The sequence below is a fragment of the Arvicola amphibius genome, chromosome 14 (genome assembly GCF_903992535.2).
Source record: "Arvicola amphibius chromosome 14, mArvAmp1.2, whole genome shotgun sequence".
Taxonomy (NCBI): domain Eukaryota; kingdom Metazoa; phylum Chordata; class Mammalia; order Rodentia; family Cricetidae; genus Arvicola; species Arvicola amphibius.
Window position 1 is genome coordinate 1,617,213 of NC_052060.1, and position 141,108 is coordinate 1,758,320.

The 141,108-nt window shown below is 47.1% G+C and overlaps 5 protein-coding genes, 1 non-coding gene and 1 pseudogene across 8 annotated transcripts in view; 5 read left to right on the forward strand and 2 right to left on the reverse strand.

Moving 5' to 3' along the window:
* Positions 1-20,814: 20,814 nt before the first annotated feature.
* On the forward strand, positions 20,815-55,608 carry Arhgef2 (Rho/Rac guanine nucleotide exchange factor 2). 3 transcript variants are annotated; one of them, XM_038311725.1, is made up of 24 exons: positions 20,815-21,116; positions 21,918-21,960; positions 22,974-23,067; positions 36,019-36,163; positions 38,219-38,286; positions 38,570-38,633; positions 39,229-39,358; positions 39,542-39,651; positions 39,779-39,925; positions 40,625-40,875; positions 41,339-41,464; positions 42,124-42,241; positions 42,361-42,609; positions 44,440-44,516; positions 45,324-45,493; positions 46,948-47,015; positions 49,492-49,692; positions 50,016-50,132; positions 50,243-50,310; positions 50,451-50,486; positions 50,692-50,742; positions 50,903-51,346; positions 52,178-52,361; positions 52,918-55,608. In XM_038311725.1, the coding sequence occupies exons 1-24, from the start codon at positions 21,053-21,055 to the stop codon at positions 52,989-52,991; spliced, it is 3,099 nt and encodes a 1,032-aa protein (XP_038167653.1). In that variant the 5' UTR covers positions 20,815-21,052; the 3' UTR covers positions 52,992-55,608. The 3 variants fall into 3 exon arrangements, with proteins under 3 accessions (XP_038167653.1, XP_038167655.1, XP_038167656.1); XM_038311727.1 differs by lacking the exons at positions 20,815-21,116; positions 21,918-21,960; positions 22,974-23,067 and adding an exon at positions 27,753-27,917; XM_038311728.1 differs by lacking the exons at positions 20,815-21,116; positions 21,918-21,960; positions 22,974-23,067 and adding an exon at positions 28,096-28,198.
* Positions 55,609-58,973: 3,365 nt separating this feature from the next.
* On the reverse strand, positions 58,974-61,335 carry Rxfp4 (relaxin family peptide/INSL5 receptor 4). Its single transcript, XM_038311623.2, is given in 7 exon segments — positions 58,974-59,385; positions 59,387-59,547; positions 59,549-59,731; positions 59,733-60,052; positions 61,152-61,221; positions 61,224-61,311; positions 61,313-61,335. Coding segments are annotated over 7 exon segments (1,257 nt in total).
* Positions 61,336-68,938: 7,603 nt separating this feature from the next.
* LOC119800613 lies at positions 68,939-70,092 on the forward strand (annotated as a pseudogene).
* Positions 70,093-73,440: 3,348 nt separating this feature from the next.
* On the forward strand, positions 73,441-98,633 carry Khdc4 (KH domain containing 4, pre-mRNA splicing factor). Its single transcript, XM_038311359.1, has 14 exons — positions 73,441-73,539; positions 73,964-74,183; positions 75,735-75,863; positions 76,196-76,275; positions 80,774-80,826; positions 81,124-81,287; positions 83,772-83,983; positions 85,906-85,966; positions 87,025-87,082; positions 87,310-87,563; positions 94,162-94,341; positions 95,621-95,733; positions 96,480-96,571; positions 97,357-98,633. Exons 1-14 carry the CDS (start codon positions 73,502-73,504, stop codon positions 97,554-97,556), a joined length of 1,854 nt encoding a protein of 617 aa, XP_038167287.1. The 5' UTR covers positions 73,441-73,501; the 3' UTR covers positions 97,557-98,633.
* LOC119801522 lies at positions 81,409-81,536 on the forward strand. The gene has a single exon (XR_005283212.1).
* A 3,248-nt stretch (positions 98,634-101,881) lies between the features above and the next one.
* Positions 101,882-113,106, forward strand: Rit1 (Ras like without CAAX 1). Its single transcript, XM_038312005.1, has 6 exons — positions 101,882-101,998; positions 102,340-102,484; positions 102,611-102,667; positions 109,979-110,052; positions 110,262-110,453; positions 112,417-113,106. Exons 2-6 carry the CDS (start codon positions 102,379-102,381, stop codon positions 112,645-112,647), a joined length of 660 nt encoding a protein of 219 aa, XP_038167933.1. The 5' UTR covers positions 101,882-101,998; positions 102,340-102,378; the 3' UTR covers positions 112,648-113,106.
* Positions 113,107-127,000: 13,894 nt separating this feature from the next.
* Positions 127,001-141,108, reverse strand: part of Syt11 (synaptotagmin 11) — a 22,490-nt gene continuing 8,382 nt past the window's right edge. Inside the window, exons 3-4 of the mRNA XM_038311264.1 lie at positions 130,426-130,549; positions 127,001-129,790 (exon numbers count right to left, since the gene is read on the reverse strand). Coding sequence (XP_038167192.1) covers positions 129,480-129,790; positions 130,426-130,549 — 435 coding nt within the window. The 3' untranslated portion in view covers positions 127,001-129,479. The remainder of the gene's footprint in view (positions 129,791-130,425; positions 130,550-141,108) is intronic.

A 141,108-nucleotide genomic window follows, 5' to 3' on the forward strand; every position in this document is an offset into this window, starting at 1 on the left:
AGGGGAGCGCTGTTTCCCATGGATGCAGATAGAGTTAAGCCGCAGGAGGAGGGCTCTCCCGCCCAAAATAGGATGGACTTGGGCAGGTGACATAAAGTTTTATTTTTCTTGGCGTTCAGTCTCAGCGGTCCCTTCCGGAAAGCTGGGGAGCTCGCTCCTTTTCCCCCACAGCTCAAGGGCACTGTGGGGAAGGAGGTGAACCGGGAACCCAGGAGCTCACAGATGAGGGCATGGTGAAGGCAGTGAATGTCGGATTCTTGGGAAGAGGCCAAACAGGAAACTTCATCTCTCGGGATCAGCTGCCTTGGTGTCAGGGTGGAATTTGAGCCTCCTGGAGTAGAGGCCGTGGGGAGTGTAAGGGCAGCCGGAGTCTGTTTACAGACTCAGCTGAACAGTCGGCTTCCGGACTGCCCGCCTCGCCTCAGGCTACCTGGTAGGAGGACCGGTGCCAAGAGGCTCCTTCACGCGCACAACCTCCCCCAAACCTCAAGGCTGTGAACCCTCATCTCAGGTTGTGTGCAGATCTGTGAGAGGAGACTCACAGATCATCACCCCAAAGACTAAGTGCCCAAACTAAGGCTCCACCCTAAAAGGAGAGGTAGTAATCCTGAAGCCTGCAGGTGCTGCAGGTACTTGGTCCCCTCTGCCTTCTGCAGCGCAGCCGGAGCCAGCTAGCCCTCCCATAGCACCCAGGCAGCTCATTACCCCCACTCAACTTGGTACCAGATGCAGTCAGTTGCCTTCAGATCTGGTGAAGGAGTCCATGCTGCAGGTAGAGTAGGGCAATTCAGGCACGGGACGTTGTCTCTTGGATGCACATCTGGGCCATGGGTAGCAGCACTGACCACACAGAACAGCTGGGTCCCAGTCCCAAAATGGCCACTAGTGTTACCCTCGGTAATGTCATCTTGAAGCCGGCATCCTTATCTGGACATCACAGATTGTTCAATGGATTTCCATGATCCTCCCTCTAAGATGACAGGCATCTCTCCTGTGTTACCATGAAGAGGCGGTTGCTATTGCCTTCTCACGTATGGTTGATAGGAAAGGGTACATCGTTCCTTCTGGCAGCAGCTGCCTTCCTCTACCACAGCAAGAACTTCAGAGCAAAGGATGACTGACCGTTGAATGAAAAAAAAAGAAAAAGGAAAGATGACTGGCTTTCCTGCTCCCGGGTATGGTGGAGGAGAAAGTTTATTACAGATATGTAGAGAGCATAGCCAGAGACAGGGATCTCTAGGGGAGTCCAGAGTGGCCATGTCTAGACTGAGCTGGGCCATGTGGAGAAACAGAGGAGGGAGAGATGGGAACCAGGTACAACATCCAGGAGGCCCAAAATACAAAGAGATTAGGTAACCAAATGGTTAGATTATATAGGGAAAGGCAACCTAGCCCCCCAAGCTGGAGCTTTTAGGGCAGAGGACAGGGTATGCCAGCTACAAGGGCCCTGTAACAGGGGGCTAAGGGATGCAGGGAGAACCACTTTGATATGTGTCCTCAGCCATAAAACAGCTAATTTAATAATTTTATTCAATAGGTCATGAGGGCAAAGTGAATCGGCTTACCCAAGGATCACCAGCAGATGGCAGTTGGCATGGGTTTGACTCGTTTTGGTTTAGTTTTGTTTTGGAGACAGGGTTTCTCTGTAGCATTGGAGCCTGTCCTGGAACTAGCTCTTGTAGACCAGGCTGCCCTCGAACTCACAGAGATCCGCCGGCCTCTGCCTCCTGAGTGCTGGAATCAAAGGCGTGCCCCACTACTGACAGGCTGGCAGTTAGCATGTTTATTTTCACTTGCTTTTGAGACAGAATCTCAAAACTTGTCTCTGTATAGACACGACTAGCCTGAACTCACTACATAGCCCAGGCTGGCCTTGCCAGAGAGTGCTGTGTGTCACCACACTGGCCCATAGCACATTTACTGTGTGGCTACTGCAGATCCGCGTTGTTTCTCATACTTCCTCTCTTCACAAATGGCAGAGAAAGCATTTAATACGAAATTTGCCCAAGGCCCTGTAAAGAAGGAGTTGTCAGCGTGAGTAATTCTTCCAAGCCCTTTCCAGTAGCCACAGGATCCTTAGAGAGCCACTGTTCCTAGTTACCTCAGGAAGTCATGTGTGCTGAGCTGCCCTCTGCCCTGGAGGAGAAAGTGAGGGTGAGCCCACCACACCCCTCAGTTACCAAGGAAAGGGTGGAGGAGCTGGCCAAATATCCTGTCGCCCGGCATCCAAAACAAGCTATGCCATGTGTGTGTGCCGAGCTGCTGGTCACCCTCTTCCTGTGGGCCTAGGGCCCTCCTCACCTGGAGCTGCCTTTGTAATTTCTCCTCCTTGCACCTTATCACATAGAAATACCAGCTTTCCTCCTCGCTACTGTGACCTGCCCCTTAAAGGGACCAAGGAGCAGTTTTTTAAGCCAAATTGAGAGGACAGAGGCCCCTGCTGCCCTCTGGTAGACCTTGCTGTTAAGTTGGTCTCCAGCTGTGACTTTCCCTCCTCAGTTTCTCCCTGTCCCCTGCTAGAGGGAAGATAAAAGTTCCCTTTTATCTTCTTAGTTGGGGTTCCACATCCTGTCCCCTCAGGGAGACTGTCCCCACGGGAGCCTGAGCTCTGTGACTGCCCTTTGCTCAGGGAATGCGTAGGGCAGGGCAGTGGCACCAGAAGGGTTAAAGGCCTGGCCACAGAACTGTCTAGTGTGTTTGAAGTAGGGTGGAGAAGGGAAGGGCTTGAGCAGTTGAAGAGGCAGCTGGTCAGGACTGGAGTGAGTGCCCCCTGGCCCCTATGCAAACTTCTGGACCATGAACAGTTCCTGGAGAGGGACCGAGAGAGAGGCACCCTCACTGAGGTGCTGGGATCGACCCTTACAGGGGCTGCCAGAAGCAGGACTTTCACGCATATTGAAGTCACCAGCTGAGGGCAAGAGCAGGTTTCCCATCTTCGGGACCTCTCCCAGGTCTGGTGAGTCTACTCTTCCCTTTCCTGGGTCCTTACTTGACAAATGTACATTTATTCAGGAAGCAGAGATGGGCAAGAACTCCGCGGCACCCCAGGAGTGGCAAAAGAACTTACAGTTCTCTCACCATTGTCTCACACTCACTTCCCATTTGTGATCAGGGAGCATTGTGCGAGTATGTGTGTGTGAGTGTGCGAGTGTGTGAGTGTGCGAGAGAGTGTGCAAATGTGTGTGAGTGTGTGCGAGTATGCAAATGGAAGGCGGAATCACAACAGTGGTCAATGCTTAATTAACACGACTTGTGTAGCAAGTGTTTCTAAATCCTTTCTATATTTTCTCTTTTAATCTTTAGAATCTTGCAGGGTTAACCTACTCACTTTAAATAACTAATCTATGTCAATTAAGAAGTAAGTTGTAGACTAGGTTTTAGATTCAAGTTTATTTGGCATCCAAATTCATTGTGTTGTCATTAAGAGAAAAAGCAAAACAAAATCCCATATCATTTTTATCCTTATGGTGCTGGCACCGGAGCCCAGCACCTCTGCCAGCTGGGGGAGTGCTCCCCACTGAGCTACGCTCCCCACTGAGCTACGCCCACCTGGAGCCTGGAGACTGTTACCTTTTCTTTTCATTTTCTTTTTTTGAAATAATAGATTACTATGTAGCTCCAGAGGTTCTAGAACTTACTATGCAGACCAAGCTGGCCTCAAACGCACAGAGATTCACCTGCCTCTTCCTGCAGAGTGCTGGGATTAAAGATGTGTGCCACTATGCCAAGCCTCTATCATGTTTCTAGCAGTGTGGACACCAAAGATGGCCACAGGATCTGGGAAGCTGGAGGCTTGAATGCCCCAGCAACTCTTGTGTCTCATGGTATTTTTCTTTTATCTGATAGAGAGTCAGGAGATGCTCCATGTCACCTGAAACCCTTAAAAGATTTTTCCCTATAATTTGAAAAGGAATTACCAAGGATTATGATATAATAAAACATGACATTTTCCCTTAATTTTTAAGTGTGGGGGTAAGAGGAACAACCAAAACACATTTTGTTTGAAAAATACCATAATATAATATAATTCCTGATAAGTTTATAAATTTCAACGAATGTGTGGAGTTACGAATCTGTTGCACATTTATGATTCAATAAAAATAAGTTTAGAGGGGAAAAGTGAAAGCCAGGCTGGGGAATGGGGCCTTGTTATAACATACATAAGAGCTGCAAAACAATACAGGACCATAGGGCAGTGGTGGCTTAGTTATGTTAGCCTCTAATCCCAGCACTCGGGAGGCAGAGGCAGGAGGATCTCTGTGAGTTCAAGACCAGCCTGGTCTACAAGAGCTAGTTCCAGGACAGGCTCCAAAGCTACAAAGAAACCCTGTCTCGAAACAAAAACAAACACACAACACAGGACCACTCACTCATTCCTAAAGCCAGAGTCTAGACTTCCAGGGTCTAGACTTCCAGGTTCTAGACTTCCAGGGTCTAGACTTCCAGGATCTAGACCAGTGGTCTTGACCTTCCTCACGCAGTGACCCTTTAATACAGTTACTCATGTTGTGGTGACACCCCCCAACCATATGATTTTATTGGTGCTTCATAGCTATAATTTTGCTACTGTTATAAATCGTAATGTAAATATCTGCTATGAAGGATGTGTAACCTTGGGGAGTCGCAACCCGCGACCCACAGGTTGAGAACCACTGGTCTGACCTGTCCTACTGTCCTATTAGGAGTTACCTACTCTGCCAGCTACTTTTAGCATTTGCTGGATCTTCCGGGTTAATTCCCTGTGTCACCTCTGGTCAAAGTCTTCTTAGACGTCTCTGGACCTCAGACTTCTTGCCCCACCCTTTTTGGCACAGACACCACAGTGCCTGCCAAGAAAGTGGCAGGAGGTGACCAGGATTGCCTGGCTGCAGAGGTCTTTGCTTCCTTATCTTCCTTATCCTACGCCTTGCTGTCTGGACTGGGACCTAGGGTTCCTGTAGAGAAATATTCAGTTACAAGCCCAGGGGTGGGGAGGAAGACAGGATCCCTAAATTCAGTTTGCAAACAAAACAAAGCAAAGCTGATGATCACCTTCCAAAACTGATGCATGAGTGCTGAGTGTTACAGAGCACAGGGTGGATGGGGCGGGAGATGCCTGCTCAGTGACGTAGTAGAGTATGTGGTTAGATTAGGGTATGGTGCAGCTTGGAACTTCTGGAATTTACTAACAGTAAAGTCAATAACTCTGCCCTATGGGCCTGGCTGCCAATGGGCAGGGCCATCCCGGAAGCTTCTCTAGGTGGATGGATTTTAGCCACACAAGCTTTTGCCCGCCTTTAATTGATATATTGGTCCTTCTGGGTCCTTTTCTCTGTGCTGTGTGTAATAACACTTAGTTATGTTAGTCTACAGTGCTGGTTGCTAGCTGAATGGGTCTTCTCTACCCCTCAACCCCCTTCCCCGCACCCTTTGGGGGTGTACTACTATTCCCTGGCATTGACAGGAAAGTCAGAGAAAGTGAGAGCTCCAGAACACCAGCACTCAGCCAAGACAGGCTGACGGTGCCGACACAGAACTTTCCTGTCATTGATGTGCTGTCAGCACACAGAAAGGAAGTGCAGTACTAGGGTCTCCCTGTCCTAGACCTGCTCCTCTGCTGGACTCAGGGCTGAATCAGGACTATAAGCAACCTGGCGGAGAAGGGTCCATTTCATCTTACAGTTTACATCATTAAAGAAGTCAGGGCAGGAACTGACCCAGAGGCCAGAGTGTCTTGTCCTTCCTTCCTTCCTTCCTTCCTTCCTTCCTTCCTTCCTTCCTTCCTTCTTTTCTTCCTTCCTTCTTTTCTTTTTTCTTTTTTTGTTTTTTTTTTTTGAGACAAGATTTCTCTGTGTAGCTCTGGCTGTCCTGGAACTCACTCTGTAGACCAGGCTGGCCTTGAACTCACAGAGATCCGCCTGCCTTCGCCTTCCAAGTGCTGGGATTACAGCATGTACCACCACCACCCACTAGTGCCACCACCACTAGGCTTCTGTAGGTTTTTTTTTTTTTTAATGTTATGACTTATCTGTGTGTGTGTCCTTGAATTTAAGTCCATAGTCTTGGTGACAGGCATCTTTAGCTACTGAGCAATCTCACCCACCCACCATTGTTACTGTTTTTGTTGTTGCTGTTGTTTCTTTGTTTTGCTTTTCAAGACAAGGTTTTTCTATGTAGCCCTGACTGGAATTTACTTTGTAGACCAGACTGTCTTTGAACTCAGAGATCCACCTGCCTCCCCACCTCCTAAGTGCTGGGATTAAAGGCATGCGCCACCACTGCCTGGCTGTTACTGTTTTAATTTTAAATTTATACTTAGGTCTTTATTGGGGGGCACACAAGCTAAGGTTCATGTTCAGGAGTTCTAAAACATGTGGGTCCCAGGGATGAATTGTCAGGCAAGGCAGCTAGCACCCCCACTGCGCCCGCCTCCCTGGCCCTGACTGGTTTAGAAGTAGGATAGGAGATGAACATTGTCGCTTGCTCTCCCCAGAGCTTGTGTTCTGGTTTCAGAAAACAATGCAGGCTCCATAGTGTGATGGGTCAGCTTTGAAATCTCACCGCCTGCAGTCAACTGCGTGTGTGGCTTTGAGCAAGCCCCTGAAGCTCTGTGCCCTGTGCCAACAGTTCCTCAGGGGTAAGCTGTAGAGGTTGCTGGCCAGCACCTGCAGACACTCCTAAACTGACTTCCTCTGTGGGCTCCAGGTGATACTTAGGAAACAGATATGTTGGGATAATCGATGTCTCCTCCCTGAAACCATTGCTGATTGGTATATAGATAGCAGATCTTTAAGTTTTCTCTATAAAGACCCAGAAAAAAATATTTCAGGCTTGTGAGCCATATGGTCTCTGTCATAATAATCAACTTTGCTGACGATATGTAAATGAGTGAGCGTGTTTAAAAGAATCCTGAGTATGGAATTTTGAATTTCATGAAAATTTTATATATATATATATATATTTTTTTTTTATGAGATATAGTCTTATGTATCCCACATTGTCTCAAACTCACAGTGTAGCTGGCGATGACCTGACCTTTTGTGTTCCTGTGTATGTACCTGTGTGTTCCTGTGTGTGTTCATATCTGTGTGTACAGAGGCCAGAGGCCCTGAGGATCTGTGTGCCTTCTGTTTTTGTTGCTTGTTGGTTTTTAACTTTTTTTGAGATCTTGTTTATTTTTGTTTATTTCTATTTTATGTGTAAGATTGTTTTTCCTGAATGTATGTCAGTGTGCCATGTGCATGCCGGATGCCTGCAGAGGCTGTTAGATTCAGAGGGCGTCAGATCTCCTGGAACTAGAGTTACAGACACTTGTGAACTAAGAACTGAGCTCAGGTTCTTGCAAGAGCAGAACATTTTCTTAAGCTCTGAGTTCCTCTCCTGCTCCTCTGGTGGTCTTCTGAGACAGGGTGCTCACTGTGTAGTCCAGGCTGGTCTGGAGCTAGTCAGTCCTCTTGTCTTAACTAATCACGTGCTAGGATTAGAAGCATGTACCACCAGGCCCTCCTTCAGTGTCTTCTTTTTAATTTTTTCAACTACAACTTAAGAAAGACAGGGCGGGGCTAAGAGCTGGGGGTGGGTCAGAAGTTAGAGCGCACACTGGACTCGCAGAGGACGCTGTAAGGGTGTACAGTGCTCATTCGATGTCCACAGTCTTTTTGAGTCTAGTTCCATGGGATCCAGTACTCTCTTCTGACCTGCATGTCCACTACACACGCAAGGTGCACATCCATCTGTGCAGGTGAAACATTCATATGCATAAAATAAAAATAATTCTTTTTTTTTTCTTTTTGATTTTGGATACAGGTTTCTCTGTGTAATAGCCCTGGTTGTCCTGGAACTAGCTCTATAGACCAGGCTGGCCTCAAACTCACAGAGATCCACCTGCCTCTGCCTCCCAAGTGTTGGGATTAAAGGCATGCACCACCACTGCTTGGCACTCCTCATCTTTTTTTTTCTTTTTAGACTTATTTAGGGGCTGGAGAGATGGCTCAGAGGTTAAGAGCACTGGCTGCTCTTCCAGAGGTCCTGAGTTCAATTCCCAGCAACCACATGGTGGCTCACAGCCATCTATAATGAGGTCTGGTGCCTCTTATGGCCTGCAGACATACATGGAAGGAATGTTGTATACATAGAAAATAAATAAATCTAAAAAAAAAAAGAATTATTTAAACTGACCAGGCGGTGATTTTGCATGCCTTTAATCCCAACACTAGGGAAACAGAGGCAGTGGATGTCTGTGAGTTTGAAGTTAGTCTGGTCCACAGAGTGAGTTCCAGGACAGCCATATCTGTTACACAGAGAAACCCTGTTTCAAAAAACAAAACAAAACAAAACAACCAAAAAAAAAAAAATAGTTAGGGAGCGGCAAGTCTTACTAGGAAGCCTAAGGACCCGAGTTCAGTTTCTGGAGCCCAAATGGCGGAAGGAGAGAATCAATTCCCAAACTTGTCTCTGACCTCCACATGTGTTCTGTGTCACGCTTGTACCTGCTTGGATGGTCTCTCTCTCTTTCTCATGCATATACACAAACTAAACAAAATGCAATTTAAAAATAAAGATGGGTCATTGACAAACCTTAGTAAGAGTAAAGGCACTTACTGTAAAGCTTAACACCTGGTCTCACTCCCCAGGGCCCACACGGTAGCAGGTTGTCCTCTGACCGCTACGATCACTCCATGGCACATGTGTGCCCACACATCTGCACAAACCAATATTAAAAACAAGTACGGCCAGCAAGATAGCTCCATGGGTAAAGCCATCTGCCGAGCGAGCCTGGGGACCTGACAGCAGCCCCCAGAACCCATGGGAAGGCGGTAAGGGGAACCGAACCAGCACTGTGGTTCTCTGACTGCCTCCATACACAATAATAGTAATAGTAATAATAATAATAATAATAATAATATAATAATAATAATAATAATAATAGTATAAGCCAGGAGTGGCTGCAGGGATAGCTCGGCGATTAAGAGCATGATTGTTTTTCCCGAGGGCCTGGGTTCAATTCCCAGCATCCACGTGGCAGCTCACAAATACATTTCACTACATCCTGATCTGATGCTGTCTTCTGGTGTTCAAATATGCATACAGACAAAACACTTACTTATAAATAATACATAAATATAATTTTTAAAAAGCCAGGCATGAGCTTTTAATTGGGGCTTGCTTACATTTTCAGAGGTGCGTCTGTGACCACCATGGCAGGCAGCGTGGCCGCAGGCAGGCACTGTGGCCGCAGGCAGGCACCATGCTGGGGCAACAGCTAAGAGCTCACATCTGATCCATAGGTGGGACAGAGAGAGAGAGAGAGAGAGAGAGAGAGAGAGAGAGAGAGAGAGAGAGAGAGAGAGAGAGAGAGAGAGAGAGAGAGAGAGGCTGGACGTAGTGTTAGTTTTTGAAACCTCAAAGTCCACCCACAGTGACGCATCTCCAACAAGCCACACCTCCTAATCCTTCCCAAACAGTTCCACCAGCTGGGGACCAATTGTTCAAATACATGAGCCTATGGAGGCCTTTCTCATTCAAACACCACAGTCAGGAAATCATTCTCTCTCTTTCATTCTTTTATTTATTTTTTATTTTTTTATTTTTTCAAGACAGGGTTTCTCTGTAGCTTTGGAGCCTGTCCTGGAACTAGCTCTTGCAGACCAGGCTGGTCTCGAACCCACAGAGATCCACCCGCCTCTGCCTCCCGAGTGCTGGGATTAAAGGCATACGCCGCCACCACCACCCAGCTTCTTTCATTTTTTAAATTTTATTTAATTTTATTAATGAGTGCTCTGCACGCACACCTGCGTGCCGGGAGAGGGCATCAGATCCCACTGTAGATGATCATGAGCCCCTACGTGAGTGCTGGGAATTGAACTCAGGATCTCTGGAAGAGCCGTCAGTGCTCATAACCGCCGAGCCATCTCTCCAGCCCCCTTCTTTCATTTTTTTAAGACAGGGTTTCTCTGTGTAGTAGTCCTGGCTATCCTGAAACTCACTCTGTAGACCAGGCTGGCCTTGAACTCATAGAGATCTGCTTCCTGAGTGCTGGGATTAAAGGTGCACACCACCACCACCCAGCTAGGAACATCATTCTCTTATTTTCCGAGACAAGAAAAGAAAAGAAAAGAAGAAGCAAGCCCACCATCACGAGGTTTAGGAAGGTTGTACTTAAAATCTAATGGATTTCAGACCCCCATCACACCAGGAGAAAGCAAGGGCTTAGCTTTGCTCTACAGTGCCCCCTGCTGTGCACAGTTACTCTAAGTTATTATCCTAGTTACTGTCTGTGAGTCAGTGGTGAGCAGGCCAATGGAGGTCACTAAAGGTGAGACTGCTTAGTGCTTTTTCCTGCTAGGCCTGCTTCCTCTCTAGTGCCTGTTTCAGAATCTCCTAGCTCTGTCACCAGAAACAGACCTGTGACTTGGTGTGACCTCAATGCAAGCGAGGCAGCCAGGGCTGTTCCCTTGTCTCTCGAGCCATTTCCTGAGCTAAGAGGTCAGGGGATGTTGGGAGGGGGCTGGGAGCAAAGAGAGAACAAAGAGAGAGCTAACTCCTGGAAGTCCTCTGACCTCCGAATGTACCCCTTCACACATGCATAAACAAACAAATGAACCCACTATTTACCCACACATACCACAGCACATGTGTGGAGGTCAGAGGACTTCCCTTCCACTACAGGATCCAGGTCTTGACCTCAGCCCTTTTGCCACTAAGCTTCTCATACAACCAATCTAGAAGCCTTCCCTTCCCTTGGTCAGATCCCAGCCACCGTCCCTGCTCAGAGTTAACCTGTTCCCCCTGTTTTGCTTTCTGGAGTCTCCCAGCTAGTAATATGCACCTTTTCCATGGATAGACAAAAGCCTTTTTTTTTTTTTTTTCTGAGACAAGGTCTCACTGTGTAGTCATTGACTGTATGCAGACTGTGCTTGTCTTAAACTCCGAGAGATCTGCCTTTGCCTCACCCATCCTGGCCACAGGCTTTGGATGAACTTTCTCTTGTAGCATCTGGTAGTTATGGAGGCATTTTTAAATTGTGCTTTAGTCTGAACACATGTACATACACACACACACACACACACACACACACACACGTATGAACACCTAAGGAGGACAGAAACGGTATCTGCTTTTCTTAGCATGGCTTCCTACCATATAAATGGATGGAATAATAATGAGCAAACAAGATCTTCTTTTAAAGTTTTTCAATTTTTTTATTTATTATGTATACAATATTCTGTCTGTGTGTATGTCTCCAGGCCAGAAGAGGGCACCAGACCTCATCACAGATGGTTGTGAGCCACCATGTGGTTGCTGGGAATTGAACTCAGGACCTTTGGAAGAGCAGGCAATGCTCTTAACCACTGAGCCATCTCTCCAGCCCCCAAAGTTTTTCATTTTGAAACAAGGCTGCCCACAGCAGCCTTGAACTCTCAATTTTCCTGTTCTGCCTTCTGAGCAGTGAGACTGCAGACATGAGCCACCACACTCAGTAAAGGGCTTCACTGGACAGAACACTGGACCAGTAGCCAGAAAGTTGTCCTACACTCAACCCTGCATCCTCCAGCTTTGCCACAGCAAGGTGAGGGCGCAAGGAGTTCAGCAGCCTGGTTGCTGTGCGTCTTCATCCAGGCTGCCCTTTCTGTCTTCATTTCTATTCTTCTTCCTTCCTTTTTTTCCCCAAAGATTTATTTATTTATTTATCTGTTCTGTCTACCTGGCAGGCAGGCCAGAAGAGGACGCCAGATCCCATTCCAGATCTGAGTTGTGAACTGCCATGTGGTTGCTGGGAATTGAACTCAGGACCTCTGAAAGAGCACCCGGTGCTCTTTACCTCTGAGCTATCTCTCCAGCCCCTCCCTCCCTCCCTCCCTTCCTTCCTTCCTTCCTTTCTTTCTTTCTTTCTTTCTTTCTTTCTTTCTTTCTTTCTTTCTTTCTTCCTTTTTAAAGATAGGATCTCACAAGTCAGGCAATGGTGGCACACACCTTTAAATCCCAGCACTTGAGAAGTAGAGGCAGGCAAATCTCCATGAGTTTGAGGTCAGCCTGGTCTACACAGTGAGTCCCAGAACTGGCTCCATAGCTACTGAGAAACCCTGTCTTGAAAAAAAAAAAAAAAAAAAAAAAAAAAAAAAAAAAAAAAAAAAAAAAAAAGGTAGGATTTCACTATATAATCCTGGCTGACCTGGAATTTGCTACACGCAAGGCACGCTGGCCTCGAACCTGCTGAGACCAGTCTACCTCTGCTTTTCCAGTGCTGGCACTGAAGGAACGTGCCAACCACTCACAGCTTCTTTCTGTTTTAAAAGATAGGGCCTCACTCTTAGCCCAAACTACCACAAACCTCATCATGCAGTCCAGCTTAGCTTGGCCCCAGCTCAGGACCATCCTTCTGTCTCAGCCTCTTGAAGGTCTGTAGCACCATCCCTGGTTCCAAGGTTCTAGAATGCTGCTCACCCTTCTCTTTCTTCTCTGTTCAGAGCTGTCTCCGTGTACCTTCCATGAACAAATCGGCCCCAGAGGAGGCCCTCGTAGGTGAAGGCCCAGTGTCCCAAGGCCTCACTCAATGCTGCCTGTCTGACGTTGAACCCAGAGAGCAGCTGGAGGAAGAGGAGGACAAGGAAGAGTCGGGGAGAGAGAGAGAACAGGAAGACAGTGATGGCGCCCTCGCCTCACCCCTTAGAAGATCTGGGGCTTTCCGCACCCGTAGCCACACTGTTGATTTCTTCAAAAGACACAGTTGGGGACCTGACAAGGATTTACAGGACCCAATGAGCAGGTGAGTTCCCAGGGGACCTCCTGACCCTCCCTTCCCCACTCTAAACCTTGGAGAAACTGCTCAAAGAGACATATCCCCGTGTCTTTGCCCCACCCCCTTCTCTGCCACCGATTTCTCTGGAGAAACAAGGGTCTCCGAGAAATGACTGAAGCTCTGGAGAATCAGGGCCTGGCCTCTGATGAGCCCTGGCGAGGCTAACCAAGGGCTCTCCACCATGATAGCTGGTAGTGCAAGGGAGGGAGCACTGAGTGGGTCCCCTTTGTTCATAGTCCCATACGATAGTGTCAAAAAAATCTGGAGATTATTACGTAACCCAGCCTCTCCTTTTTACAGACAGGAAATAGGCCCAGAGAATTTTAGGTTTCTTGAAGGAAGTTGGTAGTGTTTCCCCAGGCTCTGTCACCCGACCAGTTTCAGGCAGAGGCTGGCTCATGCCCCGGATGCTCATGCCCCAGATGCAGCTGCAGCCAGCAACACCTGGAGTTTTATGCCTGGTAGTTTGTTAGTTGTTTTTATTTATTTTTGTGACAGAGTTTCAGGTAGGTCAGGCTGGTCGCAAACTTGCAGTCCCCCTAATCCCCTCTCAAGTGCTGAGATGACAGACATAAGCCACCATGCCTGGCTGGGGACGACTACCTTGCTCAGAGCTGGGCATGTGCTTAGCAAGGTTGGGGCGGGGGACCCTCGTGTTCCCTATCTCCTGGAAAATCCCTGACCACTTCCCCAAAATAGAGGAAGTAGAAAAAGAGAAGGTCGGGGAGGGGCTTATCCATGTGAGGGTCCAGGGTCAGCCACCACCAAGGCACAGACTGTGGGCAAGCCCTTAGCTTGCGAGTGGATCAGCATTCTTCAGCTCTTGAGCGAGGCACAGGGGCTTTGCTGAACAAGGGAGATGCCCCCTGGTACTTTGTCCCAGCATTGGTTTCTTTTTAAAATATCTATTTATTACGTATACAATATTCTGTCTGTGTGTATGCCGGCAGGCCAGAAGAGGGCACCAGATCTCATTACAGATGGTTGTGAGCACATGTGGTTGCTGGGAATTGAACTCAGGACCTCTGGAAGAGCAGACAATGCTCTTAACCTCTGAGCCATCTCTCCAGCGCCCCCTAGCATTGGTTTTGTGGGAACTTGAGCAGCAATGCCTTCCCAGGCCTGGGTGAATGTCTTGAGTGTCTTTCGTGATGCCTGTCTATAGTTTCTCTGGATGTCTAAAGTATCACCCACCCTTCATGAACAGACGTTAATTCTGCACCTCAGATGCAGAGGGAAGGAGCGCTGGCTTCTCCATAGCTGAGTAAGAGGGGAGGCTGTCATCAGAAACCAAACAAGGAGAATTCAGCTTGCCCTTCCCTTCCTTTCTGGAGGACAGTACTGCTTTTGTACCAGCAGGGGTCGGTCTTGTCTGAAGCCCGCTGTGCCAGCACGGAACTCAGTTTGGGTTTGAGCTGTGCCTATGCTAACAGGAAGGGCTGGGCTGGGGCCAAACAACAAGGCTGGGCTGAGGAACTGTTTGTTCCTGGTGCCCATCACTGACTACTGGCTACAAGGGCAGTGGTGGCAATGTGTGTTTCAGGAGGAGACTGCAGTCCTTGGGATGCCCAGGTTCCCAAGAAGACCCCTTTCTGCAGAGCCACGAGGAACTGGACACCTTTCTGGGAGCGCAGCAGCAGCAGCAGCAGCAGCAGCAGCAGCAGCAGCTGTGTGGCCAACCCTCCCACCCGGTATGACAGACCCTGGCCAGGCCACTGCCTGGCTTCCCCTCCTGACTCTCCCCTGCCAGCAACCACTCTGGGCTTCTTCTGTTCAATCAGCTGCTGAGTCTCTCTGTGCCTAGACCTGGCTCTGGCTCCATCTGGGTCCATCTGAATCTATCTTCTGTGCCCCTCTGTATGCTTTGTTGAGTCTGTGTGCGCGTCTCCGATGCTTGGGAGCCTGCCTCTGTCTCTGTAGTGCTGTCTCTGTACTGACACGGGTATCTGTCCCCTTCCCTCACTTTTGAGACCTCTGTCCCTCTGGTGGCTATAATTACTTCTTTCTGTGGGCCCCACATTTCCCAGAGTGGAACTGAACTTATTATTGTGGGAATAAACTCAGCATCTGGTACCCTTGAGAGACACAGCAACCCTCTAAGAAAATCTCAGTAGAAACAGCGATTGAGAAAGGAAACAGAGCCGCGAGTGTAGGTGAATATCAGGGTCACTGTATATCAAGAGAGCCCCTGGATTTAGTCCCCAGCAACAGAGGAAGGGTAGAAAAAGAAGCTTTCCAAATGAGGAGCACAGCTAGCAATGGTGTTCCAGGCTCTAAGACCACCGAGGCTGAGAGGATCATCTGACACACAAGCGAGTGTCCTGCACTCCAGAGAGCCTCAAGCCTGCGGCTGAGATCCCCCCCTGAACTTCTTCCCAGCTGCCCAGGAGCCCAATCTGACCTTCAGTGTTGTGAAAGAAAGGGTTGGCTGGGAGAGAGACTATGTCCACCCTTTCAGGCAAGTAGCAGCACTGCATCTTACTCCGGCTCCTGGTTTTCTCCACTCTGCTCTGAAAGTTTCCTCCCAACTCTCCCATAATTTGAGAGGATAAAGAACAGGTTCTTACTGCTAGATCTTCTTCACTTGGCAGTTGGTGCATTTATCTCCTCTTCTCCCAAATCAGAGCTAAAACTGCCTTTAGTTGCAGTTATTAGAAGCAAGGCATTAGGCTGCCCGAGCCAGAGGCTGGCCCTCTGATGTGAGTTTAGGAAATAGTTTTTCTCTTCTTTCCTTTTTTGTTTCATTCTTTTTTTTAAAAAAAAAAATTTATTTATTGGTACTTTATATGTACTGGCATTTTGCCTGCACATATGTCTGTGTGAATGTCTGTCAGATCCCCTGGAACAAGAATTCTGAGCCACCATGTGGGTGCTTGGAATTGAACCTAGGTCCTCTGGAAGAGCAGTCAGTGCTCTTAACCACTGAGCCATCTCTCCAGCCCCTCCTTCTCTCTTCTCATCTTACTCTGTCCCTTCTTGGTATCACAAGATGTCTTCTCACCCTGGGGCTCCCCTATTTGCTACAGACCTCTCCTCCCCTCATCTAATCCTTAAGGCCTCACCTTAACAGTCTCTTTGCCTCAGGGTTTGGGGTTCTTGTTTTTCTTCCTTGTGGCATTCCTCCAAAGCCTGCAGACGGAAAGTCTGACTCACTGGGGGGTTAGATAGGGGCTGCAGATGATACCTATAAGCAAAATCTCATTCCAAAATTGATCTTTTAACACTGTGTGCAGGTGCACGTGCCTGTGCATGGCTGGCTATGGGGTGCTGGGACCTGAACTCTGGTCCTCTCATTTGTGAAGCAATCATTTCATGATGCACAGCCACCTCTATGGCCCTGAACTTCTAAGCTGAAACTATCTCTGCTCTCCAGCTGGCTACAGCTACTGATGTATGCTTGGATTTTCTCTTTGTTTTTGGTTTTATCTCATTATTTTATTAGAGATAGATCTACTTTATATAGCACAGACTGGCCCCCCAGTCCTCCTGCCTCTGCCCTTCCTAGCTCTGGGACCACAGGACACACCACACCCGGTCTTTTCTGTTTTGTTTTTGTGTCTTGAGACTATGTAGCATTAGCTGGTCTGGAACTTGGCATGTAGACCAGGCTCACCTCCAATTGTGAAGATTTCCCTGCGTCTTAAGAGCAAGGATTACAGGCATGAACCACTATCCCAGCTTGGCTTTGTTGTTTTTAAATATGGTATTTACAAGACAAGATTTATAAGGGTCAAAGCCAAAGCCCAAACCCTTCCCATCCCACGACATCACCAGCAAACCTTCCTCCTTGCTGACTTCTGACGTGGACTGTCCTGGAACTCGCTCTGTAGACCAGGCTGCTCTGGAAAGTCCTCCCAGACCTCTCAGGCTGCCTCTGCCTCCCGTGGGCTGGGATTAAGGATGTGTGCCACCAAGCTTAGATGAGCTTTTTTCTTCTTTATTAACATCTATTGATTTTACGTGCCTGGACATGCACACACATGCTACAGTGTCTATGTGGGAACCAGAGGATAGCTTTCAGGTGCTGCACTCCACCCAGCCTTTAAGGCTCACACTTAGGTTAACAGGTTCCACCCACTGAGTCCTCTTCTAGTCCTTCCTTTCCTTCCTTTCCTTCCCACCGTAGGTAACATTATGATGAGTATTTATCATTTCCCTTGTCAAAAACTGTCTTAATACAAATGTATATTTTATCTATAGTGTAATATGTTTTTATTGATGAATTTAAAAGCAATGATGACATGCTTTATAAAAGTTTCTAGATCTTTCTTTTTCTTGTGTGTTGTGTTTGAGACAGTCTTGGCTGATTCAAGCTTGTGATCTTCCTGCCTCAGCCTCCTGTGTATTAAACTTCACAGGGTATGTCCTCGTGCCTGACAACATGGCTCACCGTGATGTTATTTATCTTTTATTTCTGTGTTGTGGCAAATTGTTGCAGTCACTCAGTTGTATTTTATTTATACTTCATTTTTGAGATAGGGTCTTATGTACCCCAGGCTATCTTGGAAGTCTCTATGTAGTGGAGGATGACCCTGAATTCCTGATCTTCCAGCCTCCACTTCCCGAGTTCTGGGATATTAGGCATAGACTGCCATGCCAGTTTTCCCTGGTACTACGGATGGGAACCAAGACTTGGTTATGCTGAACACGCACTCCACTGGCTGAACTACATCCTAAGCCCTATACTTTCCCCATAGGTTTATTATTATGGAGGTCAGAGACAACTCTGTGATATTAGTTCTCTCTGCCCACCTTTTCATGGTTCCAGGGATGAAGTTTGGCATATGCTCATACAGTATTTACTCACTGATCACTCTCTCCAGCCCTCATTGTTTTAGAAAATGTTCCTTCTATTTTAATTCCTCTCCCTTCTTCTTCTTTTGAGAGAGGGTCTCTCTATTATGTATGTATCTCTAGCTGTCTTGGATCTCACTCTGGAGACCAGGCTGGCCTCGAACTCAGAGATCTGCCTGCCCCTGCTTCTTGAATGCTGGGATTAAAGCTGTGCACTATCACGATGGTCTTAGATTCTTTCTTTCTTTCTTTCTTTCTTTCTTTCTTTCTTTCTTTCTTTCTTTCTTCTTCTTCTTCTTCTTCTTCTTCTTCTTCTTCTTCTTCTTCTTCTTTTTATTTTTTGTTTTTTTTTTGAGACGGACTTCTCTGTGTAGCTTTGGATCCTGTCCTAGAACTAGCTCTTGTAGACCAGACTGGCCTTAAACTCACAGAGATCCACCTGCCTCTGCCTCCTGAGTGCTGGAATTAAAGGTGTGTGCCACCATGCCCCCGGTTCGTTCGTTCGTTCTTTCTTTCTTTCTTTCTTTCAACATTTTAATGATTTCTTTATTCTTATTTCATGTGCATTGGTGTTTTGCCCGCATGTGTGTCTGTGTGAGGGTGTCAGATCCCTTGGAACTGGAGTTACAGACGGTGGTGAGCTGAGAATTGAACCCAGGACCTTTGAAAGAGCAATCAGTGCTCTTACCCACTGAACCATCTCTCCAGCCCCCTTTATTCATTTATTATTATTTTTTATGATAACCACTTTGAAAGAGGTAAGATATAGTCTCAGTGTGGTTTTATTTCCCTGTTCTGATGGCTAAGGATGTTCAACATTTTTTGTCATTTGTGACCGGTTCACTTGCCCATTTATTGACTGATTATTCTTTTCTTCATGCCTGTTTTATCTCTTTATGTTTAGATATTAGTCCCATCATTTGCATGTCTAGCTCTCTCACTTGTCTGTTGCTGTGGTAATTGTTTACCTCACTGCGCTGAAGCTTTCCAACCTTCACGTAATTCCACCTGTCGGTTCTTACTTTATTTCCTGTTTTACAGAAAGAGTCCTCTGCCCAGGCTGAGGATGTGGTAGAGGCAGCTCAGCAGTTAACAGTGCTTACGCCCTGGTAAAGAACCAGTATCATCTGCTTGCATTGTTTTTTTACTTCAGCCCCCAGTGGCTTTGACGCCCTCTTGTGGCCTCTTTGGGAGCCTGCACACATGTGGTACACACACAATAAAATAACAAAGTGCAAAAATAAAATAAAGTAAAAGCAACAGAATACAAAACCAACTACAAACAAACAACTAGACGTGCTGGTATAAGCCTGTGACTCCTGGCATGCCATGGATGGAGGCAGGGGATCAGCAGCTCAATGTGGTCCTTGGCTACCCTTGGCTCCACTGCAGAAGGCCCTGTTTCCAAAAAGAAAAAGAAAAAGATTTGCCTATGCCTGTGTCTTAAACTGTATCTGCGGTTTTCTTGCAACAGTTTCAAAGTTCTAGTTTTTGTTTTGTTTTGTTTGTTTTTCGAGACACGGTTTCTCTGTGTAACAGTTCTGGAACTCACTTTGCAGATCAAGCTGGCCTCGAACTCATTGATATCGCCTGCCTCTGCCTCCCAAGTGCTGGGATTAAAGGTGTGCACCACCACCACCCAGCACAAAGTTTCAGGTTGTTTCGTTTGGTTTCGTTTTGTTTTGTTTTTAGAAACAGGGTTTCACTGTGTAACAGCCCTGGCTGTCCTGGAACTAGCTCTTGTAGAACAGGCTGGCCTCAAACTTACAGAGATCTGCCTGTCTCTGCCTCTAGGTATGGGCCACCACCACCAGCAAAGTTCCAGATTTTATTTTAAGGTCTATCACTCATTTGATATATCTTTGTGCAGGGTGAGGAAGAATCTAGAACTTTCAGGAACTTTTATGTGGCCCTTGGTGATTTCATTATCGTGACTCTGAAGCAGCCCATGCTCTTTTCTGCCCTGCACTGAATGTGTCCTTTAGACATTTTTGACACTGACCCTTTATGGTTATTGTGTATCTGATGACTTATGTCAGTTTGGGGTCTGTCTTTCATAAAAAAAAAAAAAAAAAACTAGCGTTTTCATTTTGTTTGTTATTTATAGCTGCTTGTGGTGGCATAAACCTTTAATCCCAGCACTCAGGAGGCAGAAGTAGGCAGACTGTTCGAGGCCAGCCTGTCTACCTAGTGAGTTCCAGGCTAGTCAGAGCTACACAAGAGATCCTATATCAAAAAAAGAAACCAACCCTAGGGTCAGATATGGTGCTACAGGTCTGTAATTCCACCGCTAGAGAGGCTGAGGTAACAGAATCATGAATGCAAGACCAGCCTGAACTACATAGGAAGATCCTGTCTCAAATCAATCACTCACACAAATACACAAACACAAGGAAAGGAAAAAAAAAGGGGTGCAGGATATGACTTAGTGAGTAAAGACTCCTGATGACCTGAGTTTAATATCTAAGATACATATTGTAAAAGAAAGAACTGACTCCTGCAGGTTGTCCTCTGACTATACAGGTGTGCGCACACATACACACACACACAAATACACACACACACACACAAATACACACAATACACACACGAATGCACAAAATAAAATCTAATTAAAAAATAGAAAAAGCCGGGCGGTGGTGGCACACGCCTTTAATCCCAGCACTTGGGAGGCAGAGGCAGGCGGATTTCTGTGAGTTCGAGACTGGCCTGGTCTACAAGAGCTAGTTCCAGAACAGGCTCCAAAGCCACAGAGAAACCCTGTCTCGAAAAAACCAAAAAAAAAAAAAAAAAAAAAAAATAGAAAAAAGGGCTGGAGAGATGGCTCAGAGGTAAAAAGCACTGGCTGCTCTTCCGGAGGTCCTGAGTTCAATTCCCAGCAACCACATGGTGGCTCACAACCATATGTAATGAGATCTGGCGCCCTCTTTTGGCCTGAAGTCCATGTAGGCATAATACTGTACACACAATAAATAAATAAATCTTTTTTTAAAAAAAGAAAGAAAAGAAAGAGAAAGAAAGAAAGAAAAAGAAAGAAAGAAAGAAAGAAAGAGAAAGAAAGAAAGAAAGAGAGAAAAAGAGTCTGGCAGGCCTGCTCAGCAGACAGAAGTGCTTGGTGTACAGAACTCAACCTGGTTTGATCCCTAGATCCCTGAGAGTGACTTCTGACCTCCACAGCTCCTGCTATGACACATGCACAACAGAAACACAAAAAAATAACAGTGAAAAAATATACAGGCTTGTGTTTTCTTGTGTTTAAGGGATAAGCCTCAGGAATACTATCCCAACTATTTCCTGTGAAATAACCTAGATCGGGTGTGGAGAATCTTGGGAGGCCTGGTGGAAGGGTTGAACTGTAGGGAAGGGAACATATTTGAGGAGGTGGACAATGTGTGGCCTTTGTGTGAGGACTCTGCACAATTCCAGGGTCAGAGTTCCTGCCTGCTATCTGCTGCCCCTTTGGTTCACTAGGCCCCTGGCATGCTGTCCAAGGCTGTGTCCATGAGCGGCATTAATTTCCTCTTGGACTGCTTAGATCCAGGTGGTAAGTAAAAGTGGAACTCAAACCACGGTGGCCCAGCAGTGCCCAGCAGTGCCCAGCAGTCCCCAGCAGTCCCCAGCAGTGCCCAGCAGTCCCCAGCAGTCCCCAGCAGTGCCCAGCAGTGCCCAGCAGTGCCCAGCAGAGCAGACTGGTCTGAATCTCCATCACCTGCATTATATGTAGTTATACACCCTTGGGGCTCCAAAAATTCCTTCAAGTGAGGGTTCTTATTCAGGACATCAGCGTCCCTGAGACTGTCCTGCCTGTGAACGAGGGAGACACCAGATACAAGAGGTCTTTCCAAGCTCCCCTATCACTAGAAATGGGGGACAGTTCTTAGAAGTGCACTTTGTTCTGAAGATGGCATATGCAGGGGCTGGCAAGATGGCTCACTGGGTAAAGGTGCTTGCCACTAAGTCTAACAACTTGAGTTCAATCCCTGGGAAGGAGAAACGTCTGACCTCCACATGCCTGCCCCCACTCCACATACTCACAAATAACTGAACAAAGGAAAGGATGGAGGTACGGTATGGGCAGCTCTGTGCCGAGCTTCGGCCCCTCCGTTTACCAGAGGGGATGATGCCTTCAGTCCAGCTAGTTCTTCACTTCAGCTCCTTCTGAAGTTGTTCAGCTGCTCTCTCCTCAGACCCCGCCCTCTGTCCCTGCTCCCCAGTGGCCGCCCTCAGGAATGGCGTCACAGGCACCTGCAGCCTGGGAACCTGATCCAGGTGGAGGGGGTTGGGAAGGCAGTCCTGGGTGCCTTTGTCTGGCTTTTCCTAAACACGTCTCTTCCTTGTGCATTAGCAGGTAACTCGTTCCGGTCCTCTGCCACAGACCTCAGCAAATGGTGAGTTTCGGGGATTCTGAGCCCATCAAAGGCCTAGACGTGGGAGTGATGGGTGTGGCCATGGATTTTGTAGCCTTAAAATTCCCCACTGCCCCTATGATGCTTCTGAGGAGGCCTTCAAATAGCCATCTCCCCGAACGAGAGAAAAGGAGTAGGACTCTAAGGAATCTAACAAATAGCAGAGAGAGAGAGAGAGAGAGAGAGAGACAGAGAGAGAGAGAGAGAGAGAGAGAGAGAGAGAGAGAGAGAGAGAGAGAGAGAGATTTGCTTGCTGCAGAGTGGCCACCGTGGTGAGCTGTGGACGGTAGGCAACTGTTGAAGGAAAGTGACCCGATGGAGAGCTAGAATTCCCAGCAGAGCGGCCTGGAGTGGAGCTCAGGGGTGGAGATGGATGCTGGACATTTCAAGAACTATGCAAATAAGCATACAAAATCAGCATCTGTTTCTCCAGCCTGTGTGGCCAAAGCCTTGTTAGATGGGGCAGCCTTCTCACTCAGAGTGCCTGTATGAGCAACACATGGGCCCTTTAAGAATTGGACTCTGATTTGTGATCCTGAAATTCTCTAGCTGACACAACCTCCTGGCTCCGGTCGGGATTAGCTCATGGGATGGGCTGATGAAATCTCAGGAAATTCAGTTCTTATTGGCTTTAGGCCCAGGGGCTTTTTCCAAACAGCAGAGGGTCTACACAGGGCTCTTGTTCTGAGGGGGAAATGCCCCTCAAGGGCCTTCTCTCCAACCACATCTGATGGAGAACAGTTTGAGAGGGACCGGGCCCTCCCATCTCCAGCTGGAGAGGAAGAGGGTGGCTGCCTTTATCTGGGAGGAGTCTGGAGTTTCCTCATAAATAGAGGAGTCTGGAAGCTTGAGCATTCTGATTCAGAAGAGCTAGGAGGTGGGAACCTGGGAGTGTGTTTCCAGACTTCTACCTCAATGGCATGGGTCACCGGCCATCCCTGTGGTTGACTTTCTTCCCCATTCCCTCTCCTCACCTCTTCCCTGTCTTTTTGCAGTGGTAACCAGCTGGAAGACGACTCAGGAGCCTGGGCAGGCTCCTCCCTGCGACGGACCTTCAGCTTCCTCTTGGGCATGACAGGCAAGGCCAAGGTAGGAGGCAGTCTGGGGAACAGGAGGCATAGGTCTGCTGTCCTCCTCACTTCTCTTCCTCCCCCATGTCTCAGCAGGTCACCCCTCCCCAACTTTCCTGATAGAGACTCAGGGCCAGGGCTCTCATTTTAAGAGAACACATGATGTGCCTTCAAAGCTCTGAGTGTCCCAGTAAATCGTCCTTTCTCTGTTTCCCTTCCCTCCAGCTGAGCAGACAGCTGCTGCAGACAACTGGAAGAGAAATAGGGCCAGGAGCTGAGGAATGGCCTAAGGCTCCCTCACCTCAGGCCACCCATAGCTAAGAGGTGGGCAGCAGGAGTCTTGCCCATCGGACACAAGAATGATAATTACAGCAACGCCTTTCGCTTATTCATAGCGTGTTAGCGTTTTCAAAGTGCTTTCACACTCATAATTTTATGGGTGGATACAGCAACCGAAGGAGTTGAAATAAGACCACAGGCAGAGTGGGAGCCAGGGAGGGGTGTGATTATGTGGCACATGTGTGGCCATGTGCCTTGGGATGCCAGGAAGCGAAGGTGTCCGGCTCCGGCTCTGCCTTTGTTGTTAACCTTGACTCTGGTGAGGCAGGGAGCTTTGACTGCAACCTGCCTGAATTGTCCATTTTTTTCTTCTTTCTTTCCCTTTTTCTTTTTTTTTTCAAGACAGGGTTTTTCTGTGTAGTTTTGGACCCTGTCCTGGAACTCGCCCTGTAAAACAGCCTGGTCTCGAACTTACATAGATGTCTCTGCCTCCTGAACTTACATGTCTCTGCCTCCTGAGTGCTGGGATTAAAGGCAGCGCCACCACTGCCTGGCTCCATTTTCTTCCTTTTTAAACTTTTCCTTGTTTTGAAATAAGGTCTAACTCTGTGGCTCAGACCCCCCTGGAACTCACTATGTAGGCCAGGCAGCCTCAACTGTGACTTTCCTCCCATCCCAGCCTCCAGAATGCTAAGATTCTTGATTTTAGGCATGAGACACCACATATGGCCATTTGTTTATATTTATTTATCTTTGAGACAGGGTTTCATATAGGCCAGGTGAGCCTTAAATTGTACAGCTGAAGATGACCTTGAACTCTTGATCCTTCTGTGTCTATCTCAAGAGCTGGGACCCCAAGCATGCACAACCGCACCTAGCTGTGGTGCCTGCCTGCCTTCCTTCCTTCCTCCCCCCACCCTCCTTCCTTTCTTCCCTTCTCTCCTTCTCCTTTTCCTTCTCTGGCAGTTACTCCCCAGTCCTACAGCCTGGTTGGCCTTCATTATCCTGCCTCCAGCCTTCTGATTCTGAGCTCCAGGCTCGCAGGCTCCACTTACTGTGGCAACCATAAATCCCTCTCCTTTTCCACTAGTGTGCATGTGCTTTCCAACCTGAGATGGCCTCTGGTCTCTGAGGGGAGCTTGAAGGAGACAACATCCTATTTGGCTGGCAGAACCATGGGTCACTCCAGTCAGGTTGTTACCACAGTAGCCAAGTGCAGGGCAGGGTTCTTCTAGGGGCCAGACTCTGAGGGCAGGATTTCCTCAGCTGGGCAGGTAAGGGAGTGATGGAAGCAGATCCGTTGCTAGGACCTTCTTCCCCGAGAGAGAGTTGAAGGTGATGAAGAAGAGACATGGGAGGACTTAACCACAATCTTTTTTTATAAATAATTTATTTATTTTTATTTTATGTATATTGGCGCTTTGCCTGCATGTATGTCCATGTGAGCTGTAACATCTTGGAGTTACAGACAGTTGTTAGCTGCTTTGTGGGTGCTGGGAATTGAACCTGGGTCTTCTAGAAGAACAGTCAGTGCCCTTAACCACTGAGCCATCTCCCCAGCTCCCGGCATATCACAATCTTAAAATCCCTGGACATGGGAGAGGCAGGCAGGATCAGGAATCAGATTGCTTAGAAAACGAAGCAAGCAGGAAGCCCTTAGGCTCTGAATCCCCGTCAGGACACAGGCTCTGTCAGGCTGTTGTCACTCCCTTCAGGACACAGGCTCTGTCAGGCTGTTGTCACCCCTGTCAGGACACAGGCTCTGTCAGGCTGTCACACAACACTTGCTCACCCTTGGCCTAGCAGCCTGGTAGGAGACTGAGGAACCTGAAGAAAGGGAGCCTGGGTAGAGACTCTGGAGCGTGGACAGGGACCAGGAAGAGGCAGCATGGACCAGTTCTGCTTGTTGGCCTGTCTTCACCAGAGTCTTCTCCCTTCTCTACACCCTCCCTGCATGTGATGCCTACATTATGCTGTCCCTTTCTCCCTTGTTCCCAGCTTGGGCACCACTGCTGCATATTGCTAGGGATGGAGAGGAGGAGGTAGCCTGTTCCTCCCCACTTGACTGGCATCCCATAGGTGGCAAAACACTTTTCTGGAGCTTTTTAGGATGGCTGTGGCAGAGATAAGTGATGGCTACACGTTAATCACCATTTCACAGACAAGATAACCTAGAAGCTGGGTCACTTAGGAGCCCTCAGCTTGCTTGCTTGAAGTGCAGCACTCATTAAGAAACCTGTGACTCTCTCACTGAACCCAAAGCCTTCCTCCACCAGCTCTCGCTGGGAAGCCACTGTGGTGTGGTCATGTATGCCTTAGTCATCCCCAAGTCATGTCTAAGGCCCAGACTAATCAGCAGAAAGGTCGATTTGTGGACTATGTGTCTTGAGTCTAGACAGCTAGAGGCACTCTTGGTTCCTCCAATGGCCCTTTGGAAATCAGACCCTTCCCTTCTTTCCTAGCTGGCAATGGGAATGGTACTTTTTTTTTTTTTTTAAGTTAAATGGTTCAACGAGGGCATTGGCTACTTTTAGGTTCTGGCAGAGGGTTTCTTTTTTTCTATCTATATAAAAACAATTTCTGAAAGGCATCACTGGATTGGATCACATAGGGCTGGAATGAAAGGGCTTGGGAAAAGGGAGGACACCCAGAAGAAAGGAAAACATTCATTGTTCCAGAGGATGCAGAAACTGAGTCAAGCTGAGGACATAGCTCATTAACTACAGGTGGTTTTAAAGGTTTGGTTTTCAGAGCTCAGAATCGGGTAGTAGCAGTGAGATCGGGTGGGAAGGCTTGGGGGTCAGACATTCCACGTGGACTTTATATATTGGCCCGTCCCTCAAAGAGTCTTGGGGTCAAATCCTAGATTTTTCCTCACTCAGGGTTTGACTTACAAAGCTTTCTGGCCCGGGCCTTGGAGAAAAGTGAGGTTCCAGACTAACAGAGGTCTCTGAGACCCCAGTAGCAAAGACAGGCAGCTAGGAGTCTGTTTTTAAAGTTAGTACATTTCTTAGCCATGGCTGGTCTCTTAAAAGAGCGCCAGTCTGGAGTCCCGGAGTCAGATGCTCCTAAGGCCGTCCTTAGGCTTCCTTTAGAGGAAGCAGAATTGGCCTGGGAAAGTCCTTTCTGCTCCTAGCTAGCCTGGCCTGGGCATAGCTTTTTTTTCCCCCGCCCCCCTGGCCTTTACTATAAAAGGATCTTAGCAGGAGAATGGGTGCAGAAGGTGAGGGAGTTGCTAGGCAGGGGATAGGTCAGAGGAATGAGTGGGCGTGGTTCAGGGGTGAGGAGCCCAACCAGCACAGCAGAGGTTGAGGCAGTGGAGCCCAAAATAGAGATGGAGGCTAAAACTGGCACCACGAGAGTGTCAGTGCCGAGTTGGGCTGGAAACCTGCAGCCCAGCAGCATTCTGTCTGCGAAGGCCATGAAGCTAGTGGTCGTGGGCGGGGCCTCATTCCCTTCCCTCATCTCCATCCCACCACACACCTTTTGGAACTAGATTAGGCAGGACCCTGAAATTTCTACTAAGTTTTGTCTCAGGGTGCTCTGGTTTTTACAGGGCAGTGGGAGACCTTGAAAGTGGAAACGGAGTAGACCGGAGAAAGAATTTCCCCAGTGGCAGGAAACTCAGGTTGACGCAAAAGGTCCAAAGAGATGAAAAGCCACCCACACTCCTTAGCAAACTCCAGCTACTTCCTGGCCCGAGTCTTCCAGGTCTTGTTGAATTTGCAGCGGCAGGAACTGGTGTCCAGACACAAGGAAGGATTTCCTCAGTTAGCCTCGGGAAAGGTGCAGACTTCTCACTTCACTGCCAAAGTGGTTGGCAGAGATGGTGTTGGGAATGGCGGTCGGGAGTGTGGTCCCAGAGGTGTGAGAAGCTTGCGGTGGTGGTGGTGGTGGTGGGGAACCCTCTCCTGTGGTCTTTGGAAATGGCTCCTCCTTACTTTTTTGGGAGGGGGGAGTGAAATTTACTGGTGCAGCTTCTAGTTCCCTTTTGATTTCCTCCTGCCTCTTGTCACACCAGTCCTCAACTGTAAAAGACATCTGTGTACTCAAGTCTGTTTGATAGGCCCTTAAGGCTAGTTCCCCCAGCGGCCGACGAGGTAGACGACAGAATCCTCCAACCGGAGGGTCTTTAAAGAGTGAAGTTACTCGGAATGGGTGCCAGTGTTTTTTTAGGGAGAGGCGAACTAAGAGGGGTCGCTGAGGTTAGAGCGTGTCCCTTAGGGCTAAAGGGAAAAGGCAAGAGGACGCCTCGAACCTATCCAAGGACCTTGTCTTCCAGGCCGTAGCAACACTAACCCTGGCGTCCCGTCCGGTGCGCGGGTACCCCGCCCTGCCTCCGCTCCGCCTCCCCCCTTCCTGAGCCCGGGTGAGGGAGGAGACTAGGGTTTGAGGAACTGGCGCTGGGTGCCGGGGCTAGGGGACTCAGACTTCCTGTCCCTAAGGCCGACGCGTGCGGCCGGACCCCTCCCCCGCCGGAGCTGGACGCCCGGGTCCGCCGCGTCTGACCGCGGCTCACGCTGGATTATGTCTCGGATCGAATCCCTCACGCGCACGCGGATCGACCGGAGCAAGGAGCTGGCGACCAAGGTGGGCTGGCTCTGCGACCGAGCGCCCTGCCGACCTCGGGCCTCCACCCCGCGCCCCATCTCCCCCCGCCGCCGGCTCTGGGGAGCGGGAGTCAGCGTGCAGCGGCCGGACGGGGTGGGTGGGGCTGCGAGCGCGTGGGGAGGGGGCTGGAGGACCGCGACGTGACCCGCGTCTCCAGCACCCGCGCAGCTTCTGTGCTGGGATTCTAGGAGAGCGGAGCTGGGTCATCAGTGGTTCGGCGGGACCGAGTGTTTTGGGTCGCTCGGAAGAAAGTTGCTTTGGTAAGGGACCGGGCGGGAAAGGGGGTCGTGCGTGTCGGGCTCCTAGGGGCGAAGCTGTTGGGTATCCCTTTCCGCCCCCCAGTTCCGCCCGGTTGCTCGCGGCGGTACCCCCCAGCGCAGGCTCGGTCGTTTTCCCCTTTGTCCCCACCATCGGTTGGAGGGGGCGGGAGGGGGTGGTTTCCCAGCTCCCTCCCCCACCTTCCCGCCCCTCCAAGACAAAAGTCAGCTCCTCCTCTTCTCGCCGATGGACTTTCCAGCTGTGATTCAGTTCTTGCCTGGGGTGGGCGGGTGGCTGGGGTCAGGACAGCAAGCGACAGCCCATTTTCCCCGCCAGTCCAGGCAGACTCCCTCAGGTGAAGGGAGCTTGCCTTTGTGTAGCTGGGATGCCTTCCTCCATCCTGAGCGCGGAGGTGTCTGAACCCAGAGTAGTTCCCACCTTTATCTGTTCCATCATCTTACAGTCTCCTGGTCCTCCAGTCGCCTTGGCTGACCTACTCCCCACTCCCCTCAGCCATATTTTGATTATGGCCTCGGGTTAGGGGCCTTCCACCTGTCATCTGGGATCTGGGTGTGTAATTCTCAGCACAGACTGCTTGACGACCCCTCCGCCGCGCTTTTACAAGTGTCCTTTATTCCTGTCTTTGTATTCAGACCCATTCCCAAATGCCATGACTTTCCATACCTCAGTCTCCAGGAAGTGGTGAACCGGAGGACTTGTAGACGAATGTGGAGCTGGGAGGGACCTGGTGCTGGCAGATGGGGCCTCCCAGTTCCTCAGGGCACCCACATTATAAGGTTCTAAGAAAGGAAAGGCAGAAACAGTTTTAATCTTAATCCCTGTTCTCACTGGGAGCTCATGGACCCTTCTGCAGCCAGCCAAGCAGATCATTTATTTTCAGGCTGGAAAGCCACTCTGGGGATGGAAACCCCTCTCCCTTCCTCCTGGTTCCTTGCTTTAGCGACTCGTCTTAGTGCTAACTGTGAAGCTGGTCTGTAGGTTGGCTAGCCCAGGGGAAGCTTAGTTTGAGGGTTTTCTTTTTTGGGATGGGAGTCTGCTAACCGGAAGGAAAGCTAGCAGGACTCTGCGTAGCTCCAGGGTTAGGTAACTGAAGTGTGAACTGTGAGGGCGGCAGAAAGGCTCTTATCAACCCCAGCGACAGGCCAGGCCCCAGCTCCCAAAGTCTGTTTATTTTTTCAACCGTTTGAGCGAGACCCTGGAGTAGAGCCAGGGGGGGTGGGAATGGGACCTTTTTGAAAGCACGGAAATTTGGTTCCACCCTAAAAAGGAAAGTCATGGGAGAGCTTGGGGGGCAGATCTGTAAAACAGTATGAAGACATTCTTGGAGGGCCTTCTCCAATCCAGACACCTGGCGTCTCATGCCCTGGTTTTTTTGTTTTGTTTTGTTTTGCTTTGGTTTTTGTTGTTATTGTTGTTGTTTTTTCATATCATGGTAACTGGAAATCCAGAACCTGGTTCTTTATCTTGTGACTGGCCATGGAGGGGGGATTGGGGGATCTGACTGGGACCGGGACCAGAGAGTGGTTCTGAGAGGGCAGGGAGACCTTGGGGAGGAGGGAGGTTGTCAGTTTGAGCTGGTCGGAAGGGGAGGGACACCTCCGGAAAGCTGTGGTTACCGAAGTGGGGGAGTTGGTTCTCAGCCAACAAACCCTGGCTCTTCCCCCTCCCCCTCCCCAAGCACACCAGCTGTCTCCTTTCTTTTTATACTGTGGTGGAAAGGAGAGGTCCACTGGAAATGAGATTATTTGAGGAGCATGGTCTTCCCTGCTACCTATGAGGGAGATGGGTCAGGGCAGAGATCTGTTGTCCTCCCCCATCTCTTTTTTTACTCTTAGGACATTGTCACAGAAGGGAGAATTCAAGCTCGACCTGCCCTTTTTCCTTCCGCAGGCATAGGATCTATCCGTGTGCCCTCCGCACTTCCTTTTTCTCCTCATTGTTTCTGTCCTGCTGGTTCCCCAGCCCTCGGTAATCTCGGCCCTACTTCCTACCTCGTCTAGCCTAAAGCTGCTCTTTGTGTCTTTAGACCCCTCATCTCCTCTCCCCATCTTCCTGAGCCCTGACTGTCTTGGCCCTCAGAACAAAGCAGGGGCCAGAGATCAGAGCTCTGGGGATGGCTTTGGAGGCGGGAGCACCGTGGGTTTTCCTGAACCCTGTGTGTGATGGGGAGCAGGGAGAGAGGCCGCTTTTGTTTCCGAGTACCGGAGAGGTGGCAGGCTTTGTGTGCAGGACCAGGAGGGAAGGGCTGGGGGAGCAGGGAGGGGAACCAGAATAGTTTGGGAGACTTGAGCAGTTGGGGTTCCTCTGGGAAGCTGGGGTTTGGGGCCATCCAAAAAGATTTTAGGGGTAATGAGTGACCAGGAAAGCACTGAAGCTGGGCATAGAGGGATGAAGCCTTAGAGAGGTCACCTAGGGACTGCAGGATGGTTGAAGAGCACCTAGGGAAACACCCAGGGCACCAGAGGAGGTAGAGAAGGGTCTGGTCTCTGTCCCACTGGCCCTGGAACTGTGACCTTGAATCAGAGAGAGGACAGATGTGATTCCCATGTGTTTACGTTCCCTGTGTTTGGGGGTGTGTCTCTCCGTCAGAGATGCACAGGGGTGCTTTTTGAAAATTAGCTCTTCCCATGCTCTGGGGACAGAAGCAAGTAGTTCCCATTTTAAAGTTCAGCCTCTGTTCTGATGTAGGATGTAGGCGCTGAGTGGATTTGTCATGATTTCTGGAACTTGTAGAGAAATGGCTGAGAGGTGCTGGCTCGACCCTTCTGGGTTTGTTTTTGTCTCTTTGGGGGGAGGTGAGGGTAGGGCTGAAGGCAGCAGCTACCCCCTCCCAACTCAGCTGGCCTGCCCTGTGCCAGGAGGGCAGGGAGTCTGGCACAGCTATTGTTTGCTGTACAAATGCCTGTCTGTCTGTGTCTGGCCTGACAGGTGTGGCTGGGAGGGGAGCAGGCTGGGGTCGCCGGGAGCAGGCTGGGGTCGCGGGTACCTGGGTCTCAGAGGCTCTAGCCAGATTTTAGTGCCTATGGTGTAAGTGCCCCTTTTCTGCTTCACCTGTGTGTTTCCAGTCCCCTGTCCAGTGGTTTACCACCCTTCACTGGGTGCTTTTGTGTGCTCAGTGATGTCTTTTTCTTTTGTTTCTGCTTTAAGCTTTAGTGTCTGCATTTGGCCATCTTCTCTCAGCTTCCAATCTTCCATTTCCTTCCCTGGAGCTGCTGAAGGAGCAGGGCCTTCCACAGTCTATCCAAACCCCTCCTCCTGGACTCACCTCAGGAATCTTCTCTCTTCGCTCCCAGTCTCAGAGATTTCCCCTTGTGGAATTGAAACCAAGTCTGCAAGTACTGCACCTCCCACCAGCAGCCCTTCCCTTCCCAGCCCAGTGACCCTGTATCTGGCTGCCCAGGGCGGAGCCACAGGCTATTAGTCCCAGTGGACCTTTCCAAGAGCCCTCTGGCTGTAGAGTCCTGAGGAAGAGGCAGCTGCCCGTTGCCAACTGAGGTGATTGTGAATATCACACAATTCTCCCAGAGGCCTTGGTATGGAGAGAGGAGGACAGTGAGAACTCAGGCCTGGGGAGAGCAGCTCTGACACACTGGGTAACTCTGCAGCCCTGAGGAGCTTGGGAAGCCTGGGTCTAGGTTTCCTTACGTCTTGCCTCATTGGTTTTCCTTTCTTTTTTTTTCCAAGACAAGGTTTCTCTGTAGCTTTGGAGCCTGTCCTGTAACTCGCTCTGTAGACCAGGCTGGCCTCGAACTCACAGAGATCCACCTGCCTCTGCCTCCCAATGGCGTGCTCCACCGCCCTGATATCATTGTTTTCTGTTAGCCTAGAGCACAGAATGGAGAGAACTTGTCAGCACTCAGCTCCCTCCCTGCATGGAAGGAGGTAGAAGGAGGTTTCCCCTCTTGATCTCTGTTAGAGCAAGTGGGGTGCTCCAAAGGAAAGACAGGAAAGGAGGCTGAAGTTCTTAAGGTTCTCATAGGCTAGCAAAGGGTACCCACAGATGAGGGTGCTGCTGGAGACCCTGTCTTTTCTTCCTTTTGTACCCCCATTTCCGAACATACATTGGGTGCCTGCTATACTTGAGGCTTTGTACTAGGTATGGTTTTTTTTTTTTTTTCCGAGACAGGGTTTCTCTGTAGTTTTTGGTGCCTGTCCTGGAACTAACTCTTGTAGACCAGTCTGGCCTCGAACTCACAAGGATCCCCCTGCCTCTGTCTCCCAAGTGCTGGGATTAAAGGTGTGCGCCACCACAGTCCAGATGCTAGGTATGGGTCTTAAGATGAAGGTTGACCTTAACCCCAGCACTTGGGAGGCAGAGGTAGGCGGATCTCTGAGTTTCAGGCCAGCCTGGTCTACAAGAGCTAGTTCCAGGACAGGTTTCAAAGCTACAGAGAAACCCTGTTTTAAAAAAAAAAAAAAAAAAAAAAGACGAAGTTGACCTTGAACTCCTGATTTTTCTGCCTCAACCTCTCAGTGCTGAGCTTATCGGTGTATGCCCCAACACCCAGCCATGTTCACTTCTATGTTCAGTTAACCCGACATGCAGCATTAGCCTGGATAATATCAGTGAGCGGGGAAGGCTTTCCGGATCTGTGGAGAGGAAGCAGGGCACACTGAGCTGGCCAGCAGAGGGTTGGGTCCTGCAGAAAGGGCTCTGAACACTGGGTTGGGTGTTTGGACTGGGGAATGACAGGTCTTTCTTGCCTCTGTGGTGCTGGGATTGAATCTAATGCTTCATATCTCCCAGAACCTTGAACCTGGAGCCCTTTTTAGAATTGTCTGTTGAGACAGAGTCTTGCTAAGTTGCCCAGGCTGTCTTTGAACTGTCCATCCTCCTACCTCGACCTTCCAAATAGTTAGACTTCCGAATGTGCACACCACCCCTAGCTGTGATAGACTTTTTCCCGGTGGGAGGACATGGGGGGCTGTTGTGCTTGCTGTGTGTTAAATGGAGGAGCCCATCAAGCAGCCCATTTTCCCCGGTAAGCACTTGCCATGTCATTCCCTTCTCCACAGCTTGAGCCTTGGGGCGGTCTCAGCACAATAGTGCTAGGCAGTGCCAGGGCCGCTTGCTGCTGGGCAGTGCCCGTGCTGGGATGTGCTGCTGCTGCTGTGGCTGCTGCCCGCTGCTCGCCCACTCAGAACAGGGGCCGCTTCAAGAGAGGGTGAGTGTTGGCAGGTGGAAGGCGGGGACCAGAGCAACTGGGGTCTGTATGGGCAGTGGTGCCGAGAAGGGCAAGGGCTGCTGGAGCCCTTTTCTGGCCCCAGTCCCTTGTCCCTTCCCACTTCCAGCAGAACTGTCGAGGCAGGTAGAATAGGAACCATGAGGAAAGACCGTGTTTATAAGCACACAAGTGGCCCTTGCCAGCCAGGCATGTTGTTCTGTTTACTGCTGTTCTCATGTTTGCTTGCCTGTCGGACATGCTCATACTTTCTATAGATCAGTGTCCTTGAGATGGCAGGGAGGGCAGAGAGGTGGAGAGAGGGAGAGTATATGCAGTGGGAATAGATATTTAGACTTGGCCTTTGAAGTCCCATAAGGTGAATTTGAGGTGACTTTGATCTAGAAACAATCCAATTGAAGAGCTATACTTCCCCACAAGTCGGCTGGAGAATAGACCAATGGGACACTTTGCTAGTGATGCACTTTAGTGGTGCCACTAAAGAAGAGAAAGCTGGAGTGTCTGAGACTAGAGTCTGAGGGAAGGTTTCCCTTAGGAGAGGGGGAGGAGGGAAGGAGGCCCTGTGCCAGAGGGGAGAAGTAGTTCCAGGGCTGATAGAAGTCTGAGGACAAGGAGAGACCAGGGTCGGGCAAGGAAGACAGGCAGGATAAGGAGAGAAACCTGGCCTGGTGATGCATACCTGTAAGCCTAGTACTTGGATGGCTGAGGCAGGAGGATTGCCTTTAGTTCAAGGCCAGACAGGCTACACAGTGAGATCCTGACTCAAAAACCAGTAGAGTAGCTGGGGTAGAGGAGGAAGCGTGAAGAGGAATGGTAGGGAACCACCTCCAGACCACCGGGCTCTGTCACCTCAGGTCACCCTAACTGAGGGCCAAGACAGAGGATCTTGGTCCAGGACACCTCAAGACCTAGGGCACTCTGGTCCACTGCTCTGTTGACTCAGCACCTCCACACTTCCCCTTTCCCCCATCCTCCCCCACTCCAACTGCCCGTGTGGTCAGTGGTGTGGCAGGCCCAGGCTGGCATCCTCCCCCACTCCAACTGCCCGTGTGGTTGGTGGTGTGGCAGGCCCAGGCTGGGTGTTTTCATCACTGAATTATGATTCTCTGTCTTAGGGTGCCCGCCAGTGTCCTCGGTTCTGTTTCCACTGCCTGCATGGTTTTGTCCTTGTCCTCTAACATCTTTAATTAAATTGATTAATTAATTAATTTAGATGCTGGGTCTCACTGTAAAGCCCTAATTAGCTTGGAATTTGCTATGTATGCCAGGGTGGTCTCCAACTCAGAGATCTGCCTGCCTTTCCTCCTGAGTGCTGGAATTAAAGCCATGCTCCACTATACCGGCTGTCTTGCCCTTTCTAATTTACTGGGTACATGCATGGTTGGAATGTGGGTGTCCGTTCGTTTCTTCCACCATGTGGGTCATCAAGTTTGGCAGCAGGTGCCTTTGCTTTTCTTCCTCTTCTAACCTGTTTGTTTGTTTGTTTTGGTGGTGGTGTTTTGAGATTGGGCCTCACACCATCCACATCACTAGATAGCTAACGACATCCATACTCCCAAGCTTCCCACCTCCACTTTGTAAGTGCTGTGTATGTGTTTGTGTTTTGGTTTTGTTTGGTTTTGTTTTTTGAGAAAGTTGTCTATAGCCCAGGCTTGCTGCAATATTCCTGTCTTAGTCTCCCAAGTGCAGGAATTCATAGGCATGAGCTACCCCAGCCAGTATTGTCTTTTCTGGCTCTTGGAAAAGTCAGGTGCTTGGGGAGGAACAGAAAGAAAGTTAAGGACTTTTGCAGAAGCTGGATGGAGTGGGAGAAAACTTAAAGGCACAGGTATTGCTTGGGGACAAATGGGGCACTACAGTGCTTTTATCCCAGCACTGCGCAGGGGAGGCCGGAAGATCCAAAGTTCAAGGGTATTCTTGGCTACTTGAGCATCTCCATGCACATAGACACACAGACACAGACACAGACACGCGCGCGCGCACACACACACACACACACACACACACACACACACACACACACACGCACGCACGCGCAGGCGACCAAAGGTGGATCTTTTGGGCTTTGACTGAATATCAGTAGAAGAGTTAGAGGTTTAGGGTCCTGACCTCTGGGTTGGGGTGGCTGAAGACGCATTCTGTCCCCCAGCCTATCTAATAAGGGAATCTCCTGCATTCCCACCCCTGTTTCCTCATGACTGCTTTGAAGACAGCATCTCCAACACCCGTTGTCATGGTTATGAGAGGAGCTAACTCCCATAGATTGGAAAGCGCTGGTGAGCTGGCACCCTCTGCTTCGCTGGTCCTCCCCTCCTCTCTGCGCATCTTCCCCCAGCACAGAGAAAGCATCCAGCAGCCGGGGGCGAGCAGAGCTAAGCCTGGGAGGTAGAGTGAGGACGCAGAGATCTAGAGCTAGGAAGATGAGTGGCAACAGGAGGCAGCCCAGCCGCCGGGGTCAGGTAGGCCAGAGGCCTAGGAACCTTAGGGACTGACTACCCTCTCATCCATCCACCCTCTAGGCAGGCTTTTCCTCCGTGGCTCTGCTTTCCGCCCGGTTCTCTGGAAGCCAGTGCTTAGGCTTCTCCTGGCCTCACTTCTGTCTTTCGACCTTTCCGCAGACCCGGGAAAAGGAGAAGATGAAGGAAGCCAAGGACGCTCGCTATACTAACGGCCACCTCTTTACCACCATCTCCGTCTCGGGCATGACTATGTGCTACGCCTGTAACAAGAGCATCACAGCCAAGGAGGCCCTCATCTGCCCAAGTAAGTTGTTGGTCCCCGCAGGTCACTCAGACTGGGTCGTCATGAACCCTAGCCCCATCTGGGCTCAAGTCCCATGTCCAGGTGCTTGGTCCCTCACTTGCTGCCCTTCTTCACACTGGGTGGTGGCTGTTGGAATGTGGCATGGTCCGGTCTCTTGGGTGTGGGTTGGCAGAGTCTGGGATTCCTGTCCTTCCAGCTGTCACTTTCTGGGTATTCCCCCTTGCCCTCTGAACAGCTGTTGACAGTTAGGGGAACTGTCTGGGAAAGGAGCAGGAATGTGTGTTTGAACCAGGGTGGGAGAGGAGCTAGGGAAGAGGGAAGCTGCCAACCCTGCAGCTGCCTCTGCCCATCTTTCTGGGTCCCACTGGACATTTTCGACTTCGGGATCCCCTTGTGGCATGTGGGTGGAATCTGAAGTCTGCTGATTCAGGGACAAGATGGAATTAGGCCTTGTCTGTTTCTTTTACCCTGATAAAGAAAGCAACAGAGACCTGTGTGACGGAGGGAAGAACTCAAAATTCCTAATCTTGCGCGTGTCCAACCTTCACCCTGTCCCAGGGTGGCTCTTTACTGAAGGAACACAGAGAGGAATTGCTGCCTCCTTAGGTCACCAGTGCAGAGGCTCCAGTGCTTCCCTGCCCCCCAGCCCCATGCCTCCTCCTGAGTAGAATGGGGGTGTTGTGGCCTGACTCTGACTCCCTTTATGACTTTGGGAAGGAACCCCAGGAAGAACTAATGGGGCCTGCCTCCCTACTTCTTTACCACTTTATTTAGAGCTAAAAGGATGAGGAGGGACCCCAATCTAGATCTCTCTGGAGACCTGACAAAATACTCAGTCCGGAAGCTTGTTGCCAGGGGAACAGGGGAGGTGGGTAGCACTATTTTGAGAGCAGGTGGAAAGCGGAGGTTTGATCCAGAGACACTAGGTGTTGGGGGTAGGAGAAGGGAGCTCCAAGGGTAGGCACTGCTACAGCCCTGCTTCCGTCGTCCCCTTCTGCCCCACCCTATGAGCCTTGTATTTGTGGAAGTGAACGTGGTGCTGGGCATTGTCTGTATGAGGTAGCAGTTTCCTGTGGTGTTGGGGAGGGTTCGGGGTGAGCTGTAGCGCTGAAGGCAGGTCAGGAAGGAGACAGTCCACAGTCCTAAGCCCAGGCTCTGCTCTTCCTTTTTCCTTTCCTACTTCATGGAGAGGTGGGTGGGGGATGGGCGGAAGCAGATGGAGTGTGGGAGCTGTAGTTTGCCTTAGTGGAGGAACAGAACTTCCCAGGCCTAGAAGGGAGAAGCAGCCTGGCTGGAGTTAGTGCAGAAGACTGCCCCGCTGAGGAAGGGGAAGGACCTCTGGGCCCAGACTCTGAAGCAGTGAACAGAAGCTGCTGGCATGTGTGGGAAAGAGTATGGCTTTGGGCTCTGCGTGCGTGTGTGCATGTGTGTATGTGTGCATGTATGTGCGTGCTTGTGTGTGTTGTTTTTTTGAAACAGAGTTTCTCTGTGTAGCCCTGACTGTCCTGAAACTTGTTTTATAGACCAGGCTGGTCTCAAACTCACAGAGATCCGTCTGCCTCTGCCCTTCGAGTGCTGGGATTAAAGGCGTGTGCCACCACTACTGGGCAAGAGTGTGGGTTTTGGATTAAGGCACACTGAAGTTTAACTCGTAACTCTCCACCAGCTGGGTGACCTGGGCTAGCGAACAGTATCCAGACCAAATTCCTCATCTGTGAAGTGAGGTTGTTGAGTGAAAGGAGCAGGGAGCTTTCCTCAGGGGCCAGTGGCCTCCCGGCTCTCTGCCACACCGTCTGGTCTGGGGAGGCCCCTACTCATCAGCCAGCGTCATCTCCTCTGGCCACAGGATGGTTCAGCCTTCTGGGTCACAGACCCCTCTCACTTCCATTCCTGCCGAAGGATGAGGGAGGCAGGGGAGGGATTGGCATGAGATTCTGGGAAGCTGGGAAGAGTGTCTGCAGAATGTATGGCCTAGGAAGTTGGGTGTTTACATGTGGGTGTGTCCCCTCCTGGCCACCCAGCCCTCCCTTCACCCTTTCTACCCCACCCTCCCAGCCTGCAATGTGACTATCCACAACCGCTGTAAAGACACCCTGGCCAACTGTACCAAGGTCAAGCAGAAGGTGAGAGAGGGCAGGGTGGGCCGAGGGTTGGGGGAGAGGGCAGAGATCGCATTATCTGTCCGTTTTTCTGTTCATTCCCTCCCCTATGTCTCTGTCCTTGCCATGGGGCAGCCCAGACCTGCCCCCTTAGGCCACAGCCTACTGTAAACATAGCCCTGCCTAACTATAGTGTTAGGCCTCCCAAGAGGGCAGGGCAGCCGCTGGGTCCTGGCTTGTCCTGGGTGTGTGGGGGGTCTTTGGGTGACAGCTATTCTTGGTGTCTCTCTTTTGCTCTGTGCCACAGCAACAGAAAGCTGCTCTGCTGAAGAACAACACTGCCTTGCAGTCTGTTTCTCTCCGAAGTAAGAGTGAGTAATTGGGAAGTTCCCATGAGCCCCAGGACCACCAAGCTCCTGAGCCCATGATCTCTACTGCCCCCATGAGGTCATACCCGGGAACAGACAGCTCATTTTAAATGGAAGTGTCTTGGGGGGTGGCGTAGGGATGGTCCTTAATCTTGGGGTTACTGTCAAGACAGGCAAGTCCAAATAGGTTTGAGGGACAAGGATGGCTGGTTACCTGAGCCTTGCAACATCCTTTTATGATTGCCATTTATCTACACTTCATTTGGGAATTGTCTGTGACAACTGTCACACGTCAGATCAGAAGAAGCATAGTGCCCAAGTCCCTTCTCCAGCATGGGTCACTCCAGAGGTCTCACCTCTCTGGTCTTCGCTTTGCTCACAGGCTTCTCTGGGGTTGAAGAACAGATAAGAACAGGCTCTTAATTCATGCTGAGGGGTTGCGTAGTGGACAGAGGTATTCTCTTGATTGGTTTGCCAATCTCTGTCTGTAAGGAGCAGAAGACAGGCCGGACAGTTCACCTTAGTTCTACTTGAGAGGCCTGGGAGACCAAAGAGCTGAGCAATTCAATTTTTTCCTGTTTGGCCTCCTTCCTTACAGCAACCACCAGAGAGCGACCAACCTCCGCCATCTACCCTTCTGATAGCTTTCGGCAGTCCCTGCTAGGTTCAAGGCGTGGTCGGTCCTCCTTGTCTTTGGCCAAGAGTGTTTCCACCACCAACATTGCTGGGTGAGCTTCTGTTTGGAGAAGAGGGGTCCCGGCAGGAGAGCACCACTTCTTCCCATGAATTCGGAACTGGAGACAGATATGTGAAAGATAAATTCAAACAGAGTAGCTGTCTTTAGGGGCTCAACCTGGGGAGGGACCTCCTGCCCATGTGGGGGTGATATAGATGGCCTCCACTTCCTTCAGACATTTCAATGATGAGTCTCCTCTGGGGCTGCGTCGGATCCTCTCCCAGTCCACAGACTCCCTCAACATGCGGAACCGAACCCTGTCCGTGGAATCCCTTATTGATGAAGGTGAGCAGCCCCAGCATGGAGGAGAGGCATGTTGGCGTGGCTGGTGTGAGAAGCCTGGGAAGGGAGGAAGGGCCCAGGTCTGGAGAGGAGGGCTGCACTCTGAGGTGGCTCCTGCACTGATACGCAGGTGCAGAAGTGATCTACAACGAACTGATGAGTGACTTTGAGATGGATGAGAAGGACTTTGCAGCAGATTCGTGGAGCCTTGCAGTGGACAGCAGCTTCCTGCAGCAGCATAAGAAAGAGGTGATGAAGCAGCAGGATGTCATCTATGGTGAGCCCCAGGGACGCACAAGCTTCCCCTTTTCTACCAGACTGTGCTTGACTGCATCTGCCCTGTGCTACCCACCTGTCAGGACACCTTTGTCTGTTCTTGGCCGTCATGTCCCTGTGCACCTACTTCTTGGTGTCGTTGGGTTTTTTTTATCTTATTTATTTTTTTTAAAGATTTATTTATTAAGCATACAATGTACTGTTAGCAAGGAAGGTACCGGGTCTCATTACAGATGGCTGTGAGCCACCATGTGGTTGCTGGGAATTGACCTCTGGAAGAGCAGCCAGTGATCTTACCCTCTGAGCCATCTCTCCAGCCCCCTTTTATCTTATTTTTCTTAGAGAAGAGTCTCGGGGTATAGGCCATCCTGGTCTCAAACTCTCAGTCCTCCTGCCCTGGCCTCCTGGGTTCTGGGATTACAGGCATGCACCACTACACCCAGCTCCCAAGACCCCGCCTAGATCTCGTCTTCACTCTGCCTCTTCCGCGCCCAGCGCCCAGCCCTGTGCTGGGAACGGGGAAACCTTCACACTTGGCACACGTGATTCTTGCCCTCCAGTCGTTCCCAGCTTGAAATGACAAACGCGGAAAAACGACAGTGACGCCGGAGTCGACTCCGGAAAGACCCTGGGGCATCAGGAATTGTGTCCAATTGTGCCCCAGGTAGAGTGCAGAGACAGATGTCCCTTTGTCTCGCAGAGCTGATCCAGACTGAGCTGCACCACGTGAGAACACTGAAGATCATGACTCGCCTCTTCCGCACCGGGATGCTGGAAGAGTTGCAGCTGGAGCCTGGAGTGGTCCAGGGCCTGTTCCCCTGCGTGGACGAGCTTAGTGACATTCATACACGCTTCCTCAGTCAGCTGTTGGAACGCCGGCGTCAGGCCCTATGTCCAGGCAGCACCCGGAACTTTGTCATCCATCGTCTGGGTGACTTGCTCATCAGCCAGGTGGGAAAAGGCAGGGCTCCTGGGTGATGCCTGTAGAAGGAGCTAGGACAGAAGTGAGCATTGCTCGCTTTGAGACAAGGTCTTACATAGCTCTGGCTGTCTGGCAGCTCATATGTAGACCAGGCTGGCCTGCAGCTCACAGACATCCATCTGCCTCTGCTTCCCAACTGCTGAGTTAAAGATGCACACTAGTGTACAGGGCTCTTTCGTTAAGAAAAATTATGTGTGCGTGAGTGTGCCTGCGCAGGAATGCGCGTGAGCGTGTGGCGGTCAGAGGACCATTCTGGGAGTCGGTTCTTTCCCACCATGTTGTTGGCCATCTTGTTGGCCAAAGAGTGAGCAATTCTTACCTCCAACCAAACTCTGGTAGCAGGAAGGGAAGCCGAGGAGAACTGGAGAGGAGGAAGCTGCCTGTCAGGAGGCCCGAGGTGTACTGACCTGGTCTTGCTGTCCTGACTTCTAGTTCTCAGGTTCCAGCGCAGAGCAAATGCGCAAGACCTACTCAGAGTTCTGCAGCCGCCACACCAAGGCCTTAAAGCTCTATAAGGAGCTGTACGCTCGAGATAAACGCTTCCAGCAGTTCATCCGGGTAAGCAAGCATCTCCAAGCCCAGGCTCAGCCTTCTTATGGCCCAAACCTCTCCCACTCCCAGGGTAGCATATGCCCTCTGTGCATGCATAAAGGGAGGCACTTGAACACCCTGTGGAGCCTTGTGTGCTCTTAGATCTCTTTCGGTTTCTTTGGTTTTTTTGAGGGGGGGTGAGGAGTGTTTCGAGAAAGGGTTTCTCTGTGTAGCTTTGATGCCTGTACTTGGCACCTGAACTCACGCTGTAGACTAGGCTGACCTCGAATTCATAGAGATCTGCCTGCCTCTGCATCCTGAGTGCTGGGATTAAAGGCGTGAACCACCACTGCCTGGCCTCTTTTTTTTTTTTTGGACAGGGACTCATTATATAAGCCCTGGCTTTCATGGAACTCTCTATGTAAACCACAATGGCCTCGAACTCACAGCGATCCCCCTGTCTCTGCCTTCCATGCACCATAACCAGACCTCTTCAGTTGCTACTCCTCACTGTGCAAGATGACATTGGACTACTGACTTGGTCATCACCACAGACTGTGATATTCTTTTCCCCATTTCCCAGAAGCCTCTACCCAGGCCAACATGGGGCAGAGGCCAGGATGGGCCAGCAGCAGAGCTTGGGCTCCCAGTCTTTCTGTCCCCTTAGTCTCTCATCTTCCATACAGAAAGTGACCCGCTCAGCTGTATTGAAGCGACATGGGGTCCAGGAGTGCATTCTGCTGGTGACTCAGCGGATCACCAAATATCCAGTGCTCATCAACCGGATCCTGCAGCATTCTCATGGTGAGGAAGAGCATGGCCTCCCTGGGGAAGGGTGGGGAGCTCTGAGCAGTCTCAGGTGGACTTGGGTTGCGATGGCACCAGCTAAACCGTCTCTTGTGCTGGGCATCTGGCGGCACCAGGGATTGAGGAAGAGTGCCAAGACCTGACGGCAGCGCTAGGCCTGGTGAAGGAGCTGCTGTCCAATGTGGACCAGGATGTACACGAGCTGGAGAAGGGGGCCCGCCTGCAGGAGATCTACAACCGAATGGACCCTCGGGCTCAGACCCCTGTGCCTGGCAAGGGCCCCTTCGGCCGAGAGGAGCTTCTGCGGCGTAAACTTATCCACGACGGCTGCCTGCTCTGGAAGACGGCCGCAGGTCGCTTCAAAGGTCAGTGCCCCGCTGGCAGACTGATAAGTCATAGTTAGATTATCTGAACAGGATTTGCGGCCACCCTGCGGGACTGTTTCTACAGCCTTTTCATCGAGGGTGAGATTCGGGAGGCAAAGAGGTAACGTATGGTTGCAGAAGTCTAAACTCTGCTTTTGACAGTACGGGCCAGCAGGGACGTCTTTATCGGGATGCATTCATTTCTGTGGTCTGTGAGTGGCCAGCAAACTACCTGTCCTAAACAAAGGGACATACGGATGCAGATCAGAAGGAGATTCCTCCAGCCACAATCCCTACTGCTAGGACAACAGAGATACATCTGGGAGACCCACAGTGGGGACTGAACCCTGAAGGGCAGGGAGGTTGGAAAGACAGAACCGGCTGCAGGACTAGGTGGGGGTTGGGCACTCTTCCACAGGCTCCCTTATTAGAACTTATCTGCACTGATAAAGTCCTTGCACCTAAATCAGGACAAGAAAATAGCACCTCTAAACTTTGGTTTTAGAGGTCAAGGGGAGGGGGTACCCGAAGCCAGAGCCCTTACGAAATTCCAGCTGTGCTATGCAATTCCTACTCCTCGGGCCTGGGTACTGTCAGTCTTTAGCAGGCTTCTTCCTCCATCCGTTTCTCTCCTTCCCATCCCTCCCACGCAGCAGCTAAGAATATAAAGCATTGAGGGTTAAAAATAGCAAGGCTGGAGAGCTCTATTTCTGAGGGATTAGCAAAAGCCCTCCCCTCTGCGTCCACAGTTTAGTAAAATCCCCACAGGCCGAGGGTGGCTGTGTGGTCTTGACTGTGTCATTCAGGTCTTTATAGACTTGGTCAGTGGTTCCTCCCTTCCTGGGAGTGCAGGACCCATAGGATCTGAGAGCCTGGGAGTGAAGCAGGGCTCGCTGGGGTTGGAGATGGGATGAGTCCAGGCTGGTGGGATGGCCTTTCAGTGCCGCTTTCCTGGAAACTAGCCTTGTCCCTCTGCTGTGCAGCCTGGTCTACAGAGAGTGCCAGGACAGGCACCGAAGCTACAGAGAAACTCTTGAGAAATTTTTTTGGGTTTCGGAGACAGGGTTTCTCTGTAGCTTTGGAGCCTGTCCTAGAACTAGCTCTTGTAGACCAGGCTAGCCTCGAACTCACAGAGATCCACCTGCCTCTGCCTCCCAAGTGCTGGCATTAAAGGTGTGCACACTGGTGTTTTTGCCAGCATGCATGTCTGTATAAAGGTGTCAGATTCCCTGCAACCCGAGTTACAGACAGCTGTGAGCTGCCATGTGGGTGTAGGGAATTGAACCTGGGTCCTCTGGAAGAGCAGCCAGTGCTCTTAACCTCTGAACCATCTCCCAAGGCCCCTTTTTAGGTATTCTAATGGAATGACACAGTTCTGCTTCTTTTGCACAGCAGAGGGACAAAGCTAGTTTCCAGGAAAGCGGCACTGAAAGGCCTGGATGAAATATCTTTTTTTTTTTTTTTGGTTTTTCGAGACAGGGTTTCTCTGTGGCTTTGGAGCCTGTCCTGGAACTAGCTCTTGTAGACCAGGCTGGTCTCGAACTCACAGAGGAAATATCTTGAAAAATCAAAAAATATAGATAAAAATACAGAAAGAAAGAAGAGAAAGGAAAACAACAACAACAAATATTTAAATAAGCAAACAAATAAACAAAATAATACCTAAAAAGGTTCTGCATTAGTCAGATGCTGGACATGGGAATTAAAGGCTTAGAATACCTCCCTTCTTGTTAGGGAACATCTGATTATGGAGCTGGTCCTCGGGAGAAAGGCAAACAGTTGCTTTGAGCTTTTAGTGCTGACCATTTTCCAACTTTGTATCTTGGCCAGATGTGCTGCTGCTGCTGATGACAGATGTGCTAGTGTTTCTCCAGGAAAAGGACCAGAAGTACATCTTTCCTGCCCTGGTGAGTCTTCCTTCTGTCCTCTTACTCATTGTTCTTATCAGACCCAAGAAAGACATAAATACCTGTTATACCTGTTAATTCTATATAATAAGTAAGAGTAGCTACCAGGTGTTAGTGCTGTGCACAGGCATGCTTGGCCTGTGAGGAAAGCCCATCGTTAGCATTACTTTGTAGAAATGAAGATAAAGCTTAGAAGCCAGATACAGTGGTTCATGCCTGTAAAGACAGCACATGGGAGTTAGAGGCAGGAGGATCAGGAGTTCGAGGTCATCCTCAGCCACATGGTGAGTTCAAGTCTAGCCTAGACTATATGAGAGATCCCAACTCTAATAAATAAATAAATAAACTCTGCCGTGGAATGGTGGAACACACCTTTAATCCCAACACTTGGTAGGCAGAGGCAGGTAGATTTCTGAGTTCAAGTCTAGCCTGGTCTGCATAGCAAGTTCCAAGCCAGTCAAGGGTTACATAGTGAGGCCCTGTCTCAAAAAGCAAAACAACAACAACAACAACAAAGCATAGCTGGCAGAAGCCTGTAATCACAGTACTGGGAAAGCAGAGGCATGAGGATTGCAACTGTGTAGCTATCCTGGGCTACATGAGTTCAATACCAGTTCAGGTTACATATTGAGCCCCCTGCGGGGGATGAATATCAAGGGTCTCACATGCACTTCTAAATCTTGGCTGGTACTGGCCTGTGATCTTATATATACATCATTATCTTCAATCCTTTTGATATTCTAGGACTGAGAACCAAGATATTAAGAGTTAACATTCCTAGTCTTAATTCTTCCTTTTCCCTGATAGGACAAGCCTTCGGTGGTATCCTTACAGAATCTGATCGTAAGAGACATTGCCAACCAGGCGAAAGGGATGTTTTTGATCAGTGCTGGCCCGCCTGAGATGTACGAGGTGCACACGGCGTCCCGAGATGACCGTAGTACCTGGATCCGTGTCATTCAGCAGAGCGTGCGCGTGTGAGTGTGTGCCTGCTGCCTGTGTGTATATATGGCCTCAGGGTCCCATGATCTCAGGTCCTAGGCAGAATACTCCTTGGTAAAAGAACCCATCGTGAGAGACTGGGGCAGAGGTTGGAGGAAGACAAGGTGAGCCAAGATAGATACATGAGCCAGGCGGTGGTGCACACCTTTAATCCCAGCACTTGGGAGGCAGAAGCAGGCGGATCTCTGTGAGTTTGAGGCCAGTCTACGCTGATCTACATAGCCAGCTCCAGAACAGGCTCCAAAGCTACACAGAGAAACCCTGTCTAAAGAAGAAACAGAAAGAAAGATACATGAAGTTATAGTTTATGCTCAGACAACCCCGCTATTCCTCAAAGTATTCTGCCCTGACAAGGGGTTGTGTAGCTCTTACGTAGTGATTTCCCTACCAGCTAGTGATAGTGTAACCACACTAACAGCACTGACAATAGGAAAAAGGCTCTTATTTGGGTTGGAGCATTTTATCTTTATTTTCTAAAACTGAAAGAATAGGATAATTAAAGCATTGATATTTGATATTAATGAGTTGAGTATGGTTTATCCATAAATTCCACACAGTAGATTCAATAAGTAAATCAATTGTGCTAAAGCAGTAAATCCTTAGGACAGCCATTGAATTTGAAGTCATCAGCCAAATGTCTAATTAAATGGGGAAAAAGTAGACGCTCAGGCAGAAAAAGTTGAAAGCAGCTAGGTGTGGCATGAATGTCTATAACCCCAATACCTGGGAAGCAGAGGCAGAAGGATTCAGAGTTAAAGGTCAACTTTGGTGCATAAGGATTTCAGGACCCACTTGGGCTGAGGTCTTAAAAAACTACAAGAGTTAGTGATGTAACCCAACTGATAGGGTGCTCACCTGGATCCCTGGGTTCCGTCCTCAGCACCACATGAATCTGATGTGGAGACGTGCCGAGGATCAGAAGCTGGAAACACTAGTAACAGCAAGAAAGTTGACTAACGTGTTCTTAAAGACTGTTTCTACAGAATATCCCCCTCCCCAAGTTAGAGATTGTGTGTCCAAGGCCCAGAGCAGCATCCTCAGTACAGCTTTATTTTATTTTATTAGATTTGTTTATTAATTATGTATACAGTATTCTCAGTATTCTGTCTGCATGTATGCCTGCAAACCAGAAGATGGCACCAGATCTTACTACAGATGGTTGTGAGCCATCATGTGGTTGCTGGGAATTGAACTCAGGAACTTTGGAAGAGCAAGCAGTGGTCTTAACCACTGAGCCATCTCTCCAGCCCCCACAGCTTTATAAGCTCTCCAAGCCTTAGTGGTTGGGGAGAGGGGAGTTGGTGCAGAGTGAAGGGGGCCCCAGTGGGAGAGGCCATCTCCCTAGAAGGGGTCTGTAGAGTGTGTGCCAAGGACAGGATGGTTGCTGGTTCTCTTCCACAAACTCAGCCTGCTGTTTGTTATTCTGCAGATGCCCCTCTAGGGAGGACTTCCCTCTGATCGAGACAGAGGATGAGGCCTACCTCCGGAGGATCAAGAGTAAGTGCGTCGGTTTACGGCATAGCCATACAAAGTACTGTGCAGCTCTGGAAAAGATGAGAAAGAGGTTGATGAGGTGGCTCTGAGGTTCAAGAAGTACTGCATCTCTTTTGGGGGACCCTGATTCAGTTCTCAGTACCCTAATGCCTGCTGGCCACCTTGGCCACATGCATTGTGCACATACAATCATGCAGGCAAAATTCTTTCCTTTTCTTTTTTCTTTTTTATTAGATTTATTTATTTACTGTGTACACAGTGTTTTGTCTGCATGTATGCCTGCCTGACAGAAGAGGGCACCGGATCTCATTATAGATGGTTGTGAGCCACCATGTGGTTGCTGGGAATTGAACTCAGGACCTCTGGAAGAGCAGTCAGTGCTCTTAACCTCTGAGCCATCTCTCCAATCCAACAGGCAAAATTCTTATACACATAAAATAAAAATAAATAAATTTTAGGGGAAAAAATGAAAGCTTCATGTGGCCTGATATATATCTAGGATTTAAAACAATGTGAAGTTTATGCTACAGTTTTGTAAGATTGGTACAAATAGATATTCATGTGTATGTATATGTAAATAAATATGTGTGTGCATAAAATTTAAATATGCACACACATGAATACATATACATGCATGCATAAATGTGCACACGCATACATAATATGTATATGTGTATATGTCAATATACATGCATACATATGTGTGTGTAATCTCTATGTCCCAAGGACATCTAATGCCCTCTTCTGGCCTCTGAGGGCACTGCATGTACATGGTGCATAGATATAAACACAGCAGAACACCTATATGCATAAAAATAAATGTTGATGCCAGGCTTGGTTGTGCATACTTTTATTTATTTTATTTTATTTTATTTTTCGAGACAGGGTTTCTCTGTGGCTTTGGAGCCTGTTCTGGAACTAGCTCCTGTAGACCAGGCTGGCCTCGAACTCACAGAGATCCACCTGCCTCTGCCTCCCGAGTGCTGGGATTAAAGGCGTGCGCCACCACCGCCCAGCTTGGTGCACACTTTTTTTTTTTTTTTTTTTTTTTTTTTTTTTTGTTTTGTTTTGTTTTGTTTTGTTTTTCAAGACTGGGTTTCCCTGCAGTTTGTAGAGCCTGTCCTGGAGCTAGCTCTTGTAGACCAGGCTGGTCTCGAACTCACAGAGATCCGCCTGCCTCTGCCTCCCGAGTGCTGGGATTAAAGGCGTGCGCCACCACGGCCCGGCTAGGTGCACACTCTTAATCCTAGCACTCAGGTAACAGAGTCAGGTGGATCTCTGAGTTCGAGGCTAAATCGAGTTCCTGGGCAACCAGGGCTGTTACACACACAGAAACTGTCTCAAAAACAACCCAAAAAACCAATAACCCAAAATGGTTACACGATTTTTTTTTTTTTTTAAATGAGAACAGGGTGTGTGGTGTGCACTTGTAACTCCAGCATTTGGAAGACAGTGCTAGGGTCAGGCTGCCTTAATTACGTTTATATTGCTGTGGTGTAACCCCATGGCCAAGGCAACTCAAAGAGTTCCAGAGGGTTCATAATGGTAGGTGGCAAACAAGACAGCTGGAACAGGTGAGAGAGCTGGAGTCTTCTGAAGCTCCAAAGCCCGCCCCCAGTGACGTACTTCCTCCAGCAAAGCTCCACCCCCTAACCTTCCCCAAATAGCCACCAACTGGGTACTAAGCATTCAAATTCCTGGTCTTATGGGGCACATCTCATTCAAACGGCTGCAACTATATATGGAGTTTGAGACCAGCCTTAGCTACACATGAGGCCAGAATCAGTCATATAGCAGTGTCTACTGCAAGTCACTCTGGGAAGCACAGGGAAGCACAGTTGCTGAGTGCACAGGGAGCCAGCAGGGAGCCAGGGACCAAATGCTCTAAATGAGCATGGAGAGAATGAGATGATAGACAGCCAGAACCCTTTTCACAGGTTTGGTTTTGTTTGTTTTTTTTTTTTTTTTTAAGATTTATTTATTTATTTTTATTATGTATATAACATTCTGTCTCCATGTATGCCCACGCGCCAGAAGAGGGCGCCAGACCTCATTTCAGATGGTTTTGAGCCACCATGTGGTTGCTGGGAATTAAACTCAGGACCTCTGGAAGAGCTGCCTGTGCTCTTAACCACTGAGACATCTCTCCAGCCCTGGTTTTGTTTGTTTTGAGACAAGGTTTCTTGGTTTAGCCCTGGCTGTCCTGGAACTCACTCTGTAGACCAGGCTGGCCTCAGACTCACATAGATCCACCTGCCTCTGCTTCCTGAGTGCTAGTATTCACAGATTTTTTATAAACAAAATTAACAATGATTTATATCACACACAAGGTTTTTGGGAGGTGGGCAGGGGGAGGCTCCAAGTCCAAAATTAAGTCCTGCCCCTCTGCCCATGCTGCCCCTGTCCCCTGAGCTGCCCCGTCACAGGTTCTTTGGGTCCTTGGGCCTTTCCTTCCATGCTTACCTCTTCTTGTCCACAGTGGAGCTGCAGCAGAAGGACCGGGCGCTGGTGGAGCTGCTGCAGGAGAAGGTTGGACTGTTTGCTGAGATGACCCACTTCCAGGCAGACGAAGATAGTGTCAGTGGGATGCCCCTGCCCGCCCTGCCCAGGGGCCTTTTCCGTTCTGAGTCCCTCGAGTCCCCGCGAGGGGAGCGGCTGTTACGAGATGCCATCCGTGAAGGTGAGGGCTCTCCTTCTGAAGTGGCAAGGCTGTCTCTCAGGCCAGGGTCATCTCAGCCCCACAACCCTTAAAGGCCCCTGAGGGTTTGTCCTGGTCCGGTTCCTGGGAAGAGCAGGGAAGAGAGGTGACCTTGTGTTGGATGCCCCTCCCTCTGTCAGGCTCTGCTGCCCCTTGGACATCTTTGGGGTCCCTTGGGTGCAACATGGCTGACTGAAACCCCACAACCTCAATGTTGACTTTCTAAATACTTGAACGGTCACTGTGTGTTGTATGAATCCACTCGGTATTGTCTCCTGTCCCTGTCTCCTCTTCTTCCCCTTCAGTGGAAGGCCTGAAAGACTTGCTGGTGGGGCCTGGTGCTGATTTGCTTTTGACACCCCGAGAACCAGTTTTACCTTTGGAACCTGATAGTGGCAACACCAGTCCTGTGGTCACTGCTAGTGAGTATGGGGCGTGAGAGCGAGATGGGAGTGACTAGAGGGAGCGGGGGAGGGGGGATTACAGGTCCCTAAGGAGGTAAGTGTACTCTCTTCTCTCTCTCCTGCAACAGATGGAGAGGCCAGGACTTTCAATGGCTCCATTGAGCTCTGTAGAGCAGACTCAGATGCCAGCCAAAAGGTGGGTTCTCAAGAGAATCAGGGAGGGGCTAGAGGAAAAAGGGCACTGCTGGCATGTGGCTCTTCAACAGAAAGCTACTGGGGGCGGCCCCCCAGGTCTGTCTGTGCCTGCTGACTCCCCTTCCTTGTCCAATTCTGCAGGATCGGAATGGAAATCAGTTGAGGACACCCCAGGAGGTAAGATGGGGATTCTGTGGTAGAGGAGGTAAAGGGAGAGGGAAACTGGTCTCTCTGAGGATTCATCGCCTAGTTTGGGTGATTTAGGGGGGCGTCTGGACTTAAGTATGTCTCTAGGCACTGCTGTTTCCGCAGCTTCTTGACAACTTCTGGGCACTTATCCTAAGCTTGGGCACCGGTGCATCCATCCTTTCTCTGTCCACAGGAGGCGTTACAGCGATTGGTCAATCTCTACGGACTTCTACATGGCCTTCAGGTCAGTGAGCAAGGGCTGGAATAGGGAAGAAGGGGAGGAGCCAACCCGAGGTGTCCCTGTAGGTGACAGTCATCCTAACAGGCCAAGCTCTTTGGGTCCCCGGGATTGAGAGACAGGTAGGTGGCTTCTGAAACACCTTTTGGCCTCATCCCATCCTCAGGCTGCTGTGGCCCAGCAGGACACTTTGATGGAAGCCCGATTCCCTGAGGGTCCTGAACGATGGGAAAAGCTATCCCGAGCCAACTCTCGCGATGGCGAAGCTGGCCGGACTGTGGTTGCTCCCTTGGCTCCTGAGAAGCAGGCAACGGAACTGGCCCTGCTGCAGCGGCAACACACGCTGCTTCAGGAGGAGCTGAGACGCTGCCGGCGGCTGGGTGAAGAGCGGGCAACTGAAGCTGGCAGTCTGGAGGCCCGGCTCCGAGAGAGTGAACAGGCCCGGGCCCTGCTGGAGCGGGAGGCTGAAGAGGCCCGCCGACAGCTGGCAGCCTTGGGCCAAAATGAGCCACTCCCAGCAGAGGCCCCCTGGGCCCGAAGGCCTCTGGACCCTCGTCGCCGCAGCCTTCCAGCAGGCGATGCTCTCTACTTGAGCTTCAATCCCCCTCAGGTGAGGCTTCTGGGGTGGTGGAGTGAATCCCAGGAACAGGAGAGCCTGCAGAACCTGAAGGGCACTTAGTTGTTGGGCATAATCTCCAAGTGGCAACACAACGGACTTGAATGACAATACTAATAGGGCTGTGGGAATGTCTCAGTTGGTAAAAAAAAAAAAAAAAAAAAAAAAGTGAGACTCTGAGCTCGATCCCTCAGAACCTTCCTTTGTTCTAAGCCTGATGGTGCCTTGCTCCACAATCCCAGTGAGGAGGAGGCAGAGACAGGCTCACCCTACCGGCTCTCTGGCTAACTCACCTCGTCTCTTTGATGAGTTCCAAAGCCAATAGTAGGCCTGTCTCATCAAACAAGATGAATGCCTCTTACGGAAAGACCCCTGAGGTAGACCTCTGGCTTCCTCCTTATACACAAGTGTACACACGTACAGACAAAATCATACGAGTTAAACTGGAAAGAAATTCAAGGCAAGTTCAGTGGTAGAGGCCTATGCAGATCTCCAGCTCTTCAACATGCGAATCTGCTCTGTTCTCCCCAGATTTCTCCTAGTAGTCTGTGTGGGGCACTGCGGGCCATTGTTATACCTGGAGTCTTAGTATGTGAAACCTGAGGCTGGAGAACCAACTGGGCCCAGCAGATATAGAGTTGAGCTTTGAAGGCAAACAATATGGTTGTCTCGCTGAGAGGAGAGCCAGTTGGTGGTTGATCTACTGATGGGGAGGGTCATTGGTGAACCTCAAGAGATGAGGCGTGTTGAGATCCTGGAGGGCTCGCTGCCCTCGCCCGCCAGTGCCTGCTCCATCTCCTGGTCTCTTCCTTTTGTTTTCCATAGCCCAGCAGAGGCCATGACCGCCTGGATTTGCCTGTGACTGTCCGTTCCCTCCCCCGACCCTTTGAAGACAGAGAGAGGCAGGAGCTTGGTAGCCCCGAGGAGCGGCTGCAGGACAGCAGTGACCCCGACACGGGCAGTGAGGAGGAAGGCAGTAGCCGCTTATCCCCACCCCACAGTCCTCGAGGTGAGACCCTCTGGGGTCTGGGTCTGGGACTACGGCTCCTGAGGTTCAGTTATTGCAAGACGTACCGGGAAGGTTCCTGCTCTGTGTGATGACAAACGGGGGGTGAAGCTCTTTTTCTGCTGTTTTTCTTGTTTGTTTGTTGAGACTGGGTCTCTCTGTGTAGCCCTGGCTATTCTGGAACTCCCTCTGTAGACCAGACTGGCCTCAAATTCAGAGATGCACCTGCCTCTGCCTCCCAAGTACTGGGACCAAAGGTGTGCGCCGTCACCACCCAGGGTAGTAGAACTCTTGAGAGGCAGTTTTTCTAATTGGTTGGTGGCTCCCAACCTTAACAAGTAGAAATCCATTTTAAAGTAAAACAGTTTAAAGACTGCCACATCCTAATGGAGAGAAAACAGCCAAACCCCTCTCAGGGTTTCATGTTATAACAGTGACTTTGCTGCCTGAGGGGTCATCCTGCCAGGGTGCCCAGGAGCCACACCCCGTGTCTGCAAAGGGGCCTTTGTGTGAACTTGTGCTACTCCTCACCACCTCTCCCCTGTCTGTCACTCTCCAGACTTCACCCGAATGCAGGACATCCCGGAGGAGACAGAAAGCCGAGATGGGGAGCCTACAGCTTCAGAGAGCTAAGGGGACCCCACCTCCTGCCTGATGCCCCACTGAAGAACATTAATTAGTAAAGGGGTCAAACCTTGGGGATCCCGTTCTGCCAATAATGAGGGAATATTTGAAAGAACTGCTGATTGTCCTTGCCAGCTCCTGGGATCCTTGGATACCTATGGCCATGTGGGACTGGGGGTTTAGAGACCACAGCCCCAGGTGGCATCCAAGAGCTACACCACAGATGCCGGTTTTCATGCCTTCTTCCCTCTACTTAGGAAAAATTATTTATTTATTGTTTATTGGTTATGTGGGGGAGAGTGAGACTTAGGACCAGGGACGTGGGAACCAAGCCATAGGGACCAGAGGGCCTTTCCTTTAGCACCGCTGGGACGTGTGTAGGCTGCTGGCTCCGAGCTAACACCCACTCCGGTGACTCCCATCCATGGCCACAGAACCTACTGCCCCTTTGAGGAGGGCTGTGGGTAGGCCTGTGTCCTTTCCCCACTCTCCTTAGGCTCCTCCTGCTGGTTTTCCTTCTTCATCCTCCATGGAAATCCAGCTCCTTGGGGCTGATGGAGTCGAGGATAGGGTGGCCATGATGTATTGGGGTGGGGGAAGAAAAATCCACAGGGACCAGAATGTTTTGTTTTTGTTTTATTTTTTTGTACCAAAGCCAACTGCACGTGTTTTATATTTTTAAAAGAAGATTGTAGGTACTTCTAGCTCCATGTCTTTGAACTTGAGGAATTGGGGAGACAGTGGCTTCTTTCATCTACAGTCAGGGCTCTCCTGTTCGGAATTTTTCCTCAGCCATTCGAAAGAAGCTCTAAGGTGGGTTAGGGAACCTCGAACCCTCACCTCATCTCCCACCACGGCAACTGTGGTTGAAACGTAAGCAAGAAAGGGGGAAGGTTCAATGCACCCCTAATACCCACCAGCAATAGCCATTTGTCGGCCAGTTTAATTGTTAGAAACAAAAAGACAGAGACAGTAACAACAAAGAAAGAAAGAAAACCTCAAGCAGGGAAACAAATTAAAGACCTGAAATGCACCAGGTGCTGTCTCTATGGCCCATTCTAAGGATTGCGGTGCCTGAAGCCAGGCAGTGACCATGGTTTCTATAAAGGGGCTGTCGCTACCTCACTGAAGAGGCCACTAAAAATAAATGAAGCTGCCCAAACCCTCGTTAAAATCTCAAAATTACAATGATGAAAATGAAGTCGCACCCAGGCTCCAGGGGCTGTTGGTGACTCCAATATTAGAAAACTTGTTTGCATCTTATTTGTATGCTGTGCTTGAATATCACATCTGGCTCTTGCCCCCTCTCTAGTCACCCTGCCCCCCACGCTTCATTCCCGCAGAGTCAGACTCGGGGCTGAGTTCTCAGAGGAGCAGCCCTGCTCATGCTGCCCAGTGGAAAGGCAGTAAGTGGCTTCAGTTCTTGGTTTTTGTTCATCCCACTTCCTGTCTCTAGGCCATAGGGCAGGGTCAGTGCATGCACACCCCCACAGCCTATGATGCAGGGTGAGAAGAAGGGTCTCAGGATTGGCATTGCATGGGCAGCAGGCTTTAAGACGCTGCCAATACTCCCTTCTATAAGCCTCTGGCCCTTACGAGACACTTTCTAGCCAATCATGGGATTCTTGGGCCGTAGGAGTTGTTTTATATGTTTATTTATTTACTTTATTATTATTTTTGAGACGAGGTCTTGCAGTGAAGCCCAGGCTGGCCTTGGACTCATGTCAAGCCGCAGCCTCCGAGTGTTGGAATTGCAGGCGTGAGCCAGTATGCCCAGCCCCAGCCTCTGCTGTTTTCCTTTACACGATGGGTGCAGATTGGTTGCCAGGCCCAGAAGCCCGTCCTCCTCCCCCTCCTTTCCCCTCTGCCTTACAAACAGCAGCAGCACACAGTTTCGAGCATTCTGATGGCTCAGTAGCTGTGGTCAGGTAGCACTAAGCATGCACAGGAGCACTAAGCAAGTAGAGGAGACAGTGGTAGAGTCAGGAGAAAAAGATGCAACTTCCCAGCATTCTCCAGAGGGGCCAAGAGGAAACCTAGGACCTGGAGACTGAGTCCCAGAGTATGAATTCTGAGAAGCTGGGCTGCTTCTGCTGCCTTATTACCATAATCCCACCCCATTATCAGCACAGGGCCAGTCCCATCCTATCATCTTCCCGTCCCTAGCCGTGCTTTCTGAACCTGAAGTCTTAGTTGTTCTCCCACTGCTGCCATTTCAAACCACGGTGGCAGTGTGCTCTGGAGGCCAGGGTTCAGCTCCTTACCTAAACCATACTGCTCCCTTGGAGGGGGCTCTAAGCCTGGGTGACCGCTCTCCGTAGCCATCCCCCCCACCCCCACCCCCACCCCGCTCCATCAGAAGTAGGGCCACACACAGCTACTTGAGTTGGTCTTGTCTGTATTTACCCCCGGGGTTCTGTAAAGCAGATGCCCCCCAGAGAGGGCAATATCCGGCCCCAGCCAGGCCATTAGAGGCGCTGCAGCCGGAAGAATGCTTAGGGAGGGGAAGATTTCTCACCTTCCTGATGGCTAGTAATAGGCCTGGCATTTTGGAGCCAGTTTAAACATTATCAGAAAGGGGAAATTAAACATCAAGAGGCAATTAAATCTTGCTCCCATCCTTTAATATGTCGTGAGTTTGGCGACTCCTCAAAGCTTCTGGGCAACTGGGTGGAACGGACAGTGGCGCCTGGAGGTATAGTGCCCGCCCCCAGGGTGCTGCCTTTCTGGGATGTTGGTTGACTAGTCATCCCAGAGAATGATCCTGAAGGGAGGGCCTGCAGTAGGGGGCTCCATCCATCTGTACCTCCCCTTCATTCCAGAAGCAGACTCCAGTAAGATCCCTCCTGATGGACAACTCAGGTCGTTATCGTTTTAAATGAAGATGGAAACTAAGGGGCCCTCTGCTCAGAAGACACTCACAAAGGACTAACCCTTTAGTTAGTGTCTCTCTCCGCAGCGTTTGATGTTGGCTTCATCCTTGGTTGCTCTTCACCTGGGTTTTTGAGACCAAGTGTGTCCCTGAAGCTAGAGCTTGGTGATTTGGCTAGAGTGCTCAGTGAGTCTTGAGGACCTTCCTCTCTCCCTCCCCTGCACCCCGGGTAAAAGCTAGAGCTGTAGCTTCTGGAGTCTGTCCTGAAACTCCTGTAGACCTGGCCTTGAACTCACAGAGATCGTCTACCTCTGCCTCCAGAGTGGTGGGATTAAAGGCGTTGCCACCATGTCCAGCTATTTGTTACTGTTTGTAATTTTAGGAAGTGTTAGTGTGTGCGGTGACGCACAAATCAGAGTGCATGTATGGAGGTTAGAGAACAACTTTGCATACTTAGGTCTCTCAGTTCACATCTATGTGGATTTGACAGTCCAACCCAGGTTGCCAGGTTTGTGTGTCAAGTGTTTTCCCTGCTTTGCTTGCTATCTTGCTGGTCCTTAAATAATTATTTTATTATGTATGTGTGTCTATGGTGTGCATGTATGGGTATGCATGGCCATATCTCTTTTATGCAAGACTTTCGTTATACTCCATATACCAGGACACAAAATAGACAAGACCTTCATGGCTTCCTGTACCTATCTGTCAGCTGCCCTATTTCCTCCATTTTACATGGAAACTGCAAATAATAGTAACACTGCCTCTTCTGGCACTGTTGAGTCCTCAACAGCCATTCATTTTTGAGATAGTTTCTAGCCCAAGCTAGTTCTGGACTCTATGTAGTTTAGGAATATCTTGAATTCTCCACCACCTGAGATACAGTCCCAGCCTCTAGAAAACTGACAGAAAGCTGGGTGTGGCAGTACCCCAGTACTTGGGAGGGAAGACAAGAGAATCAGGAGTTCCAGGCCAGCCTTTATTGAGTTGGAGGCCAATCTGAACACACACACACACACACACACACACACACACACACACACACACACGGCAGAATTGAATAGGTGGCTCAATACCGTGCTTGTCATGCAGCCGTGAGGCCCTGAGTGTGGTCCCCGGCTCCTACATAAAAGCCAGCTGCAGCAGCAGCGATTCTCACCGGTCAGCCAGTCAAGCCAATAAGGTCAATGTGAGACGCTGTCTCATGGGAAGATGGGGCTAGGAAGCTAGTTTGGCAGTCAAGAGTGCTTGCTGATTTTCATAGGACCTGAATCTGGCTCCCAGCACCTTGTGCTGGGTAGTTTACAGCTCCCCGAAATAAGCTCCAGAGGAGCTGCTATCTGGGCACACACATTTACATAATTTTATTTTCAATTAAAAAAATTTGACAGCCAGGTAGAATGACACACTCCTTTAATATCAACACTCAGAAGACAATGGATCTCTGAGTTCAAAGTCAGCCTAGTCTACAGAGTGAGTTCCGGGACTGCCATGACCGCACAGAAACCTTGTCTCAAAACAAGTGTGTGTTGGGGGTGGTCAACAGGGTCTGAAGAGAGCTTAGTGGTCAAGAGCACTGGCTGCTCTTCCATAGGACCCAGGTTCAATTCCCAGCACCCATATGGCAGCTCATACCTGTCTGTAACTCCAGTTCCAGGATATCTGACACCCTCACATTCAGGCAAAGCACCAATACACATAAATTAAAAATAAATTATATATTTAAAAAAGGAAAACAAAACCCAACAAACTAATATTCTTGCAGGCCAACACTAATACACATACAAAAAAAATTAAGAAAAATACTTGAGCAGGCAGAGGTCCTTGCTACAAAGCTTGATAGTCTAGATTCAATCCCTGAATCTCAGATGGCAGAAGGAGAGAATTGACTCTAAGCTGCACTCTGGTTTCCACGTGGAAGTAGCACTTCTCCTTGCCCAAACAAGTGTAACTTGTAAAAGGAAGAGCAAGGTATGGCGACACATGCCTTATAACCCAGCACTTGGGAGGCATAGACAGGTGCATCTATGGACTACATTAATAATGAGTTCCAGGAAAGCCGGGGAGATGGAGTATAACCCCGTCTCTGAGAGAGAGAGATAAACTGAAGAAGAAACCTCACGTCTGCTTCTGGCATTCACATATGCAAGTGTGAGCACACACATGAAGGGAGAAAAAGGAAAGGAAGCAAGAATAAACAACTAAGAAAGCTAAATGTGTCAGCACATGCCTATAATTCTAGCATTTGGGATCAAGATTAAAGAGTTCAAGCTACCCTCAGCTACATAGTTTGAGACCAGCCTGACTCGCATGAGACCCCACTCCAATTTAAAAAGAAACCTGAGGTGGGCACGCCTTTAATCCAAGCACTTGGGAGGCAGAGGCAGGCAGAACTCCGTGAGTTCGAGGCCAGCCTGGTCTACAATGTGAATTCTGGGTCAACCAGGGCTACCCAGAGAAATCCTGTCTTGAAAAAAGCATACAAACAAGAAGAAGCTGGTGTATAGGGGTAATTCGCCCAAGGAGGACGGGTTAGACCACGGGCTCTGGCATGCTACTGAAACTCAGCCTCTGGTTCCTGGTTCTTCCTGATCCTCCAGACCTCTTCTGTACCCCTCACCATCGCCCCACCCCACCATGTCTTTCCCTTGTAATTGCCTCCCTTCCGTGCTTGATTGAAGGACACGGATCTATTCATTATTCTCACCAGGCTACACATCCAGGATCTCCTGACTGGAACTGCAGGTTCCAGCAAGCCCAGCTCTGGCATCTTCCTGCTGCAAAAGTGGAGGCTTCTGTGTCATTTCTTTGGCTACCCCTGAGATGATAAGAAGCTGAGTGGCCAGAGAGAAGGCATTTTTGGTTTTGGTACCAAAGAGGGATTAAGGGATGCCCTGTTTTGAAGTGAGTGAGACAAGGAGAACCCATGTCTGATTTGGTCTAGACCCCATCAGGGAAGGTATCCTGTGCTGTACCGGCATGAAAGGTCAGACAGTCTGCATGATCCAGAGGTTTAGTCCCAGTTTCTCTTTGCCATCTCTAGGGACAAGCTTTGCCACACCCACTTTCGGCCTGGGCTCCAGCTTCTAGGTCCTGCTACACCCACAGTTGGTGATCAAAGGTCAGACTTTCCCTGGGGACCCTACAGACTAGCAGAGAGTGCAGCTTCTCCCCAGAATCTGTGGGTTCTGACCCCGGTAGAGCTCAGAAAAGGGAACATCCAGGTTGTATCCTTCATCCAGGTGTCCCTTTGTGTTTGTGCTTGTCGTAGAGAGTCCACTCTACTGAGTGCTAGCTACCCATCTCCCAGTTACTTTCTTCAGGGCCACTTGTTCCACACAGGCCTTGCATTGGGGCCAAAGTCTTGACCAAGGGTCCCTGAAGGCACTGCTCAGAACTTGCTGAGGCTGGCACCGGAGGTGACCGTAGGGCACAGGGTTGAGGCAGCTGTAGCTGTGTGCCAAGCAGGTGATTGACAGGAAAAACCAAGTATGGATGGTGTAGAAAGTGCTGTCCCAGGGCGCCAGGTAAAACTACCAGAATGCCCCAGAGGGTGATGGGATGGTTGGGAAACCAGCAGAGGATAAAGGAAGCCACCAGGACTGGAACAGAGCGGGCTACCCCTCGGCTGTCCTGCCACTGTGGAGGCCTGCATCACTGCGGACTCTGTAGAAAAGCCAGCAGCAGCAAGTAGCTAGCTGGTGGTGATGGTGGCCAAGGACATGAAGGCCAGAACCACCCTCTGTAGCTGGTATGCCCCCAGCCAGTATCTGCTGGGGAAACACAGAAGGCAGAGGTGCACACCCCACAACCCACCCTCAGCCCCAAAGATTGCTGTGGGCACAGTCACCAGGGCAGCCGCCACCCACACTGCCAGGGTGGACCACACATGCCCAGAAGACAGGCATGTGCCTGCCCGGTCTCACAACCACGGCCAGCACCCAGTATCTGCTAACGCTCAACGCTGTGATTAGGAAGGTGCTGGTGTGGATGCTGAGGAGAGGGGTCGTCAGGACTACCTTGCAGAGGGCACTTCCGAAAGGCCAGTGAGAGTCCAGTGCTGACTCAGTTGCCCAGAAAGGGAGAGTGAGGGCCAGCTCCAGGTCTGCCAGAGCCAGGCTGAAGACAAAGGTATCAGAAGGTGGTCCAGGCGCATGCTGAGCACAATTACCTAGTACCCACAGTGTAGGGTAACAGACAGCTGGAGCAGGAAACTGACCAATCACTGAGCACCTGGCTCTGAACCCAGAGTCAGAGAAAGAAATACACCCTGTATTTGAGACCTGGGCCAGGGAGAGAAACATCTTTATCCCTGAACCGAGAACTAAAGACATGTGCCCTGGCTCTGAACCAGTGTCAAAGAAACACACTTTGTCCCTAGAATCAGAGCCAGTGAAAGAAATATGCCATGGTCCTAAGATTAGAGTCAAAACGCTAAAAAAGGACCAGTGAAAGAAACACAGTTTGGCCATGAAGTCAGAGCCTTCTCTGCCTCTGACCGGCTAAACTGACCAATCCCTGAGCAGGAAAAAACTAACCGATACCCCTTCCCCCTTCTCCCTGGGAAAACGCCACCCCTAAGAAGTCCTATATAAGCCTCTCCACCGCTTCAGTCAAGAGCTGCCATTAATCCCTCCCTGGCAGAGGTTGCCACCCTCTTGGACTCCCCCTTCCCAAATAAATCTTTCTCAAGAGTCTTCAGAGACGACCTTCATTCACCAGTGCTGAGCAGAAGAACCTGGCTGGGATGTCCCTTAGGGAACTGAGCTGAAAAACCTTGCTGAGACGCTCCCTAGGGGGCCTCAGCAAGGCGGAACAGAGCTGGAAGAACCTTGCTAGGACGCTCCTTAAGTGAGCTGAGCAAGGCCAGTGGAGGAAAAGTAACGACAGAGCCAGAGGAGATAGCTACATTTCTGCAGGGGGCTTCCCTTTAGCAGAGTATTAGCAGAAGAAACCTCCTGGGCCAGAGAAGCAGATAGGCTAGCTCTGCTAGGACGCTCTCCTAAGGGAACAGAGCAGAACTCAGCTGTAGCGGCCCTGGAGGAGAAGAGCAGGATCCCTATATCCTGCAGGGAGACTATCCCTCACCGCACCCCAGCTTCATGTAGCTTGGTTTCCCCATAATCAGGACACCTTTCCTCCAGGGCTGAGCTGTCCTATTGCAGCTCCAGACTCCAGAGCTGTCGTCTATTGCAGCTCTACCCACCCCCAGCAGTCCTATCACGGTTCTAAGTATATCCTGGCTTCCTGATAAGTCAGGATATGCCAACACCCCTACTGTACCACATTGCCCTACACACACAGCACAGCCAAATTTCCCAGCAAGCCAATGATACCTACAAGTCCGTAGGCCAGTGTGACCACGATCCTCTCAGAACAAGGATCTGAGTGGGCATTGCAACACCCTCAATACTCAGCACACTGTCTCCAGAGCCACAGACCCAGAAGAGGGTGGGCAGAGGCAGAAGAATTGGATGTGGCCATCGTGAGGCATCAGAGCTTGCTGGAGCTTGCTGGAGCGGAGCAGAGCAGTCAGCAGGAGAGCGGAAGAGACCTGGAATCTGGGTGTTGGTCTGGAGCTTTAAGTTGCAGGAGCCTCTGCCCACGCTCACAACTAAGAGGGAGGGGTGTGGATAGAACAGCCTGCGTCTTCCCTGTTGGACAATTGTCCTGGGTGCGGCAGCACAAGGGAGTGACATGTCCACACTGCAAACATATGCATAACAGCGAGGAAAAGGGAGAAACTAGAGACGTCTGGAGTGACGGAACCAAACCAGAAGTCCCTCTAGTCTGGGCAGGGTGCAGAGAGCCCTCTGTTAAAAGAAGTCTTGGAACAGGCTAGGGAAGGAATATGGGGATAGAGGACAAGAATGGAAGTCAGAGACGGAGAGGAAGAAATGTGTCTCGTGTCCTATAGTGGCTGTGCCTTTGCTGTGTCCCTTTGAGTGAGTTACATTGACTCCCCTGCATGCGTTTCTATTCTTCAAGTGGCAGTGTGCAGGTCAGAGAGAGAGTGGCTCTGTGGGTAAAGGGGCCTGCTGCCAATCCTGATGACTTCAGTCCCCAGGTTCCACACAGGACAAGAATAGAACCAACACAAGCTGCCATTTGACATCCACACTCATGCTGTGGCCTCTGTGTGTGTGTGTGTGTGTGTGTGTGTGTGTGTGTGTGTGTGTGCACCCCTCCACTAAATGTTAAAAAGAAAATACACAAAATAAATTCAGCGGGGTGGCAATTGCCTGTGGTCTCTGCTATCTGCAAGGCAACTGGATCATTTGAGCCCAAGACTTGAAGGCCAACCTTGGCAATATAACAAAACATAATCTCAAAAAACTTAATAAGTAGGACCGTGGAAATGGTTGCACAAGGCTGCTGAGTTGAGTTCAGTCCCTGGAACCGACATGAAGGTAGGAGAGAGAGCGGGTACCACAGAGTTCTCGCCTGACCTTTATACGTGCACAGCGGTATGTGTCCCCAGCACTGCTAAATTTAAAAGATGAGATTAAGTAATTTAAAGAGCAGGTTTGACAGTTTACTGACTCACCTCAACCTGGTCTTCGCAACAAGTTCCGGGCTAGCCAAGGTCACATGGTGAGACCCTGTCTCAAAACAACAAAAAACCTAACAGGTTTTGGAGTTGATAAAGCTTTACCTGGGTCCCAGTAGCCTCAGGCGGAAAGAGATAACAGACTCCTGAAACTCGTGCTTTGACACTGTGTGCCCAGCAGCACAGTGCACACCGTGCCCATGGATGCATGGAAATACTGTTTAAATCAGCAGCACAGTGCACACCGTGCCCATGGGTACAAAGAAATACTATTTAAATCAGCAGCACACTGCACACCGTGCCCATGGATGCAAAGAAGTACTATTATTTTTTAGTTGGGGCTAGAGATGCCTCAGTAGTTAAGTATTTGTTGCTCTTGAAGATGACCTGAGTTTGGTTCCCAGCACCTATACAGCCGTTCACAACCATCTTAACTCCAGTTCCAGAGACTGTGACCCTCTTCCGGTCTCCATATGCTCGAGGCTTGCATGTGGGGCACACATACATGCAGACAAATACTCATACATATAAAATAAAAACAAGTCCTTGCAAAAGTTAAATTAGATGAAAATGTTGCATTGTTCTGGTGTAAGGAGCTAATGTGAGTTGGTACTTTGTATGCTTTTGTGTGGTGACAGTCAAAGGGGCGTCTGGAGCGTTTGTAATCAAAGGGGGTAGGACAATGAGCAGCTATTGTCATCATGCCCAGGGAACACTGCCAACTAAAATTCAGAATTCACTGCAGTACCATGTGACTTTTATGCTAAGAAGGGGAGGGAGAGGAAAAGGAGGAAGTCATAGCTTCCTGTGTGCCCCTCTGTGCACAGTGGAACTGTGAGGCCATGGGTGGATGACCCGGGCAATGCCTTCTGCTCTCCTGCTCTTTATCACTAGGTAGTCCTGCCAACCTGTACCACCCCCACCCCACTGCCACCTCATCTTTCCGGTGGAATCAGAGCTCAGTCATAACCACATTCCTCCATGCCGCAAGCCCCATGGTGGAGTTCTGGACCCTGAGACAAGCTCTTACCACACTTCATTCTGTCTTCCCATGAGCTCAGTCCCAAGAAGGTCATCTGCTTTCCCTGCCCACACCTCTGTCCACTGCAGGGGCTGTGATGGAGAGAGCACGGAATGGGGAGCTAAGAGTGAGACCGGTTTTCAGGGTTCTGAGAACACCGTGCTCCTTTCCGCCGGCTCAGCTGGTTTCTGATACTCAGTTCTCTTGGTGTTCTAGAGGAGCAGGGTGGGGGCGTTTTCAGTGGGGCTCAAACCCATATGAGAACCCCAGAGGTGTGAGAGATGCTCTTTGGGAACCGGGATGTTTGAGGTTTTGAGTAAGAGGAAGGTGAGACAAGGTCGGTAGAAAGGTAGTGCTTAGCCCCAAGCCTGGTGAGACCAGGGCTACCCTGCCCGCATCATAGACTGAGTCTGCCTTGGCCTGATTACTCATTCTTGAGGCCATGTTTTTTGGTCAGAATTAAATTCCCCGTATAGCAGTTCAGCTGACCTAGCTGCTGGTGTGACAGCTCAACAACAGAATGCTCCCTTGCTTGCTAGAGTCCTCCAATCCCTTCACTTGCACACAGATGGAAAACCAAAACCACGGAGCTTTGAGACGGAGGTTGAGACTGGGGAGGGAGTTTACTGAGGAGGTAGCATGCAAGCATGAGTATCTCTGTTCAAATTCCTGGAGCCTATGCAACGTCGGGCTCAGGAAGAGCCGCTGTAATCAGTGCTTCCCAGGCAAGATGGGAGGCCACGTTAGTCACTTTTTTGTGGGTGCCAATGAAATGTGACCTTTTTAGGGAAGTGTCTTTTGGCTCATGGTTCCTGAGGGTTAGTGTCCATCATGGTGGGGAAGCTTGGCAGCAGGCATGGTGACAGGGGTGTGAGACTGAGAGATCAGGTAGTGGGGCAAGACTATACACACGCTAAGGCTGTCCCCCAGTGATGTTTTTCTAACATGGCTCAACATCCCAAAGGTTCCACAACCCCCCCCCCAAACAGTGTCACTAACTGAGGACCCAGTGTTTAAATATCTGAGCCTATAGACATTCTCCTTCAAATCACTACAGAGGTGGTCCTGGGAAATTCAGGGGTCAGCTGTGGGTGTTGCCAAAAAGACCATCTCAGGGTAGAGAATGAAGACCAAAAGCCGACATTCCCCTCTGAATTCCACATAAATGCCCTGGTAAGTATAAGTGCACACACACATACAAAAAGATGTAAACATCATTTCAAATATTGAATTTATTTTCTCTTGATTAGAAAGAAGATAGGTGTGGCTGTAGAGATGGCTCAACAAGGGTGCTTGCTGGCCAGGTGGTGGTGGCACTCACCTTCAATCACAGCATTCCAGAGGCAGAGGCAGACAGATCTTTGTGAGTTTGAAGCTAGCTTGGTCTACAGAGTGAATTCTAGGACAGTCAGGGCTGTTACACAAAGAAATTGTATCTCAAAATTCAAAAAAGAAAAACAAATAATGACGGAAGAACCACCAGCACAGACAGACAGAAGGAAGAACCACCAGCACAGACAGAAGGAAGAACCACCAGCACAGACAGACAGAAGGAAGAACCACCAGCACAGACAGACAGAAGGAAGAACCACCAGCACAGACAGACAGAAGGAAGAACCACCAGCACAGACAGACAGAAGAACCACCAGCAGAGACAGACAGAAGGAAGAACCACCAGCACAGACAGACAGAAGAACCACCAGCAGAGACAGACAGAAGGAAGAACCATCATCACAGACAGACAGAAGGAAGAACCACCAGCACAGACAGAGACACTGATAGCTTCTCGTGAAATGGGTTCTTCATTTACAGTCGCTGGGAATGAGAAACGAGGGTAAAAAAAAAAAAGTGCTTTTGTTAGCCAGCAGGTCCATGGTCCCAGCCTTCTAGGAAAGGACTCCTCACTAGCCCAACTGAATAGCCACCCTCTCCTTTCAATCATGCCTCTCCTGTTGTCTGTCCTTCAAAGCAAGAGGAGCTGCGGAATTCCTAGAGTTCTACCAAGAACATTGGAAGGACTGAGCTAGCCTCTTCAAAGAACTAGCGGAAGGAAATTACACCTGCCCTGCGTTTGTCAGTGAAGGCAGAGACCAGACCCTTGGGGAACAATCGATGGTAGGCATAGGAACCCTAGTATCCAGTTCCATAACCTCACACCACCTGCATCTTAGGGCATCTATCTGACATCTATTGTGGCACTATAACTATTAGCAATGCGGGAAGGAAAGAGTTTATTTTGCCTACACTTCCTGTCACTGAAAGGAGTTGAGGCAGAGGCAGAGGCTGTAGAGAACACTGCTTGTTAAGACTCATCACCATCACGTGACTTGCTCAGCCTGCTTTCTGCTTTTTATCTTCTTTTTTCTTTTTTGGTGTGTGTGTGTGTGTGTGTGTGTGTGTGTGTGTGTGTGTGTGTGTGTCTGAGACAGGTTTTTCTGTGTAACTTTGGTTGTCCTGAAACTTGCTCTGTAGACCAGGCTGGCCTCGAACTCAGAGATCCTCCTGCCTCTGCCTCCTGAGTGCTGAAATTAAGGTGTGTGCCACTGCTACCTGACTCAACTTACTTTCTTTTTTCTTTTTTTTAGAACACAGGGTTTTTCTGTAGCTTTGGAGCCTGTCTTGAACTAGCTCTTATAGACCAGGCTGGCCTAGAGCTCACAGAGATCCACCTGCTTCTGCTTCTGCTTCTGCTTCCCAAGGGCTGGGATTAAAGGCGTGTGCCACTGTGGCCTGGCTTGGCCTGTTTTCTTTCTTTTTTTCTTTTTCTTTTTTTTTTTAAGATTTATTTGTTTATTATGTATACAACATTCTGCCTTGATGTATGCCCGCAGGCCAGAAGAGGGCACCAGATCTCAGTACAGATGGTTGTGAGCCACCATGTGGTTGCTGGGAATTGAATTCAGGACCTCTGGAAGAGCAGCCAGTGCTCTTAACCTCTGAGCCATCTCTCCAGCCCTTGGCCTGTTTTCTTTTTTTTTTTTTCTTTTTTTTTGGCCTGTTTTCTTATAGCACCTAAGACCACCTGCCCAGAGATGGCATCACCCTCAGTGGGCTGGGCCCTCCCACATCAATCATCAAGTCAAGAAAACACCCTTTTATAAAAGAAAAATAGGGAGGAGGCAGAAATTTTTAATAATAATAATAATAAAATAAAATAAAAAAGAGAGAAAGAAAAGAAATCCCCTTATACAGTTGCCTACATGCCAATACTACGGAGACACTGTCTTAAGATGACTTCTTCCCAGGTGGCCCTAGCCTATGTCAAGTTGACATAAAAAGTAACTAGCAGTGCCTGGCGGTGGTGGCACACACCTTTAATCTCAGCATTTGGGAAGCAGAAATCTCTGTGAGTTTCAGGCCAGCCTGGTCTACAGAGTGAGGACAGCCAGGACTGTTTCACAGAGTAACCCTGTCTTAAGAAAAAAAAGTAACCAGTAAAGTCACTATCTTTATTGTCAAAATTTGCTAGAAAAAACTCTCCCTTGTTATGTTCATGGCATGATGGCGCCAATGCCAGGAGACAAGTGTGTTGTTCTCTCCCTCTCTTCTTCCTAAATTTTGGAATGCTTCCAGATTTATAGAAAAATTGTAAAGGCATTTTCAATAATATTGTCCCTAAAGCTACAAAGCTGAGAGGCTGGAGAGATGGCTCCCACAGAGGACCAGAGTTCGAGTCCCAGCACCCACATCAGGTGACTCACAACTGCTTGTGTACTGGCTGGTTTTGTATGTCAACTTGACATGAGCTAGAGTCACCAGAGTGAGGTCTTTTCTCATTTAGTGATCACTGAGGGAGGGCTCAGTTCATGGTGCCACCTGTGGACTGGTGGTCCTGGGTTCTATAACATCACTGAGTGGCCAGGGGAAGCAAGCCAGTAAGCAGTTCCTCTCCATGGCCTCTGCATTGGCTCCTGCATCCAGGATCCTGCCCTGTTTTGAGTCCCTGTCCTGACTTCCTTCAGTGATAAATAGCAAGGCTGAACTGTAAGCCTAATAACCCTTTTCTTCCCCAACTTTGGTCTTGGTGTTTCATTGCAGCGATAGAAACCCTAACTATGACACTGTATCTTCAGTTCCAGGAGATCTGATGCCTTCTGGCATCTCAAAGCACTCGCATGCATGTAGTATGCAAAAACTCACTCAGGCATGCAGACATGCAGAAGAAACAAAAGTCTCACTGTAAAGAAGGGCTGAGTGCAGTGGAAACTGGAGATCAGGAAACTGAAACAAGGGCATCTGAGTTCAGTTTTTAATTCTTATTTATTTTTTAGCCAGGCTGGGCAAAATAAATAAAGAAATAAATGATAGATAGATAGATAGATAGATGATAGATAGATAGATAGATAGATTTAAAATAATTGAGCCAGGTATTATGGGACATTCTTTTAAAAAATATTTATTTATTTATTTATTTATTTATTTATTTATTTATTATGTATACAATATTCTGACTGTGTGTATGTCTGCAGGCCAGAAGAGGGCACCAGATCTCATTACAGATGGCTGTGAGCCACCATGTGGTTGCTGGGAATTGAACTCAGGACCTTTGGAAGAGCAGGCAATGCTCTTAACTTCTGAGCTATCTCTCCAGCCCCCCTCCCTTTTTTTTTAAATGTTCATTTTCCTGATAGAGGGCTACCAGGTTGATCTAGAACTTACAGAGTTTCATGTAATAGTTTACCAAGGAGAAGAAAGACAAGGGAGAATGGGCAAGAAATATACAGGAGCATAACAAGCCTTTACTTGGTAAGAAGTAGTACCTCCAGCTCATTGAGGCAGAAATGTCTGTTACGAAGATCATGTCCATCTGTCCTTACTGTACCAAGGATTAGTGTGGGTTTAGCTAGAAAATGTGTTTCTTTCTCAGAGGAGGCTGCTGGCAACAGTAGTGCCCACACCTAGTCCCCGCGTTTAGGAGGGGGAGCCAGGAGGATCAGGAGTTTGAGAAATGCTAGGTTACATAAGATCTGGTTACAAAGCAGCAATAGCAGCAGCAACAAGAAAGCACCGAATGGCTAGAAGCTGGGCATGGTGGTCCACTCCCAGAATACTAGCACTTGGAGGGCCACAAGTTAAAAGCAAAGTTAAGACAGGTAATGAATTATGAAGCTGGGATGTTCAGCTGCTGGTGAGACTTTATGGGTTTAGCTTCTGACATTCCTAGGAGAAAGGTTCTGCTCTTTGAACCTTTCTGCCCTCTCTTCGGCAATGATCTCTGAGCCTTAGGTTTGGGAATATTTTGTAGATGTATGTGTAGCCCTGGCTGTCTTGGAACTTGCTTTGTAGACCAGGCTGGCCTCAAACTCAGAATACTTCTGCCTCTGCCTCCTCAGTGCTGGGATTCAAGGCGTGTGCCACTGGAGCTGGCTGACTCTCTTGCAAAGAAATATTTCCTTGATGTGGGGTGAGGTCAACACTTAACTCTGGGTAAAATGATAGATGTTTAATTGTTGTTATGAATTGTTTTTAAAAGATTTATTTATGAGGGCTTGAGAGAGGAATGCCAAGGTGCGAATATGAACCATTTAACTAAGGTGAAGCTGATCAATGAATTGAACGAGAGAGAGGGTCAGCTTGGGGTGGCAGAAAAGGGGTCTTGACTCTCAGAATGCAAGGACAGTGCCTGGATCTTTCTTGGAGGGCTTCCTTCAGAACTCGCAGAAGACATCATCTGTGTGTTCTCACAATAGGGGGAGATTGTCAACATTTAAATCTTGTGAGAGACAAGAAGCCTGGGAAATCCAAAGGATTCTGTTTCCTGTGCTATGAAAATCAGAGGAGCACAGTTCTGGCTGTTGACAATTTGAATGAAATTAAGAATAAAGGAAGAACTATCCGTGTGGACCATGTGTCAAACTACCGGGCTCCTCAGGAATCAGAAGATGTGGATGATGTGACCAGATAGCCAGGAGAATGTTTGTGGGGCTAAAACGCCTCCGTCAAGTTCTCCTGAGGTCTCTGAAGAAGAAGATGTCAAACCCACAAAAAGCACAAAAAAGACAAAAAAAGAGAGAAAAGAAAAGAAAAAAGAAAGAAAGCCAGGCAGTAGTGGCGCACGCCTTTAATCTCTGCACTTGGGAGGCAGAGGCAGGTGGATCTTTGTGAATTCAAGGCCAGCCTGGTCTACAAGAGCTCGTTCCAGGATAGGTTCCAAAACTACAGAGAAACTCTGTCTCAAAAAACAAAAAAGAAAGAAAGAAAGAAAGAGAGAAGACTGGACGCAAGGAACTAGCAGAACTGCCATCCTGCTCTTCGTCCTCCAGCAGCAAGACAGAAAAGGAAAGGATGACCATGGCCCAAAGAAGCACAGCAGCAAGAACTCAGAGAAAGCCCAGATGTCTGAATCCAGGGAGGGAACGAAGAACCAACCAGGCTCCCCTGATGTCAGGAGTTCCTTCCATGGTAGAGCAGAGGATCCCAAGTGGGAGCCAAAGAAAGAGAAACCCAAGCATGAACAGAAGTCCTCGAGCAGGAGGGAGGGAGAAGAAAAGAGCAGAGATAAGGATAGAGGAGGAGTTCAGGTGCTTATTCCAGCAGGAGTGGTGGGCATTCTGAAGGGCGGAGTCATAGAAGCAGAAGTAAGAGTCCAGATAAGTCCCCTAGGCATAAAGAGCATAGGCACTCCCGGGAGCAGGAGCCCTTCCATGCCAGTGACCGTAGACATTACTGAAGCCTGTGCCAACTGGCCAGTTCTTTGAAAATGAATTTTGTTGCATAAATATCAAATTCTCTTTGTTGTTGATATTTCTCTATATAAAGTTTTGGGGACTGAATTCTTTCAATCTCTTACATGGCAGACTTGTTCAGAAGGCTTTAGTTTCAACAGCCAGATATTTTGGGTTTGAAAAACTAAACCAATACCATCCACTGTCCCTGGAAAATAGTTGGTACTGACCAGAGTGTGTGGCTAAAATTTGGTTTATAGACTTGGCCCTTAAACCCATAGACCTCTGATTTGCGATTGCTAGCAAAGGCAAGCAAGGCGGTGCTGCGTTCTAGTCTTCATGTTAGATATTTAGAGCCCAGCACTGTAGGCCTTTACCAGAAGGCAGGTACAATTGCAGAGAGCTTCAGCTTCTGAGATTTGGACAGCTTAATGTGGATGTGATAGACTAAAACCAGTCAGTTCCCGCCCCATTATGTCTCTTTTCTGTTTGCAGGGATGGAGCCCAGGGTTTGTACACGCTGGAGAAGTGCTCTTTGGTAGTCAGCTATATCCCAGTTCTTTTTAGTTTGTTTTTCATTTGATTGTTACATTATCTCCTTATGCATTTTTCTTTGTAACCTATTTATTTGTAGAGATGAAATACATATAAAATATAATTAACTATTTTAAGCAAAAAAAGATTTATTTATTACATGTACAGTGTTTTGTCTGCATGTATGCCTGAGCTTGTCACATTAGCTCTTTTAACTTAAATTAACCCGCTTTTTTTTTTTTTTTTTTTTTTTTTTTTTTGGTTTTTCGAGACAGGGTTTCCCTGTAGTTTCTAGAGCCTGTCCTGGAACTAGCTCTTGTAGACCAGGCTGGCCTCGAACTCAGAGATCCGCCTGCCTCTGCCTCCCGAGTGCTGGGATTAAAGGCGTGCGCCACCACCGCCCGGCAAATTAACCCGCTTTTATTAATCTATGTTCTTCCACATGGCTTGGTTACCTCTACTCACTCTGTACTGCCCAGCCTGCTTCTTCCATGTTAGGCTAGCCACTCCACCTTTTGTTTTCCCAGAGTTCTCTGTTTGCAAGGAAGTACCACCTATACTTCCTGCCTAGCCATTGGCTTTTCAGCTTTTTTTTACTAAATTTTTTTTTTTTTTTTTTTGGTTTTTCGAGACAGGGTTTCCCTGTAGTTTCTAGAGCCTGTCCTGGAACTAGCTCTTGTAGACCAGGCTGGCCTCGAACTCAGAGATCCTCCTGCCTCTGCCTCCCGAGTGCTGGGATTAAAGGCGTGCACCACCGCCGCCTGGCTTTCAGCTTTTTTTTAAAAGATTTTATTTATTTATTATGTATACAACATTCTGCCTCCATGTATGCCTGCAGGCCAGAAGAGGGCACCAGATCTCATTACAGATGGTTGTGAGCCATCATGTGGTTGCTGGGAATTGAACTCAGGTCCTCTGGAAGAGCAGTTAATGCTCTTAACCACTGAGCCATCTCTCCAGCCCAGCTTCTCAGCTTTTTATTACACCAATCACAGCCAGCCATCTTCATACAGTGTACAAACATCCAACAGTATTCATGTCCTTTCCCATGGCATCAGCAGCACCTGATGAAAAGGAGGAAAGGAAGGAAGGCAGAGTATGGAGGTGGTGCACGCCTTTAATCCCAGCACTCGGGAGGCAGAGGCAGCTGGATCTCTGTGAGTTGGAGGCCAGCCTGGTCTACAGAGCAAGTTCTAGGACAGCCAGGGCTATGCAGAGAAACCTTGTCTTGAAAAAACAAAAGCAAGCCAGAAAGAAGAGAAAAAACGACTGTAGAATCAACACTTCTGTGCCATGCTGGTTTCAGTCAGACACATGACGCAACTACCCAAGCCTGATGTTCATTTCCTCAGGACTTTTTATTTACTTTTTTGTGGTGTTGACATTGACAAGTGAGCTTTGGGGCTAACTGCTTCACATTGGCTCATCCTGCAATTCTTTGCCATTTCACAGCCAATGACTGTCCGGAGTTCAGGGCTTAAAATAGTAAGAGAGCAACTCAGGCTACTCAGAGCTGTGCCCTCATCCTTGCCACAAACGAATATTTTACTTATTATATGCCATAAAAGAAAAACTATTATTTAGCTTTTTTTATTCTATTAATTATGTCAGAATGTAAGCAAATGTCTCTGGATGGTAGCATGCTGGTTTCTTTGTCCCTCTCTCTATAAGAATACTTGCATAATGTTGAGGATTTGTTTTCCAGATTCAGCTCAAACTGCTTAGCATTCAAAGCTTTTCACTATGTCGAAAAATCAGCCAAGCCGGGCGGTGGTGGCGCACGCCTTTAATCCCAGCACTCAGGAGACAGAGGCAGGAGGATCTCTGAGTTCGAGGCCAGCCTGGTCTACAAGAGCTAGTTCCAGGACAGGCTCCAAAGCTACAGAGAAACCCTGTCTTGAAAAACCAAAAACCAAAACCAAAACAAAAACAACCCCCCCCCAAAAGTCAGCCAAGCACATACGCACAACACTCACGTAAGGGAATTTCATAACCCGTGATTATTAACTCCGCCCTGACAGTTTAGCTACTTTGTTGAGCACCTCTCTTCTTTTTACACTCACTAATGTGCGCGCTTGCGCATGTAGAGATCAGGGAACAACTCACAACTCACAGAAGTCTGTTCTGGCCTTTCACCTTGTGGGCTACAGGGATCGAACTTAGATCGTCTGTCCACTGCTGCCTTTACCTGCAGAGCCATCTCAGTTCCTAGCCTCGGCTTTTTAGATGCCCGACAATGCTGAGCAGTTTTTCTTCCAACTTTTGCTTGTTTCATAACGCCATAGGTATCCAAGTGCCTACGTTTTTGCCAAGATCAATGCTATACCCATGTCCACTAACACCACCAAAACAGAGGGCCCTGCAGCGTACTGGAGCTTCATATTCCCAAGAAAAACAAAAAGAAAAGAGAAAGAAAGAAAAGACATTTGTGCAACCTTAGGAAAAAAATCCTTTTTCAAAAACAGGTAAATGAATGAATGGGCTGTAGTCGCGGGAAGATTCTTCCTCAGCTACAGGCTGGGACTCCACATGAGCAAACTGAATTCGGAGAAAATCTGTTTCATTTTCTAACTTAAATGTCGTCCCAGAAGCTAGCTTGCCTACAACAAAGATGGATTCTTCAAGCGCCGACCTCGCTTTTCAAGCAGACATAGCAGCCATTTTTCTTAAGGGCAAAGGAGCATGCCGGAAAAGTCGCCCGCTCACTCGTCTCAGGAACGCCAGACGCTTTAAATTACCGAATGTCCAATCGGAATGCAGATTTCTCATCGGAACCGTCCTACCTCACGGCCGGAAAAGGCTGTGCGTCAGCGCGCTGGGCGGAAGTGGCGGGAGGGCGGTGGTGGGTAGTTGGCGGGTGGTTGACTAGAGCCGGCCGCCATGTCCGCAGGGAGCGCGACACATCCTGCCGCCGGCGGGTAGGGGCTTCGCGGGCCGGGCGGGGAAGCGAGCACGGGCCGGGGCGAGGGAGGCGGGCAGGCTGCGTGTGGGTGGCCGCGTCCGGGCTCAGGCCGGGTTCGGCAGAGAATGTTGCGCAGGCCGCGGGCGCCTGCGAAAAGGCCGGCCGAGGTGCGAGGGAGACGCGAACCCGGAGCGTCCCGAAGGACGAGCCAAGGGGAAGGCAGACGCAGGAGAATACCGGGACGACTTGAGCCTTTGGGTGGAAGTGACTGGGAAGGGATTGTTCTGGAAAGGGGTTGAAGGAAGTGGGGATTCGGGGGGATGTAACTGAGTTTTTGATGGTGACTGTGGAACCTGACAGGCAGAGTGGGATGATGTGTCCTGAGAGAGCAGTACAAAGGAAGGCTTGAGGCCCCAGTATGTTCCTTCTCCTACCTGTAGGCGCCGCAGCAAATGGGACCAACCGGCTCCAGCCCCGCTTCTCTTCCTTCCGCCAGCGGCCCCAGGTGGGGAAGTCACCAGCAGCGGGGGAAGTCCTGGGGCCGCCACCACGGCTGCTCCCTCAGGAGCCTTGGATGCGGCTGCTGCAGTGGCCGCCAAGATCAATGCTATGCTCATGGCCAAAGGGAAGCTGAAACCGTCGCAGAATGCCGCCGAAAAGGTATTCCGAGTGGAAGACGCGCTGCTGTTGGCAGTTCTGTTGCTTTTCAGTTTTATAATATTCCGGATAATGAATATTATAAAATAATGGCAATGGATGGCGACGATCACGTATGGCAGTATCCGGATGCTGCCTTGTTAAATTGTTCTTGTAAAGGAGAGGGTTTTTGTTTGTTTGTTTGTTAGTTTGAGACAGGGTTTCTGTCTATGTGGACAAGATTGGCCTCCTACTCACAGAGATCCTCCTGCTCCTGTCCCTCAAGTGCTGGTGATGACAGCTTTGCTCACACCCTGAGGTCAGACAGTTTTACTTGGTCTTGTTACTTTTATGAACTTGACTCAATTTTTTTTTTTTACTTTATTTTATTTTACTTTTGGTTTTTCGAGACAGGGTTTCCCTGTAGTTTCTAGAGTCTGTCCTGGAACTAGCTCTTGTAGACCAGGCTGGCCTCGAACTCAGAGATCCGCCTGCCTCTGCCTCCCGAGTGCTGGGATTAAAGGCGTGCGCCACCACCGCCCGGCTAACTTGACTCAATTTTTATCGCCATTGAAAGCGATACATTCCTGATACGTGAAGTTGAGACAAATTATTTGAGTGTATTTAGAAATATTTATTTGTATGTGTGTCTGGGTGTGTCGTAATTTGGGTCTCTGTGTGAGGGATCGCTGGATTGAACGGAGGCCATCAGGATTGGCAGTAAGCACCTATACCCTCTGATGTGTGTGTTGTATATGACACACATAAGTGTTTGTCAGGAGGACAGGCAGGTGTGTACTGCTACAGTGCACACCAGAGGTCAGAGGTCACTTCCACCTTGTCTGAGTCAGGTCCCTGTCCTCTGCTACGTCAGGGAGGCTGGCACTTGTGCTCCAGGATTCTTCAGTTCCTGTCCCCATCTTGCTGTAGGGACACTGAAGTGACAGATCCACATCTGGTTTGGTTCGTGTATTCTGGGAATTAAAACTCGGGCCTCACACTTGGCTATCATGAGTAGCCTCATGACTAACCATCACTCAGGAACTAAAATAATTTTTAAAAATGTGACCTGTATAGCCGGGTGGTGCTGTTCTTAACTGCCAACCCCATCTCTAGCCACTACTTGTTTGCTCGCTGGAAGACAGGGACACACGTTCCATGGCATGTATTCAGGGGTCACAGATTACTTTGTGGAGTGTGTTCTTTACTCAGGAATTTTTTTTTCTTCTGAGCTTGGGCTGATAGATCTCATGGCAAGTGCTTTACCTGCTGAGCTGTCTTGTCAGCCCTGTGACGATATTTAAGTGAGGTTTTATTTCCTTTTTTATAAAGTTGTTTTTGTTGTTAGGTAAAGGGAATAACTGGAAAGTAGGTAGGACTTGAGATAGCCGTAAATCAGAACTGAATCATAAAAACTTGTAATTCGACCAGGTGGTGGTATGCACACTTGGGATGTAGAGGCTTGGTCTGAAGAGCAAGTTCCAGGACAGCCAGAGCTGTTAAACAGAGAAACCCTGTCTCAAAAAACAAGCAAATCAAAAAACCTTTTAATTCCATTTTTTTTCTATTTTGTAGCTTCAGGCCCCTGGCAAAGGCCTAACTAGCAATAAAGGCAAGGATGACCTGGTGGTGGCTGAAGTAGAAATTAACGATGTGCCTCTGACATGCAGGAACTTGCTGACTCGGGGACAGACTCAAGATGAGGTGTGTGGGACTTGGAAACCTTGGGGAGGGTGGCAAGTGAATTCAAAAAGATACTTCTGAACACAAGCATTCGTGGGTGGGTTTGGGTTTAACTGTAGAGAATAATAATAAGAGAGATGTGGGTGACTTCCCTGGGTGGGCTTGATGCAATCAGAGTTTCAGATACAGGACAGTTTAGATTTGGTGAAGTGAATGGGAGAAGTCCTGCTGTCTTCCATAGAAATAGCTTAATACCACATCAGAGTTTTGCTTTTAATTTCATAACTATATGTATTTGTGGTGTTGTAGTATTTGTCTTGTTATCATTTTTAATAGAATGTTTCTATTTTTAGATCAGTCGGCTTAGTGGGGCTGCTGTGTCAACTCGAGGAAGGTTCATGACGACTGAGGAGAAGGCCAAAGTGGGACCTGGGTGTGTATCCTATGGTCCACTTAATGTTTTCTTCCCTTGGGAATCTGTAGGAAAGGTATTTGGGTAGTAGCTTGAGGAAGAGTGCTGTTGGATTTCATTTCCCTTTTTTTCTTTTTTTCTTTTTTCTTTTTTTTTTTTTTTTTTTTTGGTTTTTCAAGTCAGGGTTTTTCTGTAGCTTTAGAGCCTGTCCTGGAGCTAGCTCTTGTAGACCAGGCTGGCCTCGAACTCACAGAGATCCGCCTGCCTCTGCCTCCCGAGTGCTGGGATTAAAGGCGTGCGCCACCACCGCCCGGCTCATTTCACAATTTTTTAGGAGAGAAAAAAACCATGAAAGAATATTATAATGGTTAACACTTAGACATTTTTCTTGACCTGGGGAGATGACTCAGTCTCAAGTGCTTGTAATGAAAGCATGAGGATGGCATATGGACATCTCGGTACTCAGATCTCAGCTCTGGAGAGGGTGAGGCAAAAGATGGACCCTCAGAATTTGCTGGCCAGCCAGGAGAGCTGAATTGGTAAGCCCCAGGGCCTATTGAGAGTCTTTGTTTAAAAAGACCAAGAGTGGTCATTCCAGGCTGCAGAGATGGCTCAGTGGTTAAGAGCCCTTGCCACTCTCCTAGAAGATCCAGTGTCAAGGGCCAGCATCACATGGTGAATCACAACCATCATAACTCCAGTTTCAGAAGCCAGTATCCTTTTCCTGCGATCATGGCATCAGGTATGCACATGGTTCACAGGCATAGATGCAAGACTCATACACATTTTAAAAAAAATGCCACCCTAAAAAACAACACTCAAGGATTGACTTCAGGCTTTCATTGTGCCCTGTACACAGGAACACAGTCTCTCACACACCTCTTTCCTATAGAAATTGTCTCTGTCAGAAGTCTGGTCTTTGTAGTTCTTGGCCAGTCAGGGCTACCTTGTGAGACCCACAAAAGGGGTTGTATTATGTTGTAGTCTACTCCAGTCTCCCACTGAGGAGTGAACCTAGGGCCTACATACTAACTAAATACAGGCTCGAACAATGAACTACATTCCCAGACCTTTTGCTTTTAGTTGTATTTTGGTTTTTGGCCCTGTAATAATTATAGGCTGTAGGTATCTAGTTAATCTCAGTTTTATATTTTCCCTTCTATTAGTTAGTATGCAAGACGTCTGTGTGTGTGCGTGCGTGCGTGCGTGCGTGTGTGTGTGTGTGTGTGTGTGTGTGTGTGTGTGTGTGTGTATTCCTTCAAGACAGTTTCTCTGTGTAGACCCAGCTGTCCTGGAACTCATTCTGTAGACTGTCTCTGCCTCATTGGTGCTGAGATTAAAGGTGTGCGCTAACACCACCTGGCGTATGTAAAATGTCTTTATACTGTCATTTGTAAGACAGGGTCTCTTGTAGTTATTCCTGTCCTCCAACTTGATATATAGCTGAGTATGAGCTTGAACACCTGATCCTCTTGGATCCACCTCCAAAGTGCTGGGATTATAAGTAAGTGTCCATCACCATGCCTGGTGTGTATATGGCTGTGTGTGTATGTTCATGTCCATGCATGTAAGGAGGCCACAAGTTGTCATTGGGTGTTTTCTGTTTCTTACCTTTTTGAGACATCTGCTCTCACAGAACCTACAAGGCACCGTTTTGACTAGACTGGCTGGCCAATGAGCCCAACGATCTTCCTGTCTCCTCATCCCTTCAGTTCCTGGCTTCGATGGCATTTATATCTAGGTCCTCATTTTTTTTTTTTTTTTTTTTTTTTCTGTGAGTCATCTCATCACCTATCTAGCTAGCTGCCTACTCTCTTTCCTCTTGTGTGTGTGTGTGTGTGTGTGTGTGTAGGTGCACAAAGCCTTCTGCAGTCACGAGGAGCCAGATTATCTTTATCATATGTTTTGAGTCAGTGTCTGTCACTGAAACTGAGGCTTAACATTTTTGACTGGCCAGGAAGTTGCTGAGGTTTGCCTATCTCCATCTCCCAACTCTGGAATCAGAGGCACAGCTGTTAATTCCAAGCTATTTTGTGGGTGCCAGGAATTGGAATTCAGGCTGTCTTCTTGTTTTTCCAACAAGCACTGTTATTCACTGGGCCAGCCATTTTTCCAGCCTTAGAATTTTCTTTTTAGATAAGGATCACATTGTCGACCATTTGGCCTCAAATAGATGGTGATCTTTGTTTTTTGTTTGTTTGTTTTATTCCCCTTGGTCTTTCAAGACGGGGTATCTCTGTAGCCTGTCCTGGAACTCACTCTGTAGACCATGTTGGTCTTGAATTCACAGAGATCCACCTGTCTCTGCCTACCGAGTGCTGGAATTAAAGGAGTGTGCTACCACTGCCCAGCCTGATGGTGATCTTTTTACCTCAGCCTATTGAGTGCTAGTATTATAATTATAAACAACCACACCTGGTTTGTATTTTTTTAATTTTGTATTTTTTCTTCTATTCTTAAAACAATCTTTTTGACATACTGATCCCAATTCCCTTTCCCTCCCATTCTCCTGCTCTCCCCATTTTCTCCCCACCCCATCCCCCATCCACTCAGAGAGGGTAAGGTGTCCCATGGGGAGTCAGCAAAGTCTGTCATGGCATCACTTGAGGCAGGGCCAAGACCTTCTTCCCCCCTGTATCTAGGCTGAGCAAGGTATCCCTCCATTGGAAATGGCCTCCAAACTGCAAGTTCATGCACTAGGTTCCACTGCTAGTGGCCCCACAAACTATCCACTTGAAACCAGAGTTATAGGCAGTTGTGAGCAGTCTGATAGGATTGATTTGAGTGTGGGTCTTCTGAAAGAGTAGCAACTGCTCTTAACTTTTGAGTCATCTTTCCAGTTTATAACTTTTTTGTTTTTCTGTAATCCTGACTGTCCTGAACTCGCTCTGTAGACCAGGCTGACCTCAAAGTCAGAGCTCTGTCTGCCTCTGCCTCCCAAGTGCTGGTACTAAAATTAAAATTGTGCACCACCATGCCTGGCTTAGTCTTTTGCTTTTTATTTTAAGAAATTTTGCTGAGTTGCTGAGGCTGATGTCAGACTTGTAATCCTCCTGTCTTATTGTAGTGCCTGGGATTAAAGGTGTGTATATCCAAACTCAGCACCAGTTAACTTTGATCATTGAGAATAGCTGTAGTCTGAAGATCCCATGAGTTTGAGGCCAATCTAGGTACATACAGAGACTCTGACTCAAGAAAATAGCAACAAAGTTCGAGAGTAAATTTTTTTTTTAAACAAATTAAATTCCCTCAAAGTGGAATTTTCTTTTAAGATTTATTTATTTATTATGCCTATAGTGTTCTTCCTACACACTAGAAGAGGGCACCAGATCTCATTAAAGATGGTTGTGAGCCACCATGTGGTTGCTGGGAATTGAACTCAGGACCTCTGGAACATCAGTCAAAGCTCTTAACCTTTGAGCCATCTCTCCAGCCCAAGAATAAATTTCTAAAACAGGGTTTTGTTTTGTTTGGTTGGGTGTGGCAACATCTCAGCTCAGCTGGCTCTGGTGACCATGAACATCCTAGCCTTCTGCCTCTGCTTCCTATCACAGGGACTGTGGTCACACCTAGTGTATGCAGTGCTGAGTGTCACGCATGCTAGGCCACTGCTCTGCTAGCGAAGCTTCAGTCCTGCTTCCTGAGTCCGTAGACATGAACTAACAGCAGGTCAAAGTTTTTTTTTTAATAATTTATTAACTTTATTACTTTATTTTTGTGTGCCTTGGTATGAAGGTATCAGACCCCGTGGAACTGGAATTATAGACAGTAGTATCATATGGTTGCTTGGAATTGAACCTGGCACTCTGGAAGAACAGCCTGAGCCATCTCTCTAACCCTTTACTCTAGGTTTTGACCAGTTCAGGATCAGCCTTTTTGTGTGTTCATGTGTGGGGGCCCAAGGACAGCCAGCCTCCTTTGAAGCTGTGTTCTTTGTTTTTAAATGTTTTTATTTATGAATATGAGGGTTTTCCTTTGATAATATGTTATGTACAGGAGCGAGAACCAAACTCAGGAGCTGCAAGTACTCCTTTATTTCCCCGAGATGGGGTTTCTGTGCAGCCCTGTGTGTCTTAGAGCTCACTTGGTAGACTAGGCTGTCTTTGGAATCACATATCCACGTGCCTCTGCCTCATGAGAGCTGGGATTAAAATTGGCCACCATGCCTGGTTGTTTTTCTTTTTCTTTTTTCCTCCAAGACAAGGTTTCTCTGTAGTTTTGGAGCCTGTCCTGGAACTAGCTCTTGTAGATCAGGCTGACCTCGAACAGAGATCCACCTTCCTCTACCATCCAAGTGCTGGGATTAAAGGCATGTGCCACGACCACCTGGTTTTCTAGTAGCCATTTTTAAAAGTAGGTTCTCTGTTGGCTTGGGACTCATCAAGTAGACCAGGCTCACGGTCCGTTGAACCTCTGAGTTTCTTCTTTCTTTACAACTCGGTAGTAGAATTGCATATGTAGCTTTTTTAAAGTAGGTTTTAATGGCTCCGGGATCAGTCTTTTAAATTTCTTTTTATAGGGATCGTCCATTGTATCTTCATGTTCAGGGGCAGACCCGGGAGTTAGTTGACAGTAAGTAATTTTTGGCTCGTGTGACTTCTCTGTAAAAAATTTGAAACCATGACACTAACAGTGTACTGTCCTTGATGACTGTTCTTTATGAATTTTATCAGTGGTATATGAGGATTTAGAGATATGGGGGTTGCATATTTCTGTAACTGAAAATTGAATTGAGGGCTGTATAATTTACACTGGCCTGTATTCTCTTTGTGCTCTTGTCAGTTCATTTGGTATGTTTAGTGTATCACTAACTGAGCTGTGTTTCCAGCCCCTCTGTGTACTGTCTTACTGTCTGTAATTGTTCCCTAGGAGCTGTAAACCGAATCAAAGAAATAATCACCAATGGAGTGGTAAAGGCTGCCACAGGGACAAGTCCGACTTTTAATGGTGCAACAGTCACTGTCTACCACCAGCCAGCTCCCATCACTCAGCTGTCTCCTGCTATTAACCAGAAGCCTTCTTTCCAGTCAGGAGTAGGTTTTGTTATATAAAAATGTCTGTGCAAAATAATACATAGTAAGAAAAGCAGTGTCAAAGGGTATACAGATTGTGTAGTGTAAAGATAGTATTTTAATTTGTATTTGTAAGCTGACAGTTGGAGGACCAAGAAGGCTGAGTCTGATGAAGCAAGACTTTGCTGATACACTCCTCCTAGACAAAGGGGTGGAGAGAGCAGCCCTTACTGGAGAAAACCACAGGGCTGACTGTACTACCCAACATTTCTCAGCACTGTCATTACAATTTTGTTTCTGAAATTAATTCAACCTCTATTTGAAGAGAAGTGAGTTATGCTTACTCAGAGCTGTACTGTGGTGCGTGTGGGTTTTAAAACACACAGTTTTACTCAGCTCTTGCTGACCAGGTAATTTATTTTGTTGGAGAGGTAGGTAGATAGGTACATGAATATGAAGGGTTTTAGGTTTTGTGGTGCTGGTTTGATTAGCAGGGATTTGAATAGGCTAGGCTAGAACTCTTCCCCTAAGCTATACTTTTAGGTATATAAATTCCTCTCAGGTATGCCATACTAACTTAGTAACCTTGACTTATGGTGCTCCTTCCTTTCCTAAGTGCTGGAATAAAATAGGTGCCACCAGGCTTGGTTTATTTAACTTTATTTTATTATTTTTTTTAATATTTATTATGTATACAATATTCTGTCTGCATGTATGCCTGCAGGCCAGAAAAGGGCACCAGACCTCATTACAGATGGTTGTGAGCCACCGTGTGGTTGCTGGGATTTGAACTCAGGACATTTAGAAGAGCAGGCAATGCTCTTAACCGTTGAGCCATCTCTCCAGCCCCTGTTTGTTTTTTAATGCACTGCTCAGGGCTTCATGTATGCTGGGCTACCACCCTGCTAATTGATATATCCCCAACCCCTTTCTTAAGATAGGGCTTTAGAGTTGGGTGTGATGGCACACACCTTTAATCCCAGCAATCTGGAGAAAGGCAAGTGGATCTACTGAGTTCCAGGATAGCCAGGATTAAACACAGAAACCCAAAACCAAAGTCCTAGTTTGTGAGTTTGAGGCCAACCTGTTCTACAAGAGCTAGTTCTAGGACAGGCTGCAAAGCCACAGAGAAACCCTGTCTTGAAAAACCAAAAGAAGAAAAAAATACTAGCTATACTTTAACTTAATATGTAGCAGAGTCTGGCAAGGAACCTGCTTCCACCTCCCATGTCACTACGTATACCATGTCCTAATTTATGTGGTACTAAGCAAGCATTCTATCAGGAAAGCAGGGCATATAGGAGGGGCCTCTTTCTAGTCAGTATTCTGTTGCCATGAGAAGCACCATGAGCAAAGAATAAAGGGTCAGTCTCAGCTTTCATGTTCTATTCCGTCATGGATGGATGCCAAGAGAGAAAAGCAAAGCAGGAGCCAATGGAGGAATGCTGCTTTGCTTGCTTGCCGTAGTTTGCTCAGCTACCCCCTCCTTCCTTTCTTTCCATCATTCCCTTCCTCCCCCACCCCAAGACAAGGTTACTCTGTATAACAATTCTGACTGTCCTGGAACTTACTCTGTAGACAGACTGGCTCCAGACTCACAGAGATCCACCTGCCTTTGCCCCGAGTGCTGCCATTATATGTATGCACCACCACTGTCTGGCTCGCCCATTCTTTGTTATATCTAAAATGTGTTCACTAGGATGGTTTCCGCTAATTGAGTGCTGCTTCCTCCTGGAGGAGCATTCTTCGATCAGCTTTGCTTTTCTTCCTATAGACTGACAGGACTGTGGGGAGCCGACACATCAGACTACTGATTGTACGTGGCTAAAGGCCATGGGGATCTTACAGCCTCCCTGGCATTTCACATCCATAAAGTAGGAATTGGGGCTCTCTACCAGACCCCACTTCTTGTGTTTCCTCTTCTGGAGAGGAATGAGAGAGAGCCTTTGTGAGAGGCATGTTCTCAATTCACTACCAGAAAGCTCATCCTCTTCCCCCTCACCAAACTCCCATGATCTTAATATGTAGCTCTGACCTGGAGCTCACTATCTATACCAGGCTGACCTCAGATTAGCAGAGATCACCTGTGTCTGCCTTACCGAGTGTTGGGATTAAAAGCATGTGTCACTATTCTTTTTTGGTAGAGGCAATTCTTAAATGGAGGTTCCATCTTCTGAGGTATGTCAAGTTAACTATTAGCAGCCATAAATCTAACCTTGTTTAACTTGGCTTAAACAAACAAGTGTTAAACCTCCTTAGGAGGCTGAGGCAAGAGGGTTGAGATTATGAGGCCAGCCTATGCCGCATAGGGAATTTCAGTACAACTGAGCTGTAGCAACACTATGTCTCCAAAGAGTTATCTTGGAGATTATGATAGAAAATTTGGAGGATCCATGTGGAAGTGATCCTAAGTATGTACAGGATCATACTACTTTGTAAACTAGTTTCTACAAGCTTACTTCAGTACTGTTTCTCTACTAATCAGAGTACTCTCTTCTCTTACAGATGCATTATGTTCAAGATAAATTATTTGTGGGACTAGAACATGCTGTGCCCTCTTTTAATGTTAAGGAGAAAGTAGAAGGTCCAGGCTGTTCCTATTTGCAGCACATTCAAATTGAAACAGGTGCCAAGGTCTTTCTACGAGGCAAAGGTTCAGGCTGCATTGAGCCAGCGTCAGGCCGAGAAGCTTTTGAACCCATGTATATTTATATCAGGTATGGATAAGAGCTGCAGATGAACAAATCCTTCTCAGTATAGGCTGGAGTACTACATAACGAGCAAGAGAAAATAGACTTTAACTAATGTGAAATCCTAGGGTGATGGTGGTTAAAGTCTGTAATCCTTGCATTCAGATGTGAGAACAGGAGAATGAGGATTCCAAGGTCATCTTTGTCTACGTGATGGCTTTGAGGCCTTCAAAAAAAACAAACGAAAAGCACTCAAAATCTACATGAAGGATTAAGTAAGCTTGGAATGATAACTTTATAATTGGGTTAATAAAAATTACTGAATTATTAAAGCTGGGAAGGTGGTTGCCCAGTTATGAATGAGCACTTGCTGTTCTTCCAGAAGACATGGGTTTTGTTCCTATCACTCGGGGAGAATGGATCATATCCATCTGTAAATCCAGTTCCCAGGATATGCCATTGGCCTCTGAAGGCACCTATACACGAACATACCTACATTTTTCTTTCTCTGTTTCTTTTTTGTTTTTTTGAGACAGGGTTTCTCTGAGTAACAACTCTGCTATCCAGAAACTCTGTAGACCAGGTTGACCTCAAATTCATAGAGATCCACCTGCCTCTGCTTCCCGATTGCTAGGATTAAAGGCATGAGCCACCACCACACCTGGCTTAAACTATTTTATTTTAATATGTGGACAGGTTTCGTGTAGACTATACTGATCTTGAATTCATTATGTAGTCCAGGGTGACTTTGAACTTCTGATCTTCCTGTCTCTACCTTCCAAGTGCTGAGATTGAGTGGCACCAGAATCACTTTCTTTCTGCCCCTCACCTCCGCTTTATTTTTTTCTGTTTAAATGTTTTACCGGCTCGTGTGTACGTTTACTTTGTACCTGGTGCAGGAGTGGTCCAGAAGAGGCTACTGATTTCACCTAGAACTGTAGTTAAGGATGGTTGTGAACTACCATGTAGATGCTTGGAATCAAACCCAGGTCCTCTGGAAGAGCAGCAACTACTCTTAACGGCTGAACCATTTCTCCAGCCCCCTCCCCCCAGTCTCTTTATGTCAAAAATTACCATTATCTGAGAAGAGGCATTATAAAATATATTTAGTGATGGTATATTAGTTAGAACTTTCGTTTGTTTGTTTGAGACAGTTTCTCTGTGTACTACCCTGGCTGTTCTGGAACTCATTTTGTAGAACAGATGGCCACGAAACCAAAGAGATCCTCCTGCCTCTGCCTCCTAAGCACTGGGATTAAAGGTGTGTGCCAACAGTGCTTAGCTGTTAGTTATAACTAAAAAGATTTTTTTTTTTTTTTTTTTTTTTTTTTTTTTTTTTTTTTTTTTTACACACAATGCTTTATTTGTTTTAGGGAAGCTGGGAATAACTATCCATATTTATATTCTTAAGTACTTCATTGAGAAAAATGTCGAATGTTAAATTGAGACCTGACTTTGATGTGTTTGCTTGCTGGTCTGGGTTGAGAAAACACTTGTTAGAGCTCGTCGAGAAAAGGTGTGTGTCCCAAAATTGCTATTTAGTGTGGTGTCAAAACTGATTTACACAGTTCCGGGACAGCCAGAGCTCTAGAGTGAGCCATGTCTCAAAACAAACCAAAAACCACCTTTTGTTTATGTTCCTGTTGAATGACTTCAGAGGGGGCTGGAGAGCTGTTTTTTCAGAGGTCCTGAGTTCAATTCCCAGCACCCACATGGTGGCTCCCAACCATCTATAGTAGGATCTGATGCCCTCTTCTGGTGGGCAGGTGCACATGCAGAGCACTCAGACAAAATATAAATATAAATACATAAAATTTAAAAAATGACTTTAGAGGACTAGATTTGAGCTATAGTGAGTATATTATAGTAAATGTGTACAACAGCATAAAAAGAGAAGATGAGACAGTTACTTTGCTCTTTTGACTTTGTGGCTTATTCTTTCTTTGTAGTCATCCCAAACCTGAAGGCCTGGCTGCTGCTAAGAAGCTCTGTGAGAATCTTTTACAAACAGTGAGTTTGTGTGTGTGGCTGGGATTGAAATCACAACACCATGTATACAGTTGTGGGCTCCAGTGCTGACCTATAACTATAAACTAGTACAGTGACCTCCTCGACATGGTCTTTACAAACTAAATTAGGACGTCTTATAGTTGCATTAACTTCCAATTAAGCTAAATTAAAATTTAACTGTAAGCTTGGCCGTGGTGTCGCACGCCTTTAATCCTTAATCCCTGCACTCTGGTGGCAGAGGCAGGTGGGTCTCTGTAAATTCGAGGTCATGCTGGTCTACAAAGAGAGATCCAGGGCAAGTGGGGCTGTTACAGAGAAATCCTGTCTCAGAGAACCAAAATCAACAACGAAAGGCCCTACACCTTAATTCTTATTAATATGGAAGTTACATGAAGGAGCATTTCCTGGTTTAAAAAAGAAAAATGGTGAATGATTTATTTTATTTTTTGAGACAGTGTCTCACTATCTCTGGCTGGCTTTTAACTCTTAGTACATCAGGCTAGCCTTGAACTCAACAGAGATTCTGCTACCACTGCCTCCTAAGTGCTTAATTAAAGGCATGCACCACTACACCTGGCAATAAATGAATTCTTACCATTTATGCTAGTAACTTGGAAATTTTTGTAATTTCTCTAATTCTGTAGCATGTTGGATGATTTTGTGCCCCAGAATTGGGTAGTTTCTGAATTTAGGATTATGTATCCTGCTGATGTACGGAACTTTGCTTATTATTCCCCTAATTTACATTTTTATTTTTATTTATTCAGTTTGGTTTTTTGAGACAGGGTTTCCCTGTGTAACAGTCATAGCTGTCCTGGAACTAGCTCTTATATACCTGGCTGGCCTCAAACTCATAGAGATTTGCGTCCCTCTGTCTCCCAACTGCTGGGATTAAAGGTCTGCGCCACCACCGCCTGGCTTAATTCACATTTAAATCAGAACACAGGAGAAATACTTTAATTCATGATAGCTTTAGTTTAATATATAATCATACCCCTATAAATATGGCATCATTTGGAACTGGCCTTTATTAACTTCATTTTCCCCCACTTTTCCAGGTTCATGCTGAATATTCTAGATTTGTGAATCAAATTAATACTGCTGTCCCTTTACCGGGTATGTATGGCATAAAGTGTTAAAATATTTTGTTAATGATAGTTATGGTTAGGTGTGATTCTTGAGGTTATACTAGTTGTGCCAGGGCATTGGTGGTGGTCCCTTCAACTTAGGGTAATTTAGGAAGCCATTTATGCCTTGATGTTTGTCTTCCTAGCTGTTTAGGAGTCAGGTGAAGTGTTTCATTCTGCTGCGGCTGATTAAAGACTTTTTTTCTTCCCCCTCAGGCTATACACAACCCTCTGCTATAAGTAGTATCCCTCCTCAACCACCATATTATCCATCCAATGGCTATCAGTCTGGTTACCCTGTTGTTCCCCCTCCTCAGCAGCCAGTTCAGCCTCCATATGGAGTACCAAGTATAGTGCCACCAGCTGTTTCGTTGGCACCTGGAGTCTTGCCAGCATTACCCACTGGAGTCCCACCTGTGCCAACACAATATCCGATAACACAAGTGCAACCTCCAGCTAGCACTGGACAGGTAGGTTGCCAGCATATGCAATATGCTGCTGTTGAACTTAGAAGAAACTGGGGAATGGTTCTTTCTAGAAGTCAGTCCTATTCTGTATTTTGCCCTGTTGTCTTTTGTGTCCCCACAATAACTTACTGAGGACCTTGGGATAATACGTGTGTGTGCCATTCTTGGTTTCTAGTTTTTAATTATCTTCACAGGTCTTGCCCCAAGTAGATGTTTCAAGCGGGAGTCATAGGTAGACTTTTTTTTTCTAGAGCAAATGACAGGTGTTTTTAGATTGTGGTGGCTGTATAGTCTGTCACAGGTGCTCCTGTTGGTAAGCAAAAGCTGTAGAAAACACCTATTGAATGTGACTTCTTTTTTTTTTTTTTTTTTTTTTTTGCTTTTTGAGACAAGGTTTCTTTGTAAGTTTGGAGCCTGTCCTGGAACTAGCTCTCTAGACCAGGTTGGCCTTGAACCTGCCTCTGCCTCTTGGAGTGCTGGGATTAAAGGCATGCGCTATGCCCGTCGTGACTTCATTCTTTAATTATGATATGAGTGGGCAGGTCAGAGTTAGTTCCTTGCCCTCAGCTTCATAATCTCAAGGGCAAAGAGCACATGGGAGGCATAGGCAGATGGATCTCTTCAAATTCCAGGCCAGCAAGGTCTACACAGTGAAACCCTGTCTCCCAAAAAAAGGGGGTGGTGGCAAATCCAGGTTTTGTTTTATATGTTTATTATTTCAGTGTTGGGAAGGCAGAGACGGGTCAATCCTAGGTCCCTCTGGCCAACTTAGCTTACTTGGGGAGTTTCTGGTCAGCAAAAGACTGTCAAGAAACAAAAGAGATGGAGGCTTGGGAGATGACTCAGTTCTTGCTGAGGACCCACACTAGGCAGATCACAACTTCCTGTGGTTCCAGTTCCAGGGGGGATTTTCACTCTTCCTACCTTGTATGTATGTGGCTTGAGGATGGATCTCTCTGTGTGAGATCAGGTGCCTTTAGAGGCTTTTTGAGTGCCTCTCATATGTAGCTCTTATGTAGACCAGACTGACCTTAAATGCACAGAGAACCCGCCTGCTTCTGCCTCTGGATTAAAGGCGTAGTTGCCACCCACATCTGGATTAAAGGCATTGTCGCCACCCACATCTGGATTAAAGGCGTTGTCGCCACCCACATCTGCAGAGTGCACAGTTCGCAGCAGGCACTCTGGAGTTGTTAGACAAGGAGGCTCTCCTGGTCAACAGGAGAGGTGCATGCTGCCAGTTTTCCCTCCAGAGGGAGGCTGTGAACGATTCCTGGTGATTGATCTATCTATCTATCTATTTAGCTTTTTGTATGTTTGTTGGTTGTTTGGTTTTTCGAGACAGGGTTTCTCTGTGGCTTTGGAGCCTACCCTGGAACTAGCTCTTGTAGACTAGGGTGGCCTCGAACTCACAGAGATTCACATGTCTCTGCCTCCTGAGTGCTGGGTTTAAAGGTGTGCATCATTACTGCCAAGCTGAGTTTTTGCTATTCTATAGAGCCAGGCTTTTGAATCCACCCCAAATCCTGGACAATCCTCTCAGTCAACAGAACCCATATTATGCTTAGTGCACGTCCTTCCTCCCAAGTCGGTTATCCTGAACACTGTTCCTGGTCACTAAAACCCAAAGCTTTGTTGTCATGTGGAAACTCCCAAAGTTTCATTGTGTTTAAATGTGTTACTTGTTGTAACTGTTAAACATAGTTAAGGCATGCAAGTCAATGGTCAGTGACCTTAAAAATGATCAAAATTTTCAATGTGCTCAAAACTATCCTTAATGGTCATGCTAAATACAAATGTAATTCAGTTATTAGTGCAAGGTTTATTATAAATAAGTAACTAAAAACAGCTAGTTTGTTTAAAATTAGGTATGCTTAATAGATGATTCTCAAAATCTTCATAAAAATGCTTCATATGACATTTAAAGTGTTTATGATTAATAAATACAAAGCTTACTGTAGCTTTACTAGTTTAATAGAAGCATTAACAAAATATGGAATTTTACTTTCAGTACTAGTTTTATTTTTAAAGTTCATATTCTTGTACACATAAATTTAATAAAAATATAAATATGCTTAATAAAAATATAAAAATTTTAAAAATATAAATAGGACTAAAATGCAAGCCTAATTACGTGTTTCTCAATTCCCTTGGAGGCCAAAAGGAGTTAAACCAAAAATGCATTCAATATCTATTACATCAGAATGTACTGAATTCAGTAAAAACTGAGACCCTTCTAACAAATTCCTTCTCAATGAAACTGTTAGGCTTACAGCATCAGCTGGATATGTATTTTAATGCTTATATGGTGGAACGCCATTGTTTTCTCCTAGGATTTTCTGATTATTTCTCTGGTACTTCTAATTATCCTGTCACCTAGTAAAATCTTGAGCTCAAATTAAAATTGTTCTGGCTGTGCAATTAACCATTGTTAATTTTTGTTTTTAAGTATTTTTAATATTTTGTTTTCATGTACACTGGTGTTTTACCTGCATGTATGTCTGTGTGAGGATGTTAGATCTTGTAGTTACAGACAGTTGTGAGCTGCCATGTGGATGCTGGAAGTTGAATCTGGGTCCTTTGGAAGAGCAGTCGATACTCTTAACTGCTGAGCCACCTCTCCAGCCCTTGTTTTTATGTTTTATTGCCCTTGACCTGATAAATGATTAGACTCTGGCAAGTATGTTAATTAGAAAAGAGGTAACAAAAGCCTATCCTCTCTTAAAGCCCTTTTTTAAAAATACAATATAAAGGCATTATTTTATTCTAAGCTTCTAATGCATAATTAATAATGAGTTGACACCAGCTTGGTATCTGACACTACAGCGCTCTGTGTCTGGGACCTTCTCTGCTGTCAGGTATGTAGACATCTGCACTAAATTATCTAAAGGCGTGCATGATCCCCTCCCTATCTAGTCAGCTATGGAGCGCAGTAGCCCTGGGGGCTCCAGAAAAATACCATTATGTCATATATGGCATTATGCATTTTCTTTCTAGGACCCATTACAACTAAAAATGATAATGGTCCAGTATACACAGCTAATAAGTTAGTTTATAAAATATTAGTCATAGATTTATGTGGTGGTTGGTGCATGCTTTTGATTTCGGTATTAGGGAAGCAGAGGCAGGTGGATCTCTGTGAATTTGAGGCCAGACTGGTCCCTGATTTTATTGCAGAAAGAAATAAGGAAGCTGATGGATTAACCTGCCCTATTTTTTCTTCTCCAGAAGAAAATGGAGAAGGGGTATGCCTCTGTCATTTCAGATGGTTCCACTGAAACATTAGAGATTTTTCTTCTGCTCCTCTGTCCCTGGCCGTCAAAAAGAAGGCAGAGGGCAACGGAGCAGTGAAAGTTAACAGAAGGATAGATTGGCCGTCTCAGAAGTTAACTGAGGCCTCATACGTAAAGGGAGAACTTGTTCTGTGAAGCGCACAAAGCCTTACGTCACCTAAGAATCTTTTTCTGGTGAGGCTAGCTACTTTGACCTGCACATCTGCTGTGAGTGCCTCTGAGCATGTAGGTTGAATAGATTGAGGTCCTGTCATTTGCACTAATGACTCTGTTTAGAACTGGACCTTAGGACTGTAACAGACTCGTTCATTCATCTGAAGAAGTGACTGCTTTTAATTTTTACATGGGATTTGAATCACTTTCTATTTGCATAGGACATCATAATATTCCTATTAAAGGCAAAGATGGACTGACATTCTAAATGATACCAGAACTACTAATATAGGTCTCTTTTTCAAGCTATTCTCTCGATTTTTCTGATCAATATAATAATGTAACCAATAGGTAGACATAGGTTATATCCCTGTTGTTGATGGCAAAGTATCACACATAAAGTGCTCCCACTGTTCTAATAATATTCATTATGCCTGCTTATAGTATACTCAGCATCAAATGACAAATTCATCTACAGCATCTTAAAACCACTCTGGATTTCCTGCTATTAAAAATAAAACAGGCCAGGCAGTGGTGGCACATGCCATTAATCCCAGCACTTGGGAGACAGGCGGGTAGATCTCCAGGTTCAGAGGCCATCCTGGTCTTCAGAGTGAGTTCCAAAACAGCGAGGACAACACAGAGAAAGCCTGTCTCAAAAACCAAAATAATAAAATAAAAAGGGGAGATGTTGGAACAGAATCCAGGAACGGAATGTGTGAAGAGATTGAGTGTTCTGAGAAAACTCCAAGAGACCAGAGTCTTGTGACCTCGGTTTCCTCATGAGCCTGGGAATGTTCTTGGATTATGCTTTCATTCTCCTCCCAGGTGCAGTGGGTAGAGTAAGGTTACTTTATATTATTTACTAAACTGGCTATTGTTATTTATTTATATGTCTTCATGGGAAAATATTTTACCACGTGAGACTTGTTGGTCATGCGCAGCTTGCCGTTTGGATTGTACACTTTGTTCATGTGACTCCTCAGATTATAGTGTCTGAGGTTCTGGATAAAGTTGTCTACTGCGCGAGATTTAGTCTGCTTTATTATCAGATCCATTCTCCGGTCCCAGGTCCCATTGCCCCTAGAGAGTTAAAGAGGGGGAGGAGTGGGTTAAATAGGAAATAGTGCAATATTATTTTTGCCATTCTAAGCATTGTCTTTATCCTTTAGGACCAGTTGTCTGGATAACAGATGGTATATACAAATATTTAATCACTTAAAAGGGAGATATTTGTTTGGACTATCTAATCAATCCAAACACAATAATACAGATTTTAGCATAATTAAGTGCTCCTTTAAAATTTCTGTTAATGGGCCAGGCGGTGGTGGCTCATGCCTTTAATTCCAGTACTCGGGAGGCAGAGGCAGGCAGATCTCAGTGAGTTCTAGGTCAGCCTAGTCTGCAAAGCCAATTCTAGGACAGGCTCCAAAGCTACTCAGAGAAACTCTGTCCCCAAAATCAGGAAGGAAGAAAGGAAGGAAGAAAGGAAGGAGGAAGGAAGAAATGAAAAAAGTAACCTCTGGACAGCCAGGGCTTCACAGAGAAATCCAATCTGAAAAAAAAAAAAAAAAAAAAAAAAGCAAATGAAGCCTGGGTGGTGGTGGTGCACGCCTTTAATCCCAGCACCTGCAAGGCAGAGATCTCTGAGGCCAGCCTGGTCTACAAAGTGAGTTCCTGACTGCCAGGGCTGTTATACAGAAAAACCCTATCTCAAAACAAACAAAACAAAACTCTGGCTTCATTTGACACTTACAGTCAAGAAATCTTTTGTTTCTGAGAAGGATTTATCTGTTCCTAAAGTCTTTTTTTTTTAAAGATTTATTTATTATATATACAATATTCCTCCTCTATGTTTGCCCATGCACCAGAAGAGGGCGCCAGATCTCATTACAGATGGTTGTGAGCCACCATGTGGTTGCTGGGAATTGAACTCAGGACCTCTGTAAGAGCAGCCAGTGCTCTTAACCACCGAGCCATATCTCCAGCCCTGTGTGTGTGTGTTTTTAACTCAGTGGCTGCCTTTCTAAATAATGATTGCTTTTGAGATAAGGTCTCAGGCAGCTCAGGCTGGATGTGTAGCTGAAGATGGCCTTGAACTCCTAGCCCACCCACCCCCGCCCTTAGTGTTGGTGCGCAGCCACAAAGGTCTTAAAAAGTAATGTATGTGACATGGGAATCCCTCATCAGCACTGTGCATAGATAGCAGTGGACACATAGAATCTACCTGCTCTGTAGTGTCATCCGTAACCTCACACGGATGGTTTCCCTGCTGGCTATGATGCTTGCTGAAACCTCTGCACCCAGTTACCTTTCATTATTTTTTGATAGGTTTGCCCCATCTCGTTAAATCCTACTCCAGGACATAGATCATATTGTTACTGTTCTGTTTTCCATGTCAGATATGGAAACGAGATTGTGAAAAGTAAAGTGACAGTTTGGGGATATGACAGGAGTTAAAATCTGAAACTCGGGCCTATGAAATTGTTGAGTTCAATTTTTTCTGCTAGAGTAGTTCAATGATAGAGTATTTGATCTTGGTTCTAATCTGCACCATCAATAAAATACAATTTTAGGAAAAGATTAGATGTCTAGCTCATCTCTGTGTTCTCCATAGTCCTCAGTGGTAATGGAAAGACTAAATTGGAGCGTGGGATTGCTAGTGGATCCTACATGTGGCCTCATAGGGGACTCATTCCAAAATAAGCTACAGTCTTTAGTCCATTACCACAGGTAGGCAGGTACCTGTGGGCTGGGAACACTGAAGAAGACTGTAGTTCATCACAATAAAGGACTTCAGTAGTTGGTTTTTTCTGGGCAGTTATGTGGATCTCATTTTGGATTCTAGCATTCAGACATTTCTGCATATACCTATAATGCCAGATCCCTGGAGGCAGGGACAGGAAGATCCTCTTGATTACAATTTTGATAAGGTCTTTGATAGACTTGGCTGGCCTGGAACTTGCTATATAGACCAGACTTCAGCGCACCAAATAGATTACAGGTGCAGCCTGAGAATCAGAGCACCCATTGGTTGTTTGGGAGGGTGGGAATATCAGATTCCTGAAAGTTACTGCTTATTCAAATCTATTCTCGACATAATTTATTCATCCAACATCTCATACTTTGTTCCTTCTTGGTTTCTTTGGTCCTAGAGTCCAATAAGTGCTCCTTTTATTCCTGCTGCTCCTGTCAAAACTGCCTTGCCTGCTGGCCCTCAGCCCCAGCCCCAGCCCCAGCCCCAGCCCCCACTCTCAGCTCAGCCCCAGTCCCAGAAGAGGCGATTCACAGAGGAGCTGCCTGATGAGCGCGAGTCTGGACTGCTTGGATACCAGGTTAAATAAATATCCAATCTTCCTTTCTTGATCTTCCCTTGCTGTGTTTTCCCTTTAAGTTAGAGAATTTGCATCCATAGCAACTGTCTTATGGGATAAGAGTTTTGCTTCTGGAAACAGATTAGGTGAGGATTTTATTCTTGAGGAATTAATTTAAGGCAAGAGTCATTCTCCCTTGCCATTTTTTTGGTTTTGAGGCAGTGTTAAAACATGGTGTGGAGGGAAGTCTCCTGTGACTACGTTTAGGAGTTGTATTAAAATTTCATGCTTTTTCTTATTCAGGACAACAGTCTTGAAAGCCACTTATCAAAAGCTATCAATCTTCAAATTTATGATTTTTTTTTTTCCTTGACACAGGGTTTCTCTGTGTAACAGCTTTGGCTGTCTTGCTTTGTAGACCAGACCTTGAACTCACAGAGACTCACCTTCCTCTGCCTCCTGGGTGCTGGGATTAAGGTGCTGCCCAGCACAGTTGCACATTCGTGTGGAGGTCAGAGGACTACCTGAAGGAGTCTGCTTTCTCTTTCCATGGTTTTTATTTAACCTGTGGCTTTCGATTTGCTGTTCTCTCCCCCTTTTTTTTTCCTTTTTTTTAAAAGGGCCAGAGAGTTGGCTCAGAGATTAAGAGCACTTGTTGCTCTTCCAGAGGTCCTGAGTTCAATTCCCAGTATCCACATGATGGCTCACGACCATCTGTAATGAGATTTTGTGCTCTCTTATTGCATGTAGGCAAACATAATAAATTTTAAAAATTAAAAAAAAAAGACAGTTTCTCTTAGCTCTACCCTATTCTCCCACCCTAGGAAGAACGTGTCAGAAGTGGAGCGATGACACATTATGAATATAGTCACTGGAAGATGGTTTAGAGTTGGTGTGGTTCAGTGGCAGAGCAGGCAGCGTATGCTCAGGCCCTGGGTTAATCCCCGGTGCCAGGAAAGATGAGAATAGTTTTGTTGTTTCAGCAGAAGAGACACCTTTATTCATGTATCCATTTATTTATTTATTTATCGCAACCTTTTGTAGTTACTGTCACCAGGTATCCAGAAGCCATTGTAGAACGGTTGCTTATATAACGAATTACACCTTCCCCATGACTAAGTTCTACAGAAACAGGAACCCCTACTTGACTATTTGTTCTCACAAATCCCAAAGAACATGTAATGCCATTTAATTGATGGCAGTTATCAGAAAGATGAGGCACTTGACAGTTACATTAAGGAGCTAAAGTCAATGCAGCAGTTGTAGATTTGCTAATGCTACTGTATTTTTCTGCTCATAGCATGGACCCATTCATATGACTAATTTAGGTACAGGCTTCTCCAGTCAGAATGAGATAGAAGGCGCAGGATCGAAGCCGGCAAGTTCCTCAGGCAAAGAGCGAGAGAGGGACAGGTAAGTTAATTGGAACAGAACAATTATTTGAATACTAGGTAATATGATGTTTCAGAGGCTTTTGGGTTTCCCGTAGGCTAGGCAGTAACAGAAGTGTTAATATAGTCAAGCCATTTTTACTAATTGAGAGTGATTGAGTCTGGTACAATGGTGCAGGCAGAAGTCTGAGGCATCCTGGGATACGTGAGACTCTGCTTCAAAAAAAAAAAATAGAAAGGGTAGGAGTTGGAGAGATGGCTCAGGTTAAGAACACAGGCTACTCAATAAGCGGATCTGGGTTCAGTTCTCAAGAGTACCTGCCTGGTAGCTTATAACCATTGGTGACTTCAGTCCCCGGGGATACACCATCCTTTTCGGGGTTCTGTGGAAACTGTAGGCACAGACAACATACTCATACACATAAAAATAAAGTACCATTTTAAAGGCAAGAGAAAAAGCCCCATATTGTGGATGGAGATGTTGGATCAGTGTGTGGTTGAGGATTGAATGGCATAGCTTCATAAGGAGTACTGAGGAGACACCTAGAGCAGTGGAAGAGCCTTGCCTGCTTTGAGCTGGTTTTGACATGGTCTCCCTTTGTAGACAGGCGATGGTAGTTTGACGAGGTAAAGGTAAAGCACATGGTTATGGTAGTCACAGTTTATTAGCGGTCCTTGGTCATTCATAGCATCGGTTGATACTGGTATTTTGACTGGGTAATTTAAAAAATTGAATCTCTCTAAAAAGATATGTCATATTTTTAACAGGCAGTTGATGCCTCCACCAGCCTTTCCAGTGACTGGAATAAAAACAGAATCTGATGAAAGGAATGGGTCTGGGGCCTTGGCAGGAAGCCATGGTAAGTTAACTGTAGATGGGGTTTGGAGTGACCAAGCAGGGTGGTTGGTCATAGCTCTTAGTTTTCTAACCTTGTGGCCATTCATTTAGATTTAATCCTACCTTTATGATCTACTGGCTAATAATATATATTTTTTAAGTTAATAACTTAGTAGGACAGTATATAGCTTTTTATTTTTAACTACTCTGTCAGAAATAAGAGTTGCGTGCTTTATATATTTATACATATTGTCAGTGGTGTTAAAATCCTATGGAAAAGAGTGATTGTAGCTCATGATGTCTGACTGGAAGTCATCTGATTAGATTTAGGAGAAGTTAATTTGCCTTTGTGTCGGGAGCTGAGCCCGTCACCTAGCAGCATCCTAGAACCCTTCGTCTTGTACGTGGGGCCGTTTGTATCCCTTGCCTCCAGTTGATAAAAATGAGCAGAATAAAAAATATAGTTTCTTCTTTTCTTCTTTTCTTTTAGCTCTTTAAGAGGTGAGATGCTAGTCCTCAAAGACTCGCTTGCTAACTTCCCTTTTTTCTTTCTTTTTTTTCTTTTTTTTTCTTTTTTTTTTTTTCTTTTTTCTTTCTCTGTTTTCTTACATGGTTCTGGTGGATTCTCATTTGCTGGTGCTGGCTGTTTTTCGTGTGATCATCAACGTTTTGGGGTGACCATTGACCCTGTGACTACAAAATGGTGTCCATCTAACCACTTATAATTAACATCTTTTTTTTTTAATTAACGAATTTATGGTATTTTTTTCTTGGTGGGGAATGGGGTTGGGTTGTTCTCTCTTCTAGATTATCCAGCCAAGAAGATGAAAACAACTGAGAAGGGACTTGGCTTAGTAGCTTACGCTGCAGACTCCTCTGATGAAGAGGAGGAACATGGAGTCCATAAAAATGCAAGTAGCTTTCCACAGGGCTGGAGTCTGGGCTATCAGTACCCCGCATCACAGCCAAGAGCCAAGCAGCAGATGCCCTTCTGGATGGCCCCATAAGACGTAGTGGGCAGACCTTTGATGCTCGGCGACTCTTCTTAGCAATAATGCATGCACTTGATTAAACAAGACTCTGGGACCTGTTCTGAGGGCCGTCTTGGACCTTGAAGATGTTAGGGACGCAGTGTTCCCTGTCTTAAAGGGATGCCATTCTTTTTAAAAACCCTATTTCTGCAGTGGCATAACATCTGACAAAATTCACTTAGAATCACAAATTTGCGTCAAGCTTTTTAACAGTTGATGAAGTGTGCTTGTCCAGAGAAACATCGGGACTGAGCCATTGCCACATATGTTTGACCTGGTCTAGCCTTTTCCAAATGAATAGCCTCAACTCTGTTGTAAAGAAAGTTTTATTTGTATTTTACTACTATTGGGTCAATTTTGATAACTGGTTACAAACAAAGCCTTACTATTTATTAGTGGAAATGGTTTTAAGACCCTTCCTTCCAGTACTTACATTTAATTCTAAGAGCTCCTTGTCCCCCTTCCATTTGGATTCTTTGTGTTTGGGAAATGCTGTTGTACTCATTTAAAATGGTCAGATATAGCTGGATCTTGACTAGGAGAATGAAGTTATTTCTGCTTTGTTTCCTCCCTGGGATGATCCAGAGTTGGCGCCTGTTGCCACGCTTGTTTCAGGCAGCCATTGCTCTTGTTACTGCCCGGGTCCTGAACTTCTTGCTTCCAGCTGAGTCAAAGAAAATGTGACTAAAAAGCTGGTCAGAACTCATCACTGAAGGAAACACCGTTGTCTGTGTCTGTCTCTCTGAACTGGTTGCGGCCGAAGAAAGATGGGACGACCCATAGGATGGTGGCTCCAGCTGGAATCGCAGGTCTCCTTTTTTCTTGGCATGGCAGGTTTTGCCAAACAAACTTTTTTGTATCAAATATTGATGTGTGGAAGTGAAGGAATTGGAGGTGGCTGAGCCAAGAGTGTTTGAGATACTGTCATTTTTGCACATTTTTGAATACTTTGGAGACTGGCTTTGTACAAACTTATTCCCTGGTTTCCTCTATGTTGTAAATAATTAGATCATAATTTCATTATAAATAAATGTATAAATAACTTGCTTGTCAGTTCTTTTTCTTCTGTGGCCTATTCATATACTGTTACAATAAATTTTTTTAAATTTATTTTAACTTTATTTTATGTGCATTGGTGTAAAGGTGTCAGCTTCCAGGGAGCTGAAGCTCCAGGCAGTTGTGAGCTGCCATGTGGGTGCTGAGAATTGAACCCGGGTCCTCTGGAAGACCAGCCAGTGCTCTTAACCATTGAGCCATCTCTCTAGCCCTACAATAAACTTTTTAAAGTAATTTATTCATCTTTATTATTTTTCTTATGTGCGTTGCTGTTTTACCTGCATGTATGTCTGTGTGAGAACATTGGATTCCCTGGAGCTACTTACAGATGATTGTGAGCTGTCATGTGGTTGCTGGGAATTGAACCCAGGTCTTTTGGAAGAGCAGCGAATACTCTTTACCTTTGAGCCATCTCTTCAGTCTCTCAATAAATTCTTTATTCATAGCATAATGCAGTTATTTCCCTACCCAACCAAAACTTAACAGGCTCTAATATTTGCATATGCTCCTTGAGTTTATAAAGTCAAAATGAAAGATTAAAAGATTTTAGTTTCTATTTTCTAACTTTTCCTTCAATGATTGTTTTTATTTTTGAGGTGGGTTCACTGTGCTTCTGGCCCCCAAGGAGAGTTGCATCTGTATTGCATGTGTCCTAATTGGTCTTAATACTAAAAACCTAGAGTTAGATACTGGGGCAAGTGTTGAAAGATCAGAGAGAGGAACGAGCTACAGGCACCCTTTATTTTGCTAAATCCTCAGCCAAAAAATGGCCTAACTACTGTCCCCTCCACCTTCCTCTCTGCCCAGCCATATCACTTCCTGTCTATACAGACCGCCAAACCTCAACGGTCTAACTAGCTCTGCCCTCTGATCTTCATGCAAGCTCTCTTTGTTAGAGCACAAACAACACCACACACACACATATACACATATATCTTGCAAGTACATCTATAGAAAAATAGATCAGCCAGGCATTCGTGGCACACACCTTTAATCCCAGCACTCAGGAGACAGAGGTAGATTGCTCTCTGAGTTCGAGGCCAGCCAGTGCTCTTAATCATGGAACCATCTCCAGCCCCTATTTTATTTTCTGTTTTGTCCTTTTGGCATTTGAACCCAGAACTTTGTCCATGCTAGGTAAAATTCTGCCACTGAGATACATCCCAGTCCCTCCCCACTTTGGGTTTTTTGGAGATTAGGGGTCTCATTATTTAGCACTGGCTGCCCTGAAGCTCTGATGTATAGACCAGACAGACTTGAAGAGCACCTTCTGCTTCTGTTTCCAAAATGTTGGTTTTCTAGGCATGTCTGGCTAGCTAGCATTTGGAAAAATAAAATGTAGGCGGAGACTGTTCGTTTCCAGGTCTCCCATCCCAAAAGTAATCACACAGAAACTGTATTAAAACATTGTTCAGCCTATTAGCCCAGACTTCTTATTAACTATTACCTCTTAAATTAGCCCATTCCTATTATTTTGTATTTTACCACAAGGCTTGTGATTTACCCGTAAGTTTTCAGTGGACGGGCATCTTTCTGATTCTGCGACATGGGCTACATGTCATCTCTCTCACCCCACCTTTTCTCCGCTATCTCTGCGTATAATTCCCACCTTGGTCTCTTCCGCGCTGCCACAGGCCCAAAGCAGCAGCTTCTTTTTTCTTTAAAAGGGAGGCTTTATCGTTACTGATTTTATTGAGCTCTGCATTTTTCTCTGCTCCCCTTTCTCCTCCTCCCCTCCCCTTCAACCCTCGACCATGGTTCCCATGCTCCCAATTTACTCGGGAGATCTTATCTTTTTCTACTTCTCATGTAGATTAGATCCATGTATGTCTCTCTTAGGGTCCTCACTGTTGTCTAGGTTCTCAGGGATTGTGACTTATAGGCTAGTTTTCTTTGCCTTATGACTAAAAGCCACTTATGAGTGAGTACATGTGATAATTGTCTTTCTGTGTCTGGGTTACCTCACTCAAAATAATGTTTTCTAGCTCCATCCATTTGCCTGCAAATTTCAAGATACCATTTTTTTCTGCTGTGTAGTACTCCATTGTGTAAATGTACCACATTTTCCTTATCCATTCTTCAGTCAAGGGGTATTTAGGTTGTTTCCAGATTCTGGCTATGACAAACAAAGCTGCTGTGAACATAGTTGAGCACATGTCCTTGTGGCACGATTCAGCATCCTTTGGATACATACCCAAAAGTGGTATTTCTGGGTCTTGAGGAAGGTTGTTTCCTAATTTTCTGAGAAATCAACACACTGACATCCAAAGGGGTTGTACCAGCTTGTATTCCCACCAGCAATGCAGAAGTGTTCCCTTTTCCCCCCATCCTTTTCAGCATAAGTTGTCATCACTGTTTTTGATCTTGGCCATTTGGGTTTTTCTGATGGCTAAGGATGTTGAGCATTTCCTTAGTGTCTTTCAGCCATTTTAGATTCCTCTGCTGAGAGTTCTCTGTTTGTGAGTTCAAGACCAGCCCTGTCTACAGAGCTAGTTCCAGGATAGGCTCCAAAGCTACAAAGAAACCTTATCTCGAAAAACAAACAATCAAAGCAACAAGTGCTTTACTGATAATCTCTCCAGAGATCTCTTTTAAAGACAGAGTCTCATGCAGCCTATGTAATGTGTAACTTTGTGTATCCAGGACTGACCTTTGAACTGCTTGCTGCCAACAATACCTTTCATGCGGGATTTTTAGGCATGTGCCATCATATCTGGCTTAATGTTTTTAACATACAGAACTCCAATTAGAATAACTGGGTGCTCAGAACATCTGTCTCGGTCACAGGATCGTTAAATATGACAGCTTTTTTGGTTGCTACTTTTTTTTTGGTTTTTTTCAAGACAGGGTTTCCCTGTAGTTTCTAGAGCCTGTCCTGGAACTAGCTCTTGTAGACCAGGCTGGCCTCGAACTCAGAGATCCGCCTGCCTCTGCCTCCGAGTGCTGGGATTAAAGGCGTGCGCTGCCACCACCCGGCATGACAGCTTTTTTGGAAAAAGGAGCACCACTATGTAGCAATGACTATACTTACCCTAAATGAAATCCTGTATTTTGGTAAGATTGCGGGGATTTGCCTCCCGATAGCAAATAACCCTAAGTTACTCACTTTAAAGGTTTCTGTTTCGGTTAGTGGATCACCCATTTCCGTACGTGCAAACCTTAGACCAGTATGTGACCAGAGGGCTTTGCGAATCAGACCTAGGCGTGGGGTGGAGCAGAGTCCCTGTCTGCTTGGGGGCGGGGCTATAGCTACGTCCCGCCCACCGGCGCCATCTTCCTGGACCCGGGCGGGGCAGTGGGTTGTACAGCGCCGCTCGGGAAGGAATCCGGTCTGCAACCCGGACTCAGGGCTTCCTTCAGAGGTACGGGCACAGGTGGGCAGGGACGGGAGGAGGGAAAGCGGGGGCAGCAACCTGAAGAAGACCTGGCGGTACCAGGCAGCCCTCAGCACGCTTCCGGCTCCTTCCTACTGGCACACTGCCTGAATCTGAAGAGAAGCCCAATTTCTTTTTATTTTTCTATAAAAAGTAAGTTTAGAAACCCGTGCTGTGTTTTAGGACTGAGACTAACGGGGAAGGGAGAAGACCTGGGTTTCTTAGTGTTCCGCAATGAGCAGGGTAGGCCGCGGTGTTTGTGGGAGGCTGGGACTCAGACTGTGGCCGACTGTCTCCATCCTGGACTGAATGTTTTGTGCCTTCCCTAGGAGGCCTTTCCTAGGGGCCCAGGACTGCTCCTAAGGACAATGGACTCCGGAGCTCGCCCAGTTGGTAGCAGCTGTAGCAGCCCTGCAGCGCTATCACGGGAATACAAACTTGTGATGCTGGGTGCTGGTGGCGTTGGGAAGAGCGGTAGGTAACCGTTTCTATTTGACAGAAAAGTTTGAAAAGCACCAGATGGGTTAGTGGCTCTTGTGCAAAGTTGATAGTTAAATTACTTCATGGTCACCGTCATGAGTTCCATTTCTTGTTTTGAAGCCATGACAATGCAGTTCATCAGCCACCGATTCCCAGAAGATCATGACCCCACCATTGGTAAGTCAGATTCTTATTTATATTCCAGCTACATCCTGTGAAAGTATCTTAATAGAGTTAAAGTTTAAAAAGTAGTATTTATATCGAGCTTTTTTGTGTATGTAATTCATACTTATTTAGAAACAAGGATAAACCATTTATTTTTTCCCCTAGACTTCATATGTACATATGCCACCTTTAGTCTTTGTTTGAGCATTAATAGACAAAGTTTGTCCGTTTTAATGAATGTATTCTGTATCGTTAGATTAAAGGAAAGTTTAAAGGCTACTCGACGAAACCATCTCTGGCTATCACTTGTGAGGCTCTGACATGAGACTAACCTGGTAGTGTGAGTCAGCTGGTTTGAACTTCCACAAAAGGAAGCAGAAAAACAAGTAGAGCCAGCCTATTGAACTCTCAGCACTGACCTTCCACTGGAAGCTCTTGATTTATTTCCTTATCCCTGCAGCTCGGTATATCCAACATCATCTGTGTCTCTGTCATCTTTGACTGTTAGATGTTGGTAGAGTGCCAATAGACTGGGGATTGAGCCTGAGACTTGAGACCAAGCAGACCAGGCCAGAGCTCTGCCACTGAGCTGTAGCCCCAGCTTTGTTTTGTGTTGTTTGTTTTAAGTTGCATTGTTGTTTTCTTTTGATAAGAGATTAAGCTCAAGCTACTCTTGAACACACAGCACACCTTTTGCCTTAGTCTGGGACTACAGGCTTGAGCTACCATGCCCAGTTCTGTGGTGTGTGGGCTGTATTATTGTTGTTTTTGGTTGCTATCTTCGGTTGACTGAGAATGTTCCTCACTCCTAAATCATTAGGAAACAGTTGTGGGTTTTTTTTGTTTGTTTGTTTGGTTTGGTTTGGTTTGGTTTTCTGAGACAGGGTTTCTCTGTGTAGCTTTGACTGTCCTGGAATTTGCGTTATGTTGACCAGGCTGACCTCGAACTCAGAGTTCCGCCTACCTCTGCTGCAATGGAAGGTGTGTGCCACCACCCAGCAGCAGTTTTGATTCTGAGTGATTATACAAAAGAAAAGTAGGGCTGAGGAGGGGACAGAAGCTCTGCCATTAGCTGGGAGTGATGGCACACATCTGTAATCCCAGCACTTGGGAAGCAAAGGAATGTGAATTCACCAGTCTGGGTTACATAAAGAGTTATAGGCTGGTCAAGAGTATTAATGAGGTCCTCTGTCAAAACAAAACAAAAGCCTGCCATTCATTCTGTGGCTGTGGTCATTTTATTTAGCATATGCTTCTGTGGGTTTGGGGAGAGTGGGAACACTTGTCTTTTTATTGAGCTCTATGGGAGTTATTTATTTTCTGTGGTAGGGATCAAGCCTGAGGCCTCAGACACGCTAAGTCCATGCTGTACACCGAGCTGCGTCCTCGTTCTGCTCTGTCAGCTTTAGAGATTGTTTCAGAGATTCAACTGCGGCAGGGGAACTGAAGAAAGGGACTGCAGGGTTTGGATCGTTTACTCAGTGCCAAGCATTAGCGCCAGGCCACCCACTCGTGATCCCATGCAGAGCCCAAATTCAAAGTGGTCTCAGCTCCAATGATGCTGCACTGGGGGGACATTGCCTGTGCTTGCTAGGTGGCCAGGCAGGCTCAGTATCTACCCTCTGCCCTGCAGGCTGCGTGTTTGCCACACATGCCCTCCTGCACTGCTGGCTCCTGAGTGTAGGAAGACCGGCTGACAGCCTACCACACCCACCACGTTATTCTGCCCTTGTTTATGGTGATAACTAGCCACACCTAGAGACTGGCTGGAAAATTTCACTTGGTCACCTTAGTTGGGCTGGGAACTCAGACCCTGAGCTCAGGCTTCAGGGTTTCCTAGGCCCACTTTACTCCTTGGTAGGAGGATAGATATGTTCCTACACCTTCTTTATTCTCTTCTCCTGTATAGGTTTTTAGACTATCAAAATGGGCAGAATTTTCTTTGGTCATGCCCATGTTCTGTCTGTTCTCATGTGCTGTGTTATAACCCTGACCAACAGTTGAGAGCAGAGCACACCAGTGGTCACAGGGACCACTGATTGTCTTTTGTTTTACCATGGTAGCTCATGGAGAAGGAAATCCCACTTCCCCAGGTCTCCTTCACGGAAAACAAAAATGTACTTTTTTTTTTTTTTTTTCGAGACAGGGTTTCTCTGAAAAATCTACTTCTCTAACCTTCACCTTAACATCAGTGGAAAGCTGCTCGCCCCAAAAGCCTGGGGACCTGAATTTCAGCAGAACCTGTGTAAAGGTGGGAGGAGAGGGAGGAGAAACCTGAGTCCACAAAGGACTTGACCTCTGCACACCCACTGCTGCACACAGACACCCTAGAGTCATGCACATACGTAATAATAGAAATATCTGTAGATAAACTAAAATCCAAAAGAACTCCAGAACCAATCTCTTACTTCTTTTTGTATTTAATATTTTATAAGCGACATTAAACAATTTATTTATTTATTTATTTAATTTTTTTTTTTTTTTTTTTTTTTGGTTTTTCGAGACAGGGTTTCCCTGTAGTTTCTAGAGCCTGTCCTGGAACTAGCTCTTGTAGACCAGGCTGGCCTCGAACTCAGAGATCCGCCTGCCTCTGCCTCCCGAGTGCTGGGATTAAAGGCGTGCGCCACCACCGCCCGGCAACAATTTTTTTTTATTTGTTGTACTTGGGGTTGAACCCGGACCTTGGACACACTAGACAAATACACTATCCCACTAAGTCCCCAGCTCTCTTATTTTTAAGGTAAAATTCATATTTTTTTCACCCCAAGAAGCTTTCACTGGTTTGTCTGCAGTGTTGTGGATTGAATTCAGGGCTTAAAAGATTGATTTTTTTATTTGATGGCTATAGGTGTTTCCCTGTATGTGTCTGTGAACTGCACTGCAGGCAGAAGAAGGGTGTTCGATCCCATGGACTGGAGTTAATAGAAAGTTGTAAGCTCTCATAGGGGTGTTGTGAGCCGAACGCAGGCCATCTGCAGGAGCTGTCAATCAGTACAGTTTTTACCCTACGCTGCTGCCCTCTGACAGTACTGTGTGATTCAGCAGCAAACACTTGTGTGCCTCGATTGCTGGAAGTGAGCATATGTCTATACTCACGTAGAAGCACATATCTATGTGACTGAAATTAAAATCTAGTTTGGGGACCTGTGAGATGGCTCAGACAGTAAAGGCACCTGTCACCAAGCCTGACGTGAGATCCGGTAACTCCCATGGTAGACGGTGAGGATCAGTCTCTGCCCGTCCTCTCCCCTCCATAGCCACTGCTGTGTCTGCCAAGCCTGATAACTGGAGTTCATCCTTGAGTCTCACGTGGTGGGAGGAAGGCTGTCCTCTGCACTCCACATGCGCCGTGTGGCCTGTGTGTGCCCGCATGGACGCAGAACCTAGTAAAGAACATAACTGATTTTAAAATGTTAAGAGGATTTATCTCTTGGGGTGTGTGTGGCTAGTTTTTTTTTTTTTTTTTTTTTTTTTTTTTCAAGACACGGTTTCTCAGCATAGTCCTGGCAGCCCAGGCCCTCACTCTACACCAGGTTGGCCTTGAACTCAGAGATCTGCCTGCCTCTTTCTCCTGAGTTCTGGGATTCAAGCCCTGCACCACCCTGTGTGGCAGTTGATGTTTGTTAAGTGATGAAAATATTGAATGGACTTTTTTTTCTCTTTTACTTTTCTGTATTTTCCATGATTAGTATAGAAATCTACATTAAAGAAGGTAGATGTGAGCCGGGCGGTGTTGGCACACGCCTGTAATCCCAGCACTCGGGAGGCAGAGGCAGGCGGATCTCTGTCAGTTCCAGGACAGCCTGGTCTACATATCAAGTTGGCCAGCCAGGGTTACGTAGTGAGACCCTATCTACAAAACAAAAAATAAACAGCAAAAATGTAATAAAATTAAAATTTTTTAAAGGGCTAAAGATCACTCATGTCACATGTTTACGACCTGTGTTTAACCCAGTGTTGCACCTGGTGGTAACATACAGAAAAGAGCTTGGTTTTGAAATGAAGGGGTTACGATATTTCCTAGAAAATAGTGAAGCTGTGAGGGGTGCTTCATTGGGTACAGTACACTGCTGTGCTCGCAGGGTCGCGGACGGGGCTTCCAGTACCACCGTGACAGCTCACAGCCATCTAGTACTGCAGTTCCAGGCAGTCTGACACCATCTCCTGACCTGTGAGCATCAGACACACACACAATGCACTTTCAGCCCTAACACTCACATGCATAAAATAAAAGTAAGTCTTTAAACAAAGTGTCCAGGCACGGGGACTCCACCTTTTAAAACCAGCGCCCTGGGCTGAGGTGTGAAGAGGAACCGCAGTGTATGCTGGTTCCACCACTGACCTGCAGTTAAGAAGACATTCAGGATTTTAGGATATTAGCTTTTTAATTCTCTTTAAGTCTTTTTTTCTAAGACAGTCTCACCTGCAACTCCGTTTGGCCTCAAACTCAGAGATCTACCTGCCTCTGCGCCTTGCCTGCCCCTGCCAGTGGGATTAAGGGTGTGTGCGACCATACCTGCTTTATCTTCTCTGTAAATGGAAATAATAATGCTTTATGGTTTGCTTAGCCTAATATTTTGTATGTGCTTTAATAAACGGCAATTGGGACTAAAGCATGCACCACTACGCCCAGCGGTTAAAATATTTTTTTTAATGTGCATGATGTGTGTGTAGGCATAGATGCCACAGCAAACGTGTGAAAGTCAGAGGAAAACTTTGTGGGTTCTGTCCTGTGCTATCTATGTGGATCCTGGGGTCGTCAGGTCGTCAGGCCCGCATAGCAGAACAGGACCGGTTGAGCCACTTCCCTTGGTCCCTGACTTACTGTTTTAAAAGAAATTCTTTCAGAATCCTTATGGTGTTGGTGGCACACGCCTTTAATCCCAGCACTCGGGAGGCAGAGGCAGGCGGATCTCTGTGAGTTCGAGGCCAGCCTGGTCTACAAGAGCTAGTTCCAGGACAGGCTCCAAAGTTATGGAGAAACCCTGTCTTGAAAACCAAAACAACAACAACAAAAAAGAGTCCTTGTGGTGAATTGAATAAGAACGACCACCTCAGGTCCATGTGTTTGAAGTTTTAGTGACACAGAGAGTGAAACTGTTGGAAAGGATTAGAAGGTTAGGATTATGGCCTTGTTAGAAGAAGTGTCACAGGGTGAGCTTTGAGATTTCAAAAGCCCATGGCAGGCCCAGTCCCTGCTTGCTTTCTCTCAGCCTGTGCAACAGGACACAGCACTGAGCTGCTGCTCTGACGCCATGCATGCTCCCCGCCATAGCTATAGACTAACCTCTGCGACTAAGCAAGCCCAGCTAAATGCTTTGCTTCCTGAGAGCTCTGGTTGTGGGGTTTTCACAGCAGTAGCACAGTGACTAAAGCCATCTTTTTCTTTCTTTCCCTCTTTTCCCTTCCTCCCTCCCACCCTCCCTTCCTTCCTTCTTTTCTTTATTTTATTTTTTATTTTATTTTTTTATTTTTGAGTCAGAGTTTCTCTGTGTAGTGCTAGCTGTCCTGGAACTCGCTTTGTAGGCTGGGCTCAAACTCACAGAGATCCACCTGCCTCTGCCTCTGCCTCCTGAGTGCTAGGATTAAAGGCATGTGTCACCAACACCATAAGGATTCTGAAAGAATCCTTTTTTTTTTTTTTTTTTTGGTTTTTCGAGACAGAGTTTCTCTGCAGCTTTTTTTTTTTTTTAGAGCCTGTCCTGGAACTAGCTCTTGTAGACCAGGCTGGCCTCGAACTCACAGAGATCCGCCTGCCTCTGCCTCCCGAGTGCTGGGATTAAAGGTGTGTGCCACCACCGCCCGGCATGGCTCATTTTTTTTAATATTTATTTTCTCTGTATTAGTGTTTTACCTGTATGTATGTCTGTGTACCGTATATGTATCTGGTGAGAGCATTGGTTCCTCTGGAACTGAAGTTATAGATGGTTGTGAGCCACCATGTGGATGCTGGGAACTGAACCTCCCCTGGAGGAACAGCCAGTGCTCTTAACCCCTGAGCCGTCTCTCCAGTCAGGCCGTCCATCCTTCCTTCCTTCCTTCCCTCCTTCCTTCCTTCCATCCTTCCTTCCTTCCTTTCATTTTTTAAGACAGCATCTCCCTTTGTAGCCCTAGCGCACCTAGAACTCATTATGTAAACAAAATTGGCCTCGAATTCAAAGAGATCCTCCTGCCTCTGCTTCTCAGATGCTCAGGCTTGACTTTTAGATTTAGATTTACAACTGTGAATAAGATATATAACCATGCCGGGTGGTGGCAGCTCACGCTTTTAGTCCCAGCACTTGGGGGCAGAGGCAAATGGATCTCTGTGAGTTTGAGGCCAGCCTGGTTTACAGAGCTAATTCTTGGACAACCAAGGCTATACAAAGAAACTCTGTCTCAAAAAACAAAATAAGGGCTAGAGAGATGGCTTAGCAGTTAAGGGCATTGGCTGCTCTTCCATAAATCCTGAGTTCAATTCCTAGCAACCATATGGTGGCTCACAACCATCTGTAATGAGATCTGGTGCCATCTTCTGGCCTTCAGGCAGAACTCTGTGCACATATTAATAAATAAATAAATAAAACTAAATAAATAAATAGGTTTTTTTAAAAACAAAATAAAAAATACATGAGCATACATGAACAAAGAAAAACTAATCTACATATTTTGATGAATTTATAGCATCCTGAGAAAATTAAGTACATAAAAACAATCCAGGGGGCCACTGAGATGGCTCAGCAGGTAAGAGCGCTTGCCTACTAGTGTTGTGACTTAGAGTTCATATAAAGGTATAAGGAAAAAGCTGACTTCATAAATTTGACCCTTGACCTCCATATGCATACACATACATACACACATACATCATGCATGTACATACACATCACTAATAAAATTCCTTAAAGAACTTGGTGGGCTGGGGAGATGGCTCGGAGGTTAGAGCGCTTGCTTTATAAGCTAGAAGCAGAGTTGAGTTCAGATCCCCAGAACCCTGGTAACTGACTTACATGAAATTCCAGCCTCCACAATCAAAGACAGGCTTCATTGAGCAAGCTGCCTAGTGAGATCCAGTGTGAACCCTGGATCTCCATGCACATGTGCACCCATACACACATGAGCATTCATGCATTTACATGTGTGCATACCAACACCTGAGAACAAATGTAAAAAGCTGCAGCCTGGGAAGATAGCTCAGTAGTGAGCATTCACCCACCGTTTGAACCCCTGGATTCAAGGTCTGGCTCTACCAAAATAAGGAAATAAAATTGGATGGGACTGCCTCTTCTGTAGGGCAAGTTTTCAAATCCTTGCTTCTTCCCGCATGTGTGTTCCTCCCTCCTGTAGAAGATGCATACAAGATCCGGATCCGCATCGATGATGAGCCTGCCAATCTGGACATTCTGGATACAGCCGGGCAGGTACTGAACCCGGAACTGTGTGGGTAAAGAGTGTGTCCTCCAGGAGGGGGGCAGGTGTCTATGGACAGTACCACTAGTTTGTCTCTCTTGATTTCCATGTTCTGCCTCAGGAGAGCAGGTAATTGACATGCTGTTTCTGACTCTGAGGTAGCCAGTGTGCATGCAGGTCTGATTGCAGCAATGCATTATGGACCTTTTCTTCCCTCCAGGCAGAGTTTACAGCCATGCGGGATCAGTATATGAGGGCAGGAGAAGGATTTATCATCTGTTACTCCATCACGGATCGCCGAAGTTTTCATGAAGTTCGGGAGTTTAAACAGCTGATTTACCGCGTCAGACGCACCGACGACACGCCAGTGGTTCTCGTGGGAAACAAATCGGACCTGAAGCAGCTGCGGCAGGTGAGAAGCAAGACCTGCAATGTTGTGGGTGGTCATTTGTTTCTTGAAGATTGCTTTGCCTTAAAATAGAAAATGAAAATTAGCCTATCCCTAGCTTTGGAAATGTCCCTTTAGCTATAAATTTCCTGTTATATAAAATCTGGGTTTTTAAAAATCAACGCACAGGGTTTTAGACACATAATAACCTATCTGTGTCATATACCTGTAACCTAAGCATTTAACAGGCTAGGCAGGAGGATCACCATACATTTGAGGGCAGCCTAGGGTTTGTAGACCTAGGCCCAGACAGTCAATTAGCAAACAAATAGATGGCAATAGAATACTCATTAAGTAAAGAATCATGAGCTGTTAGTTTCCCAAGTTATCAGAAATGACATTTGGCTGTAGTTTAGTGGTAGAGCTCCTGCCTAGCGTACACAGGGACCCGGGTTCAATCCCCAGCACCACAAAATAAAAATTTAGATAACAGTAGAGCTAAGGGCAGCAAGAAATCTCAGTAAAGGCGCTTGTTGGCCTTGGAAATACCGTGGCCTGAACTCAATCCCTAAAATCCACACAGAGGTGAAACAGGAGAACCAGTTCCACAGAGTTGCCGGGTAAAACAAGAGAACCAGTTCTGCAGAGTTGCCAGCTGACTCTCTTGACTTTACACATGTGCTGGGACATTCAGGCCTTACACATACACACAACAAATAAATGAACACTTAAAAATAATAAAACTAATGGAGAGCTAACTGAGCAGTTAAGAATACTGGCTACCCTGGACTCAGCTCCATCCCAGCATTCACATGGTATGACTCAGAACCTGTAACCCCAGTTCCAGGGCATCTGATGCCTCTAGACTCCAGGAGCATCAGGCACACACATGTACACAGACATACATGTAGGCAGGACACCCATACACGTAAAATAATAATAATCCAAAAAATAAATAAATATAAAGGAATTCCAGGACAGGCTCCAAACCTACCCAGAGAAACCCTGTCTTGAAAAATCAAAAGCATAAAGAAAGCTATCTTCATCAATATGTGTATTTACTTGATATCTGTTTCCAGAAGTTCCACTGAAAGGACTAGAGATTCAGTTCAGTCAGTAAAGCATCTTGTAAGAGGGTCTGAGGCCTGAGTTCAGTGAGACAGGGTTTCCCTGTGTAGCCCTGGCTGTCCTGGAACTCACTCTGTAGACCAGGCTGTCCTCGAACTCACAGAGATCCGCCTGCCTCTGCCTCCCAAGTATAGGGATTAAAGGCGTGTGCCACCACCGCCCTGCATAAATTTTGTTTTTTGTTTTTGTTTTGAAAGCCAGGCATGATAGTTTATAACCCCAAAACTAGAGAGTTGGAGATGGACAGATCCCTGGGGTTTGCTGGCCAGCCTACTTGACAAGCTCCAGACCAGAGGGAAGCCTTGTCTCAGAAAAGAAAAAAGAGAGGCTGAGTTGTAAAGTTGAGTTGGTGGTGTGTCCGCCTACCATGCAGGAAGCTGGGTGTGAGACAGAGGCAGCTGGATCTCTGAGTTTGAGGCTAGCCTGATCTACAGAACAAGGTTCCTGGGCAGCCAGGGCTACACAGAGAAACCCTGTCTTGACAAAACAATTTAAAAAATTATGTGGGCTCTATCCCTAACACTGCATAAAAGCAGACATGGTGGCATATACATGTAATTCACTCCTGAGATATAGATAGAAGACTTACAAGTTGAGAGTCAAGCTCGGCTAGCCGGGAATACAAGAGACTGTCTTTAAAAAAAAAAAAAAAATCTGGCAAATACACTGGAAATAGAATCCTGTAATGTGGAGTCCTGTAGTACACTCCTTGGGCCCTCAGTCCCCCGGGGCTGTGTTCTCTGCTGGCACCTCTCCAGCGGGAAGCACTATACAGCTAAGGAAGCCACTGACTCTCTGGAACAGCTCTAACTGCTGCCTGCTGTATTCTATACATTTTCTCACGTTTGTGCCTTTGAAGGTCTCCAAGGAAGAGGGATTATCTCTGGCGCGAGAATTCAGCTGTCCCTTTTTTGAGACCTCTGCCGCATATCGTTACTACATTGATGACGTTTTCCATGCTCTTGTACGGGAGATTCGTAAGAAAGAAAAGGAGTTAGTATTGGCCATGGAGAAAAAGTCTAAGCCCAAAAGCAGTGTGTGGAGGAGGCTGAAGTCGCCGTTCAGGAAGAAGAAAGACTCAGTAACTTGAGAGAAGTGTGAAGTCCCTGCTGTGAACTGCGGTGCTGCCCGAGCAGCCCAGTACCTGCAATAACGGGCACACTGTCCGCTCTCTTTCCCGCTACTCTGAATACCACTGGCGAGGGGGCCACTGGGCGTTTTCAGTGACTCTGACCTTTCAGCCCTCAGAGCGCTGCCCACTCCTTGATTGTCACAGGGGAATTTGATCTGCCATTGTGTTGGTTATGTTGCTGATGTAAATTAATTTGTGTAAATTGTTTATACCCAGGAGAATATGTATACCGTGTGCACTTGACTAAGTTTACAAAAGGAACTTTGCTGTGTATCCCCACCGTCCTTCAACTTGAGCGTCCTGGGACTGTCTCACAGAAGGGCCTCTCTGCCTTGTTTTTCCACACTGTGTATCTTGGAGACAGAACAAAATATTGAATAGGGAAACTAATGATAAAGAGATTGGTGCTAAAGGTGAGTAGGTGTCTGTGAAGTGGACTCCTGTTGTAGATTATGAAGGGATTAGGGAGGTATTGTATGTTTACACAGGAAGACATGGCTAGAAACATATGGGGTCAGAAAGTGTTCCCATGATGAGCATGAGGATTGCGCTTTTGACCCAAAGGCAAGATGGAAACGGATATGTAGAGGGAAGGTTTCTCTTGAACATACTTGTTTTTTTTTCAGTATCTTGCCTTCCTTTATCTTTGAAGACCGGCACTTTGAGAACTGCTTCTGGATCTGCACCATTCACCAGCTCACTCGGTTCCTGTTTAAGTCCTTTGTTGGGCTAGGCATGGCGGTTCACTCCTGTGATCCTAGTATTTATACGGCTAAAGCAGGAGGACGTCCACGAGTTTGCGGCTTGATGGGCTACAGAATGAAAACTGTCTTAGAAAAACAAAACCAAGAATAAACAAATAAGGGGGCTGGAGAGATTGCTCAGAGGTTAAGAGCATTGCCTGCTCTTCCAAAGGTCCTGAGTTCAATTCCCAGCAACCACATGGTGGCTCACAACCATCTATAATGGGGTCTGGTGCCCTCTTCTGGCCTGCAGGCATACACACAGACAGAATGTTGTATACATAATAAATATAAAAAAAAAAGAATAAACAAATAAGTAAATTCTTTCTTAGGACAGCTCCACCACCTGCCTTATCCAGGTTTCCTCTTTGAAGAGCTGGGCCTGTGGTGTGGTTTTAGGCCCTTTCTTTAAACTGATGGTGTTGTCCAAAGAGAAGAGGCCTCTGGAGTCTGAGTAAAACTGTTAGGTCTCTTGACCTCAGCAGTCATTAGACTTAGGCTTAAAGGTCTGGAGTTTCTGTTTGGCCGACCAACCAGTCTTGAAGCTTTAATATCCGCATATACAAATTGGTTTTCATAATCTGAGGATTTCCTTAGAGTTGTCCAAGCTCAGCGTCAGAGAGTACCACTTTGCTTCCCGTACATGAGACTAATCTTGGAAGAAACAGCTTCAACTATTAACTATTAGTGGTGAGCTCTCTGTCTTGATGTCTGGACATGCTGTGTGGGGTACATTCATTAGAGTCATGATCCCAGTATGGAGTGTTTGCTCCAGGCTCAGGTGACACCTCCTCAAAGCTGCCACAAAGCTTCCTGCCTCCCACTGTCAGAGGAATGGCAGCTGATCCGGATTCTATGAGGAGCCATTGCTAGGTAGGACTTTTAACATTTTGGGTAGCGTCTTTTGAAAGTTCTGGTAACTATACAAAATTGTTTTTAATATTCAAGCCATCAAAAAATGAAAGACCCAAATTCCAATCTATATAAGCCATAGCGTTTCAGAGAAGAGATAAAATACAGCACCATTCTCTGTGAACAATGTCTCACCTGGATAAGGACTTTTAGACTGTAGACCTTTGCTGCTTATTACTGATGATCTATGCATTTGTCATCCGTGTTAAGCAATGAAATGACAGCTACAACAATTCAAGATTGTCAAGGCAATAAAAAACATTGCTAGAAAGAAAGGCCTGTAAGACAGAGAAATTGTGTTCCATACAAGGAAAGCAGCAGTCTTTTTAAGGCTGTCCCTGTCAGACATTTGATCCTAAGCTGGCCACTTAATTCCCATTGAGCATTGTATTCATAGTGCTAGGTAGCTGCAGGAGTTCAGTGGTGTGCACTGGAGCCCCTCCTTAGGAGCGCAGTGTGGGAGCCTCTCAGGAGTGCAGTGTGTGCGCTTTAGCCCCTCCTCAGGAGTGCAGTGTGTGCGCTGGAGCCCCTCCTCAGGAGTTCAGTGTGTGCGCTTTAGCCCCTCCTCAGGAGTTCAGTGGTGTGCCCTGGAGCCCCGCCTCGGGAGTGCAGTGTGTGCACTGGAGACCCTCCTCAGTGGTCACAGTGTAGCCGGAGCCCCTCCTCAGGAGTGCAGTGTGCGCTGGAGCCCCTCCTCACTGGTCACAGTGTAGCTAATTTACAAGCTTTAGAGCATCAGCGTTGCCCAACCTGAAGGCATGAAAATCAAATATTCTCTGGAACTTTGAAGAGAAGATTCAGGGCTGAGTTGAAAGGCACTGAAACTGTGTTGAAACAAGGTTAGTAGTTACAAGCTTCGGAAACTGGTATCTAGAATTAGCTGTTCATAATCGGTAGGGAGACATGTTTTAACTTTGCTATATTAGCAGTGTTGCGTGTTGCCTGGGAAGAAGTTCTTCACTGGGGCACTTGTATATGAAGGCAGTATGCAGCACAATACAAGATTTTTAAATAATGTATTGTTTTTTGTTTGTTCTTTTTTACATAAGTGGGTAAAAATATTTGAAATCTTTAAAAGAAAAAAGTACTTTTTTACTTATTACTAACATGATGAGTGCATTCCAAGTAATGTGTGTGCATACACCCTTGACAACCCCTGTTTGCATCTCAAAATGTCACCTTTGCGGGTTGCTGTTTGAGCGCTCAACTCCAGGGAACCAGACCCTGTAGCGCGTGACAGTGTCCTCCACTGAGACCTGAGAGATGGTGTCCAGGCAAAAGGCAGATACTATGGAGGAGGGTCCTGGAGGTCTGTCGCCACCTTCTGAGCAGCAAGTCCCCTAGTGCTTGTAGAGGATCTTCCAGGCAGCGGGGACAGCACAGCAGTTCCCCCACTGACTCAGCTGGACACCTCAAGAACAGCAGCATCATGGGGGATGACTGAAAAGCTCATGTCCATGGAGGAGGACAAACTGCCCTTGACCCTCACGATACTGAGCTGAACCCACCATGGACAAAACCTTCCAGGTCAGAGAATTCAGATGCTAACCCCTGCGGTGCCCCTCGCAGTGCCCCAGGCCAGTGAGATGGCTCAGTGGGCGAGAGTGGGTGAAGGCACAGCCACGCCTTCTGACCTGAATATGATTGCGTGGGTCCATCAGAAAGTTGTCCTGCCCTCGCAAGTGCCGGGAAGGGGAGTGAGGGTGGAGAAAAGAAGATAGAGTGTGTGTGTGTGGGGGGGGGGGCATTCAGTGAATACTGTATCTGCCCAAATCTATTTCTCATAGCCTTATATACTGTATCTGCCCAAATCTATTTCTCATAGCCTTATATACCCCAAGAGCGGGAGGGCAAAAGGCTTCCTTACCGTGATACAATGAGCCAACGAGTGTGATTACTTCCTTATTTCCCAAAACATCCAGTAATCATGCTGTAGATCAAATATCCAGTTATCTGGCCTTGAGGATCAAGAATAGGTTTGAACTCTCTGACCTTAAGTCAAAGATGGACCAGAGTCAACACACACAAAATAATGTCAAAATGAAACCCAAACATCTTGGTCTGGGAAGACTCTCAGTGGGTGCAAGCCCTTGCCAACAGGCCGGCGGGCCACACTGAAGGAAGAACCTGCTGCAGGTTGTCCTCTGCTCCACATGTGCACTGTGGCCATGACGTACACACACACACACACACACACATGCAAATGAGTAAATACAAATTTAAAGTATCGCTAGGCGGGGGTGGTGCACACCTTTAATCCCAGCACTCGGGAGGCAGAGGCAGGCGGATCTCAGTTTTGAGACTAGCCTGGCCTACACAGTGAGTTCCAGGACAGCCAGGATTGTTACACAGAAAAACCCTATCTCCAAAAACAAGTCAAAATTTTTTTTAAAGTATCTTAGGGGAAGAGTTAATGATATTAGGGCTCAGTTGTAGTGCAATGGTAGACAGAATTGCATTAGCATGCACAAAGTTCAGTAAGCATCTTTCCCTCCTCCCAAAATGGGAAATACCATCAAGTTTCATGCTCTGGAAAATACCAATTCAAAAAATGAATACCCCAGCCGGGCGATGGTGGCGCACGCCTTTAATCCCAGCACTCGGGAGGTAGAGGCAGGCGGATCTCTGTGAGTTCGAGACCAGCCTGGTCTACAGAGCTAGTTCCAGGACAGGCTCCAAAGCCACAGAGAAACCCTGTCTCGAAAAAAAAAAAAAAAAAAAAAAAAACCCAAAAAAATGAATACCCCTCCAATGTACAGAACACTCTCAAAGTGCTAGCAAGTTTTCACAGAAGGAGGACCCCTTTCTTCAAATAGATTTTATCTCTAAGAAGAAAGGAAGACAGCTAGGGGCACACAGAATTTATCATCTTAGCATTCCAGAGGCTGAGACGGGAAGATTATAAATTCTTCACTATCACAGTGACACCCTATCTTCAAAAAAGGGAAGAGCCCGCTGTGGTGGTGCAGGCCTTCAATGCCAGGATTCTGGATCCAGAGGAAGTGATCTCCGGGAGTTGGAAGCCAGCCTGAACTATGTAGTGAGATCAGGTATCAAACCAAAAATACATATTTTTTTAATTTAAGGACGAAGAGCTTGATGTACAGGTATCATGCCAGCATTTGGGAGGTAGAGGCAGGAGGTTTAGAAGTTCCTATGCTCATGTAATGAGTTCATGTAAGTTTGTTGAATATCCAGCTCGCAATTTACAGTGTTAAAACTTTTCCAGTCTCAGCTGGGCAATGGTGGCACACACCTATAATCCCAGCATTTGGGATGCAGAGACAGGAGGATTATTTCTGTGAGTTCAAGGCCAGCCTGGTCTACAGAGCTAGTTCCAAGACAGCCAGGGCTACACAGAGAAATCCTGTCTCCAAAACCAAAACAAACAGGAAATCTTTCCCAGTCTCAGTCTTTTTTTTTCCAGATTTATTTATTTATTTATTTATTTATTTATTTATTTATTTATTTATTTATTTATTATGCATACAGCATTCCTTCCATGTATGCCTGCAGGCCAGAAGAGGGCACCAGACCCCATTACAGATGGTTGTGAGCCACCATGTGGTTACTGGGAATTGAACTCAGGACCTTTGGAAGAGCGGGCAATGCTCTTAACCTCTGAGCCATCTCTCCAGCCCCCAGATGTATTTATTTTTATGTATAAATTTATGGCTTTATTTTTTTCCTGGTTTTTTTTTTTTTTTTTGAGACAGTGTTTCTCTGTAGCTATGGAGCCTGTCCTAGAACTAGCTCTTGTAGATTAGGTTTGGCCACCTGCCTCTCCCAAGTGCTAGGATTAAAGGCATGCGCCACCACCGCCCGGCTTTATGTATATATTTGTTTAGATATATAGTTTATGTGCACCACACTTATGCCTGGTGTCTAAGGAGGCCAAAGGGCATCGGGTTCCCTGGAACTGGGAGTATGTGTGACTATGAGTCACCCTGACATAGATGTTGGGACTTGAGCCTGGGTCCTCTGGAAGAACAAGGTGGTAAGCACTCTTTACCACTGAATCTCTCTAGCCCTTCCAGTCTCGGGCTGGAGAGATGGCTGGAGAAATGGCTCTTCCAGAGGACCTGAGTTCATCCCAGCACCCACACCCCACAGTTCACAGCTGAATCAACCTGTCACACCAGCTCCAGTGCCCCAGGCCTCCTTGCTGTCTGCTGCACTGGGGCTCAAGCCCTGGTCCTGCACTCACGAGCATACACCTACGTGCAGACACATATACTCCACACACGTAACTAAAAATAATAAAATCTTTAAAAAATGATACATAGGAATTTTATGTATTTATATTCTGTTTCTTGGGTAGGCAGATACTTGTTACATAGCCCAGGCTGGCTTCTGATCAGAGCAGTCCCCAGGTGGGCACCACCATCAACTTTCAGGATCCTTGTCACCTGTGACGATCACTGTGACGTACAAGGCTCAAGACTGAACATGTTGGATTTGTGTTAATGTTAGCTAGGCTCAAGTTAGGATTAAAAATTGTTCTTTGAATTTCATTAGCCTTAGCTGGCGCAACACTTTAGATGGTATAACCAGAAGAGTCACTCAGAATGTTCATTCTTTGGTTAAAGATCACCCTGCCCTCCAGATCTCTGAATGAATGCTCTCACTATACAAATTAATTTTATTTTCTCCCTACTAAGAATTATGAAACAGGGGGTTGGAGAGATGGTTCAGAGGTTAAGAGCACTGGCTGCTCTTCCAGCGGACCTGAGTTCAATTCCCAGCACCCACATGGTGGCTCACAATCATCTAAAATGAGATCTCTAATAGAGGGCATCTATAATGGTGCCCTCTTCTGGTCTGCAGGTACACACATATATAATAAATAAATCTTAAAAATAAAAAGAATTATGAAACAGGTGTTATTTTAATCAAGATTCAAAATTATTAAACATGCCTGCAGAGCCTCCATCTACAAAGGCCATTTCTACTGTGGAATGTGAATGAGGCCCGTGCCTCTTGCTGAGCTGTCAGATTGTACCATCCATGTGAAGGAGAACAGTCCAGCCGGAACTCTTCTCAGCAGAAGGGGCATTCTCTTCCCCCTTGGGAAAGATGACTTGAGTTGACTTGCTTCCTGTTCTAATAGGAACATCGTTAAGGCCTGGCCCTCAACCTGAGGAGGAATTGGCCAAGCCTTTGTAGCTCTCAGCAAAATATAATCAAACTGTACATTACTTAAATCAGCCTCTGTTTCCCTCACCTTCACTGAAGGCTGCTGAGTTGGGGTGGCAGAAAACATGTGCTCAGTTGATAGAGGCCCTGAATAACATGCCGAGCATGGCATAAAGCCAGGCTAGCGGTGAGTGCCTGTGACCTCCTGATTAGGGTTAGTCAGGAGAGTCAGCTATAGCGGGAGTTTGAGGCCAGCCTACACATCTGTAATCCAAATACCTCGCATCACAAGTGAAAGTTAGTGTGGGGACCTAGCTAAATATAGAACACTTGCCTAGCATACAGACAGAGGACTAGGGTTCAAGCCCAGCACTGTGAAGTGAAATGAAGAACTGAGGAACAACTTAAGAACAATGACGTCAGCTCAGCAGAGTCTGGGGACAAGCCAGAAAAGGTCTTTTTCTTTTTTTTTTTCAAGACAGTTTTTTTTTCTTTTCTGTATCCCTGGCTGTCCTGGATCTCTCTCTCTCTCTCTCTCTCTCTCTCTCTCTCTCTCTCTCTCTCTCTCTCTCTCTCTCTCTCTCTCTCTCTCTCTCTCTCCTGTGCACTGGGATTAAAGGCATGTGCCACCACCAACCAGAAAAAAAAAAATCTTACTATGAAGGAAACCACCAGACAGAGTAGCACAGAAAGACCTTAAATGTTTGGGATCTTCTGAAATTGCTGATCAAGTTTGAAGAGGAGTTGGCATTGATACAGAATCACTGGGATAGTTTACCATTGTCTAGTAATCAGTTTTAAACAGTTCAGGGTGTGCATTTCTCAGAGCACACGATCAGATTCTGAAGTTGCCCAGTTTTCCGTACGAAAGCCCCTGGGGTGGGGACACCATCCATTTTCTGCCCTTATTGCTGGAGATTAGTACAGCATGCTCTGAGCCAGAGCGCATGTAGTTAGCTCCCTGACATCTCTGGCCAGATGATGCTCCCACTGCCCTGGCAGAGGGATGTGTAGGTGTGGAAACAGAGGAAGGGACACATCCTTTGTATAAATGAGTTCCCTGTACTCTAATTTTGCTGACTGGAAGACATCACGCCTGCCACACTGAAGTGTGGCAAGGGGCTGGAAGATGGCCCCAAGGCTTGCTGCATGAGCATGAAGCCTTGGGTTTGGTTTCTAAAACCCACATTAACAAAAGCCTGCGTGTGGTGAGACATACTCAGCGCTGGTGCTGATGGTGGCCAACCGGCCTAGCCAACTTGGTGAACCCAAGGCCAGTGAGAGACTGTGCCTGGAAACACAAGGTGGATGATACCCAAGGCTGACCTCTAGATTCCTTGCACACATAATTGTGCACACACAGGAAGAAACACTTTGGGAGTTTCATCTAGACTTTCTGGCCATTCGTACTTCACTTTCCTAGAGGAGAATATGTGCGTCCCTGCAGCCCTGACCCGCGCCCCCTGCAGCTGACACCCTGCCTGTCCTTTAGCATCACCACGAAAGCCCAACAACTTGAGACTCAAGTTTGTATTGTGCTAAGATTTGGATCCAAATATTTCATACTAAATTCCCGACTGCCAAATCACACTCCCAGCTCACAACGTTCACTCCTTTTGGTTGTTTCAGTGTTGGGGGTCAAACCAGGGCCTCACAAACACTGGGCACTTCTGAGTGTCACACCTACTCCTAGGTCAAACTTCTTTTAAACTTGAACTCAGAATCTGGAAGAATAAGGGAAGCCTTTTTGTGTTTGCTTTGAACCAGCTGCTTCTATGAGGCTCTTGTGTCCACTGTTGTCCTGCCTTGGCTGAGCCCCTGTGTTGGGCAATGTTATACAGGCCCTACATTATGTGGCGGCCAGACTTTCAGGCCAGCTCATACCTGACCACACAGGAGGTGGTCACATGGCCTTCCAGACAGGATGTCACCGTCCTAAACAAAGGAGCAGGATATGCTAATACCGTTCTGCTCCATCTTTGTAATTATGGAGATCGCCTGGGAAGAGGTGTTAGTCCAGGCTATATGACAGAGCAGCCATAGTTGCAGACATGACTTTAGTCCCACTACCCGCAAACAGAACGCTAATGAATTTCCCCTCAGTTTACGTTTTGGTATAAAAGCTGTTTGGAGAATAAACACGGGTGAATTTCAGGATGTGAAGTCAGGATTTCATGAGGGATCCCTGAAAACTCCCAATACAGCCATGTGAATTGTGTCTTTAATCTCACACCTCCCCTTTGGGCTGGGGAAGTAACTATGGCCTGGGCTGGCACGGGACCCCGACACCCCTGCCTCATAAAGGTGCTATACTGATCCTAGGAACTGAACATGGATTAAACTAGAGCACATGGGTCTCAGAGCTTTACTTCTTGCTGTGGACAGCACTGATTCTGAAGTGCCAACTCTGACAACTCTCAGCCGTTCAGTAAGTGTTAAGTAAACTAAACACCAGTTTGTAAAAATGTCTGAGGGGACACTGTGTGGAAGCAAATGTAAATCAGAAGCACTGTGTCTGCTACTGCAGTTCCCTGGCAAGATTCTTGAGGAAACCGACATGGAGATTCTGAGTATAACTTGATTTGCATTACTTCCCATTCTATATTTTTAAAATTACACTTATTTATTCATTTATTTCAGGTGTGTGTATGTCATGACAAACATGTGGAGGCCTGGAGACAACATGCGGGGGTCAGTTTTCTCCTTCCACCATGTAGGTTCCAGGGATTGACCTCAGTCTTCAGGCTTGGCAACAAGCAACTTTACCCAGAGTTCTTACTGGTCCCCATTAGAGCTTGTATCTTACCCTTAAATCTCTACCAAGACAACTCAGTGGTAAACGGCACTTGTTGCCTCACCTGACAGGGTGAATTAGGCTTCTACCACATGGTAGCAGGAATCAGCTCCCTGGGGCCGATGCGATGGCCACTCTTCCAGAGAACCCAATTCCCAGCACTCACACTGTGTGGCTCACGGTCTGTAACTTCAGTTCCATGGGATCCCAGTGCCCTCTTCTGGCTTCCTCAGGCACTGCACATACACGGTACTCAATAAGCAGACAAAATACACATGGCATACTAGAAGAACCAACTTTCAGAAGTCGTCTGCAGACCTCCTGTGTATGTCAGCACGTGTATGTGTGCACACACATGAACACAGTGAGCCTGGGTGAGGCTGCTGCTATGTGTGATTAACCTCCTGGACCGCGGCTTTCTCATCTGTGACAGGGCTGCAAATAAGGATTAAATCGATTTTATATGTACTTGTACTCAAAATAGTACCTATTAATAGTCAAGCCACGTTAGCCAATTATTTTCCATCATTGTCAAAAAGAGATGCCAAGCCATGGGGCAGAAGCCAGTAACTCCAGCACTCAGTGAGGACGCCAGCTCTGCTGCGTGAGACCAGAGAAGGAAAAGGGGGTCATGGACGATGCCACTGCTCTAAAAGCATTCAAAGAGGACTCCAAGCAGTAGCTGTTTGTCTCTGCAGACCACAAGCTCCAAAAAGCCAGTGAGATGATCGTAAGGACTTTCATAGGCTGAAAATTTTTTCCTGAGGCTTTGTGAGGAACTGACCAGAAAAATGCCTTAGAAAAGGAAATAAAGAGGCTCCGGAGGAAACAGGGCTGCCTCCATGATCACATATGACCATCCACACGTACTGCTCCTCTCCAACGCTTCAAACCCTTCTTCAAGGACTTGACTTCTTTCTCAGGAATCCATATGTAGACATTCAACTCCAGGGCAGTCTTTTGGCCACAATAAACCATCCTTTCTTTTTTTTTAAATATTTATTTATTACTTATTATGTATACAATATTCTGTGTGTATGCCTGCAGGCCAGAAGAGGGCACCAGACCCCATTACAGATGGTTGTGAGCCACCGTGTGGTTGCTGAGAATTGAACTCAGGACCTTTGGAAGAGCAGACGATGCTCTTAACCTCTGAGCCATCTCTCCAGCCCATAAACCATCCTTTCTGTCAATAATTCAGAAATCCATGTGACAGATGTTGGACCAGCTCAAGATAGGGAGGCTTGTAGCACACATGGTGGCTCACAGCCATCTGTAATGAGATCTGGTGTGCAGCTATACAGGTATGCACACCAGCAGAACCCTGTATACATAATAAACAAATCTGAAAAGACTAAAGAGGAAAATTGGTAGAAACCTGGAAGAAATTATTTAGAGAATAATGTTACCTTTTTTTCCTGGGAGAAATCATGATGTACTCTTGGGATGGTTGTTGGCTTCGTTGAGATGGGTCTCATTTCTCATTCTGTAGCCCAGGGTCGCTGAGAGCTCACAGCATCCCAAGTGTGTATATCTGTGTATCATAAGCATGCCTGATACCCATAGAGCTCAGACGAGGATGATGGAGACCCTGAAACTGGGTTGTCGATGGTTGTGAGCCACCATGTGGGTGCTGGGAACTGAACCCAGATCTTCTGCAAGAGCAGCAAGTGCTTTATTTATTTATTTATTTATCTATTTATTTATTTATTTATTTTTCAAGACAGCATTTCTCTCTGTAGCTCTGGCTGTCTTGGAACTCACTGTGTATTCCAGGCTGGCCTTGAACTCACAGAAATTCACCTGCCTCTGCCTCCCAAGTGCTGGAATTAAAGGTGTGCACCTGTGCACCACCACTGCCTGGAGCAACAAGTGCTCTTAAATGCTAAGCCATCTTTCTACCCCAACACCCAGTCCTTACAAAAAAAATTAGCTGGGCATCATGACACACACCTTTAATTCCAGCAGAGGCAGGAGTATTTCTGTGAATTTGAGGCCAGTCTATTCTACACAGTGAGTTTCAGGACAGCCAGAGTTATGTAGTGCATCACAGGGGAAAAAAGGGGGGGTGGATTTTGCCCAACTGTAATTTCAAGATTCAGGAAGTTGCGGTGGAGAATTGCAGTGAGTCAGAGACCAACTTGGAATACAGAGCAAGGCCGTCTTAAAACTACAAAAACGAACAGCTTCTGCTGCTCTACTTTCTCTTTCCTCATGGGCACAGCTTCACACAGCCCTAGAGACCATGAAAAATCCCGATGAAAACCCTGCAGTCAGGGGGCTGGAGAGATGGCTCAGAGGTTAAGAGCATTGCCTGCTCTTCCAAAGGTCCTGAGTTCAATTCCCAGCAACCACATGGTGGCTCACAGCCATCTGTAATGGGGTCGGGTGCCCTCTTCTGGCCTGGAGGCATACACACAGACAGAATATTGTATACATGATAAATAAATAAAAATATTAAAAAAAAGAAAACCCTGCAGTCAGGAAGTGGAGGCAGGAGCACTGAGGGTGATGCCACCCTAGTCTAAAAGTCAAACAACCAAGGACAAAGGGTGGATCATTCCATGCTACTGACTTGGGAAGGCAGAAAAGCCCACAGTATCTCCATACTCTACGGCATGACTCTCTTCTGCTTCTACAGAGCACCTGCTACTGTATCTGTGTGCACTTATTAGTGTGATGTTTGGTTAATTCTTATATCCTGCCTACCATCATCCAAATATGATTCTTGCTATTAATGGCTCCTATCCCCAGTAACATGTGGGTAACATGTGTTGGGGCCAGAGATAGAAGAAGTCAAGGGTTCCCAACACTGCTGAAAAAAGAAAAAAATGAACAAGTGAACAGAACTGACCATCAATAATGCTTATAATATTTCTTTGTTTGTTTGTTTTTTTTTGGTTGTTTTAGTTTGGAGCTGGGGGACAATTTCATTAAGAGTTTAGGAGAAGGAGGGAGGTAGTAGCACATGACCTTAATCTCAGCACTCAGGAGGCAGAGTTAGAGTTCAGCCTGGTCTACAGAGTGAGTTCCAGGACAGCCAAAGCTAACAGAGGACTCCTGTCTCCCAAAAATAAACAAAAAAGAGTTCTGCAGAGGGCCATGGGGGCATACAGCAGGTCATAACTAGTGTTCAGCACATTGACCTACCAGATAAATGACTCTCTGATGGGGAGCCCCACCTGGTATGGCGGTAAGGCCACTGATTGGAAGTGACCAGTTGCTCCTGTCTGAAATGTCTCTCCTGTGCCACTTCATCCATTTCCTAATAACAGCCATGGGTATTTCCCGCTGCATGTGTGTTTATCTCATGACCATTGGGCACATATATAACTGTGGATGGTCAGGAAGGTGATTTCTGCTTAAAATGCATAATTCGGATGAATAGAAATACTATGATATTTTTCATTATTCAGACTGACATAAGAAAGTAATAGTATTCTCAGTCACAAAAACAGTTAACTTTAGACTTCAGAACATATTCAAAGCAATCTGGTTGCCCCTAGAGACAAACACACGAGGTCACTTCCCTAGGTCAGACTTGAGGCAGTTTGGCTGCCATCACCCAGCAGTGGTGGTCTTTCTGCACGCACTTCTGACCATGCTGGGTCCAGCTAACTAACTGCCATTGTTAAGTCTTAAATTCCTGTGTCATTCTCTGTTTGGAACCCTTGCCACCTCAGAGCCACGTTACTCACTGGACGGTCAGTGTGACCACCTCAGCCTGGGAAAAGCTGTGTGTCTTATCTTGTGTTACGAGATGGGTGGGGCCTGAAAACGTAACACATCTGTCCAGAGGTTGGCTGTGAGAGGAGTGGGATGCAGAGCTATGTAGAGGGCCGCTACAGAAAGAGCTGGGCAGAGGGGCGAGTGTGCATGTGAGTGTGCGTGCATGTGCGTGCGTGTGTGTTGAGCGTGTGAGAGAGAAGTGTGTGTGTAAGAGAGAGCAAACTGTGTGGAAGAGCTGCTGCTACGTGGAGGAGCTGTGCCTAGGAGCCATGTAGAGTGCCGTGTGGTGAGAGAGCTGTGGAGATGAGATGCACAACGGTGGCTGTGTGGATATTTGTGGCTGTGTGGAGGAGGATGAAGCTCTAGCTGCAGAGAAAAGAGATGCAGAAGAGAAATGTGTGTAAAAGAAAGATGTGTAGCCATGTGAAGACGGATGTAACTGTGTAGAGATGTATGGCATGCAGGAGAGAGCTGTATGTATGTAAAGAGAGACATGTGGCTGTATGTAAAGAATGTATCCAGCACCCATTTGGTAGTTTAACAACCACCTCTAACTCCAGTTCTAGGAAGAACTGACACCCTCCCAGCATGTGGGTACTGCACAGACAGCGCACATGCATGCATGTGGGCAAACACACCTACACATAAAATAAATAAATCTAAAACAAAAAAATTCCGTCCTCTCTCCTGGTGGCTGTGGCCTTACAAATCACACCTATTATACAGGCCTGTGTAGCTAGAGTGGCGGACCAGTTTCTCAGTCACGCGAGAGTTGCTGGCCCAGGGCATCCTTTGGGTGCCCGAGTGCTGTCGTCAGTCACAGTCCCCCAGCTTAAGAAAACCAGGCTCCACCACTGCGCCTGTTTACTGTGAATCAGTCTTTATTCTGCACGTGTGGCGCATCAACAAGTCAACATAGAAGACAGCGTTACAGACTGCAGGTTAGCGTCACGGCATTATGCAACTTCACACAGTTCATGTTAGCTTGTTCTGTTTTTTTTTTTTTTTTTCTTTTTAATTTGACACTTTTATTTTGAGTTTTATTTTTTACAAGAGAAGACACAAGGTAAAGAAAGACAACCTGTTTGGAGAGGGATTGTGGTGAGGGTGATGTCACTGTCATGACCAGTACTGAAAGTCTTCCATATCCCTCTCCTGGGTAGGTCACCCTGGTCCCACACAGCCGTTCTCTCTAGTGCAGCACTGCAGATCGTGGCTGTGCGCTGCTGAGAACGCAAAGAAGGAAGAACTCACAAGGGAACTTTTGATATTGGGAATAATTCTCATAGTCCCAAAGAGTCGAGAAATCTACATCGACTGGCTGCTGGGAAATCGGGAGTGACCTTTCCCTAACCTATTCCTAACCACAAGTGCCTTGTGCAAAAAAGCTAAGATGTGACTCTCTTGTCTGTCTCTTGACTGACAGGAAGAGGCAGCCTGCCTCCGCCCAATCAGTGAGCTCTGTGAAGAACAGATGTGAAAGCCAACGAAGAAGCTTCCGGACACGCTGGATCAGGCCTGAGGTAGGAGGAGGGATCCTGCACAGAGGCAGCCCCGAGCCTGGGGAAGTACCAGCTCCCTCCACCCCCCACCCCACTGCTCTGTAGACCCAGAGGAGGCAAGGGATTGAGCTGCGGGGAGATGGGGAAGGGGAAGGGGTGAGGCTGTTCCCCGACTTCTCCGGAGGAGCTACAGAGGCACACACAGCAGGTCGGAGACCCGACTCCACCTGTCACTTAGCATTGCTTCGGGGAAGGAGATAAAGCTGCCGAGTGACTTCTGATCTTTACACGTTAAGGCGACGAAGAGGAACCATTTCGATTTTTTTCCCTAATGGGGCTTAGAATGCTCCCGCCAGGTTTTTGTTAAACTATGTCAAAATGCCTTTTTAGAAAACAAAAAGTATTGTCTCCTATGTATGATACAATATTTACATTCCATGGGTTAAAGGGCGGAGACTGTAGTGGTGTGATCCCAGCTGATGGCCAGACACTGAGTCAGATCACGGGATGCAAAGGTGGAGATGGGCAAGGGCGGAGTGGGTTTCCCTGCCTATACAGGGCCGCTCTGCATTGCCAAGAATCCCGCAGGGGAAAAGCAAAACAGACAAACAAACAAACAAAAAGAAATGAAAGGATGAGTGGGGGGGCAGAGTGGATTCAAATCTACAAGCACTAAGGGAACACCAAAGGCAGTGTCACCACCCTCGCCATGGAAACCAAGCTGGTCAGTGCACCTGTTCTCAGAAGCAAGCTGGAGAGTGATGGTCCTATAGGGAAGTGGGCACTTCAGTTACAGACGATCTTTCAGGCCCTGGAGCAAGCTGCGTCTTACTTGGCTGAGGTCCCCTTCAGGCTCACCTTTCACTCCTGAGTCCCAGCGGAGACTTGGATCTGAGAGCCTGATGCTCGGGCTGCACTGTCCTGCCCCGGGGCAGAAAGGCGGTGGACTTCACCGTGGGGTGTGACTCTCAGCTCTCCAGCCCTGTGCTCGCTGCTGAGGAGAGTGGGGCCCCCGAAGGCATCCACATTATCTCACTATTCAGCCCCAGTCAGCTTTCTTAAGAACCATTACTGTAAACCTCAGGGAGAAAGTCCTGAGGCCCATTTCCTTATGAAACAGGAAGCAACTTCCATCAGCATCTACAGCATGAGGGATGCCAGAGCTTCTGCAGAGATATTTTATCTCCTCCTCCTGTCCCCTTACCTGCAAGTAGCACTCGGGATCAGCTGGTATTCAATGGTACTTCCCTTAGCTGAAGCTGAAGTCTCCAAAGCTTCCAGAGACATCAGCAAGTCCTAAGTCCTAAGTCCTGCCAGCTGTCACTAGTCACGGACTGCCTGTTGCTCCTTTATGGTAAGTGGCTAACAGCAGACACCCCATTCTCAATTACTCTCTCTCCTGCAAACCCCACTGTTCCTCTGCTTACTCCAGACTCTGGACTTGAAACTCAGCCAAAGAGCGGAGACCTGAGAGGTGATAGAAAACAGGATGGAATGACGGGAACACGGGGTTTCACAAGAGTAGACTTTTCTTCTGCTATGATGGGAAACGGGAATAACCCAGAGAAGCCTGATAAAAGGAGGCCAATTTCAGGAGATCAGCAAATACAGTTCGGCACAAAACACAATTTTCATGGATTAAAATCTGCAACTTGATATCGGTTAGGCTAATTTCTTGTTTGTATTAGACATGCAAGTATAAGGTTACATTGTTATATATAGACTGTGGGGTCTTTCCTTCTCTCCCCCCCATTTAAAAAAAAAAAAAAGATCGTCTAGTGCCTTGCAAAGAAGAAAACACTTCTCACGCTAAGAACCGACCTGCAGTGGTGTGCAGTAAGATGCTCTTTGTGTGGTTTGTTTTGTAAGAAATTTTCTTCTACAACTAAAATGAGGTTTTGAGTCAGCTTCTCTGTCATCTCTCCCCGCCGTGTGCCTCCCCAGCCTGGCCCCAGGGTCGGAGGCGAGAAGGAACTAGTACTCGCTCAGACTGTGCCACTTGGCTATGGGCTTGCGGGGACTCTCACAGACCTCTCTCCAGTGTTCCGCACCACTAGTTGTGACACTATGTGCCCCCAGGATCAGCCTCCCCACCACCTCGTTCTTAGTAGTGCGATCGAAGTCAATGACAAGGAACTCAATGCTGATATCAGGCAGCAGGTCAGTGGGGATGTCATAGATGAAGGACTCATTGAAGACTGGGTTCAAAGTGCACTTCTTGACGTGGGTTTTCTTCTTGGCAATGCGCTTTCTGCCGTAGTAGACGTTCACCTTGACATAAGGATCTGGAGCCCCCAGAGAGAAGGAGAGAGACAGGCCTATGACACAGTCCTCTGCTGCACGTCTGGAGCCTAAGCAGCAGTCTTGACCCACCAGATATTCACATAATGATTCATAATAGCAGCAAAGTCACAGTTATGAAGTAGCCATGGAATACTTGCATGGCTGGGGATCACTGTAACATGAGGGCCCATGGGTTTAGAGGGAGGAAACTCTGTTGTCCATATCTTTGCTGACCATCAGGGCATCAGTGGCCGCACCAGACATGCATATACATGAGTCTAGCTGCTTCGGTCGGGGCTGGGGAGACCAAGCAGGTGTGGGGTAGACCACGTCCAGGTCCGAAGAAATCAGGAAGCAGTGTCAAGGGGATAGGGACAGACACTGGCAGTCTTTCTCACAAGTCTCACCTGGCATAAGTGCTGCAGCAAGCACAGGATTTAGAATACCTTTGTTGGCTCACCCCCAGCACCACGGCGGCTGGGGAAGTCTAATGGCCTAGTCTCGGGGAGGAAAAGTAGACAGACTGGGCAGGCCCTTTAAGAGGGCGGGGTCTGGACATGCTGGAGTACGTCAGGGCCATAGTCGGGTGGGGGTGGGGTTGGTTCGGAAGGAGAAACGGGTTGAAGTAAATAGCTGCTACCTGAGAGACCGGTGACATCCATCTTCGGCAAGTGTCTGGCTCTGAGGACCACCACTGTCATCCTCTGCACCACGGGCTGGTATGACAGAGACACCTGGAGTTCCCCTCTGCTAATACACTTCTGCAAGGGAGAGACCTCAGGTGAGAAGCCTGGAGGGGGAGCAGGGGCTACACAGATCTGCAGGGGAGAAGGAAGAGCCTGCAGGAGGGCATGCTGAGGGGCACGGAAGGGTGTGTATTCAGGCCAGGTACAGAAGCTTGGGGAGTCAGCCCGAGTTCTCAAAGCCACACTGGCTGACGCAAATGTTGACTCCTGTGCCTTCTTTCTTTCTGTTGGTGGTCTTGGGAACTAAATTTAGAGCCTCCTGCATGCTAGGCTGATATTCTACCCCTAGCTGGGCCTTTAGTCTCAGCAGTGCAGAAGCAGATGCAGGAGTTTGAGGCTAGCCTTGCCAGCCAGGGCTGTATAGTGAAATCCTGTCTCAAAAAGAAAGAAAGAAAATATGAGAAAGAAAAAAAAAAGAAGAAGAAAAGGAAAAAAAAAAACGTGTTGACCAAGCGGTAGTGTCACGTGCCTTAATCTCAGCAGCTAGGAGGCAGTTAGGTGAGTCTTTGAGTTCAAAGTCAGCCTGGTCTACAGAGAATCCAGGGCTAAACAGAGGAACCCGGTATTGACAGAAAAAGGAAGGCAGACAGACATGTGCTCTACTGAGCTTCACCTAGGACACACACACTCACTCGCATTCATTTATTCTCTCTGCCCCCACAGTGTCTCTTCTACCCAGACTGCTTCAAATTCATTATACATAGGCTTGGATTTACTGCCCACAGCTCCAGAGTGCAGGGTTAACAGAAGTATACTGCCACACCTGGCTCTTTTTTCCTTTTTTAAGATTTATTTATTTATTATGTATACAGCATTCTTTCCATGTATACCTGCAGGCTGGAAGAGGGCACCAGATCTCGTTACAGATGGTTGTGAGCCACCATGTGGGTGCTGAGAATTGAACTCAGGATCTCTGGAAGAGCAGCCAGTGCTCTTAACCTCTGAGTCATTGCTCCAGCCCCTCCCCCCCCCACACACACACTTTGTTTTTTTGAGACAGGGTTTCTCTGTGTAGCCCTGGCTGGCCTGAAATTCACTCTGTAGACCAGGCTGGCCTCGAACTCACGGAGATCCGCCTGTCTGTCTCCCGAGTGCTGGGATAAAGGTGTGACTACTACCGCCCAATTAGTTTACTATCTTTTTCTTTTTTTTAATTCCATTTGTCTACTCGTGTGTGTGTGTGTGTGTGTGTGTGTGTGTGTGTGTGCATACGCACATTTGCATGTCATGATGCACATGTAGAAGTCAGAGGACAGTTTATAGGAGTCTTCTTTTCCTCTATCATGTAGTTTTACGGCATTAGCGCAGATCACCTGGTTTGGAGGCAAGCTCCTTCACCACTGAGAGAAATATCATCACGCCTTTTTTTCTTTCCTTTTTAGTTTCTGTTTCGTTTGTTTCTTTTCAAGACAGGGTTTCTCGCAGGGTGGTAGTGGCACAGGCCTTTATTCCCAGCACTACAGAGCTAGTTCCAGGAAGACAGCATTTCTCTGTGTAGCCTTGGCTGTTCTGGAACTCACTTTGTAGACCAGGCTGACCTTGAACTCACAGAGACCCACCTGCCTCCACCTCTTTAGTACTGGAATTAAAGGCATGGCCACCACTGCCCAGCTTTCTGTTCCTCGTTCTAAAGCAGTGGTTCTTGCCCTTCCTAACACTGCAATCTTTTAATACAGTTCTGCATATTGTGGTGACCCCAACCATAAAATTATTTCATTGCTACTTCATAATTTTGCTGTTATGAATCATAATGTAAATACCCAATGTGTGAGGATATCTGATATTTAAACCCCAAGGGGTCATGAACCACAGACTGGTTCTGGGGATTTAATCTGGGGCCCTGGCATTCTTGGCAAGCTACAGTTTCCAACTGCTGCTTTCAGCTTTTGGAAAAGAAAAAGAAAGTAAAAAAAAAAAAATAAGAAAAAGAAAGTAACCCCTCTGGGAAATACCTTCCGACACAGTCAGCTGTGGGTGTCTTCATTAGCTTCAATTCATTAGCATGAAATGAGGGGCTGGAGAGATGGCTCAGTGGTCAGGAGCCCTGCTGCCCCTGCAGATGACAGTTTGACTCCCAGCATTCACATGGTGGCTCCAGCCATCCACAATCCCAGTTCCAGGGAACCTGGCGTCATCTTTCACTTCTGACTTCCACGGGCACCAGGCATACATACGGTGCACACACAGGCAAAACATTCAAACACTTGTGTGTGTGTGTGTGTGTGTGTGTGTGTGTTATTAGAAATCATTAGACAAGGAACTGGAGAGTTAGCTTGGAGGTTAAGAGCACTGGCTGCTTTAGCAGAGGACCTGGGTTCAATTTTCAGTACCCAAAAGGAGGCTTGTTGTGGAATATTACTTTAACTGCGTAAAGGTGTGTTGCATTTGTTTAACTATGTAAAGATGTGTTGCTGTTTCACCTTGCTTGCCTAAGGTGCCTGACTGGTCTAATAAAAAGCTGAGTAGTGGTGGCGCACACCTTTAATCCCAGCACTCGGGAGGTAGAGTTAGGCCAATCTCTGTGAGTTCAAGGCCAGCCTGGTCTACAGAGCAAGTTCCAGGCCAGGGAACAAAGCTACAGAGAAACTCTATTTAAAAAAAAAAGCCGAATGCCTAACAGCTAGCGAGGAGGAGAGCGATGGGTAGGGCTGGCTGGCAGAGAGGATAAATAAGAGGAGGATTCTAGGCTTGAGAGAGAGAAAGATAATGAAGGAGAAAGGGAGGGACATGCCCAGGGCCAGAAGCCAGGCAGGCACCAGTCAGCCAGACATGGAGTATGACATACAGAATGAAATAAAGGTAAAAGCCCTGCAGCAAAATGTATATAATGAGAAACAGGTTAGATTAAGTTATAAGAGCTAGCGGGACAAGCATCAGATAAGTCTGAGCATTCATAACTAATATTAAGTCTCCTTGTCATGATTTGGAAGTGGCCCAAAAGAAAGCCTGGTCTACATTTGGTGTTCCAATGTCGGGCCTGAATTTCTATATATGGCCTGAGAAAGCTGGGGGGGGGGGGAGATACGGCTCCTTTAAGAGGCTCTGCCATTGGCAGGGCAGTTATAGTGTACACCTTTAATTGCTAGCACTCGGGAAGCAGAAGCAGGCGGATCTCTGTGTGTTCAAATTTCAGCCTGATCTACAGACTAGTTTCAGGACAACTAAGGCTGTTACACAGAGAAACCCTGTCTCAAAAAGTGTCCATCCCCCCCACCCCAAGAAAAAGAGGTTCTGAGTACAGCGAGCACGACTAGCCAGCACATTAAGTAGAAACAATAAGTTAAGTAAAACTGCCTGCCATAGTGCAGGCACCAGCTTCCAAGAGCGGGGGCAGTTGAATGCAGCTCTCAGTTAAACATTTAAACAGGCTTAAGGCTCAGTTCTAACAGACCCAAGCAGGGCAGAGCCATCAGCCAGTGCAAAGTCACTTAAGAGTTTAGGTATGGCTCATGAGGCCAGAAAAGGCTAGAGCCAAGGAGTAAAGACAGGACCAGATGAGAAAAGCCTCTGGACAGGTTACTGTGTGCATAAAAATGTGCAGGGATAGACAGTCATAGGAAAAAAACAAATAGTTTAAAAATAATGAAGTAAAGATGGGGAATACACAGGGATCCTGTATGGTGTTGTGTTGGGTTGTTTTGAACGGCAGCAGTTGGGAGACATGGAATTGTAACAGGGACTGCTGAATTACCGGCCTAGATACTCTAGGGATGCCTTCACTTTAAAATGGAATTCAGAGAATGTATTGTGTTGGGGGAGAGGCTATGCTTTTGTTTCCACAGGAAATGAAAAGCTATGGATTCTTTCAAGGTTAATAGAGATCAGGCTTGATTGGAAGAGACCTCCTGGAAATCCTGCCTACAGACACAAAGAAATAAGCCAAGAAAAAACAAGAAAAACCACAAGACAGATGACATACATGCTGATCCCTCTGCTTGGGAACAATTCTGAGACTGGACAACAAAAGTTACAACTAGTTTTCTTTTCCAAGAATTTGACCATTAATCTCAATTTTCTCAGGGTTCCCTGGAGATAGCATAGCCCCCAGACAACAGGAAGCAATCTAGAGAACATGACACCTACATTCCCAAGAGGTGGACTAGGTGGGTTTTGGTCATTTGGCAGATTATGAATGTTTGTCATTGTTTAGCGGGGACATAGGTATATAGGGTAAAAAGACATCTATTAACCTCAGTATTTTACATTTGTATGGATTTTGGTATATTGATACAATTAAAAGTTATTTTTGTTTTACCATATAGATGTTTCTATACCTTTTAAAATTTTTTCATTTATTATGCATTTAATATTCTGCTTGTATGTATCCTTGCAGGCCAGAAGAGGGCACCAGATCTCACTACAGATGGTTGTGAGTCACCATGTGGTTACTGGGAATCAAACTCAGGTCCTCTGGAAGAGCGGCCAGTGCTCTTAATCTCTGAGCCATTTCTCCAGCCCGTAAATGTAATTCTTACTTGATAACTGTTCTTACTGTATGGTGTTTTACTAATGTTAAAGTTAAAATCCTTCCTTTTTATTTAGATAAAAAGGAGGAGAGGCTCATGGACGTCTATAGCCGCAGTTCCAGGGGATTGGATATCTTCATCAGGCGTCCGAGAGCACTGCACGATACAGTGCAAGAGTGTAGGCAAACGTTCACACGCAAAAGAAAGATAAGTAACTCTTTTTTTTTTTTTTTTTTTTTTTTGGTTTTTCAAGACAGGGTTTCTCTGCAGCTTTTTTAGAGCCTGTCCTGGAACTAGCTCTTGTAGAGCAGGCTGGCCTCGAACTCAGAGATCCGCCTGCCTCTGCCTCCCGAGTGCTGGGATTAAAGGCGTGCGCCACCACCGCCCGGCAGTAACTCTTAAATGAAAGTAGAACTATATAGTTCATGGTTCACTAGACAGTGCTTCACTCCTGTATGGACAGATCCAGAAGACCTTCGGCCGTGAGTACCTGCCATTTTAGCACTTGGGAAGCTGAAGCAGGAAGAATGAGGCTTGAGGTCAGCCTGTCTCAAAACCAACCAACCAAGGTGGATGCTCACCACTGCCTTTAACTCCAGTCCCAGGGACCGGTGTCCTCTTCTATCTCCCTACTCACACAGGTCACACCCTCCACCCAGGCATGAGCACACAGGGGCTGAGTTTGATATCCTGCATCAGGTGGACGCAACCACAGATGCTCACATACCACACAGGCGCGCACACACACACACACACACACACACACACACACACACACACACACACAATTAAAATAAAATGTTCCAGAACAGGTCCCAAAGCTACATGGAGAAACCATGCTTCAGGGTCTTATCCTCGGTGGGCTAATGACAGTCACTTGGCTTAGGAGTGGCTGTTTCTGCTGAAATCGCCATTTTTTTTGGGGGGGGGGGTTTCAAGACAGGGTTTCTCTGTAGCTTTGGAGCCTGTCCTGGAACTAGAGCTTGTAGCCCAGTCTGGCCTTGAACTCACAGAGATCTGCCTGCCTCTGCCTCCCGAGTGCTGGGATTAAAGGTTGCGCCACCACCGCCCGGCCTGAAGTTGCCATCTTGTAGCTGTCCTTGCCTTATGATGGAACTGAAGAACTTTTAGGGCTTGAATTTGGAGAAAGCATAAACGTGGGATAAAAGAATCACATACCAAGGTTGGGTATGTAACTCATTTGGTAGAAGGTTTGCTTAGCATTCACACAGTCCTGTGTTTGATCCCTGGCATTATATAAAACTGAACCTGGTGGAGCACACCTACAATCCCAGCACTTGAAGGGAAGAGACTGGAAGGTACAAAACTCAAGGTTGAAGTCAATCCTTCTCCAGGGTCTAGCGGTAAGCATAGTTCTCATGACACATCAAGGAAACTTTTCTTTGCAACAGGCAGAAACCACCATAGACAATTATAACTAATCAAAATGCAGAGTCCACAGCCCAGTCCCAAATGACAAAGGTTCAACACAACTCCTGCACCTAAGGCTCAGGGATCCTTCTGGAAGAACGGGCAGAAAGACTGTCAGGGTCAGAGGACAGTTCTAGGAGACAGAATCTCACAGCAGATTTCCTGATCTCTGAAGTCTCACCAACAAAACTGCCTAAGTGTGAGCTGAGTAAGGTTTACACCTAGAATCCCACTGTTCACACATAAAACCCCACTGTTCACACCTAGAATCCCACTGTTCACACATAGAATCCCACTGTTCACACCTAGAATCCCACTGTTTACATCTAGAATCCCTCCAACAGGAGTTCAATGTGAACTGAGTAAGGTTTACACCTGGAATCCCACTGTTTAACAGGTGTTCAAGGTCTTCCTGTGTTAAACAAGAGACTGTCTCTAAACTCCAAATACCAAGCTGGAGAGACAGCTCAGTGGAACTTGCTGTTCGTATAGAAGACCTGGGTTTGGTCCCCAGCAGCCTCCTTGTTGGCTCACAACCTCTGAAACTTTAGTTCTAGGGAATCCACGGCTCTCTTTCACCTCCCAGGGCACCAGATACACACGTGGTACACATAAACACATGTAGGCAAAACACTCATACACATTTTTAAAAATGTAAAAGAATACTTTCCTATTTAACACACACACACACCAAAAAAAATCAAAAAAATAAACAAAGAGGATTATGGCTTAGAGCCAAGCACATGCCTGTAACCTAGCTACTACAAAGCCTTAAGAGGGAAGATGGCAAATCTGAACCTAGATATGGTAGCTTGGGGGAGACCCTTTCTTAAACCCAAACCAAAAGCCCTGAAAGCAATCCATGTTTCTTCCTTAAAGCTGTTCCCCAGATAATCTGTTCTTGCAGAGTCACCCGAAATCAAAATTCCTGGGCCCCATCCCTAGTTCTTTGGGAAAACAGACGACTTCTAGTTTTCTCGCCTAAATCATTCCCTCCTGACCTCCTCTCTCACCTCTGGCAGAATGCCCACCCCCATTCAGCAGCCTTTGTGTTCCCCAAGCCTGCAGCCACAACACTACCTAAATGCCATTCCACTCTGCTTCATACTGCTCCCTCGACCCCTCCTCTTTCCTTTCTATCCAATTCTCAATTCAAGTGGCCCTATCAATGGCTCTTTTGAGGTCTGGGAGCTGGGCTGTGTCCCAGTCCCAGACCTAGTGAGGTAAAGACCCTGTTGTGGAGCAAGCAAATGGGGGGGCTGTGGAGGAAAGGTTTTAGCTGGTCTGAGAGAGAGCCTCCACTGTGGTGCAGTGGACCTGGACCAAGATCCTACAGGACACGTTCAGATGAAAGCAGACCGGGGTGAGGACAGCACCACTTCCCTGTAACTACTTGAACACCACCTTCAGAGTAATTTTTGGCCAGATGTCTGCAGGGCCAATACCACTCTAAATCACAACCATGAGAAAATGCAAGAAACAAAACCTGAACATTCCACTGCCTCCGCCTCTCCACAGGAAGCAGCTCTCTTTGTGTTCCTGGAGTATTGACACACTTTTTCTTTCTCCCTTCAGTCCAACAGCTAGACTAGACGACCTTGGAGGTCCTATGTAAATTTGGGATTTTAAGGACCCTCTCATTCCCATGACACTGATCCAGGTAAGCAACATGATCCAAGGAACATTAGAGGCCATCTCAAGACTCTCACGGACTCTGCAGCCATCTCTCTCCCACCTCCCCCAGCCTGCAGTTTTTGCTTCCAGCCTGCACTATTTGCTCCCTTCTCTCCTGTTCCAGGCTTATGAGAAAGGGGGTTCTCTTAGATTTATTAAGTAAAATATAAGAAAACAAAGCAGTTCCTTAGAAAATTTATTTTCAAGGGCTGGAGAGACAGCTCAGCATTTAAGAACACGTGGCTACTCTTCCAGACAACCTGGGTTTGATTCCCAGAATCTGCACGGCAGCTCAGACAATCTGTATAGATCCAGTTCCTGGGAATTCAGTGCCCTTTTCTGGCCTCCGTGGTTATGAGGCACACAAGTTGTGTACAAATATACATGTAGGCAAAACACCCATACACAAAAATTGAAAATAAACTTGGGGCTGGAGAGATGGCTCAGCGGTTAAGGGCACTGACTGCTCTTCCAAGGGACCCCGGTTCACCATCCACATGGCGGCTCACGACTGTCTGTAATATCAAGACCTGACACCCTCACAGACATATATGTGGGCAAAATACCAATGCACATAAAATAAATACATTAAAAATTTACAAAATTAATTCAATAGGCCAGGCATAGTGGCACATACCTTTAATCCCACCACTTGGCAGACAGAGGCAGATGGATCCCTATGAATTCAAAGCCAACCTGGTCTATATAGCTCAGGCCAGCCAGAGCTATACAGTGAGACCATGTCAGAAAACAAAACAAAACAAAACAAAGCAACAACAACCAACCAAACAAACAAACAAACAAAAAAAAAAACCACCACCAAGTCTGGGGCCTGGAGTGTAAGCTCAGAAGAGTGTATACTTAGATTCCACCCAGAACCGCATTACCACAGACGCCACCAACCTGTGTGTGGCTCGGCGCCGAAGCACAAGTACTCCACCGACTAGGCCAGTCTCGGCCCTCCTACCAAGCCATCTCGGAAGGAAGATGATTTGGTTACGAGCTGCAAGAGGATGTCCTGGGCTGGAGATGTAGTTCAGTGTGTCAGACCCTGCGTTAGATCCCCAACCCATTCCCCTAAGCATCTCAACAATAAACAGTATCTTTTCGAGATGAACTGGAAAATAAATGTCTAGTAATTCTTGCTGAAGCCTATGAGGGACACATCAGGAGTAGGCATTTGGGGGTTGTTCTGCTGGGGATCTTGGGGATAACTGAAGGACTGTTGGGTGAAATCAGACAGAACCCCAGGTTCTGACCAGAGATACGGGCTCAGGAAGTGTGGAGTCTGGCAAACTCAGGGGTCCTGTCTGGACCGCTCCTACTGAGATATATTGCTCAGGGTCTTAGCCCTGGCTTCATCCTCATGAAAGGAGTTGATAAAGTGGGAAGAAACTTGGCTCTCCCCAAGAGCTCCTGGCGGTTTAGCAAATGCCATTGTCTGTGCACTCTGCCCAGTGCCCTGGATTTGCGGCTGTTTTGTTTCCAGCCTGAATCAGTTCCTTTTCTTGCCAGTCTCTTCCCAGCTGTAACTGGGCACAGAGCCATCCCCTCTCACAGTGCTGGACTGTGAGCACAGAGTGGACTCGGAGAGTGGTGGGCAGCGCTGGGAACAAGGCAGAGAGTGGAGATGGACACTGGAGCCTCTGGAAATGGGAGTTGGAGCAGAGACCTGAGGAAAGCAGGTGGTCCTGTTACTTCCTCCTTTCTTTTTGAGACAGGATATTACGTATTTCAGGCTGTTCTTGAACTTGTAAGGAAGGCTGACTTTGAACCCCTGACCCTCCTGCTTCTACCTCCTAAATGCTGAGACTATAGGTATAATCCTCCATGTTTTAACCAAAGGTTTTGTGCCTGATAGACAGGCACTCGACCAACTCAGCCACATCCTCAGCCCTCTGTGTGTGCTTCCCCCACTCCCACACACACCAGAGAGGGTTCCGTGCGGCCTGTGCTCAACTCCTGATCCTCCTGCTCTCACCTACCAAAGCTGGGTTTACAGGCCTCTGCCGTGATGCCCAGCTCTAAAAGTCAAATTGGCTGGTACAGGATCCTAGCACTTGGTCAGCAAAAGCGGGAGGATTATTGTAAATTCAAAGGCAGCCCAGGTTACATAGTGAGTTCTAGATCAGCCCAGTCTACATAGTGAGATCCAGGACATAGAGGGTAAATAGTAAGACCCCCGGTCATGAAACAAAACAACAGAAACCAGTGCTGGAGACACAGCTCGGTTGGTAGAGTGGCATGCACAAACCCAGGACTACAGAAAGGTGAGTGGTGGTGCACACCTATAACCCCAGCACTTGAGAAACGGAGAAAGAGGAATAACAAGTTCAAGGTCATTTTCAGCTCCATTAGATTCTGTGTAAAAATTAAAAACTAAAGCCCCCCTCCATTTTTTTTCTCCTTTGCCTGGGGAGTGAAGCCAGGGCCTCTCCCATACTAGACAAGTCCACTTTCACTGAGCAACATGCCCTGTGTTTCTGTGTCCCCAACTCCATCCAGCCTCAGAGGGTGCAAACAAGCAGAGCAGCGATGTGTTTTCATCCAGTGAGAACTAATACACTGGGCATGCTACCTGTGTCATCATCATAACCTAGCAAGGAAGGCAATGTTGTCGGCTGAGGAGAACAGACTGAGAGGAGTCAGGTGCCACAGTCACACCTCACATCCCTGGAAAGATGCAGCGCCAGGCAGCCAGTTCCAGAACCCCAGTGCATACACTCCCTACTGCGCTGCTTCCTACCTGCGGAAGAAGTGAATGAGCCACCAGGATGGATGGCTGTATGCGCTCTGCATTTCTGAAATTAATTCCAGAGCAATGTTCCCAAGTGGGACAGAGGGAGGAAAAGCAGTGTGGAGGGCTTATCCTCCTCTAGTGCAAACACGGGACAGGAGTAAGAAAGGAAAAGTCTCCGTGGCAAACGGTAGGGCCTGGAAACTGTGTAGTATATTACGCTGCATTTACAGCAGGCTTATAAAAAGACATTCCCTGGGCCGTGG

Coding starts and splice junctions, on each gene's coding strand:
- Arhgef2 (XM_038311725.1), top strand. CDS start 21,053: ATGCTGTCCAAGGCTGTGTCCATGAGCGGCATTAATTTCCTCTTGGAC. Junction 50,311..50,450: donor ACTCAGATGCCAGCCAAAAG/GTGGGTTCTCAA, acceptor CCAATTCTGCAG/GATCGGAATGGAAATCAGTT. Junction 52,362..52,917: donor CCCACCCCACAGTCCTCGAG/GTGAGACCCTCT, acceptor GTCACTCTCCAG/ACTTCACCCGAATGCAGGAC.
- Khdc4 (XM_038311359.1), top strand. CDS start 73,502: ATGTCCGCAGGGAGCGCGACACATCCTGCCGCCGGCGG. Junction 76,276..80,773: donor AAGGCCAAAGTGGGACCTGG/GTGTGTATCCTA, acceptor TTCTTTTTATAG/GGATCGTCCATTGTATCTTC. Junction 94,342..95,620: donor CTGGACTGCTTGGATACCAG/GTTAAATAAATA, acceptor TTCTGCTCATAG/CATGGACCCATTCATATGAC.
- Rit1 (XM_038312005.1), top strand. CDS start 102,379: ATGGACTCCGGAGCTCGCCCAGTTGGTAGCAGCTGTAGCAGCCCTGCA. Junction 102,668..109,978: donor AGATCATGACCCCACCATTG/GTAAGTCAGATT, acceptor TCCCTCCTGTAG/AAGATGCATACAAGATCCGG. Junction 110,454..112,416: donor ACCTGAAGCAGCTGCGGCAG/GTGAGAAGCAAG, acceptor GTGCCTTTGAAG/GTCTCCAAGGAAGAGGGATT.